General features: G+C 39.7%; 1 protein-coding gene, 1 long non-coding RNA gene and 1 gene segment (V, D, J or C); 1 reads left to right on the top strand and 2 right to left on the bottom strand.

Annotated features, from left to right (window-relative positions):
* LOC114641139 (uncharacterized) overlaps positions 1 to 1,657 on the bottom strand; it is a 10,187-nt gene extending 8,530 nt beyond the window's left edge. Inside the window, exon 1 of the long non-coding RNA XR_003714268.2 lies at positions 1,549 to 1,657. This is a non-coding gene — a long non-coding RNA (uncharacterized LOC114641139). The remainder of the gene's footprint in view (positions 1 to 1,548) is intronic.
* A 25,075-nt stretch (positions 1,658 to 26,732) lies between these two features.
* LOC114641174 (Ig kappa chain V region 120-like) lies at positions 26,733 to 27,655 on the bottom strand. The segment is given in 2 exon segments: positions 26,733 to 27,219; positions 27,569 to 27,655. Coding segments are annotated over 2 exon segments (390 nt in total).
* A 58,039-nt stretch (positions 27,656 to 85,694) lies between these two features.
* On the top strand, positions 85,695 to 138,362 carry LOC114641155 (CD276 antigen homolog). The gene is made up of 4 exons (XM_028790265.1): positions 85,695 to 85,847; positions 112,551 to 112,594; positions 124,590 to 124,901; positions 137,716 to 138,362. Exons 1-4 carry the CDS (start codon positions 85,717 to 85,719, stop codon positions 137,859 to 137,861), a joined length of 633 nt encoding a protein of 210 aa, XP_028646098.1. The 5' UTR covers positions 85,695 to 85,716; the 3' UTR covers positions 137,862 to 138,362.
* Positions 138,363 to 144,179: the final 5,817 nt, after the last annotated feature.

Raw genomic sequence — 144,179 nt, 5'->3', positions numbered from 1 at the left:
AAGCCTTCCAGGGACAGCTGCAAAGAAGCATCACAGCCTGATGCTGCCTCAGCTATGTTTCACGGTGGAGTTGATGTGCTTTTGATAACTGTGCAATGACCACAAAGCTCCAATTTTGGTTTCACCAGACCACATAATCTTCTTCCAGCTGACTTAAGAGTATCCCACGTGCCTCCTGACAGGATGTCTTGTGTACCTTTTCTTTTTGTCACTCTTCCATAAAGCTGTGACTGGTGATGCTCCTGGGCACAATTGTTGTCTGCTCTTTCTCCCCAATGTCATCCACTGACTTGTGACTCTTTCAGAGTTCTCAGAGGTCTCCTGGCAGCCTCCCTCAATTGTCTACTTCAGTTTTTATGGATGGCCTGCTCTAGCAGATTTCCAGCTCTGTCATACTCTTTCCATTTCTTCATGACTGATTTAACTGGATATTTAATCACTTGGAGATTTTCTTATCTCCATTCTGTGACTTCTGGTTTTCATGGAGTTGCTTGTTGTTTTTTTTAATTTTTATTTTGTAGGTCAGGCCACCATATTGACTCACTTCAAGTTTACCCTTCAGGCACAATCACGTGAAACCACAGACAGGTGATCTCCATTGAACTAATGATGGGACTTATAAAGTCATTGGGCTGCCCCAGTGATGTGTCATTTTGAAGGGGATGAACACTTGCTGTTGGAAATGTCCTACCAGTCCATAGTAGCCAGTGTGGTGTTCTATGCTGTGGTATCCTGGTAATGCAAATTGAGCTCAAAAGAAGCACAATGTCTGAACAAACGTTATCACAGGGCGAACCCTGGACACACAGAAATTTGTTGTGGAAAAGAGGATAGGGGAAAAAAATGAATGCTATTTTAAAAAATCACCTCTCTTTGAGCACTTTGTCACTACAGTGTGCTAAGAAGCATCTCTGGGGATCTTTTTTGCCCATTGTTATCAGGCAAGTCAATGCTTCCTCCCAATGCACTAAGTTCATTTTGAAACATCTGCACAATATATATTTATTATTGAATGATTGATTATTTGTCCTTTGAGTCTTTATCCTTGTTTTTATGTTCCTGTTGCTGTATGCATCTGAATATCCCCTTGGGAATCTAATCTTATGAGGTCAATGAATGTGTGTTTTATATTTGCAATTCATTTACACCACTCGTCTGTTTTCACTTTGGCATTAAAGAGTCTTTTTTTGTTGATCAGTTTCAAAAAAGACAAATTAAATCCACTGGGATTTAATATTGTGCAATGATAAAACTGAAAACTACAATGGGGTGAATACTTTTTATGGGCACTGTAGCTATTACAAATTTAAAAACTGTCCATAGTTAACAGAAATTTAGGATATAGCTAGTTCTGTTAGTGACTTTCCTCTTTTATTTATTTACATATTCTCCTTATAATTGTAATTCTGTTCTGTTGCTTCTTCTAAATCACCTTGAGCAACATCTATTTGTATGAAAATGTACTATAGAAATAAGTTTTGTTGCTGTTATTTTTGTCTTAAATGAACATAAATCATGTAGCTGTACACTCATTTTTGGTATACTTACCTAACCATAAAAGTAATAAAAGGTTGACAAGTAGTGACAAACCAAGGAAAATGTACAGAAGGAAATCAGTCCCTTTTGCACCACCTGTGAATGAAGGAAATTTGCCTTCAGTATGAAAAAAATAATAATTTTCATAATTTATTCCTTCTGCTTTTCCTTTTTTTCATTTTAATAACAGTACATAATAGAAAAGAGGCTGTTTAAGTATATGACATTGTCAGATTTGACTTTCAGGATCTTTCATTCTTGTCCATCGTGCCCCATGAAGCTGGAAGACCACAGTCTCTTCAAATCAGCTCAGTCTGCTCAACTGAAACTAAATGTCACAGAGGTGGTGAGATGAGAAAGATAAACATGAAACTTAACACAACATAAGGGTTTTGCTAGAACTACTGCAGAAGCATCTGTAAATATCTAAGCTCTGATTGTCAATAGCATTTTTGCTCAACTGAGAAAGAGTGTGGCCTTTATTTTAGATATATTACAGCTGAGACTACTGCTAGTGTATTATTGCTTTCATATTTATCAAAATCAACTTACAAAAGTGGTGAAGGAGTCTTTAACATGTTGCAGGAATCGATTGGTTTGGTCCGTTTATAGGAGATGGACGTCTGAAGCAGAGCTCCGCTAGCAGCGGCTTTATTTTCCCACGTATTTCATATTATTTAGAGGTATCCTGTATTTAACCCGACCAAGGAACTTCCACTACAATATACAAGCATACAAGCATGAGTAACAAGAAGAAAAGTCAGAAAGAACCAGAAAAGAAACTTAAAGCTGCATCGAAGTCCGGACAGACTTCCGGCCTGAGTGCAGGTGTAAGGTATGGCATCACGGAGACTGACCTGGAACAGGCAGAAGAGTGCGCAGAATTCCTGGGGCCCCGCTCCATTGTATCGTCTCCAGTCGAGAGTGAAAATGGGAGCGAAGGCGCAAGTGATACAGGTCGCGAGGGATCGCCGATTACTGAGGATCATTCGAGACTAGAAAGGGCTCTGCAGGACGTGCTCTCATCTACTCATCGCGAGCCTGTAACAGGAGCTGCATTTTCACTTGCGGAGCACGAAAGCAGAAGCGAACTGTCCGAACTGAAAGAGATGATCGCTACACAGATAGCTACACAGATAGCTACACAGAAAGAGATGAACACTACACTGGCCACTGCCATGGTTACGGCCATGAATGAGCTTAAGAAAGATAACACAAATGATCTTAAGAAGGTGGCCACTGAGCTCAAGAAGGATAACAAAGATAAGGAAACGCGTCTATTTGAACGTTTCGACGTGAACTTTAAAGGCATGTTGGAGAAATTAGTGGAACACATTGAAGAAACTAACTCCAAACTGAAAAGGCTTGATGATCATATTAATGACGTTTCAGACCAGCTGGAAGACGTTAAGCAGGGACTCACGGCTCGAGTGGAAACAGCGGAACAAATGGCATCTAACGCCGATGAAAAAGCCACAGCTGCGAACTCGGAATACAAAAAACTTGGAGACAGACTTGCAGCCCTGGAGGATGGGTGCAGAAGAAATAATATAAGAATTGAGGGTATACCTGAGAAACGAGAAAGCTCAAGCCCAGTGAAATTTGCAGTAGAATTACTGTCTAAAATAATTGGAGATGACTTTAAACTCGACAATGAGATAGCCACGGCTTATCGCACAAAGATACCAAGCGCCTTTAAATCTAGGTCTTTTATTGTCCGCTTCGAACGACTAAGATGTAAGCTTGATGTGATGGCACTTCTCAGACACAAGCAAGAGATTATATTCGAAAATAATCTTATTCGTATTTTTCCCGACTTCTCACCATCAACAGCTGCAAAACGCAGATCCTACAACGACATTAAAAGGATGCTACGGGAAGCCGATATCAAATACAGCCTCTTGTATCCTGCCAAACTGAAAGTGGAAGTTCAAGACGGACATTATATTTTCTTCAGCAAAGAAGAAGCTGAAAAAGAATTAAAGAAGCTGTTTCCGACACTTTTTTTTGAAAGTTAATTAAAATTAAAGAGCCGTATTCTATCAAGGCACGGGAAAGACCGATGATCTGATCGCTGGATCCATGTTTAAAGAGACTGGTATTATAATTATACATCTCTTATTCTCTTTTTTTAAAATTTTTTTTATATCTGGACTTTATATGTTATATGTTTATGTTTTAATCAGAGTTATAGAGCTATAGACGTGAGTGTGAAAATGTGGAAGTGATTAAAGTAGGATTCGTTTTATTTATTTATTTTTTTATTTCTTTTCCTTTTTTTTTTTATTTTTTTTATTTTATTTTTTTTTAATTTATTTATTTATTTATTTTTTTTATTTTACTATACCTTAAAGTAGACTGTTTAACTTCATACCCTTGGTTTAATGCTTGTTCTACTATTTATACAATTACCATTATACTATTACAGTATGAATTACCAGGTTTATCCTGGACTAGTTTTTAAAATCACTCCCAGGGTTGTTTTTTTTTTTTTTTTTTTTTTTAACCTTAATATCTTAACTTAAAAGCGCTGAAGATTATTTCAAGATTAAATATTGTTAATGAGAACATTTTCGGCAGATAGTATTAAGGATTTAACTGTAAAAGATATCTCTGTTTTAATTCTGTAACGCCGCTGCAGGGTGGGGTTTGTTTTGTTTTGGACGTGCTCTGTCTCTTCGTATGTCAGAGGACTGGAACATCGCGAAGTGGGGTCTAGCCTCATGTGGGGAGGCAAAATGGGGGGGTGGGGGGATAAAGGGGGGAGAGAAGGAGAGCAGGTTATATCTAATCTATTCTTATAATCCTTATAATTATAAATATCAATGCAGCAACAGGCTAACATGCAACAACTCCTGGGGAATCTTGAAACTAAGATTAAAACTGCCATATTACCAATTAAAACTATAAAATGACATTAAAAACTCAGAATCAATGTCTCCATGATGGGACAGTTAACTTTGTGAGCTGGAATGTTAAAGGCCTGAATCACGAATTAAAGAGAAAGAAAGTATGCTCTAACCTAACAGGCTTAAACGCTAAAATAGTATTTTTACAGGAGACCCACTTACTAACAAAGGATCAGTTCAGATTACAAAAAGACTGGACTGGCCAAATGTTCCATTCTAGCTTTATAAAGAAAACTAGAGGGGTGGGAATTCTCATACATAGAACAGTTCCTTTTGTAGCATCAGAGGTAGTGTCGGACCCTGAAGGGAGATATGTGATGGTCATGGGCAACTTATATAACAGTAAAATGATTTTGATAAATGTTTATGCACCCAATGTTGATGATAAGGAATTCATGCAAAATCTATTTGCATCCATTCCCAGTGTGAACACTCATAAAATTATAATGGCTGGGGACTTTAATTGTGTTTTAAATCCACTCTTAGATAGGACTCCTGTGACAGGGGGGACGACATCTAATACTGCAAAGATAATTACACAGTTTTTAAAGGATCACAACTTATCAGACCCCTGGAGGTTTCTTAACCCAAACTCAAGAACATATTCGTTCTACTCACCAGTGCATTATAGCTACTCAAGAATTGATTATTTTTTTATAGATAATAATTTCCTGCCTACAATTAAATTATGCAAATATGACACAATTGTTATCTCTGACCATGCCCCTCTAGTCTTGGAGCTAAAATCAATAAGCCCCTCGTACTCACCTCGCAGATGGCGTCTTAACCCTCTTTTATTGGCAGACGAGAACTGCACAGAATTTATATCCAAACAAATCAGCTTCTTCCTAGAGACAAACATGTCTACAGAGGTTTCTGCAGGAACACTCTGGGAAACTCTAAAGGCCTTCCTAAGAGGCCAGATTATTTCATATCTTTCCCATAGAAATAAATTAGAAACCAAGAAAGTGTCAGAGCTAAGAAATGAAATTACTAGAATAGATGAAGAACAAGCCAGGCGTCCAAGTGAAGCTCTTCACAGGAAAAGGCAGGCCTTGCATACAGAACTTAACATCTTAACAACTAAAGAAACTGAACAACTTATTTATAAGTCTAGACAGCATTACTATGAACACGGAGAAAAAGCTAATAAGCTTTTAGCTCAACAAATTCATAAACAAGAAGTTCACAATGCAATACCAGTAATCACCAACAAGAATGGAGAAGAAATCATCGACCATAATAAAATAATGCACACATTTAGAGATTACTATAAGTCTTTATATTCCACTGAGCCCAAAGAAGACAACACGCAATCTAATGCATTTCTGGATAATTCACAAATACCACAAATAGATGCTTTAAGTGCTGAGGAACTGGATAAACCTCTAACGCTAACAGAATTACTAGATGCTATAAAGTCACTACAAAGCGGGAAATCATCAGGCCCTGATGGTTACCCCGTAGAGTTTTATAAGAAATTCTCCACTCAGCTAGCTCCACTCTTATTGGTAACATTTACAGAAGCTAAAGACCACCAAATACTACCTCAAACATTTCGACAAGCATTAATCACCGTCTTTCCTAAACAAAATAAGGACTTGTTACAATGTGCATCATATAGACCAATTTCACTCCTGAATAATGATGTTAAGATACTCTCAAAAATCCTAGCTAGAAGGATGGAGAAAGTGCTGCCCTCGGTAATATCACAAGATCAAACTGGATTTATTAAAGGCCGACATCTATCTTCAAATCTCCGACGCTTGTTTAATGTTATATATTCACCAGCAAAATCAAACACCCCAGAGATATTACTATCATTAGACGCAGAAAAGGCATTTGACATGATCGAATGGAATTACCTTTTCACTGCATTGGAGAAATTTGGGTTTGGCCCGAATATTTGTGCTTGGATTAAACTACTGTATACCAGTCCAGAAGCTTCAGTTTGTATTAATAAAATTTGCTCAGACTACTTTAAACTAGAACGTGGTACCAGACAAGGATGTCCCTTGTCGCCACTGTTGTTTGCAATCGCTATTGAACCACTGGCGGTTCACTGCCGAAATTCTCATCAGATAAAGGGGATTGTCAGAGAAGGACTAGAACAGAAAATTTCTCTATATGCAGATGATATGGTCTTATATATATCGGACCCAGAAAACACTGTCCCTGCTGTTTTAACAGCACTAACAGAATTTCAAAAGATATCTGGTCTTAGAATTAATCTGAATAAAAGTATACTCTTTCCAGTGAACTCACAAGCATATAATATTAAATTAGACACCCTACCTTTTACCATAGCAGATCAGTTTAAATACCTAGGGGTAAATATCACAAGTAAACATAAAGCTCTTTATCAACAAAATTTTGGCTTCTGTATGGAAAAAATTAAGCAAGACTTGCATAGATGGTCAACCCTTCATCTCACTCTAGCCGGAAGAATTAACATTGTTAAGATGAATATCCTTCCTAAACTTCTCTTTTTATTTCAAAACATTTCAATATATATCAATAAATCGTTTTTTAAACAGTTAGATTCAATAATAACCTCATTCATTTGGAACTCAAAACACCCACGTATCCGAAGAGCGACCCTACAAAGACCTCAGGCAGAAGGTGGCATGGCTTTACCTAATTTTCAGTTTTATTACTGGGCAGCAAACATACAAGCCATAAAAACCTGGACACAAATAAATGCACATACACAGGCTTGGTCTGCAATAGAAGTAAAATCCTGTAGTACTTCTTTATATTCCCTGCTTTGCTCTCCAATAAATGAAAGTTATCGCAAATATACTAATAACCCAATTGTGCTTTACTCACTCAGAATATGGAACCAAATTAGGAAGCATTTTAAGATGGAAAATCTTTTATCAGTGGCACCTTTGCAAGGGAACCACCTCTTTCAACCTTCGCAAGTATATCCAGTTTTTAATACCTGGAAAAGTTTTGGGATTAAAATGCTCAGAGATCTTTATATAGACAACATATTTACATCTTTTGAACAATTACGTTCAAAATTTAACCTCCCAGCTACACATTTCTTTTACTATCTTCAAATTAGAAATTTTGTTAAACAGAAATTGCCCGATTTCCCCCACCTTGCACCCTCCACAATGCTGGAAAAAATACTGCTCAATTCCGAGGAAACAAACACTATTTCCGCAATATATAAAATCTTATTAGAGTCCCTACCTTTCAAAGATCCAAGAGGACATTGGGAAGAAGATCTCTTAATCAATATATCAGAAAAGGAGTGGAAGGTAGCAAAGCAGAGAATTCACTCGAGTTCTATATGCGCAAAGCATAGAATTATTCAACTAAAAATTATATATCGAGCTCATCTGTCTCGCTTAAAACTGTCCAAAATGTTTCCAGGCCAGGATCCGACCTGCGAGCGCTGCAACCAAGCTCCTGCCTCACTGGGTCACATGTTCTGGGCCTGCACCAAACTAACATCATTTTGGACAAAGATTTTTAAGTGCCTCTCAGACAGCCTTAGTATCACAATCCCTCCTAACCCACTAACAGCTGTGTTTGGTGTCCTTCCAGATGGACTTGAATTGGAGAAGGACAAACAAACGGTGATTGCATTCATTACACTCTTGGCACGCAGACTTATTTTGTTAAATTGGAAGAATCCTAATTCTCCTCTTATAAGTCAGTGGGAAACTGATGTTTTATATTATTTGAAATTGGAAAAAATCAAATTTTCAGTTAGAGGATCTGTACAAAATTTTTTCAAAACTTGGCAGGATTTAATCAATATTATTTTAGAATAAGAGAATTAACTATTATTGTATTTAACTCCCTTCTCCATCTCTTATTTATATAGATATTTACTTCTCCCCTTCTTTTGTCTAATGTTGCCTTATTAAAAAGCTTAAAGAAATTTTCCTTTAGCTAAGCTCTCCTTCTCAGGGATGGGGTTTGATTTGTTTTCAAATTTGTTGGGTTATAAATGGATCTGTTTGTATGGAATGATTACAATGAAAATTAATAAAATAAAAATATAAAAAAAAAAAAAAAACATGTTGCAGGAATCATCATGACTAAACACAGCATGAATACAGTGCATAGATAATGAAAGTCATTATGACAGACAAAAGACAACGTATGGAGTCACTTGCCATTTGTATCGTTGGTCCCGTCCAATTTTCCATTGTGTCCTTTGAAGAGGGAAAAAAAAACAGACTGTAAACATTCATTCAGAAAAATTCAGCATTGTTTTGATTATCTTGGCTTATAACAGGGATTTATATTTCATCCATCCATTTTCCAACCCGCTGAATCCGAACACAGGGTCACGGGGGTCTGCTGGAGCCAATCCCAGCCAACACAGGGCACAAGGCAGGAACCAATCCTGGGCAGGGTGCCAACCCACCGCAGTTTATATTTCATTATTTAATTTATTAATTTATTGTCTTTGGCAATCCTTTTCAAATTCTGAAGCAAACCAACAATAAAAAAAAAGATTTCTAATGAGCAAAAAATATATAAAACCAATGCTATTATTCATCGCTAAACACAGACAGAGTAGGTTTAATTATGCAGAAAAAATAACAATCAAAAAATGCAGAAAATAAACCTTAACTGCATCACTGGGCCAGACAGCATAGAGAGGAAGTCATTTTTGCGATGGCTGGTATCACTGATAACTTTCTTTGCCTCAGTTCGAAATCACTTTGAGAGTGCATACTCAATGCTTCAGCTGACCACACCACTCTCTGCAGATCCTAGCTGCTTTCAAACCAGCGGTAATACTTCCTGTCAGGATACTTTTGATGGTCGATGTGTAGAATTCTTTAGTATCTAGTAGGACAGCCTATAAAGTTCTCAAGGCATCTGAGGTGGTACAGACATTTTTATGCTTTCTTCACCAAGTTGTTGATGTACTTAGACCAGGTCAGGCCCTTTGTGATGAGGACAACGAGATATCTGTCCACCCTCTCCACCTGAGTGCTGTTAATTACCGAGCACGTGGTGGCACCTCTGCAATTTCCTTCCCAAGTTCACAATCAATTCCTTTGTCTTTATAACATTTAGGAGAAAACTGTTCTTCTGACACCAGTGTGACAGACTCTCAACTTCATCCATGTAAGCTTGCTCATTGTTGTTAAAGATCAGGCGTACCACAGCCATGTCTTCAGAAAACTTGACAATGATGTTAGAGTCATGAACTGCCATGCAGTCATAGATGTAGAGGGAGAAGAGCAGAGGACTCAGCACCCAGCCCTTTGGAGCACCTGTGTTGGTAGTGAGATGAAGAAATGTGGCTACTGTAGGCATAAGTTTAATATGTCACTGAACTCTGTGTAAATCTGTCTTATAAAATCTGCTTTTTTCTGCTCACGTGCAAACTGCCACATAGCCAGATTAAGCACAGGGGCTCACACAGAACTGCCAGGCAAGCAATATGAAAAAAGATTGGATTGGAACAAAAGGAAAGTGTACAGACTACGAGATGCTGTGACTGTGTGCTATTTCTATTTGTTATGTCAGCATAGAACTGTATCCTTGTTTAGCATCGTTGCCTTGTTTGGATTTGCATGTTCGCCTGAAGGGGCCATGAATGTGGAGAAACAGTATAAAGCCTTGGAACATTGTCCAGCACACCTTTGAAGCCAATGAATTGAACGAAGACATCACCATCTGTTCCTGAAAATGCCTTCCACATCTGCACACTGACAGATTCCATGCCTTGGGCCCTCACTCCCGACCGGGTCTTGTCACTGGCTTCATTCATCTTTGTATCATCTACAGTGTAAGCCGGCATTAAACAAAGCTTTGTGATTTCTTTACTGCCATATCACTAGGCGAGGGGTATCGCCTCTTATGTTATATCTATATAAATTCAGGTTAAGTAACACACCACAATCACGAAAGAACTCATTCCCAGAGAGCGAGCGCCCCCTGCAGGATACAGCTACCCACTTGAACGACATGGGGTCTGCCTATTAAGAAGTGAACAACCCAGCTGCACAATGAAATGCTCAGATGCAGGTCCCTGAGCTTGGTGATGAGCATAGCAGGGATTGTTGAATTAAATGCTGAAGTATAGTCTATAAATAGCACAGTGGTTAATGCTGTTATCTCATGGGACCAGTGACTGGGCTGATTTTTTGCCATTATGTTTCTCATATGGCATCTGCATGTTTTCCCTATGTCTGTGTGGTTTTTCTCTGGCAATCTACTGTTCTTTCTGCATTCCCAAAGATACACAGGTTTGATTATTTGAAAATTCAAATTTTGTGATTGTAAGTATGGAAGTATGTTTAACTGTAGCCTGAGATACTGTATATTGGCATCCTGTACAGGGCTTTTTCCTACCTTGCCTAGATAGGTACCAGCCTACCATGACCCTAATGTTAGAGTGTTATGTTACATTAGTCAACTAATGCTTTTACTCAAAGCAGTCTACAAATAACAGCGGTGCAAAAGGTCATCTGCTGGCAAAGTTTACACACTGGAAGATTAGTTGTGGAACTCAGGGTCAAACAGGGATTCCAGTAACAAGGAATAACTGTGTCCTTGGGTTTTTTCACTTCAACAGCTTAGCCACAATGTGGCCACTCTGCTGTTCTGTTTTGAGACTGAAGAAGGAGAAAAGATGGCACTTAGTGACCAGGAAATAAAACAAGGTCAAGTTCAAAAGAGTAGAGAAGGCAAAGAGATAAAAATCATCAAAGCCCGAACTGCAAAAATTAACTTGTAGTTAGGAGATAAAAGCAATATTTTTGAGAACCCGAAAAGCAAATAAAATAAATATATGAAGCATGAAGAAATGGTTTGAAATGAAACAAGAAGAAATTAATTTTTTTAGGAGACAATTCACAATATCTACGTCTAGAATCAAATACTGCGTGCCAAACTTCTGCATACTCATTCACTTCTGGGGTGAACTAACAACCTTCAAGATCCAAATGCCATCTCAAAATAGTGCACTCTGCTGATCTTTGGGTCTACTTAACTCCATAGAATTCCATCCATATCTACTCACCTGTGTAAATAGTCAAAATCCAGCGTTTATCCACTAGGGACACTAGGACAATGGGAACCTTCAGAAACCAAAGCTGGCTTATTCCTAGTCACTATGGTGAGCTGCCCTGGCTCTGATTGAGCAAAGTAGCCCCAAACCTAAACATTTCCACCGCCATGCTTTACAGTTGGAATAAGACTCTAGTGGTCAAATTCTGTTTTGCCAAACATATCTTCTATTGCTGCGGCCAAGTAACTCTATCTTTTCCTCCTCTCTCCAGAGAATAGTGTTCCAGAAATCCTGGTCTTTGCCTAGTTGTTCATATGCATACTTTAGTCTTGCCCTGATGTTCTTCCAGGTTTTCTTCTAGAACACCTCTCATGTAGATCTTATTCATGCAACCTATTTCTAATGGTAAACTTCTACACATTGGCATCAGCAGTGACAAGAGCTACTTCTAGATCCTCAAATGAAACTCTGGGGTCCCTAGTAACTTCTTTTAGCATTTTGCATTCTGCTCTTGGCTGAACTTGCTGGGGTGGGCCTGGGCCGAAGAAGCTGGCAGATCTTTGTTATATTGTAGATGATCTTCAGGTCAGTGGTTTGGAAATTTTTAACAATCCCTTCCCAATCTTCTTTCTGGAGTATTCAGAGATCTCTTTCAATCTTGGCATGGTGATAACACACACAGGTTCGGAAAAGGTCATCTCTAATGATGTTCTGATCGTTTGAGGTATTAAAGGTAGTGATAAATATGTGCTCATATTTTCCACATGCAAATTTTGCATTTATGTTTATTTAAACAATAAGTTGGGCAACAAAATGTAAATGTGGAATGGTGTTTGTTATATGATATCACCTTGACCAATGGAAACTTTTAAAATGAAGATCAAATCTTGATATGTCCACAAATGTTAAAAAAGAAAAAGCATTACTTTTTTACATGACTGTATATTTCTACTCTGCCTTCAGCAAGACTTACACACTTATGAAGCGTCCACTACGTTATGCAGATTAGCCTTAGGTGATTTGCTCTATAAAGTAGATATACACGAATACTCCATCAAATAAAAATTCAGTGTTCTAATATTTATTTAAATTCTAAGAACCACAAACCTTTGTGTAAAAAAAAAAGCTACGTGCTTTGAAATTATAGCCTGTTTATATTAGATTTTAAGTTTTGCTCAAACGAACCAGAATAAATTTACAGAACTCTGACAGAGGCAAGTAACATTAAAAGCATCCTCTCTTATACAGTTATCCTATTGTGCTAGTAATTCATAACTTTAGCAGATTTGTTTCAGTCAGTTTATAATTTAACAGTACCAGGAATTTAGAACAGTGTGAATGCCACTGGACTGCAGCTGTTTTCTGTCCGCTGATACCTTAGGAATGGAAAACAGTGCAAAGATGCAAAAAGTATCAAAGACTTTGAGCAGAGTCTTTCATCACAATGTCAGCTAGCTCAAATGTATCTCTCTGTTATTTAAAAAAAATCCTGGGACAAGATGAGACTTTTTATCTTGCGACGAGACGTGACTTTTTCAGAGAGATGATTTCAAATCCCGCGAGACAAGTCTTTGTGCCAAGAGATTTAACAAGTCCCGGGACCGGAAATATAAAAGATTTGTTTGGTGAAAGTGAAATTCACATACGCGAGCAGCAGAAACATGCGTAGTGCAGGCCGGGGGGTTGGTGAGCAATGTCATATGTCCTGAAGTCCCCAAGTAGAATTAGAGCATAAATAATAGCCTCTCTAAAGGACCAAGGACTGACCACATAGGAACCAACATCAGAGACCAAGACACTCCAGAAAAAAGAGGGAGAGAATGAGAACATTTTATTTAGATGTTAGGGAATGCAAACTTATGCATTAGGCCAATAGTTGAATTGAAAAGCCGCCCAGAACAACATCCACCCTTGACATTGTGATTTTCAATAAATGTTTTGAATAATATGTCCAGACATCTGCTATCTATTGTATTTTCTATTATTCTTTTCTTCTATTGGTATTATTGTGCATTACTTTAATAAACTCCATGTTGCTTTTACATTTTTTAAATTTGTCTTTATACAGTATCTTGAGTGATTCAGATAAACATTAGGGCACCTTGTGTTAGAGATTACTACTTTCTTGTCCACAGGGTTATCAAGGCTAAGAAGTTGCACCTCAATAGAAGAACAAGTGTGGTAGAAGTAAGACTCTGTTGGTTGGCGGTTAGTGTATAGATAAAAAGGTTGTTGAGCGAGGGTGTGTCTTGGAAACACCGGTATGCTTGTTAGTGTAGAGAAGGCTTTAAGCATCACTCTTATCTACTTATGTGGGAGGAATCCTGTATGGGATATTAACATTGTGACTGTAGGGCATCACTTCTGTGTAACAGTGTGACTAAGATCTGTGTGTGTGTGTGTGTGTGTGTGTGTGTGTGTGTGTGTGTGTGTGTGTGTGTGTGTGTCTGTGTTTATTGTTAATCTTAAGGTGCAGGAGTTAACCAAATTAGTAATGAACTTGGTACGTCTTACCCAACTTACAAAAATAATAATGATAAAAATAATACATGTTATTTATATAGCTCCTTTCCCATGCTCAAGTCACTTCACAGAATTTAAGAAAGAACAGCAGGGTATACAGTATATACCATTGTACTAAATCAGATCAATAAAGAAGCGTAAGGTAGTAAATTCAGAGAAAAAGCCTAACAGACACCATAATTGATGGTCTCACACACACACACACAGGTTACATGAGCATCTTGACATGGAGGTAAACTGAGAGAAGGGTAATAAAGTCAAGTAGAGCTAAAAGCCTTCCTGAACAGATGAGTTTTGAGTTGTTTTTTAAAAGAATTCATGGAGTCAGCTGACCTGATTAATGTCGGTAGGTCATTCCAGAGTCTGGGCGCTATACAGCTGAAGGCCCTGCTGTCACCCATGGAGTGTAGATTAGTGAGGGGCACAACAAGATTACCAGAATCAGAGGACCTTAGTGGGCGGGCAGGCACATAGTGATGGAGAAGGTCACTGATGTAGTTTGCCGTTATTTAAGACTTTGTAGGTTATTAGTAGGATTTTATATTCAATTTTGTAGGACACAGGGAGCCAGTGTAGACGGAGCAGGATGGGTGTGATGTGCTCGCTGCTGCTGGTTCGAGTAAGGACTCTTGCAGCCGAGTTTTGAATAAGCTGGAGCTGTGATAGAAGATTAGAAGGGGCACCTGCCAGTAGGAAATTACAATAATCGATGCGGGATGTGATAAAAGCATGGACAAGTTTCTCAGCATTAGAGAAGGAGAGGAAGGAGTGAACACGGGATATGTTATGGAGGTGAAAGTAAGAAAGTTTCTTAATGTGATTTATGTGGGCGGAATAAGAAAAGGAGGAATCAAAATTGATACCAAGATTTTTTGCAGTAGAGGCAGGTCTGATGAGATCACCGCCAAGATGGACTGGGAAGGAGCTCATTTTATGAAGTTGCACTTTAGTCCCAATTTGCAGGAGTTCAGTTTTATTGCAATTTAATTTTAAAGAGTTCTGCTCCATCCAGGTTTTAATTTCACTAAGGCAGGTTGTGAGCTCTAGAAAGCTCTGATGAAGTTTCACTTTTAACATTGAAATAGAGTTGAGTATTGTCTGCATAAAAATGATAATCCAGTCCAAAGCTACGGATATTATGGCCAAGGGGAAGCATATAAAAAATACAAATAATATGCTTTCAAATAACCCAGACATGTCAGTGAAAACGTCTCCATTTATCTACGCAGATTAGTACAACACAGTGATAAACAGAACTAAAGATGATAGCAGCAGCACTGAGTAGAAAGCAGGACGAAACTATTGATGTAATGTCACTGCAGCACAAGACATATACAAGGTACAGAGGTACACAAAGATGCAAATCCATGATAGGCCAGCTTAGAGTGACCAATCTACCCAACACACAAAATAAGAAAGGAAAATTGAATGGTTTACTATAGTTTCTTAAAATAAAATAAAACCACAGGCTCTCTTGCAACACAATTGTAGGTAAACCATTGGCAGAAGGGTTTAATTGTGTTAAAATGCTCATAACCAGCCAAAGACTGTATGGCGTCCCTGGTATATGAGCACCTCTTGCCTCCCCCTGTGCAGACCCACACTCAATTGAAATTTGCTGCACTTTATCTAGCCATTTTAGGAATATTGTGTGATGTGTGTGAATTTCTAAAGTCTTTATCTTTTTTTTTTTTTGTTTTTCTTTTAATGCATGCAATTATTGCCTGACTTGCAATTTCGGCAAAGAACAACAGTGGATCCTGGACAGAATGTTCCTATTGTTGACATTTTTCTATTTACAAGTTTCTGTTACACATAATAACATTTCTTCTTGTTTAATAAAATGCAACAATTTTGACTTGTTTTCCTAGCGGTAAACGTGATGCTAAGGAGGCTATGGGAGGCCACAATCTACTCCATGCAACAGCTTCTAATAAGCAGTAATCCATTAATTTAATGCACCAAAATATGATGCCAGTGTAGACTATACTTAAAGGATGAAATCTGACTGCCAATTGTTTATTATAAGGCAATTAAATTTTCAGCTGCTCCATAAGCGTGAAATATTTCAGTTGAGCAATGCAGTTGGTTATGAGACCTTCAGAGACTTGCATTTGTATCATGCATTTGCATCATGAAAACAAGTTTGCCTCACATACAATATTTCATCAAAAAGTTATTCTACTGCATGCATGTTAAAAACTTTGCAAAAATAAAAAAAAAAACTTGCCCAATGTTCCTAATATTTCACCACCATTTACAGTTAGATTGAATGCTTTCTTATCACAATATATGCATAGGAAGTATCAAAACCACAGCGCACCAATACTTGCAAAATATAGCAGTTTTAGTAAGTCTGAGGCAACACTGGAAAAACAACCTTCAATTACACCAGACACCAAGGAATAAAAATATAAAACAAACACATTCTTCAACAATTCTGCAAAGTATTATCCATCTCGTACATCACATGCATTTCTTTCAATCAACTCAAAGTATTGGAAATGCTCCCAGGACATGAGTACCTGCACTTGAGTGTAACCTGGAAAACTTAGCATTTAAAGTTCACCTCTTAGTGTTTTAGTCTAGAGATGAGAAACATTGAATAATAATTTTACAAAGTGAAGTGGAATCGAAGGAGACAATGTGGTAATAGAAAGCATGTGCAGTGAAAGGCAGAAGATGGTTGGGTGACGTGAATGAGGCACAAATAAAGACAACATGGTTGACGGTGGTGTTAAATGATATGACAAGAATGGGTCTCACCCCAGGGATATGGAGTGTGAAAAAAGACTTGGTGGCAACCTGGTTAAATGCAGAAAATTTCTATTAAACAAGTGATGATGGAGGTGATGATGATTGCTACTTCTTGTTATGCGCTGCTTACAATTCCAAGAGCTAAACTTAAAAGAAGTTGTGAGGCGGCCTTCTGCTGTGATGCACAAAAATCTGGAATAGCTGACTGACAGAAATTTGCAGTGGTAGCGCTGCTGCCTCGCAGTTAGGAGACCTGGGTTTGCTTCCCGGGTCCTCCCTGCGTGGAGTTTGCATGTTCTCCCCGTGTCTGTGTGGGTTTCCTCCTGGTACTCCGGTTTCCTCCCACAGTCCAAAGACATGCAGGTTAGGTGGATTGGCGATCCTAAATTGTCCCTGGTGTGTGCTTGGTGTGTGGGTGTGTGTGTGTGTGTCCTGCGGTGGGTTGGCACCCTGCCCGGGATTGGTTCCTGCCTTGTGCCCTGTGTTGGCTGGGATTGGCTCCAGCAGACCCCCGTGACCCTGTGTTCGGATTCAGCAGGTTGGAAAATGGATGGATGAATATGGTGGAGCACTTTAAAAAACTGATAAAATCTCATTATTTTAACATGGATTTCTCAGAGCTTCATCTTAGTTTAATCCTGATACGCTGTTTATGCATTTAATTATCATTATCATTCATCGTGGCTCTGTAATCCGTACTAACCCCTACTTTCTCTGCTGTTCTTTTTCCAGTTTTCTTTGGTGGCGATCTGCGCTCCAACCACCTGATCAGAGCACCGTGATGTCCCTACATTGATGGAGGCCAGAGGTCCACAAGACCATCATCATTAAATTTTTCCACATGGAGACTGAAAACCATAAGGACTGATTGAGATCATTTTTGTTTAGGGGGCTGGCTGGTCTTGTGGTCTTGTGGCCTGGATCCCTTGCAGATGGAGTTTTTTTTTTGTTTGTTTTTTCTGTCCTCCTTGGCCATCAGACCTTACTTTATTCTATGCTAATTAGTTTTGTCTAATTTTATTGTTATATTTAGTCTTTTCTCTTTCTTCATCCTGTAAAGCAGTTTGAGCTCCATCACTTGTATGAAAATGTGACAGAGAAATTGTTGTTGCTACTCAATGTGTGAAAATCAACTTGATAACAATTTAAAATGGTGTGGCAAAAGGTGCTATATAGGCGTCGACCCGACACAGACTGGCATGGAGGCACGTGTACAAACAAAAAAAAATGTATTTTCTTCATCTGTGGGCTATGCCTTCTTCGTACCCACAGACACAACACATTTCCAAAAGCACACAAAAGCAAAAACACAACACACTCTTCTTCTTCCTCCTCCACTCCTCCCAGGGCAGCTTTGTCGTCCTCCTCCTCCCGACTCTGGCGCCCTTTTATATCCCTCCTAGAAGTGCTCCTGGTGGTAATTGGCCTAATTAGGCTGCACTTCCAGGTGTGGCTGCCTTCCAGACCACATGGGCTTGTTAAGCCGTGCAGCTCATCCCGGTGGTGGCCACGGAGCCCAACAGGTCTGAGCCCTGAAGTCCCATGCCTGTGGCCCCGATGTAACCCAGGAGGGCTGCCACCACATGTTCCAGGGGACCTAGTGTGCATCCCATGGCTGCTCCCCTGGTCCCAGTATCAGAGGGGCGCCCTGGCTGGGCAGGGGTCCCGGCCGTCCGCCACAATGAAAAATGTTCAAAATGAACACTGCTACATCAGTGCAAAACATGCAGAATAATGCACACACAAAATGGTAATCCTGTATAAGCTAGTTGAATATAAGGCGGCCCCTTCAAATATGTGGAGTCGCTTAAGAAAATTTCAGATGACATCATCATGGACTTCTTGATAGATAAATAAACACAGCAGTCAGAAATACCAAAATGATCTTTAACTAAAAAAGTGAAATGCAATTTGATTAAATGCACTGTAACTTGCACCAGAGTGAACCCTCTTTTGTCCTGAGTAGGTATTTTTACATCATTATCAGTAAGAGTGCACACATGCATGACTTTTAACTGACATTTTTGAGTAACTCTAGTCAAGATAAACACTGAACTGAAATCAGACCAAAGTTCAGTCCTTGTTGCTAGGACAGTCGACATTCTCAGAGCAACCACTGAAATGGTGCATGCATATACAAATGACACAGCTTGTACTGATTGTATAGTATAAAGATAGAAAGACTGGCACACACACTAATAAAAGTCAAAGTAGCACATGACAAACTGACAAAACTATCACGTTAACTAAAGCTCCTGAGCTGAACCTGCAGGATTTTACGCATTGCTTTGCTGCCACATGGTTGGGTGATTAGATGATTGCATGGATGAGCAGGTGTACAGGTGGTCCAAACAATTTGGTTAACAACATTTGTCCTTTCACTGCCACTCTGCATTAATCTCCCCTCCGACTTTACTGCACCATTTTCTAGATTGCAAATGACAACATTTCAAGCTTAATTTTCCTTGTGTTTAATCACCACACCTTAACTCCACAATCTAAAAATATGATTGTTAATTTTCTTTGTGTATTACTGTATCAAATGCTTTTTTAATGCCCTGTCCCATTTGACATTATGCCTTATCCGTCATTGGAACATTAGATCAGCTAAGATGAGAACAGTCCATTCAGCCCAAGATACTTGTCTGTCCTATTCACCTCAGTTGTCCAAAATGCCATCAAGTTGAGATACAAAGGTTAATAAAGTCCTGCTCTCTGCCACACTATGCAGTAGTTTATTTCATATTTCTGTGATTCTTAGCCTGTGGTGGGCTGGCGCCCTGCCCAGGGTTTGTTCCCTGCCTCGCGCCCTGTGTTGGCTGGGATTGGCTCCAGCAGACTCCCGTGACCCTGTAGTTAGGATATAGCGGGTTGGATAATGGATGGATGGATGGATGTGATTCTTTGCATGAATTTATGCAAAATCTGTGTTTCAAAAGTTTCCAACTGTGCCCCCATGATATTATTGACCTCATTTTAAAGTAACAGCTTTGATCCACTCTACACGTTAATTTCAGAGTTTTAAGTACTTCAATCATGTCACCTCATAATTTCCATTGGCTTAAACTGAGAAGGTTCAATTCCAAATTTTATATTATAAGACATGAGAACTAAGAGGACACCTTCAGATTCAAAGAATACCTAGAAGATGACAAATGTCACTTTGTCACAAGGAATCCCCTCTGTTAAAGCCAATCCAGCAACTAGAAGTGGAGGCTCCTACTCAGAGAGTTACTGTATCTTGTTTAGTGAATGACACAGCAGTATGGCTGAGGCCACTTGATTTTGTGTTCAATCTTTTCTTGCCATGTTTTTGTCATTCCGTTATTTTCAACTATGGTAGGGGGCACAGATACAAAACTGAGAGCACTTTGGATGAGTTTTCCAGCCGGCTAAAGCTCATTGGCTGACATGCAATGTGGCTGCCAGACCTTAGTTGATGGTGTTTCTGGCACGCAGCAAAATTGAATAATTCAATCTGAGTCATAGGATTCTGCATAGGGTCCACATTGATGCGATGCATAGTCACATTTTTAGGGGGCTACATGGGCTACAGGGTAGGCTTGACACAGAAGTATAAATCAGCCCTGAGTGAGAGAGTGAAGTGGAGCCAGTGCAGCATGCATGAGCAAAGAGACAAAGCAGCTGGGAGTGTTAAGTGCTGTCAAACACCTGGATGGCACCAGTGGAGGCATGCTGAAGAAACCACCAGTGATCCACTGAATGGTGTAAAAAGGCTAGTTCCTATAATTCCAATCTCAGAAACTTCTTTCTGAGCATAAGCACTCATTTCAGGTCTTGCCACAGTATGTCCATCAGGTTTATGTCTAGGCCAGTCCAAAACTTTCATTTTGTTTCTTTACAGCAATTCTGTTCAGGCCCTGCTTTTGTGTTTTAAATCCTTGTCTTGGTTCAGGACTGAAAAACACTTAAGATTCAAATCATAGATTTATAACCATCCATCCATTATCCAACCCACTATATCCTAACTACAGGGTCACGGGGGTGTGCTGGAGCCAATCCCAGCCAACACAGGGCACACACACCAAGGACAATTGAGGATCGCAAATGCACTTAACCTGCATGTCTTTGGACTGTGGGAGGAAACCCACGCAGACACGGGGAGAACATGCAAACTCCACGCAGGGAGGACCCTGGCAGTGAACCCAGACGGGTCTCCTTACTGCGAGGCAGCAGCACCACCCACTGTGCCACCGTGGCATCAGATTATCACCAGATATTCCCATTTCTGAAGAAAAGCAGAATGCATGTTTCCTTCATTTAAAACAAGATGTGCTTCTAAGTCAGCAAAGCATCCCCACACTATCATGTTCCAATATCTATACTAATAAAAGGCAAAGCCCTCACTGACTGACTCACTCATCACTAATTCTCCAACTTCCCGTGTAGGTAGAAGGCTGAAATTTGGCACGCTCATTCCTTACAGCTTACTTACAAAAGTTAGGCAGGTTTCATTTCGAAATTCTACACGTAATGGTCATAACTGGAACCTGTTTTTTGTCCATATACTCTAATGGAGGAAGCAGAGTCACGAATCGCGTCATTATGCCTCCTACGTAATCACGTGAACTAAAAACAAGGAAGAGATTTACAGCACGAGTCATACGCAGGAACCAAGGTAAATGACATTAATTTTTGAGTGTCTTTTAATACTGTGTAAGCATACATATTAACACATGTGCAATTAAACGTGTGCATTTACGGGGTGATTTCTAAGGCTTAAAAGCTCGCCTTTTATCAAACGCGGGAACAAAGGTAAATGACGTTAATTTTTGAGTGGCTTTTAATACTGTGTAAGCATACAAATTAACACATGTGCAATTAAACGTGTGCATTTATGGGGTGATTTCTCAGGCTTAAAAGCTCACCTTTTATTAAAAAGGTAAATGCTAACTGTTTTCATTCTGAAGGGCACAAACCACGTTAGATTTCAGCCGTTAAACGCGCAAAAATGTCGGTGCACCAGATAAATAAGCGCAACATATTATCAGTTGTATTGTATGCTTACAATACATATAGAAATGTGTTAATCGTTAACTAATAGTATGGAATGGTGTTTTTCGACTTGCGCCTTGATTTAAACGATTCCATGTCTTGGTGGGTTTGCGTAGCTTATTGTCAATATCTTTACACCTCTTTTTAAAACTTATTGACTGAAACGGGCTTTCACGAAAAAAGTTAGGGCTTTGCTACAGGATACACCATCCACAAGTTAAGGAAGCAAAAATAAAGGTATATATTTCTGTTTTATTTAAACCTTTTAAGTTCGTGTAAGCATACATATTAACACATGTGCAATTAAACGTGTGCATTTACGGGGTGATTTCTCAGGCTTAAAAGCTCGCCTTTTATTAAAAAGATAAATGCAAACTGTTTTCATTCTGAAGGGCACAAACCACGTTGGATTTCAGCCGTTAAACAAGCAAAAATGTCGGTACACCAGATAAATAAGCGCAACATATTATCAGTTGTATTGTATGCTTACAATACATATAGAAATGTGTTAATCATTAACTAATATTATGGGATGGTGTTTTTCGATTCGTGCCTTGATTTAAACGATTGCATGTCTTGGTGGGTTTGCGTAGCTTATTGTCAATATCTTTACACCTCTTTTTAAGACTTAATTTAAAAAGGTTTTCTTTTCCTCTTAATTAAAATTTAAAAGCAATACTTCACCGCTGCGAAGCCCACTCTAGCGCTGACGTCCGAGGTTCGATTACCATAAGCGAGTGCAGTGAGTGTGTACGCCTGATGAGCCAAGAATAAGGGGGAAACACGTGTCGCGTACTCTTTGCATTATTTGACAGTAAACTATTTTCAACCACTCTATGATCTGCTTCTCACAACTGAAGGCACTGTGGCGGGTCTCCTAACTGGCACCTTTCACTGCGCCACCATGCCGCCCGCATACAAACTTAAAAGGTATAAATAAAACAGAAATATATACCTTTATTTTTACTTCCTTAACTTGTGGAGGGTGTATCCTGTAGCAAAGCCCTACGTTTTTTCATGAAAGCCCCTTTCAGTCAATAAGCCTTAAAAACAGGTGTAAAGATAAACTTGCAGCACCGCTATTCAATTACACTTGCCTAACGCCTCTCCTAAGGGGAGATACTGTGGGATCTGGGCATCAGTCAAAGCACCAATCACAGGCCCGATTAGAAAGTGGGAAGCTGTGATTTGTCGTCTCCCTCCCATGTAACAATCACAGCCCGTGTTACAACGCACTATATATGTATGTATGTATATGTGTGTGTTTATGTATGTGTGTATATGTATGTGATACTGTATATATGTTGATATGTGTATATATATATATATATATATATATATATATATGTATATATATGTGGATGTGTATATGTATATATATATATATATATATATATATATATATATATATATATATATATATATATATATATATATATATATATATACAGTATATATGTATATATATGTATCTGTAGATATGTGTATATATATATATATGTATATATATATATATATATGTTTTCATAACCTCTTTAACACACTACGTCTCCGCTGCGAAGCGCGGGTATTTTGATATATATATATATGTGAATGTATGTATTAACGTATATATGTATGTCTATATTTATATATATATATATATATATATGTGCATATGTATATATATGTGTATATATTTATATGTATATATATATGTACATATGTATATATATGTAGATGTGTAAATTTGTATATGTACAGTATATATATGTATATGTGGATGTGTATATGTATATATATATATATATATGTATATGTAGATATGTGTATATGTAGATATGTATATATATGTATATATGTATGTGTATATATATGTTTACATAACCTCTTTAACACACTACTTCTCCACTGCGAAGCGCGGGTATTTTGCTAGTATGGAATATTTTGCACTGCGCCCTTGGAGTAATTTTGCTAGGTCAGCCACTCCATGAAGATTCCCTAGCTGTGTTTTCCATTTGGAGATGATAGCTTTATCTGTGGTTCAATGGAGTCCCTGAGTCTTAAATATGGCTTTGGAGGACTTTCCAAACTTATACATAACAACACTTTTGCTGCCCTATTGGGATTTCTTAGTTTGATTGTGTCATTATGTGCTCACTGAATCTTTTGACTGACAACTTGATTCTCTTGCTTAGGGACACAATAAATGAGAGTTATTTGGAGCAGAGCTGGCTGCAATCCTGAATGATTCTGTTTAATCAACTAATTCATATTGTACTTCTAATTAGGTTGTTTTAAGTAGTGGACTAATGTGTCTACAGTATTTCCATTACATTAAAAACAACTTCACAGCTACATTATCTAAAGATTATAATGATTCGGTATTTCTCTGATACTGCGATTTATCATCAGAAGCCATGATGACCCACTATCTATTGTTTGTAGATGCAGCCCACAATTTTAGTTTGAGGCTTCCGCATAGATTGTAAATGTCCATCAGGTACTTCTTTGAAAAATGATTATGTTTTACAAATTTGATCTCCAGTTGTCTATGATTTCTAATGAGCCACTGCAAGCCTATTTGGCCTATGTGTTTAATTACATGATAAAGAAAGAGTCTCACTGTACTATGAACGAGGTAACATGAATTGTAACCTTGGAATCATGTTACTGATTCTTTAAATGTAACACTGGTCTAAATAAATAAATAAACGTTTGCCCCCTCCAAAAATGTACATGTTCTTTCTAGATCTGAGGGTACTGACTCAAGAATTGCTCTGTTGGGTCCAGATTTTGAGATATTAAAGTTTAAAATTAAAAATAAATAAATAAATAAATACATTTTTTTAAAATTAACTAGACTTGAAAAAATTATATATTACACATATCATTGTGGTCAAATGTAATTATTACTTATACGCGGTAGTCACTTACTTAATAGGTTTATCGTCTTGCTTCTTGGTGGATGTGAGCTAACATAGACACCCTCCACTATCCACTACAATGTCTCTCCATTTGACTGATGTTATGGTGGACCCTCTCCCCATGTTTATCAAGAGACCAGTTCCATGAAAACTGGGAGTGAAGGAAATGGATTTTTAAAGACATGTGGCACCCAAGTGCTAGGAACAGAGAAACTCCTCAACTAGTTTTCCGCCTTTGTATTCCCAAGAAAATTGTGGCACACACTTTGCATACTGCTCAGAAAAATTAAAGGAACACTTTTTAATCCAAGTGTAGCATCAAGTCAATGACACTTGTGGGCGATTGATCTGGTCAGTGAAGTAGCAGAGGGGCTTGTTCATCAGTTTCAGCTGCTTTGGTGCACTAGAGGGGCAATAAATAGAGAGACGACCCTCAAAACAGGAATGAATGGTTTAACAGGTGGAGGGAGGCCACTGACATTTTTCCCTCCTCATCAGCTTTGTCAGTCATTTTGCATTTGGCTAGGGTCAGCTTCACTACTGGTAGCATGAAGCCATACCTGGACCCTACAGAGGTGGCGCAGGTAGTCCAGCTTCTCCAGGATGGTGGGCACATCAATATGTGGCATTGCCAGAAGGTTTGCTGTGTCTCCCAGCAGAGTCTCAAGGGCATGGAGGAGATTCCAGGAGACAGACAGGCAGTTACTCTAGGAGAGCTGGACATGGCCCCTCATAGAAGGTCCTTAACCCATCAGTAGGACCCACCGGTATCTGCTCCTTTGGCCAAGGAGGAACAGGATGAGAACTGCCAGAGCCTACAAAATGACCTCCAGCAGGCAGGCCACTGGTGTGAATGTCTCTGACCAGACAATCAGAAACAGACTTCATGAGGTTGGCCTGAGGGCCTGACATCCTCCAGTGGGCACTAATTGGAGCATGATTGGCATTTGCCATCAAATACCAGAATTGGCAGGTCCACCACTGGCGCCCTGTGCTTTTCACAGATGAGAGCAGGTTCATTCTGAGCACATGTGACAGACGTGAAAGGGTCTGGAGAAGCAGTGGAGAATGTTATGCTGCCTGTAACATCATTCAGTATGACCGGTTTAGTGGTGGGTCAGTGATGGTTATATCTAGGGAGGCATATCCATGGAGGGGCGCACAGACCTCTACAGGCTAGACAACGGCACCGCAGGACTGCCATTAGGTATCGGGATGAAATCCTTGGACCCATTGTCAGAACCTTTGCTGGTAACGTGGCTCCTGGGTTCCTCCTGGTGCACCACAATGCCTCATGTGGCGAGATGATGAAGGAATCGATACCATTGTCTGGCCCCCACACTCACCTGACCTTAATCCAATAGAATACCTCTGGGTGGGACATTATGTTTTGGCCCATCCGACGCCTCAGCCTGTCCAGGTGCACAGTGATGCCCTGGTCCAGATCTGGGAGGAGATCATCTCATTAGGAGCATACAAAGTACTGAATACAATTTGAAGTCGGCAAAATGGACTCGCCTGTCTGCCTGCGCTGTATCATTTTGTTCCCTTTGATTTTTAGGGGTGTCTTTGAATTCAGCCCTCTCTCTGTTGGTTGATCATTTTCATTTCCATCCTTTTGTTCCTAACACATAACCATATCAGTCCATAGCAGTAGAGATAACCAGCAGGATTTTTTTCCCTTTGATATCTAATGTGTTTTCAAAGTGCTCCTTTAATTTTTTGAACGTTTTAATTTTTCCAGTAATAGAAGGCTGTGCATTTTTTATTGTTTACTTGCTTCTTACCTGGTCAAGACAACTGATGGATCAACCCAGTTTTGCTAAATATCATTTAAAGAACTTTCTCTCTGCTGAAAAATAAAAAGGTATACTTTATCCTATCAAAATGTAATTTTGAAAAATGAGAGAAAAAAGTGATTGAGGGCAAAACAAAGTAGCAAATCCTTGAAGCTGGGTTGTTACTATCTCAATAAACGTTAAGAAAAAAAATAAAATAAAACGACAGACATGGAATCAGCGCAGCTAAATCTATAAAGCACACCGATGTTTTTCCACAAGAGAATTTTGTTGCAGACCAGCGTAATTACTGCAAATATTATATTAACAGCCACCGAAAAGTCATTTTTACAAACCCAATGTTTCGAGCGGCCTTTTGAACACAAAGCTGGCATGTTTCTATAGCTGACCAACCCACGTTTCGTTCCTATACCCTGATCACCTCGTTCCATTCTCACCGTTAACTTGCAGCTCGATCCCGTCACTGAAGCGGCACACCTCCCTCTCTAGCTGTGAGCAGTAATAAGTCGCAGCGTCTTCTTGGGTGACGTTCTGGATGACTAGAGTGTGATTCTTCATTGAGAGAAAATGTCCTCCGAAATTAAAGTATGGGAAGTGGAGTGCACGGTCAGGGCTGAAGGTCTGCAGTATGGGTTGAGGTGGCCGCCTGGGGAGCTGCCTGTACCAGAGCATCGCTGGGCCGACACTGCTGTTGGCACCTGAGCAGTTCAGGTAAACGGTGTGACCAGGGAGAGACGTCAACGAGAAGCTCCAGGCGTGAAGGCAGAGGACCAGGAGACCTGAAATCAGGAAAAAGAGACAGGTACTTATCATTTGAGTGGAGAGCTACAATAGAAAACTACTACAAACGGATTGCGAATCATATTATTAGATTTTTACAGTTCTCTGTTACACTGTCATGTTTTAAAATGCGCTAAGTATGTACAGTTTAATATGTTTAATATGGAATTACTCATCCATAAGTTGTACGTTTTACTAGCAACAAGCGCAAACAAAGCAAGCAGCCCATATTTCTTCTTCTTCATTATTATTATTATTATTATTATTATTATTATTATTATTATTATTATTATTATTATTATTATTATTATTATTTCAATAAAGTCCCAAATATTTTGGAATGCTTACCTATTGCTTTGTATTTAGAGTATTCCATTGAAAATGTCACTTGTAGGATTTTATGCCATCTAGCATATTTCAGCAATAGAAATGCGCCTGCCTCTGCGTTGCTCCCGAGCTAAGCTTTAGTCCGCATGTTAACAGACTCGGCACCGCACTGTCAACGTCGAAGACGGAAGGAGGGATCTCTGTTACTTCCTAGAACCTTTTGCACAAAAAGAGGAAGCATCACCAATACAAACTTAAGCCTTAAAACAGTAAAATACAGTTTATCTTGATCTCTTCGTTCCATCCATTTTTATGAACTAGGTCAATTAAAATCAGCGTCACTGAAAGTCTTGTTTATTCCGGAAACATTGTTTTAACATTAAACATTAATCAGATCTTATTGTATGTTTTTTTTTCTCTTAATATTACAGCTACCTCTACAGCTTTACAGCTTATGAAAAGTGTAATACAGAGATTAATGAAGCGCTTGAATACATTGAAATAATTTTGAAATAAAAGTAATATCACTTTGAAGCAAAGCGCTTGCTTTTTATAATTACTGACATTTTCTTTTTGTTTCTTTCTTTTTTTGGTTCAATGCCGGCACACTATAGAAGGCCCTTCTTATTTAGATTATGTGCAACATTTAACCCAGTTTGATTTCAGTTCAATTTATTTAAGTATATCCACACAGCACTTGCATATATTTATAACTCTAATGCACTAGCAGCTAATCAACTACATAACACACATTAATTATGTTACAGATTTTCTCAATCGATTTGACACATTTCTCAATCCAAAAACATCATTCTCACAACCATTCACCAAATCCTCACTGTGACCACTCACATTTCACATTTCTCTGTTGAGGCAGATATTGGCCAAGTCTAAACCAGTTCTTCATCGTGTAGGGCGTTTCGAATGACACTCACCAAAACGTTTAGGACACTCAACTCAAATACTAAATCTGTCACATTGAAATACTGTAGCATCTCATTACAGCATATAAAACATTGAATACATGCATCTTTTGAATAATCCATTCATACAGGACAGAGATGGTGGCATGGATCCTTGGACTAATTTACTCTCAAGCATATAAACTGCCCCGTTGTTAATTACTGCAGTGTGTAGTGCTACATAAATTGGTAAGCTGTCACACTGGGCCAAGGCCTGTTGAGTGGATGGGGTCCAAGAACACGTGAAGGGCATTGAGGACAGACGAGAGAAGAGAAGAGAAGAGAAGAGAAGAGAAGAGAAGAGAAGAGAAGAGAAGAGAAGAGAAGAGAAGAGAAGAGAAGAGAAGAGAAGAGAAGAGAAGGGATGGAGGGGAGGGAAGAGCAGTTGAAGGAATCCCAGAGTAGGTCCAGAAATAAGAGCTGCAAGTGTCGATCATGTTGTAGCAACTGCCACATATACTTTTGGCCTTTTGTTAGTTTGCCTTCTCCTTACCTGGGGATATAACTCTTAGAGCCTGCTCAGAATATGTAAACACACACACATCATGGTTTCCACGCCTTACCAGCATTCTTTTGATGTGTTCCCTGAGAAGATGCCACACAGAGCACATTATACAAAGTATTGATCTGACAATCCTTATATGCCAAGATTCATTGATTATAACCATAACTAGCTAGACCTCAGCATATTCAGCAATTACAGTGCATCTGGAAAGTATTCACAGCGCATCACTTTTTCCACATTTTGTTATGTTACAGCCTTATTCCAAAATGGATTTAATTCATTTTTTTCCTCAGAATTCTACACACAACACCCCATAATGACAACATGAAAAAAGTTTACTTGAGATTTTTGCAAATTTATTAAAAATAAAAAACCTGATAAATCCCATGTCCATAAGTATTCACAGCCTTTGCTCAATACTTTGTCGATGGCACCTTTGGCAGCAATTCCAGCCTCAAGTCTTGTTGAATATGATGCCACAAGCTTGGCACACCTATCCTTGGCCAGTTTCGCCCATTCCTCTTTGCAGCACCTCTCATGCTCCATCAGGTTGGATGGGAAGCGTCGGTGCACAGCCATTTTAAGATCTCTCCAGAGATGTTCAATCGGATTCAAGTCTGGGCTCTGGCTGGGCCACTCAAGGACATTCACAGAGTTGTCCTGAAGCCACTCCTTTGATATCTCGGCTGTGTGCTTAGGGTCATTGTCCTGCTGAAAGATGAACCGTCGCCCCAGTCTGAGGTCAAGAGCGCTGTGGAGCAGGTTTTCATCCAGGATGTCTCTGTACATTGCTGCAGTCATCTTTCCCTTTATCCTGACTAGTCTCCCAGTTCCTGCCGCTGAAAAACATCCCCACAGCATGATGCTGCCACCACCATGCTTCACTGTAGGGATGGTATTGGCCTGGTGATGAGCGGTGCCTGGCATTCACACCAAAGAGTTCAATCTTTGTCTCATCAGACCAGAGAATTTTCTTTCTCATGGTCTGAGAGTCCTTCAGGTGCCTTTTGGCAAACTCCAGGCAGGCTGCCATGTGCCTTTTACTAAGGAGTGGCTTCCGTCTGGCCACTCTACCATACAGTCCTGATTGGTGGATTGCTGCAGAGATGGTTGTCCTTTTGGAAGTTTCTCCTCTCTCCACAGAGGACCTCTGGAGCTCTGACAGAGTGACCATCAGGTTCTTGGTCACCTCCCTGACTAAGGCCCTTCTCCCCCGATCGCTCAGTTTAGATGGCCGGCCAGCTCTAGGAAGAGTCCTGGTGGTTTCGAACTTCTTCCACTTACGTATGATGGAGGCCACTGTGCTCATTGGGACCTTCAAAGCAGCAGAAATTTTTCTGTAACCTTCCCCAGATTTGTGCCTCGAGACAATCCTGTCTCGGTGGTCTACAGACAATTCCTTTAACTTCATGCTTGGTTTGTGCTCTGACATGAACTGTCAACTGTGGGACCTTCTATAGACAGGTGTGTGCCATTCCAAATCATGTCCAGTCAACTGAATTTACCACAAGGTGGACTCCAATGAAGCTGCAGAAACATCTCAAGGATGATCAGGGGAAACAGGATGCACCTGAGCTCAATTTGGAGCTTCATGGCAAAGGCTGTGAATACTTATGTACATGTGCTTTCTCAATTGTTTTATTTTTAATAAATTTGCAAAAACCTCAAGTAAACTTTTGTCACGTTGTCATTATGGGGTGTTGTGTGTAGAATTCTGAGGAAAAAAATGAATTTAATCCATTTTGGAATAAGGCTGTAACGTAACAAAATGTGGAAAAAGTGATGCGCTGTGAATAATTTTTGGATGCACTGTATGTTTGCAGTACACCATCTATTAGAATGTATTTAGCAAAACATAATCAAATGCATGGCTTTTCTTAATTCCAACAGATGGCACATCACAAACATTAGCACTATTTTTACAAATCCCATAGATGTCACATAACAGAGGCAGAGCAAGTGAACAGACATAGAGATACACAGACACACACAAACACACACACACAGACATTTGTCCTTTTATTAAAGTGGGTGGTCATGGCTTAGAAAATTTACCTGGTTTAAGATACTGTTACTAAAGCCCTAACAAGCTCTAAAACCTCAGCTTGTTGCATTACAATTGTTTGCAGTCGGTTTTGTGTTCAGCACTGCACTATAAAAAAGCAAAGCTCTTACCCTCTGAGTTCCTTGTTACACCATTTAACCAATATAAGTTTGTTGCCATACAGTATATTAATGTTTTCTGACATTGGTCCTGTTAACAGACACTATGTATCAATCTCTCCTCCAACTTTATTGCAACTTTATTGCACAAGAACTTCCTTTTCCTGTAAAAATGTTTTTTTTTTTTTCAGTTTTTACTGTTATTGATATAAAACTCAAACAAGAGACTTCTTAAAATGATTTAATAAATTTGGAAATGCATTTTAATAACTTGTGAAAAAGATTCTTTAAAATTAGTGCAAAACACAAGTTACTCCTCGGGAGTCTTTAGATATAACTTGTCACTTAAAATGTTTTAGATAGTCAACAATATTACATATGTGTAAAAAACAAAATTGCATTTAAAGCACTAAATAATATGACACAATAGGCTGTGCTATAGGACAGCATTTTTTGATGGCTCTACATTAGAAACTATTTTTACTTTTAGAGGTGCAGGTTTTTATAACCCTCTGGTGCCTCCCAGAAGACAACCAGGTGAAGAGATGATGGCCAGGATGAATGAATATCCTGCTGTTATTGTGTTTGCAACCTATTTTATAGCCTTTGACTGTAAAATTTTTCAATATACATGTTATAATTTTAATTCTTAAGAATATGTTTTGACAAGTAGCATGCTGGTACAGCAGGTAGCACTAATGCCTCCTACATGCACTGTCCTGAGTGTGTTTCCTACTCCTGGTTGTTCTCTTTATGGATGGTGCATGTTTTCCCACATCATCATGGATTTTCTGAGGACAATCCTAAAGACAAGCTTGTTAGAATAATTGGTGATTCAAACTTTTCTCAATGTGTGTGTCTGTGAGAGAGGGTCCTCTGATGGACAAGCATCTTCTCAAGAGTTGTTTTCCTGTTTGTGCCCATTGCTGCTGTGATTGACTCTGGCCCCCATTGGCCCCGAATTACATTTAGCAGGTCTGAGAATGGGATGGAAGGAGAGTATGTTTTGGATGACATGATGATTCCGTGTTTAACACTGCTATCTCTTGGACCAAGTGGCATGGCCTTCAACCCATTGCCCAGTTTTGCACATTCTCTTCATGTCTGTATAGCTTTTTTCACACAGTGCTTTGGTTTATTCCCTAAATCCAGAGGATGTGTATGTCAAAAAAAGTGGTGATTCTATACTGGGTGTGGGTGAAAGTGAGTATATGAGTGGCCATGCCACTCGTGTGTTATAATATAATACAGTGCAACTTACTTATTTTGTAGAGCGGCCATGACGGAGTGCAGGCACAGATCACTGTGAACAATTCTCATTTAAAATACAAGTACAGATTATTCTAATTCTAAACACAGAACTGGCACACATACTGGTACACATATAAATGCAGATTTGTTAAAGCACAAGGTAGAAACTGAGTAAACATAAATGGAAAACAACTATATCAGTCCATGAACTAATTGATGAAATATGGTCAGTTGATAACAGTAGAGATTAGAATCACACAAGAGAAAGTCACAAATAAAGTCAGAGACCTCAGCCAACGAGTTACCTCCCACCTACTGGCCACTCTACAGCTGAGTCAGTGCTGGGCCAGCCAATCAGATGACAGGATCCTTCTACCCGATGATTCCAGTGCTCCTTTATCTGAGGTGACTTTTCCATAGGTAGCCAAACAACCTGCCAGTAGAGCAGTGGCACCAAGTGCCATACGAGGATACCAAGAATAGAAACAAATCAGAAGTGGGTTAGTAACAGTTTATAAATATCATTTTATAAAATCTGCCCTAAACTTAGCTGAGAGCCAATATAAGGACTTGAGAAATGGAGTTTTGTGTTCATACTTTCTGGTTCTTGTAAAACTTCTTGGAACAGCATTTTGACTTAACTGGAAGCTGCATAAAGAATAATTTGGGCAACCAGTGAACACCACATTGCAGTAATCAATCCTACTAGAATATGTTCAGTATCCTGCATATTTAGAAAATCTCTTAATGTTGCAACATTTTTTAAGATGGAATACACATGTCATATAGCTTAATGATAACTGTACTTGGCTTCTACACCACACATCAGGGAGCTATATAACCTGACATCTTATTAGCTTTCTTGATTGCTTCTGAACACTGTCTGGCATTTAATCGACTACGACTCCTAAATCCTTATCATGTGCTTTCAATTTTCAGACCTCCCATTGTGTATTCAAATATAACATTTTTACTTCCTATGTGTAATCTTCTTATATAATAAGATACCGTGGCTGTTTGTTTGCCCGTCCAGGATTTTAAATCACCTGTAGCTCGCAAACCGTTTGAACTATTGACCTGAAATGTGGTACACATATACAACATGACCTCTACTATCTGCTTTTGTGGTGATGATTGACCTCCAAGGTTATTCCTCCTTTTATTTTATTTTATTGTAGAATCAACTCTCGGCAGCGGCCAGCAGGGTGGCTGTGCGGTACGTGTGTACAGGCACTGTTCTCATCCTTACCACCTTAACCGTCACTTCCTCTACCTCTTCTACCTCTATCTTAAATCATTCTTGAGCCAGATTGAAGACTTAAGTGCCAGCTTAACTGAAAAATTAAGGAAAACGTGCTAAGTAATTGCAACACAAACACTGACAACTTCATCTGTCACAAATCTGTCCAATTCCCTCTGTGATGATTCAATGGATTCAAGATTATCTTCCAATCCTCCTGTCTTGGTATCATCTATAAACTGAACCAGCTTGTTATTTATATTCTTATCCAAATCATTTCTATATGTTAAAAATAGTAGCGGCCCTAACACTGAACCCTACTGGTCACCACTCTTAACATCAGCCAGTTCTGATAAAGTTCCTCCCACTATCACTCTTTGCTTCCTGTGTTTGAGCCAACTTTGTGCCCACCTACCGTACACCCTGAATTCCCACATCTTCTGTGATTAGTAACTTGTCATTTTGAAAATCAAGATCTCATATGCACCCCATCATATCCTTTTCTTGGTTCGTCGTAGAATTCCTGCATGTTAGAAAGACATGACCGCCCTTGTCTGAACCCATCCTGACTACTCAGAAAAACTCCTGTTCTTGCCCTGTGCTGATTGATCTTCTCCTTAATAATTCCTTCAATTAATTTTTCTATGATGCATGTTAGGCTTATGGGCCTATGGAATACAATTAGGCATTGTGGTATATGGATGGCAGTTCATCCAATACCCCCATGCCGCCAGGTGGAGCCCTTCTTGCAACATGGAGGTGTCCCGAGTTCCAGCAGGGCATCATGGACAGTGGAGTTTTACATCACAGCCTTGCTGGAGACCATGGGGGCCTCCAGGGGATGCTTCAGGGAGGCTCAGGGATTTATATTTTCCTTATAACTCGGAAGTACTTCCCAGTCACGGGGACAGAGGAAATGATGTACTTCCGGGTTGAAGAAAAGAAGAAGTTTTCACCTGACCCAGAAGTGTTATAAAGTCACATGGACTGAGGCACAGAAACACTTCTGGGATAAAGACTTTAAATGGACTGTGGGAGATCCCAGCAGTGAGCCGAGTTGGGAGGAAGGGTGACTGAGCTGCTGGGAGTGGAGGATTGTGCATTGTGATTATTATTGATTGGTTATTGAGTACTGTGGAGTGGAGGGTGCTTTGTGCACATTATTAGAATTATTAAATTAAATTCTTGGACTTTTATCTGGTGTCTGGTGTATTGTCTGAGGGTTCAAGGGGACGACAGTGCCCCAAACTGTCACAGCATGTATGAGAATGTTATGTACAAATGTGTTTTTCTTTCTAATGCCTGGGGATGAGGAACGATCCAAACAGCATACTGTTAGTATTTTTTGATGCCACACAACAAAATAATTTACAATTCAAGGAGAATTGATTTCAATTTCAGTTAATTCACATGGGTTTATTATCATCAGCATACAGACTGCAATATTACAGATGTTTCTGTGTTTTTATGATGTGAACCCCTACCGGACTAAAAATACTGCACTTGCTCCTTCTTCTTAATGGTACAGCAACCTGAAACTTATTTGGATTATGCTGCCTCCAAGTGGTGTAATGCAGAAGTGTTAATATAATGCAGATGATTGATTGATTTCAATTCAGAATTTTTTTATGAATTAAATGTAATTATAATCAGGTGATAACTTTCATAATGTAGTTGTGTTTCTTTTTCATCTTTCTCATTTTATAATTACTTTTCATCTGTTTCTGCCTTTTCCCAATCAATGTGCACAGTGAAATTACACATCTGACGTTGTGAATTACTAGTTTAAAGGAAAATGTTACTTTTATTTTATGTTACTTACCCTGCATAGTCTGTAGTGCTGAACAAGAAAATCTCATGATTTTGTGGAGAATGAACATAACAAAGTTACTGTTTGAATGGGACACAATAGGAAGCCCTTTCACACGGGGTCATGGTATTGAATTGAAGACAAGAATCTTAGCCAAAGAAGAGGGAGTGAGGGAGGGAGAGGCATGTAACAGCTCAGAAACTGTCAGGCAGCAGAACTTGTTTTCTTGAGTTAAAATTACAATAACTGGACTGGTTGCTGAATATAAGCAAGCATTGTAGACTGATGAATTCAAATTTGAGACGTTCAGACAATCAAAAACAGTTTATGTATGTTGTGCAGTGTGTGAGAGAATATATTTACAATGAATAAAAGAAACAGTTGATCATGCATGGAGTCACATTACAGTTTCTGGGAAATGTTCTGCCTGTGTCATATCACATCACATGTCATACCCTGTGATGTAAGACTTACTCAGCAACCCTTTGTAATCCTGTGCATATCTTCTGAGAAGCAGTTGAAGGAAGGAGGACAAAGAATATTTTGAAGCTGACCAAAAAGCAGGCAACAGAGCTGGAGGTGGCAGAGTTAAAGATGTTAAGATTTGCATTGGGTGTGACGAGGATGGACAGGATTAGAAATGAGGACATTAGAGGGTCAGCTCAGATTGGACGTTTTGGAGACAAAGTCAGAGAGGCGAGATTGCGTTGGTTTGGACATGTGCAGAGGAGAAATGCTGAGTTTATTGGGAGAAGGATGCTAAGGACAGAGCTGCCAGGGAAGAGGAAAAGAGGAAGGCCTAAGAGAAGGTTTATGGATGTGGTGAGAGAGGACATGCAGGTGATGGGTGTAACAGAGCAAGATGCAGAGGACAAGATATGGAAAAAGATGATCTGCTGTGGCAACCCCTAACTGTACCAGACGAAAAAAGAAGAAGAATGACATGGCCTGCATAATTACCTTGTGCCACATGTATAAAACCATGGTTAGATTCAACTTGAACTTGAGGGGGACTGCAAAAACATTCTTTATGGTGGTCTCTTTGCAGGGGTCACAAATTAATATAAAAACACACATACAAACAATACTGGAAACAGCTGAGTGGAGAAAACAATAGCAATGTGCCATCATGCAGTTCACAGACTGTGGCCAGTGGCCAGCATGAATCGATACAGGTCATATGCACATAGCTGTGAGGTATTAAGAACATTGTTTTTGACCTTTAAAAAGTAAATCCTTTAGCCAAGTAAATGTCACCATTTTAACACTAGTCTCTTTACATTGAATATACAACATCCAAACGTCTGAATTGCCTTTGCATTGATGTCCTGAGGCCATCCATGTTTTTGTATTTTGCTGTGCAGTAATAATAATAATAATAATTCATTACATTTATATAGTGCTTTTCTCAGTACTCAAAGCGCTATCCACACAGGGAGGAACTGGGAAGCGAAGCCACAATCTTCCACAGTCTCCTTACTGCAAAGCAGCAGCACTACCACTGCACCACCTGTGAGGACAGTACTGCATAAGCCATTAAAAAATGAGCAAACTTTTGTGGGGTTGTACAGTAGTGTACCACCCAACGAGTCCAATCACTGCCATCTATCTTTTACTGAACCAGTGGTCCAATCTGTCGTTCACTGTGTGCAGACATACCTTAAATTATATCTCTTCAATTCCCACTACCCACTACCTCCTGAAAGTAGAATTGTACAAATCATCTGTAATGTACTAAAACTTAACTACAATTTTATCCTGAAGTCTGCTTACCACACTACTGTTTGATAAAATAAAGCAACGTTAGACACAGTTGAGCATCACATATTAGTTGTATATTAATTGAATGAAACTGTTTTCTGTTTACAAAGGCAAATTCTGTGACCGTGCCTTTATCACAACATGTATGCGGTCAATGGCGTCAATTATATTTAGAAAATCAGCAATCGTTACAAATCACATTTTGATCTCATTGTGCTCACCCTGATGATAAGGATATTTCATGTGTCTGGGAAGCATCTTAATTATACTATTGAAACATATGGCATGATACAGCTCAAGGTGATTGTAAGATTCCTGACTGGCCAGCCAGTTCACAATGAAAGTGTCCATCGACAAATACCATTAAACTGTTCAAGGCTACAGTGGAACAGGGATCTTGTGATTTCTGAGTGATGGTCCCTGTAATGTAGGCTCCTGTTCAGCATGCAACTCCGAGAGGATGGATAGCTCTAGGAAGTCCAAATTGGCTTATAAGCCAGTCATTGTCATGGATAAAAAAATCAATGTGATCCTTAAAAAGTTGTTTTAGTGTGCCATTGGTGATATCCACCAACAGAGCTAACATTACCATTGTCACTTGTATCCTACAACAGAAAGCACTCCTTTTCACAAACGAAAAAGACAGTTGACACACTAAGGCAATTACCATTAAGTGTATGCATTAGGCATTATAACCAACACTGACAACAGCTGTATTGAGAGAACATGTCCATAAACTGTGATTATCATTTATTCAAGAACATTACAGTGTGACTGAAATTAGATTTTCTGCTCATTTCATTGTCCTGTTGCCTGGAGTTGCTAAAATGTCGAATCTACATAAGACTTGATGATATCATGATTTTCACCTCATACCTTGACTCTTATTAAGAATGCCCAAAGTTTTTTCAGCTTTACTCATTTTAAAGGTCAGCTATTTTGCCGAGTCCAGGATTATAGTTTTGAATTACATAGGTGATTTTTGACATTTAATATTTCCTTCAATTGATTTTGCAATTTTTTTTTTGTTTTGTATGTGGTGCTTGAACCTCCTAAACTGAAAACATACTTTTGACAAGCAGTACGCATCCAAAAATTGCGTGTGTATATATTGTCAGAAATGTATGTTTAGGGAATGTCTTGGGGCTTTACACAGGTAAAGACAGCAGGGAAAGAGAGTGGTGTGACACTAGAGTTAACAGCCCTTCCCTGCATACACTTAGAACAGAATAAGAAAATATAAGAAATATAAGAGATATAAGAAAATATGCTGCCTTATTGGAATACCCAGCTTTTCCAGTTCTGCCACCACAGACTTCAAGTCGTTCGTGAACCAGCATTCAAGCACAACTTGTGCAAAGGTGAAGAAGCCAATATTACATCCTTATGTTTTTCTGATTTGTTTTCTCATTTTATTTGAAATTAAATGGAGCCTTGCAAAGGACCCCAAATCTTCATCTTTCTTTCCTTGTTGTATTTTGACAGTGGTATAGTTTGCAGGATTTATTCTGGAGAATGGTCAAACCAGGTTGACCTAAGAACACTAAGTCTACACACTGGAGATCAGGAGCAACCGTTGCATGTCTAGGTAGTAATACATCAAACCAATTTCACCAAAGCAGAAGCAGGACTTGGGCAGAAAAAAATATAGTCTCTGACCAAGCCCACGGACCCTCCAGGTTATTATTACCACTGGGCACAATAGATGATATTATTAATTTATGAGCATGTGACCATATACTATCATTGGAGTTGGCACACATACTGGTGTCTTTTCTGCCTGTCCAAACACAACATGCCTACTATGACCTGGATAAAAGGTTTTTCACTAAATATAACATAGTAAAAAGAAGATATCTACTATATATTGCATACATACTAACATAATGGCCTGGAAATGCCAGGATTAGAAATTAAATAGTGACAGGCCAGTGTAAGTGCAGAGTTTTGAATTATGGGAGTAGAAGAACCAGTGGCAACAGCCAGCAGAAAATTCAGCTGAGTGTATTGTCAAGTTCACGTTGTGTGACTTGTGGGTTTATGAACTTCTGGATAGATAGATAGATAGATAGATAGATAGATAGATAGATAGATAGATAGATAGATAGATAGATAGATAGATAGATAGATAGATAGATAGATAGATAGATAGATAGATAGATAGATAGATAGATAGATAGATAGATAGATAGATAGATAGATAGATAGATAGATAGATAGATAGATAGATAGATAGATAGATACTTTATTAATCCTAAGGGGAAATTCACACAATCCAGCAGCAGCATACTGATAATAACAGTATTAAATTAAAGAGTGATAACAATGCAGGTATAACAGACAATAACTTTGTATAATGTTAACGTTTACCCCCCCAGGTGGAACTGAAGAGTCGCATAGTGTGATGGAGGAACGATCTCCTCAGTCTGTCAGTGGAGCAGGACGGTGACAGCAGTCTGTCACTTAAGCTGCTCCTCTGTCTGGAGATGATCCTGTTCAGTGGATGCAGTGGATTCTCCATAATTGACAGGAGTCTGCTCAGCGCCCGTCGCTCTGCCACAGATGTCAAACTGTCCAGCTCCATGCCTACAATAGAGCCTGCCTTCCTCACCAGTTTGTCCAGGCATTAGGCGTCCTTCTTCTTCATGCTGCCTCCCCAGCACACCACTGTGTAGAAGAGGGCGCTCGCCACAACCGTCTGATAGAACATCTGCAGTATCTTATTGCAGATGTTGAAGGACGCCAGTCTTCTAAGGAAGTATAGTCGGCTCTGTCCTTTCTTACACAGAGCATCAGTATTGGCAGTCCAGTTCAATTTATCATCCAGCTGCACTCCCAGGTATTTATAGGTCTGCACCATCTACACACAGTCACCTCTTGATCACGGGATCCATGAGGGGCCTGGTCCTCTTAAAATCCACCACCAGCTCCTTGGTTTTGCTGGTGTTCAGGTGTAGGTGGTTTGAGTCGCACCATTTAACAAAGTCCTTGATTAGGTCCCTATACTCCTCCTCCTGCCCACTCCTGATGCAACCCATGATAGAAGTGTCGTCAGCGAACCTTTGCACGTGGCAGTGTGGAGCACAGTGAATAACCAAAGAACTTCAAATTACATGCTTCCAGGTCATCATTTTGTTCTAGACAATGGTTTTTGTACTGAGTGATACAACATCTTAAAAACGCTATTTACCAACCTCAGTGTGATGGGTTAATAAAGTAGTTCAACCACACCTTAAGGCAAAATGAACTGGTTCAAGAGAATGGGTAAGACTAGAATAAACTAAATCACATGTTCATGTGAGGTGCCCCAAGCCTTCTTAGCTTCTTTCTGTTTGAATTATACAGAAAACAACCCAGTGGACTATTTTTTATTTTTTTTTTTCTTATACAATTTCTTGTATTAGGAATTTGGTAGTTTTCGCATACCCCTTGGGGTCAGAGCACAGAGTCAGACATTGTACAGCATCCCTGGAGCAATTACAGGTTAAGGGCCTTGCTCAAGGGCTCAGCAGAGTAGGATCTCTTTTGGCAGTGATGGGGATTCGAACCGGCAACCTTCGGGATACCAGCACAAATCCTTAGCCTCAGAGCCACCACTCCGCCCAACATAGGAATCTGTAAACACCTAGCCTACCAGCATTATTCAAAATATAACAAAATTGTGCAACAAATTTAGAAAAATATGTCCAGTGCTGTGGGAGGATAGGGAGTGTTCACAATTTTCTCATTTCCTTATATTGCTGCCTTATGTTTAAAATAATTTACATTTTTTTTTTCCTTCATCAAGCAACACTCAATTACTTAGAATTGCAAAGTGAAAACAGGAACTTAGGATTATTTGCAAATATATTAAAAATAAAAACTGAAATATTGACACAAGCATTCAGATCATGTACTTTCTACTTTATTGACACCCCTTTGGCAGCAATTCCAGCCTGGAGTCTTTTTAGGTCTGATGTTACGTGCTTCACCCACATGGATTTTGGGATTTTCTGCCATTCCTCTCTGCAGATCCGGATAGAGTGTGCTTGTACAACTTTTTGCCAGGTCTCTCCACAGATACTTGATTGGATTCAAGACCGGGCTTTGGCTGGGCCACATAAGAACTTCCCTAGAGTTGTCCCTAAGCCCCACCTGTGTTGAATTTGCTTTGTCCTTAGGATCATTTTCCTGTTGGATGGTGAACCTTTAGCATAGTCTGAGGTCCACAGCACTCTGAAAGAAGATTTTAGAAAAAGATTAATGATAAACAGTATCTGCACGTCACATTTGGAGGAAACCAGTCATGACTCGCCACCTGTGCAATACCATTCCAATAGTGAAGCAACCTGTTGTTTCTCAGTGGCAGGATTGAGAGAAAGCTGAATGTTGCATGATAGAATGTAATGGTCTAGAATTCAGTGTTTTAAAGAACAGGCAAAATTCTTGGAATATTCTGCTACAGGTTATTGCTGATGGCTATCTACAGGACATCAATGTTTACCTGTCTTGCAAACGAGTCACCTGCTTTGAATAGTCAGACTGCTTTGATTAGTATCTCACCCACACACAATACGGTGATACAGAACTGCCTGCTTCCTTTAAAAATGAATGAGTACTTTTTGATAGCTGGACACAATACTATTGTTGAACCAAAGTAAATGTGTTTATACTATTGTTCTGCAGAGGAAATTGGCTTGCACTATTGTTTGACTGATTATCATGTTGGTCTATGCAGAGACTGAAGCATTTATATATCTCTGAGTAAATGAGAATAAAGGAGAACAGAGAAGTCTGGTCTGAGACCTGTGACTGCTGCCTGCTTCTTTGATGCTTTTTCGCAATATAGTTATGGCTACACCCTACAGCAACAGTGGCTTGTACCTCGCCCAGGTTCCCCTAGACCTGAGGCCGGTAACAAGTACAGTACAGTGTAAAATAATGAGAGCACATTTAGCACTTATAGTTCATATGCTGCATACTATATTTTATGAAGTACACCTATGACCATTAACTAATAGACAATGACAATATATTTTAGTAATACACATAAGTGTATATGTGTGTTTGTGTTCAATTTTTTTAAGATACAGGCACTAATCACTCATCCAAGCTTTTGGATAACTTAAAATAATCTTCAACAGTACATACTATATTCATAGTTAGGGAAACAATTTTATTGTTAGTTCAAGAGCCTTCCTTCTCAATTTTATGACCTTTGAATTTTTGATTCAAGCTTATGTTTTGTTGATAGACTCACTATAAATTTTTGGCTCTTATCCTTGATGTCATTTCAACTACCCTCCTTTTTAAGCTCATTTCCTCTTTGTCTCCAGGTCCTTGATACGTTTTATAGTTTTTGGAGTGGTCATTCTTCACTCTTTTATCCATTTTAAATAAATAAACTTGACTTTAATCTGCTTATGAATCTGTTCAAAAGGCTAAGTTTGAAGTTTGATTAATGATATCACTCAGCCACCCTCAACGTTAAACGTCTTGTTGATTTATGCATAGACAACAAATGTGTAAGTGGTACCATCTTTCCACACAAAAACATCCATAAGCTGACATGGAAGTCACCTGACAGTTCCACTACCAACCACATCAACCACATCTTGATCAGTGGAAAGTGGTGTGGGTCCGTTCTCGATGTTTGTATTTGCAGCAGGGCCGATGTTTACACTAACCACTCCAAGTCACTACAAGCATCAAGTTGAAGAATTAAGAAAATTGGTCAAACAGAAGGAACAGAGGAAACATTTTAATGTTGTCAAGCTCAAGTGCCCAACTGCCACCAAAGAGTTTGCTGTGGAACTGAGAAATCGCTTTGCTGTTTTTCTGAAGAATCCAACATGGAATCCGATATCAACACTGAATGGGAGTCTGCTGCTCTTTTCGATTTACATGCTTCCATAAGGTCAGATTATCTCCGGGCATAACGTGAGCTACCATAGCTATGCTGATGACACACAACTGTTTTTATCAATAGCGCCTGATGACCCCGACTCTCTTCATTCACTGACCCCAATGTCTTACTTGTGTTTCTGAATGTATGAGTAGGAATTTTCTCAAACTAAATAAGGAGAAAAAAGAAATCCTATTGACTGGCAAAAATGGATATAATGAGGTTACTAGAAATAAACATAATCCATTAGGCTTAAAAGTCAAGAAGGAGGTAAAGAATTTAAGGGTAACTATTGATTCTGACCAAAATTTTAAATCACATATTAATCAGATACTAGGACGGCATTTTTTAACTTAAGAAATATAACAAAAGTTGGAGCTCTTATAACTTTGCAAGATGCTGAGAAATGAGTTCACGCTTTTGTTTTAAGTCAACTAGATTACTGTAATGCACTCCTCTCAGGACCACCCAAAAAAGACATCAATTGATTACAATGAGTGCAGAATGGAACTGCTAAAATCTTAACTAGGAAAAGAAAATCCGAGCACATTACACCAGTCTGAGTGTCACTACACTGGTTACCTGTGTCATTTAGAATTGACTTTAAAGTACTGCTTATGGTTTACAAAGCCTTCAATAATCTGCTCCCATCTTATATCTCAGAATGTCTGTCACCTTACACTCCAAATCGTAACCTTAGATCTTCAAATGAGGGTTTGCTTATTATTCCAAGAGCTAAACTTAAAAGAAGTGGTGAGGCGGCCTTCTGCTCTTATGCTCCTAAAATCTGGAATAGCTGACCGATAGAAATTCGCCAGGCTAATACGGTGGAGCACATTAAAACACTGCTGAAAACACATTATTGTAGCATGGCTTTCTCATAGCTTCATCTTAGTTTAATTGTGGTATTCTGTATATGCATTTAATTTTTTTTTTTTCATACTATCCCCTACTTTCTCTGCTGTTCTTTTACTGGTTTACTGTGGTGGCGGTCTTCGCCCTTACCACCTGATTAAAGCACCGTGCTGTCCCTAAATTGATGGATTAAAGGCCAGAGGTCCACATGACCGTTATCATCAAGTTCTTCCATGTGAACCCTGAATACAATGAGGACTGATTGAGACCATGTATGTTAGGTAGAATGCCTAGAGGAGACTGGGTGGTCTTGTGGCCTCGGAACCCCTGCAGGGTTTTTTTTTCTTCCTGTCGTCTGGAGTCTTTTTGTTTTTTCTGTCCTCCATGGCCATCGGACCTTAATTTTATTCGATGTTAATTAGTATTGACTAATTTTATTTCTTATATATTTTGTCTTTTTTCTCTTTCTTCATCCTGTAAAACACTTTGCGCTACATCATTTGTATGAAAATATGCTATAGAAATACAGTGCATCCGGAAAGTATTCACAGCACATCACTTTTTCCACATTTTGTTATGTTACAGCCTTATTCCAAAATAGATTAAATTCATTTTTTTCCTCAGAATTCTACACACAACACCCCATAATGACAATGTGAAAAAAGTTTACTTGAGGTTTTTGCAAATTTATGAAAAATAAAAAAATTGAGAAAGCAGATGCACATAAGTAATTCACAGCCTTTACCGTGAAGCTCGAAATTGAGCTCAGGTGCATCCTGTTTCCCCTGATCATCCTTGAGATGTTTCTGCAGCTTCATTGGAGTCCACCTGTGGTAAATTCAGTTGACTGGAGATGATTTGGAAAGGTACACACCTGTCTATATAAGGTCCCACTGTTAACAGTTCATGTCAGAGCACAAACCAAGCATGAAGTCAAAGGAATTGTCTGTAGACCTCCGAGACAGGATTGTCTCGAGGCACAAATCTGGGGAAAGTTACAGAAAAATTTCTGCTGCTTTGAAAGTCCCAATGAGCACAGTGGCCTCCATCATCCGTAAGTGGAAGAAGTTCAAAACCACCAGGACTCTTCCTAGAGCTGGCCGGCCATCTAAACTGAGCGATCGGGGGAGAAGGGCCTTAGTCAGGGAGGTGACCAAGAACCCGATGGTCACTCTGTCAGAGCTCCAGAGGTCCTCTGTGGAGAGGGGAGAACCTTTCAGAAGGACAACCATCTCTGCAGCAATTCACCAATCAGGCCTGTATGGTAGAGTGGCCAGACGGAAGCCACTCCTTAGTAAAAGGCACATGGCAGCCCACCTGGAGTTTGCCAAAAGGCACCTGAAGGACTCTCAGACCATGAGAAAGAAAATTCTCTGGTCTGATGAGACAAAGATTGAACTCTTTGGTGTGAATGCCAGGCGTTACATTTGGAGGAAACCTGGCACCATCCCTACAGTGAAGCATGGTGGTGGCAGCATCACGCTGTGGGGATGTTTTTCAGTGGCACAAACTGGGAGACTAGTCAGGATAAAGGGAAAGATGACTGCAGCAATGTACAGAGACATCCTGGATGAAAACCTGCTCCAGAGCGCTCTTGATCTCAGACTGGGGCGACGGTTCATCTTTCAGCAGGACAACGACCCTAAGCACACAGCCAAGATATCAAAGGAGTGGCTTCAGGACAACTCTGTGAATGTCCTTGAGTGGCCCAGTCAGAGCCCAGACTTGAATCTGATTGAACATCTCTGGAGAGATCTTAAAATGGCTGTGCACCGATGCTTCCCATTCAACCTGATGGAGCTTGAGAGGTGCTGCAAAGAGGAATGGGCGAAACTGGCCAACGATAGGTGTGCCAAGCTTGTGGCATCATATTCAAAAAGACTTGAGGCTGGAATTGCTGCCAAAGGTGCATCAACAAAGTATTGAGCAAAGGCTGTGAATACTTATGGACATGGGATTTCTCAGTTGTTTTATTTTTAATAAATTTGCAAAAACCTCAAGTAAACTTTTTTCACGTTGTCATTATGGGGTGTTGTGTGTAGAATTCTGAGGAGAAAAATGAATTTAATCCATTTTGGAATAAGGCTGTAACATAACAAAATGTGGAAAAAGTGATGCGCTGTGAATACTTTCTGGATGCACTGTAAATGTTGTTAAGAGAACATATGTCAATACAGCTACCAAAGTTTTAGGCTTTAGAAAGAAAAAAGACCAGGACTGAATTATACCTGGCACCTGGCAGAAATTTGAAGAAAGGGAACTACTGAAGGGCAAGATGTTGAACACAAAGACACCAAGGTTCCAAGAGCAGGTCAACAAAGCCTACAAGAACAAAGATAAGGAGGTTAAGAAGAGTGCCAGGAAAGACAAGAGATCCTTTGTTGAGAAGTTGGAGGGTGAGGCTGAACATGCTGCTTCAGGAGGTGAGATGAGTGCTGTCTACAAGATCACTAAGCAACTCAGTGGCAAGAACACCAGTCAGTCTGTCTATCAAAGAAAAGGATGGCAAAAACCTCTTAACAGTGCAGGATCAAGTCGGCAAATGAGTACAACACTTTCATGAGGTGCTTAATAACTTACCAGCAGATGACCCTGCTGACCCTCCACCAGCTGATACTGTTCTGGACACTAGTTCCCCAACTGAAGCAGAAGTCAGGCTCTCCATCAAAGCCATGAAGAGTGGGAAGGCTGCTGGTGTTGATGTCATCCGTGCTGAAAGGCTGAAAGCAGACCTCAGCACCTCAATAAGGATTCTTAATGATCTCTTCATGAATATCTGGGAAAAGGACGCAATACCTGTGGACTGGAACAAGAGCTTAATAGTCAAACTCCTTAAGAAAGGCAATCTCCAGAACTGTAACAAATGGTGAGGCATCACTCGGCTCTCAATTCTCTCCAAAGTTTTATGTTGGATTCCTCTTGGCATAATTGATGTAGCAGTTAACCAGGAGCTGAGACAGGAAAAGGCAGAGTTTAGAAGAGGACGGGGATACATCAATCAGATATTTGCTGAGTAACATCATTGAGCTGTGCATAAAGTGGAACACCCCCTTATACATCAACTTCATTGACTTCCACAAAGCCTTCAAAAGTCTGCACTGTGACACCCTATGGAAGATCTTACGGTGTGAATGCTAGGTGGCACTGTTGCTCCTTTAATCCCACAGACAGACACTAGGTAAACGCACCAAGAAGATCTTTTTAATTATTTTCTTCTTTAAACAGTGCTCCCCAAGAACCACAGCCACCAATCACCCAGGGAAGTTAATCACAAAGCACAATAATGCACCATTTTTCTCTTTTTCTCCTCCTCTATTCCTCCCAGCAAGCGTTGTCCACCTCATCCTGACTCTGGCTTGCTTGCTGTGTCTTCCAATTTTATCCGGCTCCAGGTCGCAGACTCGGCCTTCCATGCCTCCGCCTTTCACGCCCTCAGGATTCGCATCCGTCGCTTTCATTGAAAAACTAGTAACATTGATTAACACTGTAACCCTATAAGATGATATTAATATGCCTTCCTCCAATCACGAGGCAAGAATCCGAGTTTGTCTTTATGGTATTACCATCGTATTTCTTTTTAGGAACAAAATAGTTTTATAATTTATGATCCAGGATTCAATAGTTAAAAGAAAGAGGACATAACATATGTTTAGAATAAGAAAACACCATACTAAACATGAATGTGGTTGCTTTAACTGCTATTATAATGAATTCTATCATTCAAAATTATTTTTATATTATTTCTGGAACCTCGTTCAATAAAAAGGAAAATTCCATTAATTCCATTAATTTATTATGTTACAAAATAAATGATGTTTAACAGTCATGGAAATGAAGGTCTAAACTTTCGATGTCTGAGTAAAAGAAACTTTTAAAATTGTTTATATTGATCAGTTTTTTAAATGGTCCAGCTTGCTACAGTTCATGGGGACTTTCATTTCCATTGTCTGTCTTGAATTGTTTCTCTTAATTTTGTTCTGTTATAATGTTGATAAATTTCAAGTGGAGTTATTAAACTTTCAAATGTTTTCCTGGTTTTTAATTTTAATGCATAATTGTTCTCCCTGGGACCCTAACTTATAAGTACGTAATTATCAAAAAAGTTAAGCAAATCTCTTAAGTTGCTTAATAGATATTATCATTTGTCTTTCTAAAGAAATGTAAAAAATTGCATTATTGAAAGTTGCACTTCCATAAACCGTCTTTCATTTATTTTGGAAATGAACTAACACATTAATTCAGATTTTAAACTTAACTTTAAAAATGTTTTGTTTGTGTAAATGCAATAATTACAATTCAATATTTTAGTGATTTAAAATCCTTTAATCGCCATATACAATTTCTTGTATTAGGAATTTGTCATTTCTCACATACTCAAACTTACTCTTCAAATGGAGATATATTTTTTTGTAAATAAGATTACCATTATTAGATCATCGGTCTCACTGCTTGCTCAGATTCATCTCTTTCCATAGTGTGTTAAGCTGTCTTTGAGCCTGCATGTGTCATCGTCTGTGTTGTCTGATTTGGTGCATCGCCTGAATCCTACAAATTGCCCCCTGGACAGTGTCCCCTCTCGATTAGGTAAGGGGGTATGTCAGATCAAGTATTGTTACCTTAACAAATGCTAGCTTGATTTCTGTTTGTGTTCCTGCTGCCTTGAAACATGCTGTGGTGCAGAAGCTTATTAAAAAAACAAAATAAGGACCCTCTAATGTGTCAAATTTCAGGCCAATTTCTAAACTGCTTTTTTTTTTATCTAAAGTCTTAGAAAAAGTTGTCCTGTCCTGTAAGATCTTCTTACAGCAGTGAAACATCCTTTTTAAAGGTTTACGATGACCTCTTCCCAACTACTAATGCTGGAGATTCTGCCATTCTTGTACTGCTAGATCTTACCTCAGCTTTTGATGTCATGGACCTTACGATTCTTATATCCCACCTTGAACAGTATGTAGGCATCCAAAGGTAATGCCCTGAAATGGTTTAGATCTTATCTAAGCAATAGGGGCTTTTCTATTCATTTGGGTGAGTTCTCATCATCTGTAGCTCCTCTTACTTGTGGGGTTCCACAGGGTTCCATCCTTGGACCAGTTCTATTTTTAATATGCATGTTACCTTTAAGGCTCCATTGTTAACAAGTATGGCTTCTCCTTTCACTGCTATGCTGATGACACTCAAATCTATTTGCCACTAAAATCAAAGCGAGAAAATACAGACCCTCCATGCGTGCTTGAATGATATTAAAACCTGGACGGCAATGCATCTTCTTAAACTAAATGATAATAAAACTGTGATCATGGTGTCCAAAAGCTAACAAAGTTTAAGTGTCTCTGATGTTGCTCTTGGACCTCTTGCCATATACGTATCATAACACGTTAGGAGCCCAGGTGTGATCTGTGACAGCTCATTCAAACTCGACAAGCAGATATATTGTGAGGTTAAATGAAGCTTTTTCCAGCTGAGACTTTTTATGCTGAAGGTTGAAATTTTCGAGTTTGTGCATGAAATTCACATATGTTGTGTAGAAAAATATAAGGAACAAGAATTTGAAGAGAAAAATTTTTACTACATTCCATTATTGAGTTATGTGGCGTTCCAAAATAGGACCACTAGGCAAATCCACTTCTTGCATTATACATAACGTATAAAGTTATGTTTCCTATCTCAGGAATTCAATGTGATATCCAGCAGAGCATTTGACATGTAAGGCAACATCACATTTTTCACATCGAAATGTGGTGTTCTTATGACATTGAGCACACGGTGTTTGCTTTCCCTGTTTGACTATCACATGATTCAGGCCATCATAATGTGAATCAATGTTGCACTTCTGAGAAGGTCTTCCTGTTTGGCCAGGATCTGCAAGATGACCGTGGGTCTCCAAATAATGGCATGCGATACATCAGCGAAACTCCAGAAGATCCATTGGCTTCTTATCATATGTTTTATGCAGTTGCCATGCATTTTGTAAGGCCAATTCGAAACAGAACAACAGAGGACTTGAATACCATTTCTTTCCACGGATTGATGGCGATACTTATCAATGTTTTCATCAGCTCTGTCTACGCCTCCCATGAAATGGTTATAGACTTTGATCATGTTTGGCTGCTGGACTTGGAGCTTCTTTTTCAGTTTCTGGGAATAACGATTGACAAGACACAGGGGATCAATACCAGCACCAGATGAGGCAACAGTGACAACACTGTTATCATGCCATCTCCATACAATATTGCCTTTGCCATCAATTCGATAATCGAATATGCCTCTTTCTTTTTTCTTTAGCACTACATCTGATTCCAATGGTGCTTTGTCAATGCGATCCTTTCTCACTGTACCTGTTGCCTGATGTCCCATTGAACTGAGCTTATTCAGAAGTGCAATGCTGGTGAAAAAGTTATCAAATACAAAATGGTATTGTCCAGGGTGTGCCTGTACAAGTGCCTCACTAAACTGCAGGACAGGTGATGCACCGACACCATATTCCTCATGTTTATTATCTGGGATTTTACCCTGATATGGCTGAAACCAGCAAATGTAGCCCAGACGAGTGGCACCACACCAAAACTTGAAGCCATACCAAATGGGCTTTCTGCGAATAAATTGTTTGCACCCATGACGACCGAAATAAAGAACCATGGATTCATCGAAGTTGAAATATGTTTAATTTGGAACAAATTTCATGCATCTGTCATTGAGTTTGTTTATTAGAGGTCGCAACTTGGAAAACTTGTCCATTGGATCCAAATCGGCATTGTCAGCAACATGCAAATTAGAAAATATGGTTTCAAAGCGATCACGCCTCATGGCAGCACTAACGAGTACATTATGTTCTTCATTCCCAGAACATGCGCCTTCTAGGAACTGACACGTAACCACTCAGAAAAATAATTCCGAGAAAACATTTGAATTCGGAACTAGTCAATCCCAGATTTACACCCTTACTTGCAGCATATAAGTTGGAGTATCTGACAATGAGTTCAACGGTTTCGTCATCAAGAAAAAGTTCAAAAATTTCTGTGAGAATTCTGGTTTCAGTGAAGAAATTGTTTGGTGGTTCTGTAACTCTACCTGCTACAGGTTGTGCAGTTAGGTTTTTCCATTTCGAACAATTTTTGTCACTTTCTTCTTTGACAGAAAAGGTTGCTGAGCAGGAGAGGTTGACGGAACTTCATCATCAGGGGAGTTATCTTCAGGTACGTATGTGGGATCACTTGTGTCAGACTCCTCATCACTACCATCTTGAATAAGATATGCAGGTGTGTGCAACAAAGAATCTGGCAGATTATTTATTGTTCCACCTTCTTCATCTCCTGAGTCCTCATCAGAAACAGGCGATGTAGCATTTTTGGGTGGTTGTATCACTATAGCACTTGCTTCAATGGTGTCATCTGTCTCTAGCAGGTCAGTTATTTCATGTAAAGATAGAGCTCGGAGCATTTTCAGAGAGATCTTCAACCATAAAGGGAAAAATATATTATTAGTTCTACTGGTAGGGGGTTTGCCTGGTGCTCCAAAAATGGAACACGCAAAATGTGAAGTCCATAACCAATACAACAATGATAACTTTGGTAGTTTCTTTTTATAGCACGATAACATAACTAGTAGAGAAGCAATAGAAAAAAAAATGTTAGTATATGACGTAGTACAGCAAAGTTATATCTACCTGTCTTCGGATGGTTCTTCAAAAATGTGAGAAAATTCACATCACTTCTTGAGGAGATCTCAGCACACCAATATCTGCAGCACACTGACTAACTCTGTGCACGACGTGATAAGGTGTACCCCCAGGAAGCGGATGTGCATGTAAAGTCGGAGCCTGCCGATGGCCTTGAGCAGTAGGATATAAATAACTCCAACGTGACTGTCGTTCCAATAATGGAACACGTGGCGTATTAAGGTAAAGGCTTTTCTTTCTTTCAGTGATCTTGAAAAGGCCATCCAAGCTTTTCTAACATCTCATTTCGACTATTGCAGTTCTTTGTATGTAGATGTTGGTCAGGCCCTGTTATGATGCCTACAACTATTCCACAACTTTGCTGTTCACTTATTGAGTGGCTCTTGTAAGTGTGGCCATATTTCACCAATACTGACCTTGCTTCATTGGCTTCTGGTCCATTTCAGAATTGATTTGAAAATTCTATTTCTTGTTTTCAAATGTTTGAATGGATTTGCCTCTCGGAACCTCTTCACTTGTCTGTGCCAACAAGAGCCCTGCGCTCTACTAGCCCGATAATGTTAGTTGTGCTGAGGTCAAGGCTGAAGCAAAGGAGGAATCGGGCATTTGTGCTGGCTGCTCCTTTTCTCTGGAATGACTCACCTGCTCCATCACAGGCCATTTTTAAGTCATCATTAAAGTCTTATTTCTTCTTGTTACCATTTGACCCTGCAAGAGGTTGACATTGTTTGCATATGTTGGCTCAGGTATATTCATGATTAGAAATATGTATGTATGGGTATTTTGAGTTTATCTTTTATATAATGCTTGGTTATTCTTGCAGTTTTGTGCTGTGTACATACAGTATATTTGAACTGCTTCTTTTACCCTTTCTTGTACAGCACTTTGGTTCAGTTCTGGCTGCTGTTGTAAATGTGCTTTATAAATAAAGTTTACCTTGCCCTGCTTTTTAAAACATTATTTTAATACATAACACTAAGAATTGCAGATCTGAGACAATGGAGTGCAAAGAGGAAGTTGGTTTGCAACATTTATTACAAAAAAGTTAAAGAATATATAGAATTGTAGGTTGTAACTGAACAATGAAGGACATGTATGTTTATGTTACATTTTCTCACAAAACACAGTCATTTTCCTTTTTCCTCTCACGTTATCTAAAAACAGATGCATGTCTTCCATATATAAAAAAAAGATGATGAAGGGTCTAAAGATATATTCCCTTTCGTCTTTTTCTGGAAATTCAGATAGCAAATCAAATTTGTGAAGGGCCTCCTCAATGTCATCTTTGTCCATTGACAGTAATGAAGGGAGTGAGATGTGCCCCCTGAACACAGAAATGTTCTCAGCACACCACTTCTCTGCCTCGTTTAGATGCTGAAGGATTCCATGTTGCTGTAATATGTTTTATTAAAAAAAACTCTCTCTCGGGTTCACGCAAATAAATCGGTACTGCAAGTGAACTATAATACATAGCGTGATGAGAGAGGTCACAAAATCAATTGGAATGTTCAAGCAAATTAGAGAAAAAAACCCAATCTAAATGTGTTAAGTAGTTCTCTCGTGAAAGGTGGACAGACATACAGACAGACAGACATTGGATTTTATATATATAGAGAAGATGTGTGCATTGCTGTCAGCTATCTAAATAAGTCAAAATATTAAATCCATTTAAGAGGTTTAGCAATAGACCAGTTTTGCTGTAGCTTGAAATCTGCTTGGATTTGCTGTTATGAATACCTTTCTTTATGCTGCTGCATGACATGTTTAAATGTTTATGATTATGCAACTTACTGTGGTCATGTGCATGCTTTTAAAGAGTAAATGACATGATCAAACTACAAAGTCCTTAACTGTAACCTGGTTAAGGGTTTACATTGCCAAATACCCAGATTACTTGTTGAGATATCTACATTTGTTAACCCTGTTTCTCAGAGAATCTAGTTTCTCAGTTTATCTAGCCAGAAAAAAGGTTTATATGGCATTTTAGACACCAGGGGACTCATGTATAACACAGTGTGTAGGATTCACATTAAAACATGGCCTATAGATAAACTATAAATGTGAGTACGTATAAAAAAATCCAGAAGCATAAAACTGTGCATATGCCAAGTTTCCCTTCATAAATCCTAATGTACATGAAATTTAATGCATGTGTACACACCTACAGCCTCACTCTGACTCATCCCAAAATTTCACATTTTTTGAAAATGTAAATTAATATAAATAACCCCTTCCATTTAGTATTTGTTAAAAGACAATGGCAGAAGTTAAAAAAGAACAGATAAAAGAATTTCAGTGAATGCAAAGTGGAGGCAAGGAAAAACATTATTTGTTGGCTTAAGCAGCGGTATAAGCAACAAAAGGAAGTTATGGAGTGATACAGCATGAGACACTTAAAAGTTCAAATTCATACAGTCACACAGAAGTGGTCAAATATCAAAGTCGACGGGAAAAGGCGAGTCCCAGCCCACCGTCTGTTTATTCTGTTTCAGATAATATTACAAAAGCTGACCCCCATGCCGAGGATGCTAATCCACACGGTGATGTTGCTGTTGTACCCAGAACATCTTCAGACTCTGGCTGCACACACACCTCTGTCTCAGAAACCACTGGGCGACCATCTGGCTATGTACTGACTGAAGCTGGTCTGGTGTCACAAAATTCAGTAGTGGATGCTATAAGTGATATGGCCAATGAACTAAGTGCTGTACTATGTGATATTGACAACAAATTAAATGAATTGGTTAAAAAGTAAATGCTGCATATGAGTACCTGTTTTTACATTCTGCTAATTACATAGAAACAAAGCTGTAATGCTGTCCGATTTGGTTGATCATTTGGTGGGTCAGGGTCAAGTTCATCATACTGCATCTCTTCAGGTACGGGCAAGCTATGATTGTGCATTGCACTATGCAGGGATGCTACATGAATGCACAATGTGACACACTTTCTGCAAACTTTAGAGCAGCACATTAATAGAGTGGAAATGTTTTCTATTTACATAAGCAAGTTAGTTCTCTGAAGGTGCCTTTGTAGTGTAGTGTGGGCACTGAGCACCACAATGGATCAATTTTCTGCTCTTAACTGTGAGATGACTCACTATCCTTAAAAGGACTGCCTGCCTTTTGCCGCACTAGTTGGAAAAAGCACCTGCAACTGTGTTTTTATAGGCTCTCCTTCTATAGATGATGTAATGCCAGCTCATTCTTTTTGGTGATTCACCCCTGGCTGATATAACTTGTCCAGCAACGTTGAAATAGCAATGTGTGTGCAGGTGACCGCTCTGATTACATTTAGAAAACTGGAAATTGCTGCTAATTGCACTTTCGTGTTTGCCAGTTCAACCACAGTGTAAGGAAATCTCCGGATGACAAGTAGATAATACCATCTTATATAGCTGGCATGGCATGACTCAATGGTGTTAGTGAAATACCCGATCGGTCAGCAAGTTCACATTGAAATGCTCGTGTAGCTAAAAACCCAAGGGTGGACAGAACTTCCAAAGGAGGTATGCAGGTAAAGCACAATTCCTCAAATTCTGCCTTTGTAAATCTGGTCCCAGTTCAACACACAGCGCCAAGAGGAGAGTCATCATCGTCTATAAATATGCCCTCTCTTCTAATTCTTCCATATCCAATGTCTTCGAACACGGTAAAGCAGCTATGGTAGTTGGAACAATTTGGCCATTCCATACACCATCATATTGTTACAGAATGATTACAATCAAGTGAATTAAATTTGTAAACGATATGCAATTAATTTTGGTGTATTTGATAAATCCTGTGTTATGGATGCAAATCTGAAAAAAGGAAGACCACACAGAAACATTAGCAATGCTTTGATGCTGGGCACTACCAGTTTGCAAAACTGAGCAGAATTGTGTGTACGCAAGGTGAGAAGCTGATGTGAAAATGTGCATGACTTTACACCAAGTTTAGTTTTTATACAATTTGGAGTGTGTGTGGAAATAGGCATATGCAACATTTTTGTGTGTACTCACTGTTTATACATGAGGTCCTAGGTTTCTGTGAATTAAAGCACCTTTAAACACAATGATCTGAAAACATTATGTATTTAAGTTTTTGCAACAAACAATGCTGGTTAGCATAGCTAATGATTTAGTGTAAGTTCTGTGACTAACAATAACAATAGTGTTCTGTAAAAAAAAAAAAGTAAAATGTCCACATGGTGTTACATTTGGGAGCATTTGTAGATTTAAAATTTAAAATCATCTTTAAAATTTTAAAAGCATCTTTAAATTTTCTAATTACAATAATGAGTTATCACAAATATTTGTAGCATTGAGTCATATTCAAAAATATCAGTGATAATAGAATTACATGTACCAGTAATGTACATAAAATATGCTAAAACTAATTTGTCACGATACAAGCAATTTGACATTTTTTCATGGATGTTTTGATATTGTCTATTGTCTATTATTTTTCAGCAATGGTCCCAGATGATACCTATAGTATCAAGAGTTTTCTTATATCCATTCTTCATGAAAACATGAGGTTTCACCACGAACAACATAGAGAAAGTAGATAATAGATACAATAATTATCCATTTTTGGATGGAGCATCCAAAGTCCACAGTTCTTTCCTATGCAAGTAAATAAGCAAGACATGGTACCAGAAGTGGGCTGGAAGAAGTTTCCAGAGGTTTAAATTGAAGAACAGCCCTGAAGTGTCTGAAGAACACCAGAGAATGGAATGAAAGCTGAGTTCAAGACTACATTGTACAAAGATAAGTCAATAATCAGCCACACTCTATTTCTAAATTTTCTTAAAAATACAGTACAGAAAATATAGACGCATCATAGTTTTTCAAAATAGTCCCTAGCTTTCAAATACTGTTGGTCCAATGTTCCACAAGTTTCTTTATACCCTCAGAGAAAAAATGTTTTTAGTAGGTCTTTCAATCACTTATTCACACCGTCTTTCACGTGTTGGTCCATGGGAAACCAACAATCTTTTGCGGCATCTATAAGTAGAACAGGACAGATACATCCCTAAATTTGGAATTAATAGGAAACTAAAAAAAACTCCACGGTGGATTAATAAAGATTGAAAAAAGAAGTTGCAAAGGAAAAAACTGCTTTATAAGGCAGATAAGACTAATGACTGCAAAGTGAATTGTAGAGCGTATGAGAACATGAGGGCAACCATTAAGAAGAATATCAGGGAGGCTTAAAGACAGTCGGAGAGAAATATAGCAGATAAGGTGAAAGAAGACCGTAAGAGATTCTTACAGTGTTTTAGTAGTAAAAGAACAGTCAAGGAGGAGGTCAAGTGCACCAGAAATAGTAAAGAGGAATTAAAAGATAAAGACAGTGAAACAGTGGTTGCCCTAAACTTACATTTTTTCTGAGGTGTTCACAAGTGAGCAAGTGGATAACCTCCCAGAGGTAACAGGGACTACTAAGGAGGTACTGAGGGATTTGAAAATTGTAGACGGAGAAGTGCTGCTCAGGTTAAATAAGATGAAATCGAACAAATCACCAGGACCAGATAATATTTATCCTTGTGTTCTTAAGGAGGCTAGTGAGTACAGATATAAACCTTTGACGCATATTTTTAGGAAGTCACTGCACACTGGAGAGAATCTGAAGGGCTGGAAAATGGCAAATATCATCCCATTATATAAAAAGGGTGACAGGGCAAATCTAAGTAACTATAGGCCAGTAAGCTTAACATGCATCACAGGAAAATTAATGGAAGGAATTATTAAGGATAAGATTGAACAACATCTGGCAAGGACAGGAGTTATTAGGAACAGTCAGCATGGGTTCTTAAGAGGGAGTTTGTGTTTTACTAACATGCTGGAATTCTATGAGGAGGCAACAAAAGGATACGATCAAAGTGGAGCTTATGATATTATTTATCTGGACTTTCAGAAAGCATTTGATAAGGTGCCACATGAGAGGTTGGGCATCAAATTAAAAGAGGTGGGAGTTCAGGGTGATGTTTGTAGATGGGTGCAGAATTGGCTCAGACACAGGAAGCAGAGGGTGATGGTGCGAGGAACCTCATCAGAAGTGACCGATGTTAAGAGTGGTGTTCCACAGGGGGCAGTGCTAGGGCCACTGCTATTTTTAATATATATAAATGATCGTAATATAAGGAACAAGCTGGTTAAGATTGCAGATGATACCAAGATAGGTGAATTAGCAAATAATTTGGAATCTGTTATATCATTACAGAAGGACTTGGATAGCATACAGGCTTGGGCAGATTTGAGACAGCAGATGAAATTTAATGTCAGTAAATGTAAAGTATTGCACATTGGAAGTAAAAATGTTAGGGTTGAATACACAATGGGTGGTCGGAAAATCGAAAGTACACCTTATGAGAACGATTTAGGAGTCATAGTGGACTCTAAGCTATCAACTGCCAGACAGTGTTCAGAAGCCATTAAGAAGGCTAACAGAATGTCAGGTTATATAGCTCCTTGATGTGTGGAGTACAAGTCACAGGAGGTTCTGCTCAACCTTTATAACACACTAGTGAGGCCTCATCTGGAGTCCTGTGTGCAGTTTTGGTCTCCGGGCTACAAAAAGGACATAGCAGCGCTAGAAAAGGTCCAGAAAAGAGCGACTAGGCTGATTCCAGGGCTACAGGGGTTGAAGTATGAGGAAAGATTAAAAGAGCTGAGCCTTTACAGTTTAAGCAAAAGAAGATTAAGAGGTGACATGATTGAAGTGTTTAAAATTATGAAGGGAATTAGTCCAGTGGATCAAGACTGTTATTTTAAAATGAGTTCATCAAGAACATGGGGACACAGTTGGAAACTTGTTAACAGTAAATTTCGCACAAACATTAGGAAGTTTTTCTTTACACAAAGAACGATAGACAGTTGGAATAAGCTATCAAGTAGTGTGGTAGACAGTAAGACGTTGGGAACTTTCAAAACTCGCCTTGATGTTTTTTTGGAAGAAATAAGTGGATAGGACTGGTGAGCTTTGTTTAGCTGAATGGCCTGTTGTCGTCTAGAATGTTCTAATGTTCTAACAAACAGATGGTAATCCGAGGGAGCAAGGTCAGGGCTATATGGAGGTCGATGTGGATGGGTGTACCACTCTTTTTTTTGTACTTGACACTTGTCCAATCACTTTTGAACTTCTAAATACATTTGTAAACACTCCACCATTTTACAACACAGTCTGTGTGTTGTGTAGAAAGCCACCTAAAGATTTTATTCATTCACATTCACCTTCAGTCCATAAAAAGCATATCTTTGATGCAAACATGGATTTGGGATGACCATATTTACTCCTAGAAACCAATAAGAGAAACTAACTCATTAAGTCTTAAAAAGGAAATATTGTGACCAATACACCACGTTTCCACATGTGCATGGAGAAAGCTGTACAGACAACTCAAATAAAATGATCACAAAAGTGCAGGTAATTTTTGACTTACCCTGGTACAAGTACAAATAATAGTTTAGTTTGTATTTGTAGGTTGACATGGAGAGTATGAAGTCATCTGAACCTGTGAATTGCAGGACAGAGAATGTGGATAGGGAATGGTGTGTCATCTAACAGTGCTTGCTGTACAAGCAAGTGGTGGGCTTAGATGACAAACAAGAGCAGTAAATGAGGTATCCATCCATCCATCCATTTTCCAACCCGCTGAATCCGAACACAGGGTCACGGGGGTCTGCTGGAGCCAATCCCAGCCAACACAGGGCACAAGGCAGGAACCAATCCTGGGCAGGGTGCCAACCCACCGCAGTAAATGAGGTATTCAGTGCATTAATGCTTAAGCAAGCATTGACACTTACAGTATAAACAGTGTGAAGATAATTTCTCAACTGATCTGAAATTTAAGACATGTTCATATAATTTTGGAGAATTAAAATATTCCATGATAAGAAATTAAATACTATATGACATTCTAAATGAGAAATTGAAAGAAAGAAAGAATGCTGAGAGAGACTGCCTTAATAATCTACATCATGTAAATGAGATAGCACAGCACTACTGTATATACAGTACTACAACATTTTGAGGTAACGTTAAAATAGGCACAGTGATATAAGCAGTGCTTGAACGAGCAAACACAAAGAAAAATAAATGAGAAATGAGACGAAAATAAATGTAAATATAGATGACATGGAAGGCAGAGGGAGTGTGCTGTCTTTTGCAAGCAATATGCAAAGTATGAAAGATTGAATCATTTTGTAAAGCCATGGGTTATTAAGCATAAGCATGGAAAAGAGAATATAGAAATATGTTAATCTGAATTAGCATTTCACAGTGTCGTGTTTCACAGAGGGTTCCTCCCATGGCTTCATGCCTGTTTTGTTCTTTTTTATGCCATTTATTTATGTGAATGTTACTTTTGTTGATTATGTGCATCATTGCTTTGTTTTTGTCTATGTATATAAGCTGCCTGTTATGTTCCATGTATTATGTGGTTGGTCTCTTACCAGTCTCCACCAGGACCCATCCTCTGCCCTATAAATCTGGAAAATCTCCCATAGTTCCTGACAGTTCATGTTTAAATGTGTCAGTGACTTTATTTGTGTTTTGCTGTGGTTGTGCATTTTGATATTTCTGGATATTTTTGAACCTGTGCTCTGGTTTGACTTCACCTTGGGATTTTGTATTGGGACTTTGTACACCTTGGATTGCCTTTGCTGGTAAGTCCTTTATGTCTTTGTGATCTCTTCACTGTTTGACAGGGCATTATGTGGAAATAAATCTTTTTATCTTTATAAAGATTCTGTGTTTGCCCCTTATATCTAGCCAGGTTTGGGTGGGCATTATTGGAAGTGCATTGGAACTCTTTAGTGTTTGGGACTCCTAGCTCACGACATATTGTGCTCATGTTGACTTGAGAAGATTCTGGGGAGAGATACCAAAAATAATGCAATGTATGCATACTGGAAATGATAAAGAGACATTGTTGATGGAAATACTACGAAATGTAATTCATCTAATGTTAAATTAATTTTGGACCATTTTTTCCAATAGAAATGTATTAAAACAATGAAGCCTGTATTAGTTGTAAATCTTACAATGTACTGTAGCACTTACCAACGCTGACCTACTTGATTTTTTGCTCTTTACATTACTATTTCAGGTAGCTCACTATTTTTACAATGATGGATAGCTTTAGCCCCACAAAAATGGAAATCATGCCACTGTGGCAGGTTTGACATTTTTTATAGGCAGGTGACACTGAAGTTGCTCATGTAATTATAGAATGCTCATCACATTTAAGATACCCCCCCCCCCCCCCCCCCCCCCCCCCCAACTGATACAGCTTTTCAGCAGAATAACATTCTCTTCTTTTCGAGAAATCAGCTGTATCAGTTATCACTTCTGTCTCCTGCCAATGGCACAAACACTTTGAAATGGCAGGGCGGTCTTCTCTTCCACTGAAGTTGAGGAGTGTGCTGTCAGGTGGCTCAACAGGGGTGTTTGACACCGCACTGATTTATTCATTATATGTGGGCAGGAGAATCTCCTTGTGTGGACCTGTAAAGGTAGTGGTTTCTTGCTTGTCTTCCTCGCTAAACTGATGCTGCAAACAGTCTTATTTTAGCTTTGAGACTCCATTAACAACTTGAAAGTGCATTTTTGGATATCAACCTTTAAAGGTTCAAGGTTTTTATTTAGTCATGTTTACACAAAAAACATGAAAATCATGTTATCAGTTGCATCCAATAACAGAAATGAAAAAAACAAACAAACAAACAGAGACAAGACAGGTTAAACCTTACACAGAAATTCTAAAACATTTATTATATACTAGCAAAATACCCGCGCTTCACAGCGGAGAAGTAGTGTGTTAAAGAGGTTATGTAAACATATTTATACATATACATATATATACATATCTACATATACATATATACACATATACATATATATACATATATACATACATACATAGTATGTATGTATATACGTGAATTTTATAACACGGGCTGTGATTGTTACATGGGAGGGAGACGACAAATCACAGCTTCCCGCTTTCTAATCGGGCCTGTGATTGGTGCTTTGACGGATGCCCAGATCCCACAGTATCTCCCCTTAGGAGAGGTGTTAGGCAAGTGTAATTGAATAGCGGTGCTGCAAGTTTAGCTTTACACCTGTTTTTAAGGCTTATTGACTGAAAGGGGCTTTCTTGAAAAGAGTTAGGGCTTTGCTACAGGATACACCCTCCACAAGTTAAGGAAGTAAAAATAAAGGTATATATTTCTGTTTTATTTAAACCTTTTAAGTTTGTATGCGGGTGGTATGGTGGCGCAGTGAAAGGTGCCTGTTAGGAGACCCGGGTTCGCTTCCCTTCGTGGAGTTTGAATGTTCTCCCCGTGTCTGTCTGGGTTTCCTCCGGGTACTCCGGTTTCCTCCCACAGTCCAAAGACATGCAGGTTAGGTGCATTGGCGATTCTAAATTGTCGCTGGTGTGTGGGTGTGTGCGCCCTGCGGTGGGCTGGAACCTTGCCCGGGGTTTGTTTCCTGCCTTGTGCCCTGTGTTGGCAGGGATTGGCTCCTGTATTTAGGATATAGCAGGTTGGATAATGGATGGATGGACATTTGTATGCATAGCCCCATTTGCCCGTTTTCGTTTTTTTTCTTTCTTCAGTAATATTTCAGCAAACCCGGAGCTTGTCAGTTCAAATCCTGGTACTGACACCACTGTGTGACCCTGAGGAAGTCACTTCACCTGCCTGTGCTGCAAAAAACAAAAGTAATGTAACAAATTGTACCTCAAATGTTGCAAGTTGCTGGAATAAAGGCATAAGTAAAATAGATAAATATGTATTATACACATAGGAACTATTCATTTATTTTCAGTTAAGTCATCTGCAGCAAACCTTTATAAATGAGGGTTTCTCATTTTTAGATAGTGCAAACTGTTTCTTCTTCATTGAGGTTTTCTCTTGGGAGAGCTTTTTTCATTTCATTGAAAATTAAAGCAGCAGCTGCCAAAATATGTAGCTTTCTTATTAATTTTTCAACATTGTGTAAAATAACTTTATAAAGTAACATATAAGGTTTAAATACTGGTTATCCTTTTACACTAAAATATTACTAAACAGATACAAAAAAAGTAAAATGCATATGTTGTTTTTCTTTAAGGAGATTAAATATTACTGAAGAAAGAAAAAAAAAACTAAAACAGCCAAATGGGGCTATGCATACGAACTTAAAAGATTTAAATAAAACAGAAATATATACCTTTATTTTTACTTCCTTAACTTGTGGAGGGTGTATCCTGTAGCAAAGCCCTAACTTTTTTCGTGAAAGCCCGTTTCAGTCAATAAGTCTTAAAAAGAGGTGTAAAGATATTGACAATAAGCTACGCAAACCCAGGAAGACATGGAATCGTTTAAATCAAGGCGCAAGTCGAAAAACACCATCCCATAATATTAGTTAACGATTAACACATTTCTATATGTATTGTAAGCATACAATACAACTGATAATATGTTGCGCTTATTTATCTGGTGTACCGACATTTTTGCGCATTTAACGGCTGAAATCCAACGTGGTTTGTGCCTTTCAGAATGAAAACAGTTTGCATTTACCTTTTTAATAAAAGGCGAGCTTTTAAGCCTGAGAAATCACCCCGTAAATGCACACGTTTAATTGCACATGTGTTAATATGTATGCTTACACACTGTTTCTTCTTCATTGAGGTTTTCTCTAGTATGTAGATCGGGTAATTACATTCACGGCCTTCATAGTCTGAATCACAATCTGATTGTATGGGTGGTTACCTACCAGGTAACGCTTATGGTTGGCCAGCAAGTCAGCTAATATCAGCCACGGTGCGTTAAGTTGTGAGAAGCAGATCATAGAATGGTTGAAAATAGTTTACTGTCAAATAATGCAAAGAGTACGCGACACGTGTTTCGCCCTAATTCTTGGCTCATCAGGCGTAAGGCAAGTGTAATTGAATAGCGGCACTGCAAGTTTAGTTTCTTTTCAATAAAGTCAGGCGTTAGGCAAGTGTCATTGAATAGCGGCGGCGCTGCAAGTTTAGTTTCTTTTCAATAAAGTCAGGCGCGCATTGCAGCGGCGAAGTTCTGCTTTTAAATTTTTATTAAGAAGAAAAGAAAACCTTTTAAAACTGACGGAAAATATACCAATAACAATATGTTAAGGATCTGTTTTTTGTGAAGCTGCCTTTGCACAGCCTGTCCGCTGTTTTATAAACGAACGCCATATAAGGCCATCCTTTCTCCTTCACAGTCAGTTCACATGATTACGTGTGAGGCGTGATGACGCAACACGCAACCCCCACAACCCCGCCTCCCACGGCCAGCGAGCTGCCGTCCATTACTATATATGGACAAAAAAGAGGTTCCCGTTATGACCGTTACGCTTTGAATTTTGAAATGAAACCTGCCTAACTTTTGTAAGTAAGCTGTAAGGAATGAGCCTGCCAAATTTCAGCCTTCCACCTACACGGGAAGTTGGAGAATTAGTGATGAGTGAGTGAGTGAGTGAGTGAGTGAGTGAGTGAGTGAGTGAGGGCTTTGCCTTTTATTAGTGTAGACTAGCAAAATACCCGCGCTTCGCAGCGGAGATGTAGTGTGTTAAAGAGGTTATGTAAACATATATATACATAAACATATATACATATCTACATATACACATATCTACATATACATATATATATACACATATCAACATATATATACACACACACACACACACACACACATACATATATATATATATATATATATATACACACATACATACATACATATATACATACATACATACATATATATATATATATATATATATACACACATACAGACAAATATATATATATATATATATATATACATATACATATTTACATATATATACACACATATATATATATACATATCTACATACATACACATATATCTATCTATCTATCTATCTATCTATCTATCTATCTATCTATCTATATATAGCAAAATACCTGCGCTTCGCAGCGGAGAAGTAGTGTGTTAAAGAGGTTATGAAAAAGAAAAGGAAACGCTTTAAAAATAACGTAACATGATTGTCAATGTAATTGTGTTGTCATTGTTATGAGTGTTGCTGTCACATATATATATATATATATATATATATATATATATATACATATACACACACACACACAAACATATATATACATATATACATATATATACATATCTACATATACAGTACACATATACACATATCTACATATATACATATATATATATATATACATATACACATCCACATATATATACATATATATATACACATATCAACATATATATACACACACACATACACACACACACATACATATATACATATACACATACATATATATATATATATACACACACATACATACATACACACATATATATATATACATATCTACATATATATATATATACACATATATATATCCATATCTACATATATATATACACATATATATATCCATATTTACATATATATACACATATATATACATATCTACATATATATATATATATATATATATATAGCTGATCACCCAGTGGATTCGCTCACTGAGTGCAAGAGAAAAAAATAAAATGTAGTATGTATAAAATAAGTTTGTTAATTGCCAAATTTATTTTTCCACAAATAAAGAGCACTTACAATAACATAGAAATCAATATAAACAACATTAACATCATTATCATATGAAAATATCCATCCATCCATTGTCTCCCGCTTATCCGAGGTCGGGTCGCGGGGGCAGCAGCTTGAGTAGAGATGCCCAGACTTCCCTCTCCCCGGCCACTTCTTCTAGCTCTTCCGGGAGAATCCCAAGGCGTTCCCAGGCCAATCGAGAGACATAGTCCCTCCAGCGTGTCCTGGGTCTTCCCCGGGGCCTCCTCCCGGTTGGACGTGCCCGGAACACCTCACCAGGGAGGCGTCCAGGAGGCATCCTGATTAGATTCCCGAGCCACCTCATCTGACTCCTCTCGATGCGGAGGAGCAGCGGCTCTACTCTGAGCCCCTCCCGGATGACTGAGCTTCTCACCCTATCTTTAAGGGAAAGCCCAGACACCCTGCGGAGGAAACTCATTTCAGCCACTTGTATTCGCGATCTCGTTCTTTCGGTCACTACCCATAGTTCATGACCATAGGTGAGGGTAGGAACATAGATCGACTGGTAAATTGAGAGTTTCGCCTTGCGGCTCAGCTCCTTTTTCACCACGACAGACCGATGCAGCGCCCGCATTACTGTGGATGCCGCACTGATCCGCCTGTCGATCTCACGCTCCATTCTTCCCTCACTCGTGAACAAGACCCCGAGATACTTGAACTCCTCCACTTGGGGCAGGATCTCGCTACCAACCCTGAGAGGGCACTCCACCCTTTTCCTGCTGAGGACCATGGTCTCGGATTTGGAGGTGCTGATTCTCATCCCAGCCGCTTCACACTCGGCTGCGAACCGATCCAGAGAGAGCTGAAGATCACGGCCTGATGAAGCAAACAGGACAACATCATCTGCAAAAAGCAGTGACCCAATCCTGAGCCCACCAAACCGGACCCCCTCAATGCCCTGGCTGCGCCTAGAAATTCTGTCCATAAAAGTTATGAAAAGAATCGGTGACAAAGGGAGAGAGTCCAACTCTCACTGGAAACGGGTTCGACTTACTGCCGGCAATGCGGACCAAGCTCTGGCACCGATCGTACAGGGACCGAACAGCCCTTATCAGGGGGGCCGGTATCCCATACTCTCGGAGTACCCCCCACAGGATTCCCCGAGGGACACGGTCGAATGCCTTTTCCAAGTCCACAAAACACATGTAGACTGGTTGGGCAAACTCCCATGCACCCTACAGGACCCTGCTAAGGGTATAGAGCTGGTCCACTGTTCCGCGACCAGGACGAAAACCACACTGTTCCTCCTGAATCTGAGAATCGACTATCCGACGGACCCTCCTCTCCAGGACCCCTGAATAGACTTTTCCAGGGAGGCTGAGGAGTGTGATCCCTCTGTAGTTGGAACACACCCTCCGATCCCCCTTCTTGAAGAGGGAGACCACCACCCCGGTTTGCCAATCCAGAGGCACTGTCCCTGATGTCCATGCGATGTTGCAGAGGCGTGTCAACCAAGACAGTCCTACAACATCCAGAGCCTTGAGGAACTCCGGGCGTATCTCATCCACCCCCGGGGCCCTGCCACCAAGGAGTTTTTTGACCACCTCGGTGACCTCAGTCCCAGAGATGGGGGAGCCCACCTCTGAGTCCCCAGGCTCTGCTTCCTCATTGGAAGGCATGCTAATGGGATTGAGGAGGTCTTCGAAGTACTCCCCCCAACGACCCAAAACGTCCCGAGTCGAGGTCAGCAGTGCACCATCCCCACCATATACAGTTTTGACACTGCACTGCTTCCCCTTCCTGAGACGCCGGATGGTGGACCAGAATCTCCTCGAAGCCGTCCAAAAGTCGTTCTCCATGGCCTCCCCAAACTCCTCCCACGCCCGAGTTTTTGCCTCAGCAACCACCAAAGCCGCATTCCGCTTGGCCTGCCGGTACCTATCAGCTGCCTCCAGGATCCCACAGGACAAAAGGGTCCTGTAGGACTCCTTCTTCAGCTTGACGGCATCCTTCACCGCCGGTGTCCACCAACGGGTTCAGGGATTGCCGCCACAACAGGCACCGACCACCTTACGGCCACAGCTCCGGTCAGCTGCCTCAACAATAGAGGCACGGAACATGGCCCATTCGGACTCAATGTCTTCCACCTCCCTCGGGATGTGGTCGAAGTTCTGCCGGAGGTGGGAGTTGAAGCTACTTCTGACAGGGGGCTCTGCCAGACGTTCCCAGCAGACCCTCACAACACATTTGGGCCTACCACGCCTGACCGGCATCCTCCCCCACCATCGAAGCCAACTCACCACCAGGTGGTGATCAGTTGACAGCTCCGCCCCTCTCTTCACCCGAGTGTCCAAGACATGTGGCCGCAAGTCCGACGACACATATGAAAATATGAAGTAATATATAAGAAGCACATTGCATATAAATATAAATTATTAAACAGTAAAATCTTCTTCTATAATACGCTACCGTGGCTATTCGTTTGTCTGTCCAGGATTTTAAATCACCTGTAGCTCGCAAACCGTTTCACCTATTGACTTGAAATTTGGTACACGTATACTACGTCACGTCTACTATTTGCTTTCGGGGTGATGATTTTATTACTCTTTTTATCTTTATTTTATTTTATTGTAGAATCAACTCACAGCTGCGCGCACCACTGCGGCCGTGGCGGATGCGTACGGGTGCCATTTTCATTCTCTACCACCTTCGCTAATCATTCTTGAGGCAGATTGAAGACTTAAGTGCCAGCTTAACTGAAAAATTAAAGAAAACATACTAAGTTATCGCAACACAAAGACTAACTTAATCAGTTTTAACAGGAAAAGATGCCGATGAAAGAAGAGAAGTAGCGGGACGCTAGGGTGAAAAGCTGCTCATTAAGCAGCAAGTGCATCAACCTCTGAGCAAACGAATGGAAAACATACAGAGAAAGAGGATAAATAACATGAATGCTCATGTCAAGTGTATTCACTGCACGTTATCCTGCAGTGCACTGTTACTGGTATTTTGATAAAAGAATTTGAACAACATATAAGAAGCGTATAAATTATTAAACAGTAAAACATTAACATTTAAGAAGTAAAGATACATTGAGTACTACTGCAGTGCCTTCGGGTATAGTACATTTTTTGTTTGCCCATTACATGCATAAATGTATACATTTTTTGGTGTACCTACCCGAGAAGATGCGACATGACCCGGCAGTTAAAAGTTTCTTGCTCCAGCAATTTTAACTCTGTTACAAAGTCATACAAAGTCTCGTTTATACCTCATGTCTTCTCATTAAACTTGTATCTCGCGAATATGGTATTGCAAACGGCAGCGGGAGCGTTTCTATAAACTCAATTTAAACTTACGGTTTACGCCGTGCTTTGAAGATGCATAGTACGCGACACGTGTTTCGCCGTAATTGTGGGCTCATCAGGCGTACACACTCACTGCACTCCCTTATGGGAATCGAACCTCGGACGTCAGCGCTAGAGGCGAAGCCCCTAACGTTGTGCCACGGCGTGTGGTTCGTTCATTTGACAGCATGTAGATCGGGGTAATTACATTGCAGGCATTCGTAGTCTGATTCACAATCTGATTTACCTACCAGGTAACGCTTGTGGTTGGTCAGCAAGTCAGCTAACTTCTGCCACGTTGCCCTCTTTCAGTTGCGAGAAGCAGATCATAGAATGGTTGAAATAGTTTAATATATATAGCAAAATCCCCGCGGTTCGCAGGGGCGAATATGGTATTGCAAACGGCAACGGGAGCGTTTCTATAAAGTTAAAGTTACGGTTTATACCGTGCTTTGTTTCATATTCTTTTCCTACCTTATCAATTGTGTAATGTGTTTTTTGAACAGGTTTGATTCATTGAAGTGATCACTCCTGCTTTGTTCAGTCACTTCACGTGAGCCTCTCTCTTGTGTGATGTTGCGATGTCCACGGGTTTATTTAATGTTAGCTATGACCCGGCAGTTAAAAGTTTCTCGGTACAGCAATTTTAACTCTGTTACAAAGTGATCCAAACTCTCGTTTATACCTCGTGTCTTCTCATTAAACTTGTATCTCGCGAATATGGCATTGCAAACGGCAGCGGGAGCGTTTCTATAAAGTTAATTTAAACTTACGGTTTACACCGTGCTTTTTTATACCTCGTGTCTTATGAAGATGCTTGTATGCGTCACTCGCTCGCTTCTTTGGGGCTCCTCCTTCTTTTCTACGTACTGAGTTCACAGTCAGTTCACGTGCTTATGTGGGAGGCGTGATGACGCGACACGCAACTCTGCCTCTCACGGCCATCGAGCTGCACTCCATTCCAGTATATGGACAAAAAAGAGGTTCCAGTTATGACCATTACGCGTAGAATTTCGAAATGAAACCTGCCTAACTTTTGTAAGTAAGCTGTAAGGAATGAGCCTGCCAAATTTCAGCCTTCTACCTACACGGGAAGTTGGAGAATTAGTGATGAGTGAGTGAGTGAGTGAGTGAGTGAGTGAGTGAGTGAGTGAGTGAGTGAGTGAGTGAGTGAGTGAGTGAGTGAGTGAGTGAGTGAGTGAGTCAGTCAGTCAGTCAGTCAGTCAGTCAGTGAGGGCTTTGCCTTTTATTAGTATAGATCATTTGAAAATTTCTAGTAGTTTGACAGTGTCTTTTAACCTAAAATGATTAAGTGACTGGATTTTTTTATTATCTGGCACTGGGAAACAAGGAATTTGTGTAGGCCTTTATAGCAACTCTCCTCCCAGATGTACTGAAGGTAAGTTCTGTGTGTTTTGTCTTGGAAGAGTATTATATTACTCTACTTTCCTCTTTTGTATTATTAATGTGTAGCCTTTGTCAGAATGCCTCAAATCTCATAGACTTACCATTGTTTATAAGGTGTTGTACCATATAACTTCTCCCCACCTTCCCTTCTACATTTATAACCTCAGGCAATTAGGTGTAGTAAAAGAGAAGCAGGAGTTAAGTTACAACTTTAAATAATATATTATTGATAATATTCATAAATAATAATATGCAAAGTACATTTGAATATTGGCAACCATACAACCTGATAAATGCTGAGGTGTAGTTTCAGGCGGCACACAGACTTATTAGTTACTTAAAATGTCTCTAATTAAGTCTTCATTTGTTCTTCAGAAAAGGTCACATTGCCCGTCTCAATATGGCTGCCGAGCTGTGCTCTTCATTGTGTTGTCCTTTTCAGTTCATGGTGAGAGAGCTGGGTAAAGAAAGAAAATTTATAGGTTTTCTGTCCAACCCCATACAGCCAATAGTACTTAAAACCTTTTGATACAAGCCAATTCCAAACAGCCATACTTCAGACCAATGGTTGGATAGAACACCTTCACACCTGCCCCTCGTGAAGTTTGCCAGTTAGGCAGTCTGCCTTTCCTGTGAGGGTTGATTAAGAGAGCCCTGCAGAGAAACATTTACCAAACTTTTTGAGGCACTTCCCTCAACCCTGTCGTGAAATTACAAAGGACTGGTTCTTAAAAGGGGGGAAGGGGTTCTTAACCATCAAACCATTGCTGTTCTTATCAGTGACAGACATTAGTGTTACAAGTTACCAATAAAGACATACAAAATATTTATCAACTTATATGCAAAATTTCACACCACAACAGGCACTTACCCAGTCATCTATGTCAGACCCAATAACTTGAGCTGCATGAGAGGTGTAGACAGGGTAAGGGCTCTGCCTCTGAGGAAACAGAAAACTCGCTTAGCCACTAATAACACAAGCGAGGGGAGCACGTCAGCAAAACAAAACCTTAAAGTCTCTTAGCCGCTAATATCAGCAAAACAGTATCCCTTTTACTGTTCTTCCCACCACTAATGCACGTCAGCTAAACAAAACCTCTGAAGATAGACAAATTCACTTAGCCGGTAACATCAGAAAAACAGTATTCCTTTAACTTTTCCTCCCGCAGCTAATACACAAGTGAGACGAGAACGTCAGCAAAATAAATCCTCCTAGTAGAGAGATGCCTAGAGGAGTTCCTTTCAATTGCCTGACATCTCTACATTTCAGTTTTTTCTTTCTGATGATTTCAATAATTTCTAGGACCCCGGGCTTTTTACAGAATGCTAGATGGCAGCCTCCCTGGGTGGCAGCGGTGCTTCGGACTCCCGCAAGGCTTCATGGGAAATGGAGTTGAATAAAACCCTGTTGGGATCCAGGGGGCGCTGCAGCTGCTCCAGAGCCCATGTGGATGGTTCTTCCGCCCACACCCGGAAGTGTAGTCAGAAGTGGGGCAACACCTGGAACACTTCTGGGTGACTTATATAAGTGGCCAGTGGACAGTATTTGGTAAGCCAGAGTCAGTAGAAGGTGGACGAGGAGGAGTGGTGGAGAAAAGAGAGAAAGAAGAAGGAAAAGGAATTGATTTATTGTGTTTGTGCTTGGGACTGTGTCTTATACTTGTGGGAATGGGGAAGGCATTGCCCACAAAGAAAGAAAAGAAATAAAATCACTTGTGCTTTTAGCAGTGTGCCTCCTGCGTCTGTCTGTGTTGGGTTGGGTGGCTGGCACGCCCCTGTAGATTTGTCACAGTATCTAAATATATATATATCTATATATATACCTATACATACACATATACATACATACACATATACATACATATACACATATATATATATATATACAGTATATATATATATATATATATATATATATATATATATATATATATATATATATATACATACATATATATATATACACATATTGTGGCAGACGGCTGGGGATCCTACCCAGACGGGATGCCTGGGAGAGGGACAATACCTCCCCTGATCCACAAGAGGACAGCCGCCCTGGTCTGCATGGGAGCCACGGGATCTGAGCTTAGAAGCTCATCGCTGTTGGTGCCCGTGGCCACCGCCAGGAGGTGCAATGAGGATCATGGCGCCTTGAAATGCAGCACTTCCACCACGCCAGGAAGTGCCATCAGAGGATCATCAGAAAGCACCTGGAGCACATCCGGGTGAAGTATAAAAGAGGGTGCCTCACTCCATTCGAGGAGCTGGATTTGGGAAGCAGAGGACGGAGCTTGCAACGGGTGGAGTGGAGGCAGCAGAAGAGAAGAAAAAGAGATAGAAAAAGAGACATTGTTTGCAGTACTGTAAAAATAAAACGTGTGTGTTTCGGGACATATGGTGTCCGTGTCTGTGTCCAGGGTTCAAGTTCCACAATATATACTGTACATTTACAGAAACATTTTTCTTTGATTTAGCCCTCTGCTTCACAGTTTAAAATTACAAATCAAACAATTCAGACATTGTGATTAAAGTGAACATTGCAAGCTTTCATTTAAGGGCATTTGCATAAATTTCATTCATAGCATGTACAAATGACAACCATTAGACTGTATCACTAGTGGCAGGAGCACCTATGTAAGTGGCAAGCCTGCAAAATCGCTTGTTTTTCCAAGTAGTGCAGTGAAAGCTGAGCAGTCTGTTTAACGATAACAAGCCATGTAAAGAGCAAAGAATCCATCCATTGTGGCGCTAGGCCCAGAGGCTACATTGGTGTCAGATGTGAGATGAGAACACCTACAGTTCATCTTAGTCCTTACTTTAAAGTATTACTAAAGTTTGTAGCCTTTGAATTTTATGACCTTTATATCATCATGTCAAAGTAAATGTGGTCAGGGGACAGTGGACAGGGTCTAAAGAGAATGCTGACAACTGTCTTACCTTAACCTTTCTTGTTTCTGTTTGTCTGTTTTATTTCATTCTGTCTGTTATTAGATGCAACTGAAGGCAAACTTCATGTTTTCTTGTGTAAACATGACTAAATAAAGAAACCTTAAACCATGCCTTTCCATATCAAAGTGTCTCATCTGCAGATGGAGTCTATTGGCTTTTGCTGTCAGATAATTTTGTCAGTGACCACTGCATAGAAGTGGGCACTCGCCACAACCGTCTGATAGAACATCTGCAGCATCTTATTGAAGATGTTGAAGGACGCCAGTCTTCTAAGGAAGTATAGCCGGCTCTGTCCTCTCTTGCACAGAGAATCAGTATTGGCAGTCCAGTCTAATTTATCATCCAGCTGCACTCCCAGGTATTTATAGGTCTGCGCCATCTGCACACAGTCACCTCTGATGATCACAGGGTCCAGGAGGGGTCTGGGCCTCCTAAAATCCACCACCAGCTCCTTGGTTTTGCTGGTGTTCAGTTGTAGGTGGTTTGAGTCGCACCATTTAACAAAGTCCTTGATTATATTATACTCCTCCTCCTGCCCACTCCTGATGCAGCCCATGATAGCAGTGTCATCAGCGAACTTTTGCACGTGGCAGGACTCCGAGTTGTATTGGAAGTGCGATGTATATAGGCTGAACAGGACCACAGAAAGTACAGTCCCCTGCGGCGCTCCTGTGCTGCTGACCACAATGTCAGACGTGCAGTTTCCGAGACGCACATACTGAGGTCTGTCTGTAAGATAGTCCATGATCCATGCCACCAGGTATGAATCCACTCCCATCTCTGTCAGCTTGTCCCTAAGGAGCAGAGGTTGGATGGTGTTGAAGGCGCATACTGTGTAGCACATACTCATAATGTAACTCATGCTTATATAATGAGTGGTGTTTGCACACAGACTTTTGGCAATAATGCTGTATGAGGACACTGCCAAAAATCACATGACCACAAAATATTTGCCAACTGCATTGCTCAAGCTCAATATGTGACTTGCTCTCATAAAATGCACTCAAAATTTGACTCGCTCTTGTCAAATGCACTAAGAGATGAGCAACTCACAATTGCAAAATATGTGGTACGCAGGCAAATACTTTTGGCAGTAGTCAAACTCCATAATTGGTGTTAGTGATGGAAGAAGCCACAGCAGAGAACGAGGCTGGACTGGAGTGGCTAAGGAAGGGGATTTGAGTGTGGTCATTGTATACCACAAACATCAGAGTGTTATTCCATAACCTCCACCTATAAACCCCCCAGCAAGCACTGGAGTATTAAAGTAAAATAATACAATTTAGCCACTGTGGAGCCAACCCGGACACACACAGGCAGGACATAACACAACACCCGGTTTACTTACAATAAAGTGTGCACAAATCACCAATACCACAACACACAGTTCAGTCTCTCCCTTGCCTCCACTCCTCCTCAGGCTTTGTCGTCTTCTTGTCGACTCTGGCCCCGAATGGAGCGAGGCAGCTCTGTTTATTCAGATCCCGGGAGTGTTCCAGGTGGTTCATCACTATTACCTGGAATCATTCCCAGGTGTGTTGAAAGTCCACAATAGGTCTCTGCTGCATCCAGTAACAGACAGAGATGAAATACAACAAACAGAGACAGGACAGGTTGAAACCTAAATGGAAAATTAAAAAAAATATTTGCATCATTTGACCAAGTTTGAACATTTGACCAAAAATAGGGCATGATACATAAGAAAAATTCTAATACCTCTGATATTCCTTATTAAAAAGATGTATGCAACTAGAGAAAAAGGTATTTCTGAAGCAATTTGTGTGAGTTTTCAAAGTGACTTTCCTACCTGATTTACTGAAGTTAAGGTCTGCGTGTAATGGGTGTCTCATGGTTGAAATGATTTCAGGTTTTTTCATCAATGCCCTCTGACACACACTTATCAAATCATCTACATACTGTAGGTGAACCTCAAAAACTTTACTTACATGTTTGATAATCTGGAGCTTTGTCAGATTTTGGTTTGTCAGAGCACTTAAACCAGACAATGAAGCTGGAAGGGATGTCAGACTGGATCAGACTGTAATGAAAGGACAGCATGAGGTCTTTGTCTTTGAGTTTACAAAGGAGAAATAAAAGCTGATTGCATTTGGTGAATATTTTTTAGTATTTATATTCCAATTAAGATTGTTATCTAAGTCAGGGGTTGCCAACTCCGATCCTGGAGGACCACCGTGGCTGCAGGTTTTCATTCTATCCCACCCCCCTTTTTTCTTTTTTTTAATGAGTGCCCTGGTTGTGCTCCTAATCAACTTCTTGTGAATTCATTTTAATTGAATTTCTTTAAGATTTGTTCCCTGGAATTTCTTTATTGTTCCTCTGAATTGCTTCATTTCTTTAATTAAATAGAAATGAAATGTGAAGTGATTGAGCCAACAGAAGACCACCTAACTCAGGGCCTCAAACTCCAACCAATTTCACTCCAACCAGCTGCTTAATTAGGCACCAAGTCTTGTTGTTAACTAAACCCGTTCTTTAATTCTGTGGCTTGTTGCTGCTCTAGTGGTGCATTAGCAAATATTTCCGAAATCTTTGATTTTCTCTTTTCTAAGAGCACTTTATTTTCAGATATTTTATGATGGACACCAGTTTTGGCTCATTTTGTATCTCTTTATTGTTTGGCTGCTAATTAAGGAAAAAGAAACAATTAAGGGGTGTGATTCTTCAAGAACAAGTCAACTAAAATGAGTTCAAAAGACGTTAATTAGCAGCAAAAACAAATCACTCATTAAGAAAAGGGTTAGAATGAAAACCTGCAGCCACTACGGCCCTCCAGGACTGGAGTTGGACACCCCTGATCTAGAGGAGTTCCTAAATATTTATATTCAGTCACTATTTCCCATTGGGATTAATAAAGTATCTATCTATTTCTACCATGGATGAACATACGGAGTTCTTTCTCTTAAATTCAAATATAATTTTTTTGGTCTTTTTGACATTCAGATTAAGGTCATTTTTATTACACCAATTTACCAAACAGTTAATTTGATTTAAATAATGTCTTTCATTCCTTCCCAGATATTTGTCCTATCACCACAGTGTCATCTGCATACGATAATGGAGCAGTGGTTATTGTTCTGTCTCAGGTCCCCTGTGTATAGCGTAAATAGTATTGGAGATAAATGCAGCCTTGTGGACATCCTGTGTATGAGTGAATGACTTTTGAAAAAGTATCCTGTACTTCGACTGTCTGCGAACGATTTAAAAGAGTAATCCTAAATTCATAAAGTAATGAATGGGTTAACGTTCATACTGTTCAGTTTCTCAATCAGTAGGTGAGGTTGTATGGAAATGAATGATGAAGAAAAATCCAGAACTAGAGCTCTGACTTACGAAAATTTGATGTAGAATAACCAGCAGAACATCCTCCACTCTTCTGTCTGAACAGTAAGCAACATGGTGGTTATTCTGAAATGATTTTGTCTTTGTCATTAAATCATCCAAGCATTCAAAACATTTCAATGGAATGGAAGTGAGCGCTGTCAGTCTGTAGTCACTCAGACTGCTTGGCTTGGAGACCTTAGGAACTATGCTGGTGATGGACTATGTTCACAGCTCAGGTACGATAGCACAGCTCAGGGAGCAGTTAAAAAGCAAGTCATGAACTACAGAGATCTGCTAAGACATTAGAAGCCAACATGATATGCCAAATGGCCCCCAAATTCCTGTTAGTTTTTACCTGTTGCAAATCTTTCTCCACTATGGTTAAACTGACCACTATCACAGAAATATTTCTAGTATTTTACAAAGCATCTCCCTTACGTGTACATTTTGGATTACTGAAATCTTGTTTCAAATCATGTAAAAGAGTCATCAAGTTCAAGTCTACTAAAGCTTGTGCTCCTTCTCTGTTGGAAAGTTCACACTCTTTAGAATCTAGTCCTGTGATTTCCAAACCTGCTTTGGATTTGTAATGGCCGACCCCTTACCCAGCTGGCAGCTACACCTCCAAGACCTGTGGCCTGGATAATTTACTGAGGTTAAATCTAACTATCAAGCCGTACCTCTAAACAAATTAAACTTTTCCCCCATAATCGACGGTGTAAATATAAGCACACAAAAGCAGATATGTAAAATTAAAAACTGAATAATTATATTAAATGAAATAAGACAAATACCAAATAGAAATATATACATATATAAATATCCCTCTACCACAGCAACAACGAGACACCACCATATATAAATACAACAAACCCTCCCTTGCCCCTGTAACATATAACAGACAACGAACAACAACAATGAATGATATACGAATGAAAGTTCATGAATTTGAGTCCGGTTATAAAAACTGTCCTAAATACGGATGACTGAATTATAGATAAATGAGTTGTTTGATTTTCTCGGCAATTGGAACAACCGTGATTCCTCGGCGTGTGGTGGATGACGTTCCGACCCAGGGGTCTCTGCAGATGAGGGATGGAAGACAGTCCGGCAAAATGAAAAACAAACTGGTGTGAAGGCGCGATGTGAAAAAACAGCAGGTAAGTTGAATCCGTGGTTGGAAAAAATGCTCTCCCGTCCTTCTCTTTCCTCCTCTCTCGGCAAGTCCCTCCTGATTGCTTAAATAGTCCTGTGACAGCTGTAATTGATTAACAGTGAACAGGTGCTTTCCAGGTTTGGGGTTGCGGTCTCCTTCCATCATCGGGGACGGCATTCACTGACACACACATAAACAGCAAACGGGACAATGGAAACAAGACGCACTCAGTACTAACATTTGACAACACTATAAACTATGTAGCCCCGCTACAGATTGTAATCATTAAAACACTTGTGCCTTTTCCCCCATATACCTTTTTATTTTGTTTAACTGACTTGTTAACCCTCTGCCGTGAAACTTGATTTTTCTTCTAGCTTATTTCCCTGATAAGCATGTTGTTTATCTTATAGTAATGCTTTAATCTACTATCTGGGAACACCTCGACAGTCCTTCTCTTAATAATCACAGAATTTCATATACTCACTGACAGCAATTGTGGCCTCATTCAGTGTTTGTGAGGATGGCAGCACATCCCAGTCAGCACACAAGAAGCATTCCTGCTGTTCTACACTGTCACTGCACCAGCTTTTCATTTTCCATATGGAAGTTTTTTTTCAAGCATCACTTTCTGTTTGTACTTCGGCAGTAAATGAATAGCGACAAGGGCATGCATTAAAACCGATAGCATGGAAACCAAGGAAATACATAATGTTTACCTCTGTAGCCAGTCACAGTAGTTCAGCTGTGTATTATGAATGATGATAACAGAATATTGCAATATTTTCATTTAAAAATGAAATTCGTTTATGGAGCAAAAATGTCACTCAGAAATTATCAGCAACACCCTTTTTTCGAATCAGCGTACATGAACAAATGAAATTCTCTCAAGAAGCGATGTCAGTCCACAGTTGATTGGACAGCGTAAAGTGCATTAAAAAAACCGTTACTTCGTAGTTTGTGACGTACAATATTACGTGATATATGGGGTTTTACTAGTTATACTATTTATTATTGCAATAACAAAACTAATATAATAATAATAATAACAGTTTAAAAAGCTACTGACAATAACATTCTCTCTACCTCTCACTCCCCGCCTCTTTCTCTCTCTTTCTCTCTCTCTTTTCCTGTGTATCCCCAAGTAGATATCGCTGCAGTCCAGAGTAAAATGGGCGTTAATATCATTTTCGACTTCAGCCAATCATATATTAAATTTGCGCATGTCAGTCACTGATCAGCCAATCGCAAATTTAAACGTCGCGGTCAATCACCGTTTTATTAAACAAATCGCTAATCGGTGTTATTTGTCATTCATGCTCCACTTTAGCCAATTGCCTTTTGGATACGTAAAAAGAAAGGTGGGTGTAATTTCTAAAGGTGGACGTGTAAGATAATTTCTAAAGGCGGACGGTCAAGATAAAATGACTGTAAGAGACGGAGTGTATATTCATAAAATACCTCTCCGACGATAGTCAACTAGTGTCAATATCTTACACTATAGCACTTTGTCGAGTGCATTATTAAGACTGCAGTGTATTTTTACCACGGTCATTTATGAAGTAGTATTTCTGAAAAAATAATAATAAAAGTTTGCATATGAGATATTTATCGTTACAGAACAACTTCTGAAGAAAATTTAAATGAACATAACAATACAAATTTGTGAATTTCCCATTGGGATTAATAAAGTATCTATCTATCTATCTATCTATCTATCTATCTATCTATCTATCTATCTATCTATCTATCTATCTATCTATCTATCTATCTATCTATCTATCTATCTATCTATCTATCTATCTATCTAAATTTGTGTCCGCCTAATTTTAATGGATTGACGTGGATTTAAGTGTGGGCTCTACTTGATTAAGTCAGTCAGATTAAAACAAATGTTTGACTGTTGGTGTTTACTCGAATGTCCAAATGAAATAGCCACCTACATTTAACGGGTCACCTTAATGACCTTAAAGGCTATGAACGTATTACAATTTTAAACGATGAATAAACTGTCAGAGTTCCTAATATTCCATTGTAGCCCCTTCTTGCCTGCAGATCACCATCTGTTCTTTGTTTGCTGATGTCAGTCAAATATTCTGCGGTCTTCATGTCTGTTCTCAATATACCAGCAGCTCCAGTGAGTTTGTTGCCTGTGAATCACGTATTTAAATTTGTTTTTTTAGCTGTATTATGATTACAAATTATTACAAGTCACATACTTGACACTCTCACGTTCAGGTATCAGGGAATATAAAACGTTAAGAAAGCCGGCAATAAAATTGTGACTTTAAAGAATCCATTGGCTGTCTCTACATGTTATAAATGTTAAATGTAAGAAACACAGTTATCATAGTGCTAATAGTCACCTTTCGATTATTATTTTTATAATGAAGTTTACTATGTTAAACGATCTGTGAAGAGCAAATATTATGCCTTTAAAAGAGTAATAATTTTGCAGTTTTTGTGACTGTGCGCCTGTTAATCAGAGTTTTCAGTTATTTGACTTAATTGGACCTTTATTACTTTTGGATTTTAAATACCTCTTTAAGATCATCAAATATGTGTTTATTATAATACATATTACTTATGCAAAAGTTACATTTAGAGATTAAAACATGACAGATGTTTGTTCATATCTCATTTATCCTCTATTTGACTCCATCAGGTCCTACTGGTGTGCTGAACACGTCAGCCTGTCTTTAGGGTCTCTGAGACTGGAGGAGGTCAGGAGTCCAACTGTACAGCAGGCACTGATGGCCATCAGCATCACGACTGGTAACAAGATAGAGATGACAGATATTTGAGCTGGACATCATCCTATATGAGTATCCAAGCAAACAGCATATTAAGAGCACAGCGAGTCTGTATACTCCAGTATGGCCCTGACATAACCACCTGTACAGCTGTACACAACTCCACTTAACTGGTCATTTAGCACACACTGCACTGAGTCTGTCAAGTCATAGCCATTAAATCATTCAATCTGAACAGCTGGAAATTTATTTTGGTAATGATATTTCTGGTAAGGCATTTTTATATTGTCGTTTCTCATTGGTTTATACTGAAAATCTGGTTTACATCAATGTAGTTTTCAATAGTATGTATTATATATAGTATATAAAAAATTAAAGGAACACTTTGAAAGCACATGAGATCTTAATGGGAAAAAAAATCTTGCTGGCTGTCTCTACTGCTATGGACTGATGTGTTAGGAACAAAAGGATGGCACCTCGTTTGTTGGAAATGAAAATGATGAGCCTACAGAGGGCTGAATTCAACGACACCCCGAAAATCAAAGAGAAAAAACGATGCGGCAGGCAGGCAGGCGAGTCCATTTTGCCGAAATGTCATTGCAGCAACTCCAAATAGCAGTAAGTAATTTGTATGGCCCCCATGTGCTTGTGTGCATGCCTGACAATATTGTGGGGATGGGGTTATGCTGCTAATGAGATGAAGGATGGTGTCCTGGGGGATCTCCTCCCAGATCTGGACCAGGGCATCACTGAGCTCCTGGACAGTCTGACGTGCAACCTGGTGGCGTTGGATGGACTGAAACATAATGTCCCACCCAGAGGTGTTCTTGGGGCAGTCAATGGGATCAATTCCTTCTTCCTCTGACCACATGAGGCTGGCCGTTGTGGTGCACCAGGAGGAACTGCACCAGCATAGGGTCTGCCAATGGGTCCAAGGATTTCATCTAGATACCTAATGGCAGTCAAGGTGCCCACTGTTGTCTAATCTGTAGAGGTCTGTTTGTCCCTCCATGGATATGCCTCCATAGACCATCACTGACCCACCACCAAACCGGTTATGCTGAACTACGCCACAGGCAGAATAACATTCTCCATGGCTTCTCCAGACCCTTTCACATCTGACACATGTGCTCAGGGTGAACCTGCTCTCATCTGTGAAAAGCACAGGGTGCCCACTAGTGGTAGACCTGCCAATTCTGGTATTCTATGGCAAATGCCAATCGAGCTCCCTGGTGCTCACTAGAGGACGTCGGGCCACCTTCAGGCCACCCTCCTCAAGTCTGTTTGTGATAGTTTGGTCAGAGACATTCACACCAGTGGCCTGACTGCTGGTGGTCATTCTATGGGCTCTGGCAGTGCTCATCCTGTTCCTCCTTGGCCAAAGGAGCAGAAACTGGTGTGTCCTGCTGATGGGTTAAGGACCTTCTACAAGGGGCCCTGTCCAGCTCTCCTGAAGTAACTGCCTGCCTGTCTCCTGGAATCTCCTCCATGCCCTTGAGACTGTGCTGGGAGTCATGGCAAACCTTCTGGCAATGTCACGTGTTGATGTGCCATCCTGGAGAAATTGGACTACCTGTGCCAGCTCTGTAGGGTCCAGGTATGGCCTCATGCCACCAGTAGTGACACTGACTGTAGCCAAATGCAAAATGAGTGACAAAACAGATGAGGAAGGAAAAATGTCAGTGGCCTCCACCTGTTAACCCATTCATTCCTGTTTTGGGGGTCGTCTCATTGTTGCCCCCACCCCCCGTGCCCCAAAGCAGCTGAAACTGATGAACAAGCCCCACTGCTACTTAACTGACCAGATCAATAGCCCACAAGTGTCACTGACTTGATGCTGTAGTCTCATTAAAAAGGGTTCCTTTCATTTTTTGAGAAGAAATATCTATATATCTATATCTATATATATATAATGTCAAGACCTTAGAACAACAAGGTCCTAGCTGTGAGTCATGGTTTTAGAATACTGAGCTTCAAAAGTTTTGACTATTTATCAGGCGTATACAATCCTTTTCTTTTAATTTTGTTCCCATATGTAAAACCTGTATTTTAAGTTAAAAATGTAAATGTTATTGAAAATGTGACTCCTAATAAAAGATTAGTAAGAAGCATATTATTCTAGAGTAAGTTTGTAAGTGAACAGCAAAGCCTCGATCAGGACGCTCAGTTTCCAAGCTCTTTTATCTTGTGGGATTATCAGGAGAGTGCACACCATTTGTAACCCTGTGGATACGAGTGGAGGCTCTGGTCATATCTGTCAGTGTTAATACACAAGGTGATTGGACCAGCGCCACTTAAACAGAACACTCAGTATTATCACTACCAAAAACAAGATTGTATTAATAATTATTCAATATAAATTGTGCAACAATTTCAAAAAATATTTACAATTATCAATAATGATTGGTCAGTTGAATTGAAAGAAAGAATTCACAAAGATTAAATGTAACAAACAGACTGATCAAGGAATATATTGAAGTATTAAAACAACAGCATGCCCGCTTCTATATATTATATATAAATAAAACAACAATGTAAAATGCATAACAACTGTACAAAGCAGTTATAACAATTAAAGAAAAAATCCTGATGACATCAATTGTCTAAAAACAGACAAGCAATTTCAAATATACAGAACTTAATCAACAATCTTGAACAATAACAGAAAGTGTCCTTTATGATTTATATCAATAGTTACATTAAATATATACAACTCTATTATGCACAGTCATTTTAACATACAGAAATAAAAAAGGCAAAAGAGAAGTAAAGAAAGAGACACATTTATTTGAGTAGAGTTGAGATGTAATCCCGAGTTTAAATGCCTCAGTGGTGCTTTCCTTGTGCGTCCAAGTGTTGTAACACAAGTACAGTTTGTCAAACTCTTCCCTCTCACTAAAAAAACACAACAAAAACAAGCACACAAATGAACAAATTCTAATCATACCACCCAGAAACACTGCTGCATTTGTCATTTGAAACCACAATTCTTGACCTTGTAAAGTTTAGAATAAATGCTACATATAGCATACTTCTAAATGTAATTTTACCAATACTACAAATGTACTAATGTATAGTTTAAATGTCACTTTAAACATATATATCCATCCATCCATTTTCCAACCCGCTGAATCCGAACACAGGGTCATGGGGGTCTGCTGGAGCCAATCCCAGCCAACACAGGGCACAAGGCAGGAAACAATCCCGGGCAGGGTGCCAACCCACCGCAGGACAAACATATATATTCACATTTATATATATTTATTTTATATTCTTGTCTAAATTCACAACAACTATAGGGTATTCCGTTTAACAGAATAATGGCACAGAAAAGAAACCGAAAGGACTGTTTATTTTCCACATGACGTACCACTCACTGTATTCTGGTCCATCCATGAACAGATTGTCTGCCTCTGGCAGAGAAGTCCTCTCATCTGAGCCCATCAAAAACACAGAAAAAGAGAGGATGTTACTCATAGACACACTTTCTGTACTCATTAGAGATTTACTGAAGGCTAATTAACCTCTGGCATCAGCACATCCAGAATGATGCCAACTCTGTCAATCCTCTCAAAAGTGCCTACAGCTCTTGACAGCACTTCATCCAAGAAGTTGGAGAGGCCATCTATCAGCTCCTCATCTTCTATATAAGTCATTACTCGGTGACCTTTAGGATTTTCATAATTTTTTTAACCATTTGGACGATACCTTACGAGATACAACAGCCTGTTGGACAAGAAAATACAAGTGTTTGGCACTATAAAGTCATCAGAGCTCTTTGCTGCCAGATAGATTACAATACCAAAGTTTTACTTTTTAGTTAGCCAATAAAAGGTGTCATTTTGCTTGACTACTCATGTCTTCATCAGAATGATCTATGTTAAAACACTAATAAAACCACTAGTTCTGTGCATAACTGAGTAAATATTGTACATATATACACGTCTGTGATAAATTAGCTGTCTGTCTTAGACTTTACCCATCTAATATCCATGGTCTCTGGTGCTCATCTGTGACCCTAACCAGACTAGCAGGCAGGGCAAACAGCAATTACTGAAACAGCAAACCTATTTTTAAAAACACTTTAACTGTTTTAACAGTTTACTGAAAATAGACATGGTTCTATGTACAGACATGAAGTATAACCTATATACTCTTTAGCCAACTTACATCTTAAAATAAAACTGAAAATACTAATTTATATTGAGCTAATGTAGGTTGCAGGTTTGTTCTCCTAATGTTGTCTGTTGTCATTAACAGCACAGCAAACTACATCAACCACTGCAGTGTTTTACATACAACAGACACATACAGTATAGGCAATTGACCTGTATATGAAAAATATGACACTACAGCTGGTTAAAGAGCTGCAAGTGCCAAACAATTTCTTCTTCATCATCATCAATTCCCACTTCTATGTGTGGTCAATGTGCTTGATCAGCACTCTCCATACAGCTTAGCCCTGATCTTACTCCCCTGTCAGACCCTTGCCCTTCAGATATTCTTTTACTTTATCCATCTATCTCTGCTTATGGCCTCACTAAATGTAAAATAACATTACAGTGTTTTAATCAAACATCTCACAAATGTAAATATGCACAGAGTTAATAGGGAACCAAACTACTGGCGGTGATCTACTAGCATTCCACTGAGCACCGGAGAGGGGTATCCGTCAATAAGGGCGCGCACATAAAGGCGACCTTCAAAAGGGCGACCTCTATTGAGCGCCGAATAACTGTGCGCATAAATAAAGGAGTGCTTCAAAAGGGTGACGTCAATTGGGCGCAGCGAATAAAGGCAAACGCAACAAAATTATTACAGAAAATTTATTAGATAAAGGCAATGATTGAACGTATAAAAAGGTGAAAGCAAGAATATTAAAACATCCAATTAATTAATGCATGAACTTCTAACGAACTACTTCTAACGAACTATTTCTAAAGCTCTCTATATTTCGTTGTTTTCAAAATTACAGAAAATTAGATTAAGGCAATGACTGAACATATTTCGTTGTTTTCAAATTAGATTAAGGCAATGACTGAATGTATAAAAAGGTGAAAGCAAGTTACACTTGAAGCTGTAGATTATGTGCAATCCTATATTCAGTGCATTTCCAGATGTGTTTCCCGTTGATAGTTTTCTCCTTTCTGAATGTATAGCCTTCGACTACGAGTCGTTTCGTCGCTTCTTCTTTGGTCTAATAGAGTTTCTTCGCTGCTGCTTTGTCTTCTTTTCTTTAACAGAGTTTCGTTGCTTAGTACAGAGCAAGGCTATTTCAAAAGAAACTTTATGAGGCGGAACCTCAAAGCGGTAGGGATCACTAACTGAAAAGATTGGTGGAAGTTACACTTGATAGACAACTTCAAACGTTGAGTGAGTTTTTGATTGTCATACTTTAACAACAATCTCATTCGTTGAAATTCTGAATTAGCCAATACTATCCACTTCCATTTACGGTTATCCCGCCTTCAGATCCGCCCATAAAGTGTCCGGTCTATTTCTCTCTTGTCATTAAGTCATATGTCCAGTTCAAGCCTGCTGAGTCGAGGAGTGTATGAGAAGTGTATTGCTGCAGACCGGAGACTTTATGGGCGGATCTACTTGGCTGAGTCGACTGAACGACGTCTTCATCTAATTAGAATGCCTGGAAGGTACGTTTTTCTATTTTTTGAACCAGTTCCAGTAATCGTTTGGCAGACAGATGTTTAGAAGTTTGCCCGACATTTTGCCTCATTTGTGTTACTAAATAATTTCGCCAAATCGTATATTTTGCATTTATTTGTTAATTCCGTGTATTAAATTTCTGTTTCGAAAAAAAGAAGAAAAAAAAAAACTACCTAAATGTTTTAATAATAATTTGAAACACCCGTTGATTTTTCATAGTTTGATTATGGATATGTATCCGGCTTTGCATATTGTGCGTATTGTTGGGCTGGGTCACTTGATCCACACGTATAAGTAAAGAAAAGAGTAGTTTTGATAAATAGATTTATAAATACGTTTTTATAAAAGAGCGCTGATAGCGTACTCACCACACGCAGAACCAGCCGGTGGGAGTCATTTTTTTTAGGCGGTGACAACATTAAAAATAACATTTCCATGAAATAAAGGTACTTTCCAGCCGTTAGGGGAACGTCAGTAGAATGTAACTAGCACACGACAACTTATTTCTTAAGAGATGACAGTGTATTGCATATGCATCTATTTTAAAAGATTATGTTAAAGAATCCTGCGGTGGGCTGGGGCCCTGCCCGGGGTTTGTTTCCTGCCTTGCGCCCTTTGTTGGCTGGGATTGGCTCCAGGAGACCCCCGTGACTATGTAATTAGGATGTAGCCTGTTGGATAATGGATGGATGGATGGATGTTAACGAATCTAATTCATTCTGAACATAAAATAGCAGTACGGCATGAAGGGTAGTAAGTAAAGCAATGAAGAAAGAAAAATATACAGAAAATGAATATGGGGGATTCTTTCAGTTAATGTATCATGAAATAATAATAATAATAAAACAGTAGTTAGAGGATACATTAAATAACTACTTTAAATTTAGTGATTACAGAGAAATGCTATCATGATGAAAAAGAATTAAACTAACAAACAAAAAAGAGACATGTTATTTCCAGGTAACATTTCACTAAGGCTGTTCAGTGATTTACAATAGTCCCCAATGAAATGTGACCTCTGTACAACATTTTAGTTGATCAAACTGTGAAGACTTGTGCCTTTTACATAAATTCTTGATATATGACACAATTGTTCTATGTGAAGGTGTTGTGTAAGAATGGTCAGACCTCACTGAATGACATCTTTCAGGCCTCAGCTATGTATGAAGGTCTGCAGTCTGATGAGCCCCATTTTCCAGTAATTAGCAGTACATCATGCTTTAGGGTTTGTTTCATGTATAGCTATAAGTCGAGTTGTACATTCATGGATTGTAGTCTGCCACAGATTTTCTTGTCTAACATTGCAGTTTTTAACAGTGGCATCTTGTCTGTTTTGCTTTTATGTGTTATGTTGTTCTTTTTTTGTTCTTTATTTCACCTTATACAATTTCTTGTATTAGGAATTTGTTAGTTTTCGCATACCTCTTGGGGTGAGAGTGCAGGGTCAGCCATTGTACAGATCTTCTGTTATATTTAAACTTAAATGGAACAGTGGCAGGCGAGAGTGCACTCTGTAACAGTGTGCATGCTTTTGTGTGCAGTGCTGTTCCTCTCCTCAGCCACAGTTTGGTGGATGCGACACTCAAGTTATCAGATATTTGTGAAGAAGACACCCCTATCTTTCCCGGTAGCCAGCCACCAGAAAATGCACTATCCCTTGCCATCGGACACACCTGAGACATGGGCCAGATATAATCAGCATGTATAGACCCAAACCACTTGGCCACAACATCTGCAAGAAGATACGGATGTTCTGTTGAAGAGCAGCTGGATATTTAGCACCAAGAATCCTTTTTGACAGGTGTAGATGGGATGCAAGAGTCTGGGAGTGTGAATAGGGATAAGCATTGCATCCAGTGCACCTACAATGCCAGGTATGGCCACACTGGCATGAAAACTACTTTTAGTGTCATACAAAGTACTGTGTTGTTGTTGTTATTATTATTATTATGATTATTATTATTATTACTTTCTGTTGGGGAGCAGCCGAAAGAAGAAGTTATTATTTGGCTGATGCTTTTATTCAAGGTGACTTACAATATTTTAGATACAATTGGTTATATTTGTTTTGGTTTTCCAGTTGGAGCATAGGCAGGTGAAGTGGCTTGCTCAGGGTCACACAGTATCAGTAGCTGGATCTGAACCCACAACTTCAGGGTTTGTTGTGTGCAAGGCACAAGAGTAATGTGGTCACTGCATGCACAGTCTTTCTCATGTGTATCGCAGACCGTCTGTAGGAGTACACCCATGGTGTTGAAACAGACAGCTGTCAGAAGCTGCGCAGTGGGACTGAGGGCATATTCTGGTGTGTTCCTCTTTACAATTTGTCTTGGATCTGATGAAGATGGGTTAGTCTGTAAATCTCTATTAATTGAATAATGTTCACCTGCAAAAGAGCATTTAGAGTTATGATTTAGCTGCCGGGTTGAGCTACACAATTCTCTGCATAGCTGCAGTTGTCATTGCTGGTGATTTACTTTCCAAATTTAAAATGTGACTGATTCTGTTCAAAACTTTGTTTTAAACCTGACAGGATCTAATCAAGAACATTTTAGAATAAGCACTTATATTGAGGAGAACGACTCCTTTCCCAGTTTACTGCTCTTAAAATTTTACTCTGGCTGTTGGCCTTTCTCTCTTTCTCATGGGTGGTGGATGAATTGAATTTACTTTTGCCAAGTGTGACTTGTTTGTATGGAATGTACTCCCTTGTAATAAATTAAATAAACAATAAACAAATAGAAATAAAATAAAATGTGACTGATTGGAAGATGGATTCTTTAACTCATCACAGGGCTCCAGACTGTGACTAAAATGGTCACAAGTGTGACCAAAAATAGACCTGGTTTCAACTTAGATAGCCAGTGGTGAATGAAAGCATTGAAATTTTGAATCTAATTTATTTTTGTTGAGCGGATGTGCCATTGACATATGTGTCTGTACGGATTTCCTGGTTCCCCTTTGGATATCCAAGACCCGCATTCTACTAAAGTGTACAGTTCATGCATCTGCGCTGGGAGCAAAGCATACATGGAGAAAATAGTTCTAACAACACGGCGGCCATGTATTCCAAATGGTGAATTTGAATGAGTAGATGGTTACGCTTGTTCCAGAATGATGAACGAAAGGGCTGAATGTGACACAACATGTCACCAAAACGCAAAGAAGACATGCAAAACATTTGAAACTCATCTGCCCATCATGTAGGTCCTCTGTTATAAAGATCTCTGTGCCTGTAGATTTCAGTGTCCCTTCTGCTTTGATGCTGGCGCACTATGGTGTGATCGTCACAAACCTCCTCATGTTCGCACATCTTTGCATGTCGTTTCACTTTTGATTTAACGCGCAGCAGCTTGCCCGATGTTTTCTCAAGCACAGCAATGTTGAGATGACTGCATTGTAAGGTTTCAGATGTATTATACGTTATTGTCATTTTACTGTTTTGACAGCGGACAGTAAACTTAACTAGTGTGGTGCAGAGGTGTCACCCGTTGCATGGCTGCGCTTGGGTCTTAAAATTTGTTAAAATGATATCGGAAAATGACATTTGCTAGTTGTTACTTAAGTCGTTTTGGCGTGAACACTGTATAATCTGTTACCAAGAAATTCTTCAATGGGAGCTCATCAACGAAAATAAGATTTAGTAAAATAAAAATAATAATAATTCATTACTTGATGCTCAATAACTCTTTATAAAGACATTTTAAAGACAAATTGTTAAAATAAATATACTAATTCACTTTCATGTCATACATGGTGCCTTAAACATTTACTCATCGTAGTTTTTCTCTGGGGGGAAAAGAGAAAAAAAACAAAAACATTTCCACAGGACAGGGCGGCACAGTGGCACAGTGGGTAGCGCTGCTGCCTCGCAGTTAGGAGACCTGTCTGGGTTCGCTTCCCCAGTCCTCCCTGTGTGGAGTTTGCATGTTCTCCCCTTATCTGCATGGGTTTCCTCCCACAGTCCAAAGACATGCTGGTTAGGTGCATCGGTGATCCTAAATTGTCCCTAGTGTGTGCTTGGCGCGCGCGTGTGTGTGTGTGTGTGCCCTGCGGTGGGCTGGCACCGTGTCCGGGGTTTGTTTCCTGCCTTGCACCCTGTGTTGGCTGGGATTGGCTCCAGCAAGCCACTGTGACCCTGTAGTTAGGAGATAGTGGGTTGGATAATGGATGGATGGATGGATTTCCACTGGAAAGGCTTTGTTGTGGAACTCAAATTTCACCTCTGTCATGTGAGTGATTAAGTCTGCATGAATGAAATTGTTTTTGTTTTTTTTTGATAGACCTAAAACTATCTCTTGCCCTGTCATGGCCACCCCTTTAAATTGGGGGAGTATCTCATTTTTACAGCAGGGTTTTTTGTCCTATAAAACTCTTTTTCCTGTATATTACATGCACAGTTGACCGTGGTAGTTTGAAACTGTGAACATGGTGTAGTTGAAACACTGCACAGTGTCTTTAATAAGCCTATCAAACCATTTTCATTTGCACGTTCGTATCTACTGTGCCTCTGCATCCCTTTCCCCCAGAGGGGACACTCATTTCCATAGCTGAGCTGTTGTTGTAGAAATGTGTGCCTCTGTAAGCTGCTTGCAAAATGAACACTGCATAGATAAAAGTGTTAAAAATGTATTTTTAAACACTAGACAGTCTTCTAGGGATGCACCGATACCGAAACGGGTATCTGGTATCGGCCTCGATACCACATTTTCTAAAGTACTCGTACTTGTTAAAAGTCCCCCGATACCGGGGACCGATACCACAGTCTGAGAAATGTCTATGTTTGAGCGGCGTGTAAGGGGTTAATCACAGGCGCCGAGTGCCCTCCCCCAGGCCCCGGCTGCAGCTCAGAGCGGGGAGAAGGCGAGGCGAGACGAGACATGTCAGCCGTGTGGAACTATTTCAAAGTGAATGAAGACGACAAAACAAAGGCGAACTGCAAATTGTGCTCAGCGAAATTGTCCAGAGGAGGCTCAAAAGGTAGCGCATTTAACACAAGTAATTTAATCAAGCACCTAAAATCCCAACACGACAACGAGTACAAAGAGTTTACCCACGCTTCTAAACCAACACAACCCACGCTGCAGCAAACTCTTGCAAGACGAGAGAAAATGTCCAGAGACAATCCACGTGCTGTGAAAATAACACAGGCAATTATCGAGTACATTGCATTGAGTGACCAGCCACTCTCGGAGGTAGAAAATGTGGGATTCCTGCGTCTCCTCCATGTTCTGGAGCCCAGATATGATGACCCAAGCCGCCGCTACATGACTGACACGGAGCTGCCTAAACCAGGGGTAGGCAACGTCGGTCCTGGAGTGCCACAGTATGTGCAGGTTTTTGTTCCAACCCAGTTCCTTAACGAGAACTCAATTATTGCTGATGAAGCACATATTGCTTAAGTGACATTTTAATGCTTCATTTTAGTGGTCTCGCTTGTTAAGGTTCTCCAACCTTAATTGCTTATTTCAATCTTAAACTGCTGCATTCAGTGTTTTAATTGCTTCTTATTAGCAATAAGATGTAAAACAGGGGTAGGCAATGTCGATCCTGGTGAGCCGCAGTGGCTACAGGTTTTCATTCCAACCCAATTGCTTAATTAGAAACCAATCATTGCCAATCTCAGACCTTATTTAATTTTATGGCCTGTTAGTCTGTGCAATGTAAGGCTTTTATATCGTAGGTTTTTTTCCTTTCCAAGGATATCATCCAAATGATTTGAAGCCTAAAACAGATCATTTTCAGTCTGTCACATTTTTCTATTAAGTGTTTTATTAAATCAAACCGTGCATGATGAACACACACAGATGTAATTGGAAAAAAGCTAGCTGGAGAACTGCTGGCTGCTTTGTCTTTTACATCTTATTGCTAATAAGGAGCAATTAAAACACTGAATGCAGCAGTTTAAGATTGAAATAAGCAATTAAGGTTGGAGAACCTTAACAAGCGAGACCACTAAAATGAAGCATTAAAATGTCACTTAAGGAATATGTGCTTCATCAGCAATAATTGAGTTCTCGTTAAGGAACTGGGTTGGAACAAAAACCTGCACATACTGTGGCACTCCAGGACCGACGTTGCCTACCCCTGGCTTAAACTACATGACTCCGTGTAAAAACATATCCACAGCCTACTGCAAGCCTCCTCTGCGTTTAGTTTCACCACGGATATTTGGACAAGCAGTGTTAGCCCCGTGTCGCTAATTAGCCTAACCTCCCAGTGGATAGATGAGAGTTTCACGCCGCAACGAGCCATATTACATGCGAAACAATTCCGCGGCTCGCACACCAGCCAGGCTATAACGCATGTGTTTGAGGAAATGCTCCAGACATGGGGTATACCTAAAACATCAGTACATGTTGTGCTTCGTGACAATGCCAAAAACATGATTAAAGCCATGAATGACGCAGGGCTCCCAAGTCTGCCGTGTGTCGCGCACACGCTCCAACTGGCTGCCTGTTACCTGTAAATTTAAATCATGTTTTTATTAAGTACTCGGTATCGGCGAGTACTGAAATGCAAGTACTCGTACTCGTACTCGTTTTCCAAAAAAGTGGTATCGGTGCATCCCTACAGTCTTCTATATCAATTTCATATTTAATGTGCCTCTTTATCTCATTTATTTCCACAGCTGAGCCTTTGTCAGTGAAATGCCCTTCTGTTTACAAAATGAACACTTAATAGCTAAAATTGAGTTAAATCTATTTAAAAGAATCTAGGAAGTCTTTTGTCACTTTTTTCTCCACTGTGCCCTTTCTGCAGCACACTGGACTAGAATCACTTGCTTAGCTTAAAAATGTGGTGCCTCAGGATAACACACACATCTCGACAGACTGAAAAATAAAAAGCAGGGAGAGTACTAACAATACAAACATTACCTTTCAGAAAGGTGCAAGTCTCATCAACTTTAAAGATAACCTTCAATTGCACATTAAGAGAATGGTGAAGGTTACAGACAAGGAACTGGAAAGCCAGTATGAAAATATGAGGGGTAATGCACTGCAAGGGATCTCACATGGGTCTGAGATCATTCATTGCATTTCAATCTTCTGTTGTGATTGAGATGTTTGAATGACTTTTGGAGAAAATGAGACTGACACTTTAATTAACTAGTATCAAGAAGTCTTGTCGAAGAATGCATGTATGTGATAATGCAGGTTCTGCTCCACGCTCCCATCTAGCTTCTGGGAACTCTTGAACCCGACACCATTGGTAATGTAACTGGACAGTGAAGACATCAACAACGAAGCAAGGGGATGGTGCAAAAAGTGCAGAGTGCTTTTATTTAAAACAGTCAAAAACAAAATATTCAAATAAGTAGTGCAGTGTTATCAAAACATTAATAAATAAATGATCCATTTATGTGAAATTGTGGAGGTTAAAATCCCTTAAATAAATCCATAAAAATGAGGTTTAAAACAATGGCTGGAAGTAGTCCCTTAAAAACAAAGCCCGGTGCCTTCTTTCTACTGGCGACTCCCTTGCTTCTCCCATCTAGGTTATGCAACAGAGGAGTCGCCCTACCTGCAGCTGACCTTCTCTTACTTCTGCTGGTCTTGAAACCTTCCAGTTCCTGGCTCTGTAGTGCTCCACTCGACCGAAGCCTGGGTTCCCTCCCCAGCGGCCAGGGCACTCACGCTGGGGCTCAACACTCCCAAGCCTCCTTGACTATCGCTTTCTTCAACGGCAAGTCGACTTCTCTACAGGTCACTCCAGCTCCTCCAAACTGATCAGCTGGAGCGACCGCTTCAATCTTCCCCTCCGAGAGTTGGCCTAACACTCCTCCAGGGCTGTCCTACCAGCTGCATTCAACCTTCAATGAGCTGCTCTCGCTAGTGCTCTCACTCGCTCCAGCACCAGCTTCATCGCCTCCTGCCTTCATCTCCCTTAACCTCCGTTCTCTTTTTCCGTCCTCTGTTTCTTCTCTTCTTTCCTCTTTCCGCACTCACACTCCTACTATATATAATGGAGATGTTGTTCAGGTGTGGCGATTAGCAGTTCCCGGGATCAATTATGGATGTGGACGACTCCTCACCTATGCACTTAAGCGAGGATCGCCCGCATCACAAAGTCCCCGGGAATCGCTCTAGCCACACTACCATGCCCTCTCTTTAAGCCACGAGTGTGGCAATTATCTGTTTAAAAACTGGCTTTTTATCTGAGGCATGGACCCGCTATACCACAATGTGATGTCAAGGCTGAACAAACAGAATGGAGATTGCTAAACATTCTGATTAAAGGCCAATTCCCAGACAAGTCTTACTAACAAAAAAAAAAAAGAAAAAATCTGAGTTTTTATTGCTCAGATTTCCACAATATTCTGCATCTTGTTGAGGTCATGCTTATTCTGCCTATTCCAGCAGCTCATTGTGAATATGGAATCCATTCCTGGACGGGTTTTCCATTCCTGGGAATTTGGGAATCCCGCATTTCTTTCCCGGAAATCCTGGGCTCCCAGAGATGACACAGTGCACGGGCATCTCACATGTGAACGGTTTTAGAACGACCGACACTTATTTTTAATAAAACTACTGCAATATGTTGACACATATAAAAGACTAACCTTAACTACAAGAAGTTCATGCTGTCATATGAGTACATGTATCTTTAGTTGTGGTAATAAGAGTGTAGAAAGCACAACGTCCTCACAGGTGGCGCAGTGGTAGTGCTGCTGCTTTCTAGTAAGGAGACTGTTGGACATTGTGGGTTTGGTTCCTCCCTGTGTGGATAGCGCTTTGAGTACTGAGAAAAGCGCTATATAAATGTAATGAGTTATTATTAACGTGTCCAGTGTGTGGTCGTCCAGGCAAGAGCGCACCTTCATGCAGAGTACGCTAGCCACTGAGAAAGCACGCTCTGCCTCCACTGAAGTAGGTGGCACAGTCATCAGATACTGATACACTTGTTCTAAACAACGCCCGCACTTGTCGTTGCTCTGAAACACCGCCATTTCAGCTTTTACTGATGCATCCGGTTTCTTGTCATCATTCTGTGATGGCAAGTTTCTTGGCACAGATAATGCGGATGCAACAGACTGACGTATTGCAATTTCAAGTTGCTGTTCAAAGCTGTTGTCTGATGAAGTGCAAGCTGCAGCAATGGCGCCAACTTAATTATTTTCAACTATAAGTCTGTAATTTCTTGATCGATTTTTACACTTTAACACGCTATATATGCAAGCTTGGTCATTTCCGTTTTCCTGGGAATTACAGCAGTTTAATTCCCGGGAATGAAAAATGTCTGGGAATGGATTCCCTAATTGTGAATGTGGTTTTTGGTTACTGTCTCAGGTGGGTGGGTGTTAACATATCATAATCTCTTAGACCAATAACGTGAGTTTTCCGCAGTCAACATGTATGACCGACATTATAAAATACCAGAAAGTTATACAGTAAAATCAAGTCCTGACTTATCTGTGGGAGAACTTATCCACAAGTATATACGGTATATAAAAACTTTTTTCATGTACCACAACAGATCAAATAGGGTAATAGAAAAAGTGTAATTTTAGGGTGGAGTATTCCATTAAGCAGTTCATGAATGTAAAATAAATAATTTTTTTATAGATAAAATCCCAATTCAGACCTTAAGCCTGTTAGTTGTACAACACACTGCTACTTCTTGTTATCATAGTTTGGTAAGTCATTATGTTTCAGCCCCCTTGCTTATTACTGTCTTTGTGGACATTCCATGGCCTCCCTATGTTTTTATGTCCCAGTATGTTTTTCTCTGAATTCTCTAGTAATCCTACCACATCCCTATGGCATGCTTGTTAGGATCATTGACCATTCTAAATTCAATGTGTGAATGACAGCATGTGTGTTTGTGTGTGTGAACACTTCCTATGGCAGACTTCTGTCCAGTCCACAGTTGCTTCAAATCGTGTGTCTTGTGGTCATAGGTGGGCTTCAGTTAAATAGGTGAAGTGGATTAAACAATCAGTGGATGGATAGATAATGGCCGTTTGACTTCTTCATTTTTAAATTCATTCTAGATAAGAATATCAGTGAAAAAGATCATTTAGTTTGAAGATGACACAAAACTAGTTGGATTTTCAGTTAGTGTCAGCCATACCATTACAACAGAATTCACCCTTGGCTATGTATGAGGTAGATTTAATTTAATGTAATTAAATGTAAACCTTCACATACAGAAGCAAAAAATAATACACACATTTATTGAAACACACTTGGAAGCTGTCAAAGGTATTAGGCAACACTAATCTTGTGATTTGTTATGAAATATCAGAAGATAGTGCTGATGGTGCTTCAGTATTCATTTCACTCTTGCAGTTCTGAAATACAGAAATGAAATACAGCTGGTCAAATAAAATGGTCATACAGGCCTTTTCTTCTGAGCCTCTGCATCCCCTCTCTTTGAAAAACAAAAATATACACCATGACAAAGAAACATCATTTGTGGAAAACAAACTTGTTAGGGCAGTGGAGAAAATAAAATATAAATGAAACGTTTCTAATTCTGTACAAACAACAGTAGAACACTTAGAATTCAGAGCATAACTTTAGAGAAACATAACACTAAAAAGACTTACAACAAATTAAAAAGAGTTCAATAATTTAGGCATAGTGGATATAATGTGGCTAAGAAAGAAACAAAAAGAAATGTTGTAGCAGAAACTGAAAAAGAAGTACTATTGAAGCTATAACAAACAGAAAGCTAATCTTCCAGCACTACTGTAGTAAATGAGAAATGAAAGCAACTTAAATAAGCCCCTGAGATCCACAAGATAAATAATCAAAATAAGTAGCAAATCACCAAGTAGTCAAATGAATTTGTCACTAGAAGTATAGAAAAGTGTGCAGAAAAGAGGAACTGAAGAGGATATTCAAAGCAGAAGTTAAATAAGATTTGAATTTATATATTCAAAGTAGCCATTAGTGTGTTAAAATAATAAAATTCATGAGCTGGATGAGAGTTGTCCAACTAGCAAATTACAAAGAGAATATCAATCCACAGAAATAGAGGGAACATGGGGTCTACTAATTACAGACTAGTAAGAATTAGTTCTGTTCCTATAGATACTACAGTATATTTTTTTACAGTAATAAAATAGTGGAGTGGCGGCTCAGTATACAGAGTCTGCACTGGTATCTGGAAGACTGCTGATTTAAATGCCATTACTGCAAGAAGGAATCCTATTCTGTTGGGTGCTTGAGCAAGGCCCTTAGCCTGAAACTTGTTCTGAGGCAATTTACAATGGTTAACCCTGTGCTCTGATCCCCAAAAGGTCATGCGAAAAAGACAGTATATCATATGAAAAATAAATAAATCTCTCTATTATATAAAAAAATCCTGTGATGAGATGAGACTTTTTGGAAGAAGTCCTGCGAATTGAGATCTTGGTCACGAGATTTTTTCAAGGCACGCCCTCCTCTCCACCATTTTCAACCACGCACACGGTCCTCTCACTTCTCATTCGTGTGAATTTTTTTGACAGACACAGTTCCTGCTCTTTCAGCTCTTGTAAATTTTGACATTTTCCTCACTTTAAGTTCCCAATTAAAGAAGACGTATTATGTCCAAATCTTATTGAAGAATTTCATCCCAAGAGGTTATCAACAGAAGAAATGAGTACACGGGCAATCCTAGCACAGAGAAATGGTGAAGTCAAACGAATTAACGGCAAAAAAGACGATCGGGTTACACGGCAAATTGGTTAAATGCATATCAATAGACTATGTTGAAACAGTTGGTGGTGATGGTGTGGAAGATGAAAACATCAGCTTACAATATCACAAAGAATATTTATAACCGTTAACACCGTCTGGTCTTCTGCCATCTAAATTACTGTTGAAAGAAGAACATATCCAAGAAAGGTAATGTAGTACATCTTCCATGTATAACATTAGACAACAAATCCATCCATCCATTTTCCAACCTGCTGAATCTGAACACAGGGTCACGGGGGTCTGCTGGAGCCAATCCCAGCCAACACAGGGCACAAGGCAGGAACCAATCCTGGGCAGGGTGCCAACCGACCGCAGGACTAGACAACAAAGGAGATCTTAAAATGCCATTCATATTAAAACATTAACAGTTTCCCGTTAGAATAGCTATTGCAAAGACAATTAACAAATCTCATAGCCAAACATTCGAAAAAGTCATTTTATTTAATAGAGAGAAAGAAACAAAATTCACTCGCAGGCAGTTATATGTTGTGTTGTCACAATGAAAGTCCAAACACAGAATCAAAATTCATTGCGATATTGATGAAAATTTCATTAAAAAAATTGTTTTAACTCAAGTCTTACAGTAAAAGTGTAAGTTTAAAAAGTAATATGAATGTTAATTTCAAAGCCAAACAGAACAAAATCATATTACACAGCAAATAACATGAAACATAATTTGCTTTCAAATTATTACGTTTAATATTTTTTAATGTGGTTAATTACTCTGGTAATGTAAAATAATTCTATTATGCATATGTAACAATTCCCATGAAAATAAAAATCTGTTTAAATTGTACATCCACTTCCCCATACGTGAGCAGCAGAACCGCAAAAAGGCTAGTGCGTAATGCAGGCTGTGGGTTAGTGAACGAAGCGAGCAGGGGGCTAAGACCCCTAGTAAACAAATAAATAAATAAATAAATAACATCCATCATTAGGGGAGGATAATACCAAATTGGTCTCTTTTGAAAAGTTGACCATTGACTGTCCTCTGGTTAAACAAAGCAGACAAGAGAATAAAAAAAAAATTGCTACAACACTAAAGATTGTTTCTACAACTAGCTGTCATTTTCATCAGTAGTAACATAAAAACGGGTTTCTGTAATTGGTCAAAGACAAACAGCGCAAAAAATAAGAGGAGACTGGGCTGCTGTCATCAGTGCAGTTACTTAGGGGTCTGTCCTTGGACTGATGTTTTGTCTTTCCCATTAATGACATTAATTATGGTGTAGTTAGTAAGCCTGTGAAATTCACAGATGATACTGAAACTAGAAGGTTAACAGATACTGTGAAAAAATAAGATTCAAGAACAACTGGGCCTCATGTATATGAAATCTAAGCAAGATTTTATAAGGATTTTGCTTAGGTATAAATGAAATACATACAAAAAAAAGAAATAAAATTGGATTTATAAAACTGTACATATGCCACATGCAAAGTTCATGTCATGCAAAGTTCCTTTAATAATCTCAAATCGAATGATGTGCTCATGCATGAGCTTTTAGCTGCTCTCCACCACTACCCACCAGTTAGGTCTGGTAAACTTTACTATCCCAGAGGTAAAATTTCTTTGCAGCAGGAAGTACAAAAACAGAAGACTTTGTTCCAAAGATCCAATAGATAAACAAATACACAACATCTGACAACCAGTGTTATTGCATAAACACTCCCTCAAGATCAATACAAAGAAGAAGAATTACTTTCAACAGTACACAAAACGATACTACATAATGTAATATTTAACAGCATCCCTATTAATTATAGAATTTAAAATGCTTATAGCTCTAGGAATAAACGGGTTCTTAAATCTGTCGCTGTTTATCTTTAGAAGCCTAAATTTGCAGCCTGATGGCAACAACCGGAATTTCACACAAAGAGGATGGCATCTGTCAGACAGAATTGAGTTGGCTTTCTTTCTATCCTGTTTGCAGTACATTTCAGTAATAGAGGTCTGCTGTGTACCAATAATTTTACTGTTAATTTTTATAATGTTGGTAAGATATTTTATATTCTTGTTGCTAAAGTTTCCAAACCAACAGCAAATGTAATAATGGATTATTTTTCTTCTTTGTTTTTTTCCACTTTAAAACAGTTCAGTTTCCTAAGAAAGAGAAGTCATGACTGTCCTATTTTACAGATTTGCGAACAAGATCGTGAATACAAGCGGCTGAAATGAGTTTCCTCCGCAGGGTGTCTGGGCTCTCCCTTAAAGATAGGGTGAGAAGCTCAGTCTTCCGGGAGGGGCTCAGAGTAGAGCCGCTGCTCCTCCGCATCGAGAGGAGTCAGATGAGGTGGCTCGGGCATCTGATCAGGATGCCTCCTGGACGCCTCCCTGGTGAGGTGTTCCGGGCACGTCTAACCGGGAGGAGGCCCTGGGGAAGACCCAGGACACGCTGGAGGGACTATGTCTCTCGACTGACCTGGGAACGCCTCGGGATTCTCCCGGAAGAGCTAGAAGAAGTGGCCGGGGAGAGGGAAGTCTGGGCATCTCTGCTCAAGCTGCTGCCCCCGCGACCCGACCTCGGATAAGCGGAAGAGAATGGATGGATGGGTGGATAATATCAGAGTTTCATTTGTTATCAGTGATTGTTCCCAGATATTTGTATTGCTCTACCATCTCCACTGTCTCTCCTTTAATTAAAGTTGACACAGTGGATGTTTGGGAGCACCTGAAATCTACAACCATATCTTTTGTCTTGGAAATATTAAGTCGTAAATTAGAGTGATCACACCATTGTACAAACTCATCAACAAGAGGTCCATGGCTATCTTCCTTATCTTGTAGAAGACTCACAATGACAGAGCTGTCTGCACATTTCAGTTTATGCCTCTCCTTGTGTGAACTCCTGCACTCATTTGTATATAAGATAAGCAAAAGAGGAGATGGGCAGCACCCTTGTGGAGTGCCAACTGATATGCTTAGGTTATCAGAGAAACAGTCATTGACACTCACTCTTTGTGTTCTGTTTGTTAAAAAGTCCAGAATCCACCCCACCAAGTTAGGGGCCAAACAGAATTGATCAATCAGTTTGTCAACTAAAATGTGGGGCTGGATCATGTTAAAAATTAGTCAATAAACAGCAATCTTGTTAATGCCACTGGTCTGAAGTCACTTAATGCTTTGGGGTATGCAGTTTTTGCCAATGGAATAGCAGTTGCTTGTTTCCATATGCTGGGCACTTGCTCTAAATCCAAGGACATTTCAAATATGAATAATGGAGAGAGAGTCTGGACCCATTACCATATATGTTTTCTATAAAAAAAAACACCTTTTTTTGACTATTCTTGATCTGATCACCATATACTTTTAGCCATGTTCCTGGGTGATATGTTTATTCATCCTGCCTGAAGAAGGGGCCTGAGTTGCCTTGAAAGCTTGCATATTGTAATCTTTTTTGTTAGCCAATAAAAGATGTCATTTTGCTTGACTTCTCACTACAAAGGGTAGGAGAATGCTGATTATGAAACTTCAGTGAATATGAACTTGAGGTAATATTGACTGAAATGAAAAACTGCAAAAACATTTTTTACTAGCCAACCCGCGGCGTAACATACGCCGCATAATTATGTATTGATGGGTGAACACTTGCTGAATGACACAGTTGTCCAAATGGGGTGGGTTTGTGGATACCACTGTGAGTGAATGAAAAGATGGACCCCTGGAGAGAGCAACATACAATTGTCCGTGACTGAAAGCGGGATCGTCTGTGACGATGGAGGCTACGCTGCTGAAAGTTACTTCGTCGGTAGGGATAAGTGTCAGTACTTGTTCATTAAGGTGTAGCGAGTCTTCGTTGTTGACGCTTAATATAGCTTGCGTACTGAGTTGTTCCGGAGTCACAGTTGAAAAACACTTTTTTAATGTCTTTTAAGCACAGGGGAAAAAAATTAACATGTGAAACATCCGTAATGTAATAAGCCACCAAGAAAGTAACATTGCAACAATGCACGCTACGATCCGATCGCTGTAAACAGAAGTGAAAATAAAATCGAGGCCGGTGCATTCTTTAACTGCCTTGTAGTGCAATGGTAGTGCTGCTGTTTTGCAGTAAGGAGACTGTGGAAGATTTTGGGTTCGCTTCCCGGTTTTTCCCTGTGTGGATAGCGCTTTGAATACTGAAAACACCGGTATATCAATGTAATGAAGTATTATTATTCTTATGCGTCCAGCGCTCGCTCTCTCTCACGCGCCTGTATGCGTGTGTGTGTCGCTCGCTCTCTCTCGCTCGCTGCACGTGTTCCTGCAGGCATACCAGTAAGTGAATGAAAAGATGGAACTCTGGAGAGAGCAACATACAACTGTCCGTGACTGAAAACTGGTTTTGGCAGATACATGCACATCTTTTTGAAAGTTTGGCCCTGTGCCTTATCAATTGTCATCGCAAAGGCAAATCTAACAGGAAATTGTCTTCGTGTTAAAGTAAAAGGCAAATTATCCGCAACAAACTGTTTTACACGCTGCATACCAACCCTCGGCGTAGTATACGCCGCATAATCACGCCGCTTTTGTAATGTTTTTTAAGCAGAGGGAAAAAATGAACATTTGCAAAATCCGTAACGCCGCTTTCAGTAAGTACAATGCACACGCGTTTAATTTGTCAGCCACTTTTTGCTAGCAGTCTTTTCTGGTTTGGGCTGCTTTTGCAGTGTTACCGCTTGTGCATATTAAATCTTGAAATCCTTCGAGTAACTAATTAACTAACTAACACCCACCCAGCTTGTGAGAAAAAAATGTGCCCGTTCTTTTATCATTTTGTTGCAGCCTATCAAAGACTTGCTGATTATGTTTTCTAGACTCAATATACAGTGGAACCTCGGTTCACAACCATAATTCGTTCCAAACCTCTGGCCGTAAACCGATTTGGTCGTGAACCGAAGCAATTTCCCCCATAGGATTGCATGTAAATACAATTAATCCATTCCAGACCATACGAACTGTATGTAAATATATTTTTTTTAAGATTTTTAAGCACAAATATAGTTAATTATTACACCATAGAATGCACAGTGTAATAGTAAAAACATTGAATAACACTGACATAAACACCCAGGCTCCCTGCTCAGCTGCATGGCATGTGCAGTGCATGCGCAGGCTGCCTCTCTCAGCAGCATGTGAGCCTCCCCAACCCCTCCTCTCTCTCTCTCAGCAGCACAGGAGCCTCCCCAGCCCCCCCTCTCTCTCTCAGCAGCACGTGAGCCCCTCCCCCTCTCTCAGCACCACTCGAGCCTCCCCAGCCCCCCCCCCCCTCAGCAGCACGCAAGCCTTCCCAGCCCCTACCCCCTACCTCTCTCTCTCTCCCCCTCTCTCAGCAGCACGCGAGCCCCCACCCCATCTGTCTCTCTGCTTCGGGCATTTCTCCCCTGTGTAGTGTGTGAGCGAGTGAGGAGAGAGAGAGAGCAAGCCAGTACGTTACAGTGAGCGAGAGCAGGCTCGAAGGCAATGTGTTCCTGTGGTATAGCGGGTCCATAGCTCCCCTTCAAAAGGCCATTTTTAATCAGGCGACTGACAGTAGTGGAGTCAGGCACAGAGAAGGTCAGCTGCAGAGAGAGCGTCTCGACTATTGCAGGGCCTGAAGCAGGTGAGACGCTAATGAAAAAGAGTCACAGGGCTTATTGGTTTTTAAAGACTGCTTCCTTCGTTGTGTTTTAACTTCAGTTTTAAAGGATTGCGTGGCTCTCTCTTGCACTGCTGTGTGTGCCTTTGTCTCTCTCTGGCGTTGCCTCTCTGTGTGTGTGTGTGTGTGTGTGTGTGTGTGTGTGTGTGTGTGCGCCCCTCTGTCTCTCTCTAGTGCTGCCTCTGTGTGAACCAAAGTTCCACTGAGGTTGACTAATGAAAAGTCAACGTGGCTCAGAGCTGCAAGTGTACTGTGGCACAGACAAACAGAAATGACGGCATGTTTCCCTTGGCGTCGCGTCCGAGTTGGTGGCCGTGGCTCTGTGATTCTTTCGTTGTATCCAATGGTCTAAGAGTTGGTGGGTGTGGCTCCTTCCTGCGTGCGCCATTGGCGTCTTACTTGTCGGCGTATTAGTGAATCCACGCCCCTTCCGGCGTGCTTTCCATGGTTGGCTACTTGTCTTCTGGCTTAGTGAATTATATATATAGATGGTCTCTCTGAAGGAGTCACAAATAAATCTCTCTATCATAAAAAAAATATCTTGGGATGAGACTTTTTTTTCCGGTGATGAGACGTGATCTTTTGAAGAGAGACAGAGAGACACTTTCACATCCCGTGAGACGGTCGGGTCACGTCATACTTACAACTTTTGGAAGCAAGTCCCATGAGACAGTAACTTTTGCAAGACATGCCCAACTTACAACCATTTTCAAACAAGATCACGGTCATCTAACCTCTCAGTTGCTGGAATGCTTTTGGCAGACATGCATCCTGTGCTCTCAGCTCTTAAAAATTTTATACGTTCTAGATGACACATCAACGAATAAGTGAAGAATAAAGAGCAGCTCGTCGAAAAGAGACCCAAAAGTGTGGGAGAGATAAGAATGCAAAAAAGAAAGCCTGGGACTTTCAAGTGGGGGCAAGTTACAGCAGCTAAGTGGAAAGAGCAATAGCAATGTGCTGTCATGTAGTCCCCAGACCATTGCTATATTTTTGCACTGTGTTGTTCGGTACTGCACAAGCCATCACAATGCAGCCGTCCTTCGTAGGACTGTACAGCACTGTGCCACCCGACAAATCCAAACGCTGCGTGATGGTCCATTTTTCCACCAATCATGTGTGGGAGTGCCTTACTTTATATTCCCTCTTTTGTGGTACACCCATTATCAGCTCAAATAAAGAGTAGACAAGTAGACAATTGCAGTCTTATCAATTCGGCCTATTTACCATGTAGTCAACCATCACATATGGCATGGAGTTGGGGACTGTGTATAAAAAGTGTTGTCATTTCTTCATGGTGTGACCAAAATGTTTGCAAATCCCCTTAAATGAAAGTGTGCACTTTAATTACATCTGAACTGATTAATTTGTACTTTTAAACTGTGGAGCATTGAGAGAAATCAAGGAATAATGCCTCTTTGTGCTGGACAATGTCTTTTAACTTGTGACATCTTATTTAAGAGCACTTGGTTGCTGATACTTTCCATTCAGAAATCTGTATAAAAAACAAAGAAAAGATTCATACTCACTCAAAAAATTATTTCTTAATTATTACAAATTATGCATTGTCTTTTTAAGAGCTGTTGTAAATGGATCAATTGCTGCCTGTTTATTCATTATTGATTTAGTCTGGAGTTTTCAGTCTCTGTTACTCATATTTTAGACAACCTTTTAGATGATAGATAGATAGACTGACTCACACACTTTGGTCTTCAAATGCACCAGAATGACTAGCAATCTCTTGAAAGGAAGCCTCTGACATGGCAGTCCCAGTCCCAGTGAGGCACTATGGTATAAAGTGATATAATGGAGCCCCCAGTTGTGTTTCTTGACACACTTCTACTAAATGGTTTGTTGGCTGAAAGTCCTCATGTTGATGTGTCACAAAGAGGTTCTTCCGAATTGTTCATAGTGGCACTTTTGTTTCCATTCTGTCTTTTGCTACGAGCTTCAGGGGGTCCAGAGTGTGTACCACAACTGAGTCTATTATTTTATTTAGCCTATTGATTTGAAGGGCCTCTCTTGTAGTGATGTTACCAGCCCAGCACCACACACATTGGCCATCACAGAGTGATAGAGGATGTGAAAGACGTCATTTCCCACATTAAAGGAAAGCAGTCTCCTGAGGAAGAAGAGCCTGCTCTCGCCCATTCTCCTATAGTTCCTCTTTGTTTCTGACACCAGTCCCACCTGTTAGTAACGTGGATTCTCAAGTGCTTGTAGAAGAGGACAATCTTTGCTTCCACTCCTTGAGTACTGACTGGACACAGAGGCTCTTTGGTGCGGTGAAAGTTAATAAGCAGTTCTTTGGTTTTGTTAATGTTTAGTTGCAGACAATTCTCAAAGTTCTCCCCCGACTCTTCTCCTTTGTCTCATCCCCCTTGTCTATACAGTAATCCCTCCTCCATCGCGGGGGTTGCGTTCCAGAGTCACCTGCAAAATAAGAAAATCCGCGAAGTAGAAACCATATGTTTATATGGTTATTTTTATATTGTCATGCTTGGGTCACAGATTTGCACAGAAACACAGGAGGTTGTAGAGAGACAGGAACGTTATTCAAACACTGCAAACAAACATTTGTCTCTTTTTCAAAAGTTTAAACTGTGCTCCATGACAAGACAGAGATGACAGTTCCGTCTCACAATTAAAAGAATGCAAACATATCTTCCTCTTCAAAGGAGTGAAGCAAACAAATCAATAGGGCTGTTTGGCTTTTAAGTATGCGAAGCACCGCAGCACAAAGCTGTTGAAGGCGGCAGCTCACACCCCCTCCGTCAGGAGCAGGGAGAGAGAGACAGAGTTTGTTTTTCAATCAAAAATCAATACGTGCCCTTTGAGCTTTTAAGTATGTGAAGCACTTTGCAGCATATCGCTTCACGAAGCAGCTGCACACAGAAGGTAGCAACGTGAAGATAATCTTTCAGCATTTTTAGACGAGCGTCCGTATAGTCTAGGTGTGCGAACAGCCCCCCTGCTCAATCCCCATACGTCAGGATCAGAGAGAGTCAGTGCAAGAGAAAGAGAAAAGTAAGTTGGGTAGCTTCTCAGCCATCCACCAATAGCGTCCCTTGTATGAAATCAACTGGGCAAACCAACTGAGGAAGCATGTACCAGAAATTAAAAGACCCATTGTCCGCAGAAATCCGCGAACCAGCAAAAAATCCGCGATATATATTTAAATATGCTTACATATAAAATCCGCGATGGAGTGAAGCCACGAAAGGCGAAGCGCAATATAGCGAGGGATCACTGTAAACCCATAACTACAGAATCATCTAAGAATTAAATATAAACTAGCCATCATGTACCCCTGAATGTCACACAAAACAGAAAATATGAATTCAACATTTAAAGTAGTGCACATAATAGATTAAACTACTGTATTGTTATAATGTAACTTGACACATGGGTCTCTAATACTGAATCAAATTTAGTGTCCATTTGTCTTGTTAATAGATAAACTGGGCTTGTCTGATTGTTTTGAAGGTTGTTGAAATTAGGAGTAGTAAATAGAGCAGAGAGTTGTATGCTTTAGTGTACAGGGTGTTGGTTCATGAGCTTTTCTGCTGTTGGGTCTGCTTTCTTACAGTGCATCCAGAAAGTATTCACAGCACATCACTTCTCCACATTTTGTTATGTTACAGCCTTATTCCAAAATGGATTAAATTCATTTTTTTCCTCAGAATTCTACACACAACACCCCATAATGACAACGTGAAAAATGTTTACTTGAGGTTTTTGCAAATTTATTAAAAATAAAAAAATTGAGAAAGCACATGTACATAAGTATTCACAGCCTTTGCCATGAAGCTCAAAATTGAGCTCAGGTGCATCCTGTTTCCCCTGATCATCCCTGAGATGTTTCTGCAGCTTCATTGGAGTCCACCTGTGGTAAATTCAGTTGACTGGACATGATTTGGAAAGGTACACACCTGTCTATAGAAGGTCCCACAGTTGACAGTTCATGTCAGAGCACAAACCAAGCATGAAGTCAAAGGAATCGTCTGTAGACCTCCAAAACAGGATTGTCTCGAGGCACAAATCTGGAGAAGGTTACAGAAAAATTTCTGCTGCTTTGAAGGTCCCAATGAGCACAGTGGCCTCCATCATCCGTAAGTGGAAGAAGTTCGAAACCACCAGGACTCTTCCTAGAGCTGGCCGGCCATCTAAACTGAGAGATCGGGGGAGAAGGGCTTTAGTCAGGGAGGTGACCAAGAACCCGATGGTCACTCTGTCAGAGCTCCAGAGGTCCTCTGTGGAGAGAGGAGAACCTTCCAGAAGGACAACCATCTCTGCAGCAATCCACCAATCAAGACTGTATGGTAGAGTGGCCAGACAGAACCAATCCTTAGTAAAAGGCACATGGCAGCCTGCCTGGAGTTTGCCAAAAGGCACCTGAAGGACTCTCATACCATGAGAAAGAAAATTCTCTGGTCTGATGAGACAAAGATTGAACTCTTTGGTGTGAATGCCAGGTGTCACGTTTGGAGGAAACCAGGCACCACTCATCACCAGGCCAATACCATCCCTACAGTGAAGCATGGTGGTGGCAGCATCATGCTGTGGGGATGTTTTTCAGCGGCAGGGACTGGGAGACTAGTCAGGATAAAGGGAAAGATGACTGCAGCAATGTACAGAGACATCCTGGATGAAAACCTGCTCCAGAGCGCTCTTGACCTCAGACTGGGGCGACGGTTCATCATTCAGCAGGACAACGACCCTAAGCACACAGCTGAGATATCAAAGGAGTGGCTTCAGGACAACTCTGTGAATGTCCTTGAGTGGCCCAGCCAGAGCCCAGACTTGAATCCGATTGAACATCTCTGGAGAGATCTTAAAATGGCTGTGCACTGACGCTTCCCATCCAACCTGATGGAGCTTGAGAGGTGCTGCAAAGAGGAATGGGCAAATCTGGCCAAAGATAGGTGTGCCAAGCTTGTGGCATCATATTCAAAAAGACTTGAGGTAGTGCTGGGCGATATACCGGTTCATACCGAAAACCGTTTTTTATTTTTTTTATGTTATGGATTTTTCTTATACCACAACACTGGTTTAAATTGCCTAAACGACGTTCGGAACGTGGCGCAGCGGGAAACTGTTCCAAGTGGGGACCTTTTTCACTGCTACACCGCTAAACACAGATTTGTTGCACTAGGGCTCTTTTTCACTGCTACACCACCAAATAGTGGGTGGTAGCATAGGTATTCCGCGGTGAAAATGGACAGAGAGCAGAAAAAAAGCAGTCACGTCTGTCGCCTGGAGATGCTTTAGTTTTAAAAGGTCAGATGTGTAAATACTGTTTTTATACTACTGGATAATACTGCAAGCCAAGTTGTACTTGTTTTATTTGTTTTCAATACAGTGTAATGTACCTGGGTACTGTGTAATAGTGTGACGACATTTTGACTTTATTCTCGACATTTCCACTTTAATCTTGACGCTTATGATGAGAATAAAGTCGATATGTTGACTTTATTCTCGTAATTTGTCATACTAGATTTTCTCAAACCCCATCATAAGTTATATAGCACATTAAATGCTTTGTGTTAAGTGATTCGTTCAGAGATGGGCGCAACTCTGAATGGATGGCATAATTAAACATGTATAACAAAGATATTTTTAAAGTTCTGAACACTCCGTAGGCTAAGTTTATAACTAGTTTTAATTTCACAAAGACGTTTATCGTTTGGTGATTGGTTATGTGGTGAAAGAAAAAGGAAGGATAGGAACTGGGGTTTTGGTAGCCTACGTCAGATAGAGACAGCATGCGTGCAATAAAGAAAACCCGCTCAGAAGAACATGCATTGAATTCTGTGTTCGTGTCTCCGACCAGCAGATCACAAACCCAACATTTACACAATATTTAAGTTAAACCTGTGCGATAGCTATTCATACATCCAGTTTTTTGGAGCCTCGTCACACCTGCCATAAAGTTCTCTACACTGAACATACACCTGGGGACCCCTTACTGCGAGGGAGCAGCACTACCGCCTCACTACCGTGCATGTGTAATACCTGCTTTAATGTATTTCATCATGAAAATGATATCAAGTATTTATCTTAGCATTCTAAATTTTCAGAAAGCAGGAATATCATGAAATGAATGGATTCTGTATGGTGATCGCTGTCTTCTCTTAGTGCGGAGGAAGTCAGTTTAAGAAGCATAGTGATTAACCACTGGGTCAGGGAACGTAACACAAAGCATTTAATGTGCTGCATTAATTTATGACGGGGTAAATTAAGTAACTTATTAAACATTGATTTTAGGAAGAAGTTTAGTTTACGACATTCTACTTTAATTATGAAGTAAACTATGAGAATAAAGTGGAAATGTCGACTTTAATCTCGACATAAACGGCGAGAATAAAGTTGAAATGTTGACTCTGTTCTCGACATGTAGTTTGTTTTTTTCTTCCCAGTATAGCTTAGCTTGAAGCAAGGTCCATATTAATGCAGTTTGCCTAAATGATGGTTCAGCTGGTAAAGATGTCAGCACCAAGTTGCACTTGTTGTATTTTATTTTAATTTGGTGAATACTGTGTAATGCACCTGGGCTTGAAGTAATAGTGCAACTATCAGTAATAATACTATTATTTATTTTATTGTTATTATTTATTAGTTTAAATTTTATGCAGTTTTATGATGATAAAGTTGTTTAAAAAGTCACTTTAACGTGTCAGTGGACAGAGATTGTTAACATTAACAAAGTGTAGTTGGTTCACAAAAAATATTTACTATTTATTCCTTTTCTAAGACATATTCGGTGCAATACAATTTTTGACAAGCACTTCTGGATATTTTACTAAGTCTAAATGCCTCTTTGTATGGTTGAAAATATGTTGTCAAAATTAGTTTGTTTTTGCAAAATTTGTTCAATAAAAAGGTTCAATATTTTGACTGCATCTGTCATGCAATGTGATACCTTCTCCATTAGTGCCACCCCCTTGAAAACTATCACTTCATGGGGCAATGCAAAACTGTATTAATACATGTGTGCACATTAAAATGTTTTTTTTTGTACAATGTACAATACTCTTGACAGTGGAATAGGTTATTCTTAGCCAGTAATTGCAGTGGAAAATGTGGTTAACATCCACTCATGCATGGGGAAAAAAATACTGTCGAATACCGTGAAACCGGGATAATTTAGAAAAATACCGTGATATAGAATCTTGGTCATACCGCCCACCCCTAACTTGAGGCTGTAATTGCTGCCAAAGGTGCATCGACAAAGTATTGAGTAAAGGCTGTGAATACTTATGTATATGTGATTTCTCCGTTTTTTTATTTTTAATAAATTTGCAAAAACCTCAAGTAAACTTTTTTCACGTTGTCATTATGGGGTGTTGTGTGTAGAATTCTGAGGGAAAAAAATGAATTTAATCCATTTTGGAATAAGGCTGTAACATAACAAAATGTGGAAAAAGTAATGCGCTGGGAATACTTTCTGGATGCACTGTATATTTGGAAATTTGGTGTGCAACAAGACAATGCCACGAGCACCTGCTGGCTTGTAATATGAATACGGCCGAGTGCTTTTATTGTGAAGCCTCAAGATTCTCATTTTAAAAAGTCCAATGGTTTCTTTCTGTAATCAGCATGCTTCATTTCTATAAATGTTGTTTATAGTCTTCATTGAAGTATTGGCTGATCCACCAAACTACTGTACATTTGGGTTGTGATCTATGGGTTAAGACACATTGGTTTAAAGCATTTTCTGCATCAAATCAGTATAAACATTTATTGTTCTTCAGGCCCTCTCATAACTGTTAAAGGTGCTAAAAACAGCCTTTGCAACCATAAACATTTTCAAAGAACATAAATTATTAAGTGAGTCAAAAGAAGAAGAGGATGTGCGAGATAGAAAAAGAGAAGGGAAGTGGGAGTATTTGTTTCATTGAATAAGAGACGTTGCTGTTTTATTTATGAGCTAGAATTGTCTTCTTAATTAATTTTTCATGAGTTCATCTCAGTTGCCTAGTGCCAACATTGCTCTTTGTGTTTTATCAGACAACAGTTGTATGATAATTACATTCATTTAGTTTAATTATATTGTTTTGTAGCACTGCTACGTAAATATACATGTTTATTTATGACCAGTAATTAAATGTTGTTTACAGCTGCCCTTTTGCATGTATATGAATCTTGATGTATGTGTAAAGGTCATTGCTCATTAACTGGAGATCGAATGAGGCAGAACTACGCATAGCATTTTTCCTTCCCTGGTGATGAAATTTCCATTTGCTATATATGTCTGTTCCAGTTATTAGGATTTAAAGCCAAGCAAATCATGTTGTGTCCTGTTCTATCTGTTTTATGCCATGTACATGGGAAAGAAACACCATTCCTTTGTTCATTCATTTGTTCATTCAATTCAATTCAGTTTCTTTTTGTATTTTGTTTATTTTTTTTCATCCTTGATGGAGTGTAGGCACAAAGCACAGTGACAATTTCCCAGGTAAATGCAATTACAAACTTCACCAATCACTAATTACATAATGAGTATACATAAAGACATGGATTTGTTTAAACACACAAGAAAGCAAAGCAGTTAGAAACTGACTGACATAAATGGAACCCAACAGCCCATTAACATTTTTGGTGAACTTGTTAAAAATACAGCAGACAGTTATGAAAGTCACTGTAATAAAACTAGATAGAGAGATAAATAAAATCAGTTTGTCTGTAGAAATAAATCACTGGAAAGTCTCATCATTGTGGTATGACATTGGTACAGGGCATCTTGTCTCTCTAGTCTTACTAATCGCTGCACCCTCTGGAGAATGTGTGCTCATCAATGACAGTCATTTTCTAACCCATGTAGTCCTGAAGAAGATCATGTGGGGTGCTAAAGCCTATCCCAGCTAGCATAGGGCACAAGGCAGGACAGGGCACACACACACACACACCCACACCAAACACACACCAGGGACAATTTAGAATAGCCAATGCACTTAACCTGCATGTCTTTGGACTGTGGGAGGAAACTCATGCAGACACGGGGAAGACAAGTGAACTCCATGCAGGGAGGACCCGGGAAGCGAACCCAGGTCTCCTTACTTTGAGGCAGAAACACCACCACTGCACCACTGTGCTGCCTTCATCTATGGCACATTTATGGTATTTTCACATTATGTCTACTTTTTGGCCTTCCAGACAATTAAGTTTACTTGTAATTTTAAACTGTGCTTCTGTGAGTGCAGTTTTATAATGTGATTAATGAACTGTTTAAAAGCTTTGTTAAAATCGTTTTTGATTATAGGTTCATCTAAAGAACAATAAGTCATTAGGTGTAAAATGTGAAAGGTATTTTCGAAAAGTTACTTGTGTGGTACCTACTACTGCTTTAATAACATTTTACATTTTTTCTGTCTTTTTTCAACAGATGTTTGAAGATTCTCCTTTTGTTGATGCTGACGTTACTATACGGTAAGAGTTAAATTCATATATCTACTTTCAGAGCTCAGTGCATTCAAAGAAAGCTCACAAATTGAGTAACCTGTGCACTGCACCTCTCCAAATGCCAAGACTACACTCAGTTTGAAGATAGGTACTGTAGATATTTAGATCAAATCAAATCAAATTTTATTTGACACATGCAGTTAAACACACAGAGCAAATTTTGTGAAATACAAAGTTATTTGTTAAAATCCCTAAATGTAGTATTGGAGGTAAGGGTGGGAGTTAAAGAAATCTCACCTTTCCTTGTGTGCCTAATAAGAGTTTAGTACTTTACAATTTAAAATAGAAAATATTTCTGCCAAAATAAAAGGTTTATAACACCTGGTCTTCTATAGTTAAGCATTTGCCTTGAAGAAGTGGTCTGCTATTATCTAAAACCATGAAGTTGGACAACTGGTAGCAGTTACCATAATCCAAATTCATGCACTACTTAGCAGCACTGCCTTTATATTAGAGGGGTGATCTGACCAGATGAGACAACATTCTCAGGTTTAGGTTTATATTTATTTCCCTAGCAGGTGCTTACATCTAAAAACAAATTCCAAAAGTGGTCAACATAGTTGAGTAAACATCAGTCTGGGGGACTATTTGGGAACAACTGCTACAGGGAAAGTGTACAAAATTAATCATTATAGGTGAAGAGCTGAGAACAAAATGCCAGCCAGTTACAATTCCAAAGTTACAAAACCTAACAGCTGATATCAGTCAGACAGAAATTCACCAAACAAGAGAGTCTTCAAATGGCTCTGAAACACATTGAGGGGATTCAGGTGTCTCAATGGAGGTGGGCAGCTCATTTCACCAGCCAGGAGCTACACATGAAGATTCTGGTTTGAGATTTGATGCCACACAGATGGGGCATCACCACAGGGTGTTCATTAGCAAACCAGTGTTGGCAAGAAGAAGCATAGGATCTCACAAGCTGCTCCATATGTATAGACGCTGACCCACTGACTGTAGCAAGCATCAAGGATCTGAACGTAATTCATGCCGCCACAGGATGCCAGTGTAGAGATTTGAAGAGAGGAGTGACATGTGCCCACCTCGGCTGGTTGAACACCAGATGTGCTGTTGCATTTGTTGTTCCTGTCAGCAGAGAGTTACAGTAGTCCAGATGTGAAAAGACCAAAGCCTGGACCAAGAATTGTGCTGCATATTCTTGCAGTGTCAGTGGTTAGTTAGGCTGCAGCTTCTAGGAACCACAAGAGTACTACGACTTAGGGCAGCTTTTGATTTGTACAGAGTTGATACATAGATTCAAGGTGAAGTGCTGCTTTTTAAAACTGTAAGATGCTGGGAAGGGACTGCGAACATCTTGTGTCTTTTTGTGTCATCTGTTTAACCCTACAATCAATTACAAATCAGATCAACACATCTGTTTATTCAAATGTGCAGAATATATAATCCAGACTTTCTGTCAGTACTATTTCAGTAGAGATCATAGACAATCCTTTCACTCTTTTTTTAAGGCATACTTTCTGTCTTTCAAGTTATTGATCAGATCTAGTGATACCTCTCAGTGTATACCTTTTAAAATATTGGACCTTCATCTTCATGTTACCACAGACCTGTATGAATAAGCAGTCACTAATTTCAGGCTTGTCAATAATAAGAATCTTTTGGCTGGTTTACAGTGAAGGCGCGAGCAGCCAAAACAACAGTTACTGTAATAATGTCCCTCCTGTGAACTTCATTTGGACTTTTAGAAAACTGCCCCTTCTTTTTCCATATGCTTAATAATTACACAGTGCCCTTTCCAGTGTGGCAGACAGCCAGGGATCTTGCCCTACCGGGACGCCTGGGTCAAGGAAGCCCCAGGAGAGGGGCAATATTTCCCCTGGACGCAAGAGGGCAGCCCCCCTGATTTCCATCAAGGGCCCAACCAAGGGGCTGCCTGGATGGTTCCTGAGCCCTGGAGGACAACACTTCTGCCACACCAGGAAGTGCTGCCGGAACACCATCATCAAGCACCTGGAGCACATCTGGGGCATGTTAAAAGGTGCCGCCTCACTCCCTTCGAGGAGCCAGAGTCGGGAGGAAGAAGACGGAGCTTGCGAGGGAGGAGTGGAGTGTGTGAGTCGCTGGAACCAAACTGAAAATAGCGTCTTTAAATAAACCGTGTGTTGTGGACATTGGTGTCATGTCTGTCTGTGGCCGGGCTAGCTATTACACCAGGCAGCATGAGATTTAAGACAGATGAGGTTTCTTTAATCAAATTCAACTTGATCAGTGCTCTAGCTACATAAACACAAGTAGAAGATGCATAAGAAAATGGCCCCATTAACAAGCTGACTTACCTGTTGAAGTGATTGGGGTTCATACATTCAAATTTTATTTATCCATTGATGAAAGAAAAAAACATGATGGTTAATTGAATAGGATATTTGTAAAGATGGACATTTCAAAATTTAATTTTAATGGTGTACAGAAAATAGGAGTAAGGTATAGAGACAAGTAACCACTACAGTTACCCTCCTTAAGTGACGGGCCTAAGGATAGGACTTCAGATTCAGCAGATGGTGTTCTTTGGAGCCCCAAATCCACTATTTCTATTTGAGATGCATACCCACGGGGAGGGACACTCATGCAGGGCCTCTCTTATTGTATACAGTAATGTAAGATAAGGGGAGACAGAGCATGTCTAAATATAAGATCTGCTTTCTTAGGCAAAACTCTTCTTATTAGAGAGCTTAGCATCATTCCACACCAGTACCAAGGCTGAGACCACTAGGATGTTTGCCTTTGTCCACCTCTGTTTGGTTTGTGGATGATGAGCCCACATACTTCTCCACAAAAGCTTCTTTGGAAAGACATCAAATAGACTTTGTGGGTTATCCTTCTAGGGCAGGTTCCAGTGTTCCTGTTCTTTGCAAGGTTGTCATAGTCTTAATTTGATTGATTGGAAAAGTCAAATATTGCATCTGATTATCTGGAAGATGTTTGTCCCAGTACATATGTTGTAAGTGAACTGTGCAGTGAACAATGCAGATTCTGGTTGGTAATGGATACTTGATTATTTGCCTTAATGGTATCCATATGCAAGAATGCCGACTTGCTTGTGTAGTTCAAGCTGAACATGGTGCTCACATTAAAATAAATGGGGCATTGCTCCTTGAATAAGGTAATAACTCCTGAATAGCCTCTGAAATTTCTGATAATGAGCCTGGTATCAACCTGGTGTCAAAGTTACAGTAGGTTGTCTTGAAATATCTCCAGAAGTTAAAATCCCTTTGTTGCCGATAAACTTACATTCCAAAATAATCACACAGCTTTACTCTAACTGGAACAAACATGAGTCAGTCAGTCAGTCAGTCAGTCAGTCAGTCAGTCAGTCTGTCTGTCTGTCTGTCTGTCTGTCTGTCTGTCTGTCTGTCTGTCTGTCTGTCTGTCTGTCTGTCTATCTATCTATCTATCTAAAAGTACTAAGAAGTATTTAAATTCTTTTCTTCTTTTATAAATAGTGTCTATCTATCTATCTATCTATCTATCTATCTATCTATCTATCTATCTATCTATCTATCTATCTATCTATCTATCTATCTATCTATCTATCTATCTATCTATCTATCTATCTATCTATCTATCTATCTATCTATCAGCAGGCCTAGGGACTGCTAATTGAAGAGCCATGCTGATCAATGGAGATTCATACATGTGACTTTGGTCTACTTTATCTATTCTATGAACATTTGTAAAGAAAAAAAAAAAAACCAAATTAGATGACTATTTATATGAAAATTATATACAAAATAGCAACCAACATAGAGTTATAAGAGGAAAATTCTTCCCAAACCGGTTTGTTAGTCAGCTGGAAGAGTTCTTAAAAAGAAATGATCGAACCTGACACCAGAAAAGACATTTTTTATAGATTTCAAAGAAATAAAAGGTACATTAATTATAAACACAAAGGACCTCATGTATAAACGGTGTGTGTGTGTGTGTGTGTGTACATTTCCAGTTTTGTCCGTACGCCCTGTTTTAGTGTGAATTCTATGCAAACCGTTATACACAGGGCCAAAGATGAGTTGGGCTAACCTGAAGGAACAGAAGGATTTAAAGGTTTACTTTTATGGAATTTTCTAATTCTTCAAGGAAGCATGCAGGGATCCAATGTCGGGTTATATTGTGAAAACTTCTGCATATATAATAAATCAAGGGCACTTAGCTGATATTCTAGGTGGCCACATTTGGAGTCCTGTGTGCAGTTCTGGTCACCACGCTACAAAAAAGACAGAGCAGCATTTGAAGCTGTACAGAGGAAAGTGCCGAGTATGTCATAGGGACTAAAGTCTCTCTCCTACCCTGAGAGATTAAACAAATTAAACCACTTTGATGTGGAACATTTTATCAACATTGGTCAAAAGAGGATTCCATCCATTATCCAACCCGCTATATCCTGTCTACAGGGTCATGGGGGTCTGCTAGAGCCAATCCCAGCATGCAAGGCAGGAAACAAACCCCAGGCAGGGCTCCATCCCACCACAGGGTGCACACACACACCAGGGACAATTTAGGATCACCAATGCACCAAACCTGCATGTCTTTGGAGTGTGGCAGGAAACCCATGCAGACACAGAGAGAACATGCAAACTCCACACAGGGAGGACCCGGGAAGTGAACCTGGGTCTCCTTACTGCGAGGCAGCAGCGCTACCACTGCACTACTGTGTTGCCCCAAAAGAGGATTCTTTCAGTTAAATCCTGAATCATATGCTCTAAGGAAGTGTTGCATGGTGGTAATGCTGCTCTTTCGCAGTAAGGAGTCCAAGATTTGTATCCCGGGTCCTCCCTGCATGGAATTTGCATGTTCTCCACATGCCTGCATGTGTTTTCTTCAAGTGCTCTGGCTTTTTCCCCAAAGTCCAAAGACATGTGGGTTAGGTGGATGGGCTTTGCTAATTTGGGCCTAGTGTGTGTGTGAGTGTGTGCATTCATCCTGTGATGAACTGCTGCCCTGTCCAGATATTGTTCCTGCCTTGCACCCTATTGTTGCTGAGATAGGTTCTAGACCCCTCCCCACCCCACCAACAACCAAGACCATGCTCAGTATTAAGTGCACTTTGAAATTGTTATCGTATGATATGGTATGCTGCACGGACACCTAGAGGTGACTATGTGAAGCTCATTCAAGGTGAAATCTGTGAAGCATTTATTCCAAATGTTTATCTCTGCAGCCCAGAGCCTCCACCCTAGAGCTCCAAGGGTGGTCCAATGGGCACCAATAGAGTCTAGCTGCAGATCACCAGAGCTTTGTCTAGTTACACTATTGTTAAGGTTAGGGTTTTCAAATTATTATATTACTCAAATAACAATGACTGTCAAGTAAACCAAGTGACATACATGTGCAATCCAATTGGCTGTAAAGTACTAATGTGGGCAAGATATTTTTTTTTTTGTAAGTTTTAGAAGAATGGACTTTGGTGTTCAGCACATGGCTAGTCATTAAAATTAAACATTTCAAACTGGACTGTTTGCCAAATTATTCACCAGGATTTTTAAAATTCAAATAGTACATGCATTTTTGTAGAAATTATTTAGCTTATTTTTACATGGTTAACTGAAATATTACATGGAGTATGATGAACTATTTGTGAACTAATTTAGAGAATTATATTGCTAATAGTGGGGCTCATTTGAAATATATATATATTTGCAGCTGGAGATCCACAAAGGGAGAAAATGAATCGCGTATCATAAAGTAGTTTTTATTCCTGAGCTTCCAGCCCTTACCAGGGGTCTTCATCAGAGGATAATGCTTAGACTTACAAGAAACAAAGGCAATAAATAGGAAAAAATTATGTGTTCTGGGGGTGGCTAAGTCAGTGTGTTCAGGGGGGGGGGGGGGTAGGTATTGGTTGTAAAGATTTTATTTATTATGTACATGTTCTTCTTAAGTTAGCATATGCTGGGTTCACGTCCAAGTGTCTGTTAATGGCGTTCTCATTTGATAGCCAAGATTCGGCCAGCTCTCAGGCACTTTTAGTACTGGCCTTAAATCTTACTTGTACATTGTCCCAGTTAAATGTGTGTCCTGTTGATTTTGTATGCGTATAGATCTGTGATCGTGAGTCCTTCTTTCTGACGGCGTTGTGATGTCCCTGTATACATGTTGCAATTCTTTTTGAAGTTTGTCCTATGTATACCGCTGCTCAAGAACTGCATGGAATTCTATAAACTGCGTTTTCGTGTTTCTGCTGTCGATCTCTTGTTTTTAGCATTAAAGAGAACCGTGCGCAGATTGTTCGTGGGTTTGTGTGCTATTCTGATGCCTGACTTGGCCAGGATGCGCGCTGTACCTTCAGACACCTTGTGGTGATAAGGGAGTGAGTGCCAGGTGGGGTGGGGGTCTGATTCAAGTCGATTGTTTGCTGAGTTTTTTGGCGTCTTCTGTGTCAGCTCCGATTAATGAATGTTTTTGAGTATCCATTTGAAGTGAAAAGACGGAAGAGATAGCGTCTCTCATTCATTTTTGTCTCCTTCATATTACAATGAGTGTGGACTCTTCTGAACAGAGTTTTAATACAGCTCCATTTATGAGATACTGGGTGGTTGCTGGTAAAGTGTAATATCTTGTCTGCATAGCATTCCTTATGGTAAAAAAACTCAACAAACAATCGACTTGAACCAGAATCCCCACCCCACCTGGCACTCACTCCTTTATCACCACAAGGTGTCTGAAGGTGCAACACGCACACAAACCCACGAACAATCTGCTCACGGTTCTCTTTAATGCTAAAAACAAGAGATCGACGGCAGAAACATGAAAAGCAGTTTATAGCATTCCATGCAGTTCTTGCTCAACGGTATACATAGGACAAACTTCAAAAAGAATCGCAACACGTATACAGGAGCATCGTAACGCTGTCAGAAGGAAGGACTCACGATCACTGATCTATACGCATACAAAATCAACAGGACATACATTTAACTGGGACAATGTACAAGTAAGATTTAAGGCCAGTACTAAAAGTGCCAGAGAGCTGGCCGAATCTTGGCTATCAAATGAGAACGCCAACAACAGACATTTGGACACAAACCCAGCATATGTAAACTTAAGAAGAACATGTTCATAATAAAAAAAAAACTTTACAACCAATACCCCCCCCCGAACACACTGACTTAGCCCCCCCACATAATTTTTCCTATATATTGCCTTTGATTCTTGTAAGTCTAAGCATTATCCTCTGATGAAGGCCCCTGGCAGGAGCTAAAAGATCAGGAATAAAAACTACTTTATGATACGTGATTCATTTTCTCCCTTTGTGGATCTCCACCTGCAAATATGCAAACCGTATCACAGACCTTCTCTTCCATATATATATATATGTATATATTGTGACAAACTGCCAGGAACCCTGTCCCGCAAGGATGCCTGGAGGAAGGATGGACTAGGAGAGCACCACTATTCTTCCCTGGGTGAATGGACGGTCCTTGAACCCTGGAGGACAGCATGTCCAGTACACCAAGAAGTACTGATGGACCAGGAATGGTGCAAGGGCAGCACTTCTGCCACACTGGGGAGTGCTGCTGGAAGGTCATCATTGTGCACCTGGAGCACATCTGGGGCAGGATAAAAGGGGCTGCCTCACTCCAATCGGAGAGCCGGAGTCGGGTGGAAGAGGACGGAGCTTGCGAGAGATGAGTGGAGGTGGCCGAAAGGAGCAAGGACTGAGCAACCACTTTAAATATTGTAAATAGAGAAAATAAAACGTGTGTGTTTTGGGCATTCTGGTGTCGTGTCTGTCTGTGGCCGGGCTGTCTTTTACAATATATACAGTGCATCTGGAAAGTATTCACAGCGCATCGCTTTTTCCACATTTTGTTATGTTACAGCCTTATTCCAAAATGGATTAAATTCATTTTTTTCCTCAGAATTCTACACACAACACCCCATAATGACAACGTGAAAAAAGTTTACTAGAGATTTTTGCAAATTTATTAAAAATGAAAAAACTGAGAAATCCCATGTACATAAGTATTCACAGCCTTTTCCATGAAGCTAAAGTTAATGTAGACAAGATAAAGTCTGTGGCTGAAAGTCATTATTGGCTGTCAGCAAATGTGTACAATCACAACGCTTTGGAAATGTAAAAATGTGCTGGAATGTATAGTTATCTAATTTGACGTACCCTGTGAATTCTAATCATGTAATCTGATATCCTCAAACAACGAGATTAGCAACTGCGGTCAACAAGCTTGACATCCCCTCCGTCTAGAACTCATTTAATATAACTTTGGGTTAAGCTAATGGTGTCTTTCTCTCGAAGAGTGCATTATTGTACAAAGAGGTAAGAAATAACCACTGGTATTTAATATACAGCCAAAGAAAAGGGGCCTCATGCATAGAATTCACACTTAAACATGGCGCACAAACAAAACTAGAAATGTGTGCATCCACAAACAAATCCAGATGTGAAAAACTGTGAGTATCCCAAATTCCACGCAGTTCCCCTTTATAAACCCCATTGAATGTGAAATTTAACACACATGACTACAACCCAAACCCGACTCTTCCCAGAATTTTGCATATTTTAATATGTAAATCAATATAAATAGCCCCTTCCATTTAATGTTTTTTTAAAATACAGTTACAAAAGCATGTGGAGAAAAAGAAGAATTTCAGTGAGTGCAAAGTGGAGACAAGGAAAAACGTACTATTTGTTGGCTTAAACAGTGGTATAAGCAAGAAAAGAAAGTTATGAAGTGATCAAGTTCAGAAAGTCACACAGTTCCTGAAATAAAAAAGATGTGGTCAGATATCAAAGTTGCCGTGAAAAGGTGAGTTGCAGCCCACTGTCTTGTTTATTCTGTTTCAGACAATATTACAAAAGCTAACTCCCGTGTGGAGGACATGATGGTGCTGCTGTGCCCAGCACATCTTCAGGCATTGGCTGCACACACACCTCTGCCTCAGAAACCACTGGATGACCATTTTGTCATGTGCTGACTGATGCTCTCCTGGAGTGGAAAACTGCAATAGAAATGTGGCCAATGAACTAAGGAATATACTGTAAGGGCTCTACCATGAGATATTGACCACAATTTAAATGAATTGGTTAAAAAATAAATGCTGCATCTGATTACCTGTTTTTACATTCTGCTAATTACATTCAAAGAAAGTTGTAACGTTGTCTGATTTGGCCTATCATTTGGTGGGTTTGGGTTAGGTTCATCATATTGCATCTCTTCAGGTATGGGCAAGCCAACATTCTGTGCCACATTATGCAGCCAGCTACATGAATGCAAAATGCGACACAATATCTGTGGACTATAGAGCAGCACATTAATAGAGTTGAAATGCTTTCTATTTACAAAAGCAAATTCATTCTCTGAAGGCGCCTTTATAGTGTAGGATTGGCACTGAAGCCCACAATGGACCGATTCTCAGTTCTTTACATGGCTCTTTGAGATGACTTATTTTTAAAAGGACTGCTTGCCTTTTGCCGCACTAGTTGGAAAAAGCACCTGTGACTGTGTGGAGTTACCGTTTTTAAAGGCTCTTCAGGTATAGATGATGTAATGCCATTTCATTCTTTTGGTAATTCATCCCTGGCTGATGTAACTTGTCCAATGCTGTTGCAATAGCAATGTGCATGCAGTCGGTCACTCAGATTACATTTGGAAAACCAGACATTACTGCGAATTTCGCTTTTGTTTGCCATTTCAATCACAGTGTAAGGAAATCTTATATGTCTGGATGACAAGCAGATAATACCATCCCATACAGCTGACATAATGTGACTCGGTGATGAATGTGAAATACCCGATCGGTTAGCAATTTCACATTGAAACGCTCCTGTGGCTGCAAACCAGAGGGTGGACAGAACTTGCAAAAGAGCAGGTAGAGCACAATTCCTCAAAGTCTGCCTTTGTAAAGCTGGCGCCAGTTCAGCACACAGCTCTAAGAGGACAGCTCATGGAAATCGACTTAGGAGCCAGTCATCATCATCTATAAATACGCACCCTCTTCAATTTACGATGTCTTCTAACAAGGCTAAAGCAGCTATGGTATTTTGAATAGTTTGGCCATTCCGAGCACCATTATATTGTTAAAGAATGATTACAGTCAAGTGATTTTTTTTTTTTTTTTGCAGACGTGTCTGTCCATGATTATCTATCTATCTATCTATCTATCTATCTATCTATCTATCTATCTATCTATCTATCTATCTATCTATCTATCTGTCTGTCTGTCTGTCTGTCTGTCTGTCTGTCTGTCTGTCTGTCTGTCTACTGTATTCCTTGTTCTAAAAACTCTCTTTTCAGTTTCGAGTAGTGTTTTATCTTGGTAGAGTAATATATATATATTGCTCTACTTTCCCCTATTGTATTATTAATATGTAGCCTTTGTCAGAATGCCTAATCTCCCCAACTTACCACAGTTTATAAGGTATTATAGTATATAACTTATCCCCACCTTCCCTTCTATATCTATAGACAATTAGGTGTAGTAAGAGACAAGCAGGAGTTAAGTTACAATTTAAACAATGTATTATTGGTAATATTCATAAATAATAACAATATGCAAAGTACATTTGAATATTGGCAACCATACAACCTGATTAAATGGTGATGTGTAATTTCAGGCGGCACACAGACTTACAGTTGTTTAAAATGTCTCTAGTTAAGACATCATTGGTGCTCAGCTTTCTAAAGAACAGGCCAAAAACCTGTTCAATATGGGTGCCGAGTTGTGCTCTCCATTGTGTTGTCCTTTCAATTCATGGTGTGATGGTCTTCATCAGTTTGGTAAGAGAGAGAGGCTTCTTCATGATCAGAGGTTACTAAGAGAGAGAGAATGTGGTTGAACAAGCAGATTTATAGATTCTCTATCCAACCCTTAGAGCCAATAGGACGTCATGGTACTTAAAAGCTTCTGATCCAAGTCAATTCCAAACAGCCATACTTCAGACCAATGGGGGAATGCAACATCTTAAAACCTGCTGCCCCCAAGACCATATGTCTTTATAGTGTGCTTGCGGGGGTTGAAAGACTTTAGCAGAGAAACACTCGCCAAACTGGTTTAAGGCACATCCGCCCATCTCTGTCGTAAAATTCAAAGAGACCCATTCCTAAAGTGGGGGGGGAATAAACACTCATTAATGTAACACTAAATTACATTGCTTTGCCTAAATTACAAATAAAGACATACAAAATATTTATCAAGTTATATGCAAAATCTTACAACAAGTAGTGCCTTTAAACTCGTGGTGGTACATGGTTTATTATTAGTGAAATCCTTCACTCTGCCTATAGGCTGGTGTTATGTAGTCTGCTAATTCTAAGTCGCTTGCCTTACAAAAAACCTTTTTGAACTTCATCCAGCTCTGATCTCCAGCTACTAATTGAGTATTTGCTGGATCATGCTGTTGTATGGGTTTAAAAATAATAAATGTACAAAGATTATTATAGATACTTTTGGTATTTCTTTCCTGATTTTTGGAATCATTCCTTCTATGCTGTTTATTTTCATCAACTAGTTTTTAGCCTAAACACTTGTAATTCTCTATATGGCTGTAGCCTCTGAAGATCTTATCCTTGATGGTATGCTCTAGTGCATAAATATTTTCTGAACTTAACATGGTTGCTGGATTCATTACCTCTGTAAATTATGCATCAGTAAAAGTCTTGAAGCCATTACTGATGATACCACTGGTTCAGTTAATCCAAAGTGACATAGTTAAAATAAATGCAGATTTAGTAATTCCAGCCTGTGTCTTGAACTGTTGCTCTAGATTCTGGGTTCAATATTTAGGCAGAACACCCAATGACATTCTTGTGGTTGATTCTTGTGTGTTCATGTTCTCTTAAAAAATTAAGCAAAAAAGGTGATATAAAATATTGCTTACATTATGCAAGTTTTTCAGTAAACACTGAAAATTAAGTTTACCTTTCTAAAACATATTAACAAATAACTAAAAAATGTTTCTGTATTAATTTTTTTTTTTTAATTTTTTTTTAAGTGGTGCCAGAAGATATTGTTGAAAATTCTGGAAGAAAAGTGCTCCTTCCTTGCATTTTCCAAGCATCAACTTTAAGGACCTCATTTTCTTTGGTATGGAAAAAATTGCCAAGTACCAATATACTTTTTTACGAGAATGGAAAAAAAGATGTGATGGATGAATATGCAGGACGTGTTGACTTGAATGAAAATGAAATACTTCAGGGAAATCTTTCCCTTGTCTTGTCAAATATTCAAAAATCAGATGAAGGGGAATATATTTGTTACATACCCGAAAGTGCACGTTCACTGGATGTCAAGCTTTTTGTTAAAGGTAAGTGATAAAATCCAAAATAAACTATATTGTCCATTAGGTTAGTTGGGCTAATGTCTGGATAAACATCAAAATTAAATCGAAAGTGGAAGAATTTGTGTGGTAGTCAAAGCCTTTGGACAGTATTGTTTTATGTGATGGGTATTGAAAAGAATACCCCCCCAAACTTAAGAATATTCACATTTTGTTGCTGTGCAGACTCAAATGAAGACACACACAAAAAATGTCTCCAGCTGTATGTACTTAATGCAGTTTATAACAGCCATGTGAAAGATATAACAGCAACAGTTCAGAAAAAATAAAAAAACAGAATTGCTAAGATAATTAAAGGGTCACCTCCATGTCAGTACTTTGTGGAACTCCCTTTTGCTTTGATTCCAGCCATGAGTCTATTAGGATTCTTCTAAACCAACTTTGCCCACCTAGACTGTATGATATTTGCCCCCTCGTCTTTACAGAACTGCTCAAGCTCAGTCAGATTGGACGGTGACCGCTGCTGGACTGCAGTCTTCAAGTCACGCCACAGATTTTCATTCGGGTTTAAGTCTGGGCTCTGACGAGGCCACACGAGGGCATTCACCTTTTTCTCCTTCAGCCACTGTGTGGTCAACTTTGCTGTGTGCTTTGGGTCATCATCATGTTTAAAGGTGAACCTTCTTCCCATCAACAAACTTCTGGCCGCGTTAGCAGTTTTCCTCAAGAATTTGACACTGTTTTGCCCCATCCACTTGTCCTTTTGTCTTGGCAAGTGTCACAGTCCATTCTGCAAAGAAACCCCCCCATAACAGGATGCTACCCCTCCCAGCTTTACTGTAGGTCTGGCGTGTTCTTTGGATGGCAAGCTGTATTGGCAGCGAGGACAAATAGTTTGGTTTTGGTCTCATCTGGCCATAACACCTTTTCCTATGTGGGCCTCAGAATCTTCAAGTTCAAGCTCAATCGACACTTGATGTGAGGAGTGGCTTTTTTCTTGCAAGCCTCCCCTACAAGTCACATTTGTGGAGCATCGATGATATCATTGTCACCTGCACATAATGGCCACTCTTTGCCAGAAATTCCTGTAACTGCTTCAAAGTTGCTATCTGCCCCTTGGTAGTTTGCTCCTCGTTTAGAAGGACAACCTGATCCATTTAGGGTCCTAGTAGTGCTCAATGCTTTCCACTTCTTGATTGTGGATTTTACAGAACTCCTAGGGATTGATAAAGCCTTTGAAATGTTTTGGTTCCATCTCCTGATTTGTGCCTGTCCACAACTTTATCCTTGAGATCTTTTCACAATGCCTGGCCACCCATAGTTGATTGTTTGCTTTCAGATGTCCTTCCAATCACTGGAATACTCCAAGAGTAGCTGAATGAATCCAAATGATTAGAGTGGATTACAGGTGGAAGACAATTAGCTTGGTATCCAATGGAGGAGGTGACACTTGATTTACTTACACCTGATTGAGTTTATAAGGATTTTAGGGGGGGGGGGCATCTCAGTGATTCTGTTATGTTCTTATTTTTTACTTATTTTTTTTCTGAACTGTTGCTGTTATATTTTTCATTTGGCTGTTATAATAATAATAATTCATTACATTTATATAGCGCTTTTCTCAGTACTCAAAGCGCTATCCACACAGGGAGGAACCAGGAAGTAAGTTGCATTGAGGGCAGCATGGTGGCGCAGTGGTAGCGCTGCTGCCTCGCAGTTAGGAGACCTGGGTTTGCTTCCCGGGTCCTCCCTGCGTGGAGTTTGCATGTTCTCCCCGTGTCTGTGTGGGTTTCCTCCCACAGTCCAAAGACATGCAGGTTAGGTGGATTGGCGAGTCTAAATTGTCCTTGCTGTGTGTGTGTCCTGCGGTGGGTTGGCACCCTGCCCGGGATTGGTTCCTGCCTTGTGCCCTGTGTTGGCTGGGATTGGCTCCAGCAGACCCCTGTGTTCGGATACAGCGGGTTGGAAAATGGATGGATGGAAGTTGCATTGAGTAAATACAGCTGGAGAATTATTTCTTGTGTGTGTCTTCATTTCAGAGGCACAGCAATAAAATGTGAATATTTTGAAGGCAGGCGATTCTTTTCTATAGCCACTATAAATACGACTGTATGAACATAACAGATTTAATTTTGTGTTAAGTAGTAATGTTCAAATTAACATCATTCTGGACCAAAAGCTTTAAATGCCTCAGGACGAACAAACTGAGATTACCTTTACTACACTATTGGCACGTAGACTTATCTCGCTCAATTGGAATAATACCACCTACACCTCTTTTAAGTCAGTGGGTAACTGATGTTATATATTGTCTGAAATTGGAAAAAATTAAATTCTCACTCAGAGGGTTTGTGCAGAACTTTTTCATAACCTGGCAGGATCTCATCAATAACATTTTAGAATAAGCTTTTAAATGGAGGAAGCAGATTCTCTTCCCTTTTTCTTCTATTTTTATTTATTTATTTATTTATTTATTCTAGTAGTACTAGGGTGTTGTACCATGTTAGCCATTATGAATGTAGAGAAAAGTCAAGCAAAATGACACCTTTTATTGGCTAACTAGAAAGATTACAATATGCAAGCTTTCGAGGCAACTCAGGCCCCTTCTTCAGGCAAGATGTAAACATTATACACATATATATATGTAATATATATATACACACATATATATATATATAATATATATATACACACATATATATATATAATATATATACACACACATATATATATATATAATATATATATATATACACACATATATATGATTACATCTTACCTGAAGAAGGGGCCTGAGTTGCCTCGAAAGCTTGCATATTGTAATCTTTCTAGTTAGCCAATAAAAGGTGTCATTTTGCTTGGCTTTTCTCTTTATTTATTCTACAATTAAAGTTTTGCTCTATTGGCCTAGCTCTCTTTCTCGTGGTGTGGGGGTTGATTTGATTTGAAAGTAGTTTTGTAAAATTTGACTTGCTTGTATGAAATGTTATTTGATTTTGATAAATTCAATAAAATGTTAAAAAAAAAAAGTAATGTTCCATACACTATCAGCTGTTATGTCAGCATTTGGCACCTGTTAGTAAAGAGTGACATAGTTCAACTGTTCTCTTCTTTTATACTGAAGTAGCTGCTTTGATTTAGTATTTCAAGTCATTTACACCCATGTCTGCCCTGTTCATCACTAATCGTCGGTTTTAGGGTACAATTTAAGGAGTAAGTGCCACAAGAAAAGGCATAAGGAAAAGAATAAAGTAAAAGAAAGCTAATATTTAAAGTCAAAAAATGCAAAGTTCTAAATTTTGTTTTACATTTAAATATGCGGGCACATATTTCTGAATGCAAAATGATAAGAGAAGAAAAAGACTAAATAAACAGTGAGATCATTTTGAAGTAAGACCAAACCATTTATGTGTTAAACTTGTTGAAATGAAAACCTGCAGCCACAGTGGAACCTCAGGACTGAACTTGGAAATCCCATTGTACTGTATGTGTATTCTTAATGTATTCATAGAGAAGTTTAGTAATTTAAATGATTGACATGGAGGAATGGCAAATAAGAATTGCATCCAATGCAGAAAAATAAGGTCATATTATGGATGGGTTAAAGTGCCAATATAAGGCTTGGGCAGGCCTTTGACCACCCTCTTTACTTATTACCCTGCCCTGTTTTGTAGCTAAGCTTTTTGATTGATTAGGTGACTGATTGAAATCAGCCTATACTGCATAATGCATTTTAATAGATAGATAGATAGATAGATAGATACTTTATTAATCCCAATGGGAAATTCACATTCTTCAGCAGCAGCATACTGATACAATAAATAATATTAAATTAAAGAATGATAATAATGCAGGTGAAAAACAGACAATAACAATGTATAATGTTGAATGTTAACGTTTACCCCCCCGGATGGAATTAAAGAGTTGCATAGTTTGGGGGAGGAATGATCTCCTCAATCTGTCTGTGGAGCAGGACGGTGACAGCAGTCTGTCGCTGAAGCTGCTCCTCTGTCTGGAGATGATACTATTAAGTGGATGCAGTGGATTCTCCATAATTGATAGGAGCCTGCTGAGCGCCCTTCGTTCTGCCACAGATGTTAAACTGTCCAGCTCCATGCCAACAATAGAGCTTGCCTTCCTCACCAGTTTGTCCAGACGTGAGGCGTCTTTCCTCTTAATGCTGCCTCCCCAGCACACCACTGCGTAGAAGAGGGCGCTCGCCACAACTGTCTGATAGAACATCTGCAGCATCTTATTGCAGATGTTGAAGGACGCCAGCCTTCTAAGGTAGTATAACCGGCTCTGTCCTCTCTTGCACAGCGCATCAGTATTGGCAGTCCAGTCTAATTTATCATCCAGCTGCACTCCCAGATATTTATAGGTCTGCACCCTCTGCACACAGTCACCTCTGATGATCACTGGGTCTATGAGGGGTCTGGGCCTCCTAAAATCCACCACCAGCTCCTTGGTTTTGCTGGTGTTCAGTTGTAGGTGGTTTGAGTCGCACCATTTAACAAAGTCATTGATTAGGTCCCTATACTCCTCCTCCAGCCCATTCCTGATGCAGCCCACGATAGCAGTATCATCAGCGAACTTTTGCACGTGGCAGGACTCCGAGTTGTATTGGAAGTCCGATGTATATAGGCTGAACAGGACCGGATAAAGCACAGTCCCCTGTGGCGCTCCTGTGTTGCTGACCACAATGTCAGACGTGCAGTTCCCAAGATGCACATACTGAGGTCTGTCTTTAAGATAGTCCACGATCCATGCCACTAGGTATGAATCTAATCCCATCTCTGTCAGCTTGTCCCTAAGGAGCAGAGGTTGGATTGTGTTGAAGGCGCTAGAGAAGTCTAGAAACATAATTCTTACAGCACCACTGCCTCTGTCCAAGTGAGAGAGGAATCGGAGTAGTATTAAGATGATGGCATCCTCTGCTCCCACCTTCTCCTGATATGCAAACTACAGAGGGTCAAGGGCGTGTTGAACCTGTGGCCTAAGTTGGTGAAGCAGCATCCTCTCCATGGTCTTCATCACATGTGATGTCAGAGCAACAGGCCAAAAGTCATTCAGCTCACTAGGACGTGATACCTTTGGGACTGGGGTGATACAAGATGTTTTCCAAAGCCTCGGGACTCTCCCCTGTTCCAGGCTCAGGTTGAAGATGCGCTGTAGAGGGCCCCCCAGCTCCGATGCACAGACCTTCAGCAGTCGTGGCGATACTCCATCTGGACCCGCTGCTTTGCTGGCATGAAGTCTCCTCAGCTCTCTGCTCACTTGCGCTGTTGTAATTATGGGTGGGGATGTCTCTCCTATGCTGGTATCAGCAGAAGGATGTGTGGAGGGTGCAATACTCCGAGGTGAGAGTGAGAGTGGGTTAGGGTGGTCAAACCTGTTAAAGAAGTTGTTCATTTGGTTTGCTCTCTTCATGTCTCTCTCGATGGTGGTACCCCGCTTCGAGCTGCAGCCAGTGATGATCTTCATCCCATCCCACACTTCCTTCATGCTGTTATTCTGCAACTTCTGCTCCAGCTTTCTCCTGTACTGCTCCTTCGCCGCCCTGAGCTGGACTCGGAGTTCCTTCTGCACGCGCTTGAGCTCATGCTGATCACCGTCTTTAAAAGCCCTTTTCTTCTGGTTCAAAAGGCCCTTGATGTCACTTGTAATCCATGGCTTGTTGTTAGCATAGCAGCGTACTGTTCTTACTGGAACTACAATGTCCATACAGAAGTTGATGTAGTCAGTAGTGCAGTCAACAACTTCCTCAATGTACATCTCTTTTGACTAAGGATCAATTTATTATAAACCTCCACACCAAAATTGTCACTATTTCTTTTTTTACTATAAAAGTTAATTTACTACAAGTCTCTCCTCCACTATGACCTCCAGGGTGTCCAGAATGCATCTCAAACATGAACCTGCCCTTTTAATTAGCTTGTTGATTCGATGGTCCTCTCTCTTGAAGTGACGCTATTGGCCCAGCACACCACACTGGCCATCATAGAGTTATTGAAGATGTGAAGGATTTCGCTACACACATTAAAGGAACACAGTCTCTGAAGAATGAAGAGCCTGATTTGTCCTTTCTTCTATAGTTTCTCTTTGTTTTGAGACCAGTCCAGCCTATCATTGACCCTCAAGTACTTGTAGGAGTGGACCACTTATGCATCTACTTCCTGAATAGTGACTGGACATGGAGGCTCTTTGGTGTGGCAAAAGTCAGTAAGCAGTTCCTTGTTTTTGCTGATGTTGAGTTGCAGAGTTCTCCTCTCTCATCTCCCTTATCAATATCCCCTAATAGTTCACATTTACCCCTTTCTATATTAATAAAGGCTGTGTTCGGTTTCTGCCATCTTTCTAAAGACTTGAGCAACCTTTCTTCACCTAAGGAAATAGTATTGCAGGTCCTTTCATGTTAAAATAGGACAGAGTGTGGTTGCTTTGCTAGTGCCCTGAACATATGATAGCCAAGAAGAATGAAAATGCACAAGAAGAAGAGAATAAGGTGAGAGACAAAGACCTAAAGAACGTTAACCCCTCTGTCTACGTCTTCAAAGCAATCAGATGGAAAATAATACACAATGGAAAGACAAAATGTATTATATCCATTAGAAAACAGTGTAAACAAGTAGGATGTAGCATAATGCAAATGCAATAAGGAGACTGGGGTTCATGTCCTGGGAGCTCCCTGTGTCCACGTTTATTTCACTTTGGCAATGTGAAATGGACTTTTGTGTATGTGTGTGTCCACGCTGTGGTGTACTGGCACCCTTTTTAGGTGTTACTCTTGCCTTGTGCCCAGTGATTGCTGGGATAGGCTCCAGCTGCTCCATGACCTTGCTAGATAAGCAGGTTAAGAAAATGGATGGACAGATGGATGAATAATGGTTACATATTTTTTTAAAAACATAGCTAACATAGAATGTCAAATGCAGAAAAACCTGCTGTGGAGAGAGAATGAGAACGACTCAACAAATAATAAACACAGCTTCTCACGAGCCAAGCTCCAGGGTATACAAGGGAAGGCATTGCCTGTCTTCTCCTTAGCTGTAGTGTGTATTTAATTGGGAAAGTATCTTTTAACTGAAGGTGAAGTTTTGTTCTCTAGTGTATTGCATGATATTTATATTGCGTAATTAAACCATAGTCAGGTGATACTTGAGCTCTTGTCAGTCATTGACCATTCTGGGTACTGAGATTCGTGCCTTTGCAAAAGTGAGGTAAAAGCATACCATATATTCAGGCTACCGAGTCCAAGAGCGATAGATGGATGTCTGTGTGAATGCTTACAAGGATTTAGAGGGGCTGTGGTAGAGTAAAGACAGCCAAGATGGCATTATCTAGATGGCAAGAGGAGGCCCATAATGTGACTTGTTTATTCCTGATTAAAATCAAAAGAAGTTTTTCCTCAATAATAATACAGGGCCTTAACAGAAGAAGACAGTCCACAACTACAGTACTTCAACATGTTAAAAGTTGCGACCTCTTTGATTTCATAGACATTTGCAAAGAGTCAGGGGCATGGCAGAGTTAAGAAAAGTCCTGTAGTTAAATACATAAAGGAAGACCGTAGGCAACACTTGGTGATGGAACACAGCATCACTGCATGTCATTGTGGCAAAACAAGGACAATTAAAGGACATAAAACCTTTGTGACTATGATTTAGCTTGGAAAGCAGACTACTTAATTGCAAAAAGTGCTCATTTAAATTTTAAGACAAAGCAGATTTCTTTTTCTTTAAAGCAATTGTAAGGTAACTTTGATTAGCAATTACATTTTTATTTTATAGTAAGGCTGTGTGATGACCACAGTTACATGTTGATTGTGTTCCTTTTCGAAATGTGATGCTCCAAATTATTGTAAATTTTTACCGTTGTGATAAAGGCGCTATATTTGCGCCCGACCCGACACAGACTGACAACGGAGGCACGTTAATATCAACCAAAATGATTTACTTTTCTTCGCCTGTGGGGCACGTCTTCCCCATGACCCACAGGCAGTACACAGTCCCAAAGCACACCAACAAAACACAATTAAAGCACACTCTTCAACACCACTCTTTTCGGCAAGCGTTGTACTCCTCCTCCCGACTCCTACTCCCTCAGTGGTGGCTGCTGGCTCCTTTTATAGTTCACCCTGAAGTGCTCCAGGTGCTTGATTATCGAGTTCAGGCTGCACTTCCGGGTGTGGGAAAAACTCTGCCCATACGGGCTCAGGAATTCCAGCTGCAGCACCCCCTGGTGGCACCTGCGGGACCCAACAGAGCTGCACCAAACTCCAACTCCCATGGAGCCCTGCGGGAGTCCGAGACACCGCTCCAACCCAGGGGGGTTGCCATCTAGCGTCCAGGGGGAGGTATTGAATAGCCCATGGTTGCTCCCCCTGAACATATACTGAAGGGGCGTCCGCCACACCATATAAATTATAAACACACAAAAAATGGATGCATGCATCCAGAATAGGAAACCTATGGACACCTAATGATTGCAGCATACAAATTTTTTTGAAAGTAATAATTTTACCCTAGCTAATGAAAAAAAAACATTCAATGGATTTAACAATAGCTCTAATACTGCCAAGTCTTTGTTTTTGTGTTTTTTTTTAAGTTATACAGTAAAGCTACTTCTTTATATATGTGGAAGTAAAAAACATAATAAAAAAATATTCAATATTTTTTCGGCAACATACACAATAATTTAAATCTAAATTTGCTATGTTTGAATTAGTGTTCTTTGAATGGCAGCCCATTCGGGGCTGGTCCCTGCATAGATTCTGGAGGTGCCTGGGTTCACACTGATCCTCCCAACCCTCAAGTTAGATTGAACAACTTTAATAAAAGTGCATGTCTGGATGCATACTTTAGAGAATTCCTGAAGCACTGAATGAAAACAGAAAAGAGAACCATTAATTAAGGGGATTGTTAAAGGTTAGTCATTCATGAGTGGTCATTTCTTCTCTTGCTAACATTTTTTTTCCTCTACCAACACTAACACCTCTACAGACTTACCACATGTCTGTTTCCGATTAGGGCAGAATCTAATAAATATATCACAAAGCTTGGCTTCCCTTTTGGTGAAAGAGTCACGTGAACGTGTGGTCAAAAGTGAAACACGCACATGCAGAGAAACATTTTGCTGTAATTCTTTTTTTGAAAAGCTTGTTTTTCTGAAGAGGAAGCCAATTGTGAGAGCCATTCACATTTTGCTTCTGCATTTCAGAATTCAAGAAGAAGAATAAAAATCACACAGCCATTATACTGCATTTAAAGGATACAAAAAGAGCCTGGAACCCTCCAGTTAACCCATAGCTATTTAATCACTCCAAATGACAAGGATTCCATTGATAGACGACACCCATCTCATGGACCCTCAATCGAGCCAAGAGCAGAACTCAGAATATCCCCTGTTAGAGGAATCTCAGTAATGAAATGTGCATGTCACTGGTCTTCCCTTTTGCCCTAATACTCTTGTCTCACCTACAGGTCATTAAACTAAATTGCTCCATTTCCATCAACCTCCTTCCACAAACTTGTTTTCACACCATCAGAAGGACAATTCAGTACAACCGATATAAACATAAAAAGATAATTGCATTTTTATAATATTTTTATTTTATTAATTTTCATTGTAATCATTCCATACAAACAGATCAATTTATAACCCAACAAATTTGAAGACAAATCAAACCCCACCCCTGAGAAGGAGAGCTTAGCTAAAGGAAAATTGCTTTAGGCTTTTTAATAAGGCAACATTAAACAAAAGAAAGGGAGAAGTAAATATCTATGTAAATAAGAGATGGAGAAGGGAGTTAAATGCAATAATAGTTAATTCTCTTATTCTAAAATAATATTGATTAAATCCTGCCATGTTTTGAAAAAATTTTGTACAGATCCTCTAACTGAAAATTTGATTTTTTTCCAATTTCAAATAATATAAAACATCAGTTTCCCACTGACTTATAAGAGGAGAATTAGGATTCTTCCAATTTAACAAAATAAGTCTGCGTGCCAAGAGTGTAGTGAATGCAATCACCGTTTGCTTGTCCTTCTCCAATTCCAGTCCATCTGGAAGAACACCAAACACAGCTGTTAATGGGTTAGGAGGGATTGTGATACCAAGGCTGTCTGAGAGGCACTTTTTGTCCAAAATGATGTTAGTTTGGTGCAGGCCCAGAACATGTGACCCAGTGAGGCAGGAGCTTGGTTGCAGCGTTCGCAGGTTGGATCCTGGCCTGGAAACATTTTGGACAGTTTTAAGCGAGACAGATGAGCTCGATATATAATTTTTAGTTGAATAATTCTATGCTTTGCGCATATAGAACTCGAGTGAATTCTCTGCTTTGCTACCTTCCACTCCTTTTCTGATATATTGATTAAGAGATCTTCTTCCCAATGTTCTCTTGGATCTTTGAAAGGTAGGGACTCTAATTAGATTTTATATATTGCGGAAATAGTGTTTGTTTCCTCGGAATTGAGCAGTATTTTTTCCAGCATTGTGGAGGGTGCAAGGTGGGGGAAATCGGGCAATTTCTGTTTAACAAAATTTCTAATTTGAAGATAGTAAGATAATTGCATTTTTATACGTACACCTGACTCACTGCTCCAAATAAGTCTCTCTCAAGATCACAGCCTGTGTTTGAGTTTAAAATTAACACAGTGCATGGTACTACGCAGGCAATGCTTTGCCATCACAACTTAAAGTCAGCAGCTCACAGTTGGCAATACAAAAAAGGGTAACAGTTTCGCAAGAGAGGGCATTTACTTATTAAAGTACAGGCAGTTCCCAGGTTACATACGAGATAGGGACTGTAGGTTTGTTCTTAAGTTGAATTTGTATGTAAGTCGGAACAGGTCCATTATTTTAATAAATGCTATTGCTGACCGACTATAACCAAGTGCTCTGCCAATGAATGATGGAGTGTCACATCCCTCTCTGACCTTTTTATTATTTCTACTTTATTTTCCATGGTGATGGTTTTTCTCCTCTTTACTGTATCACCAGCACTTGCATCAGATTTGTGTTTCAGAGACATTCTTTAAGGGTGAAGACAAAGGGTTAACATGAGCTCTTCTGCACAGCACTTTACACGCTATGACAGCAGGAAGGCACCCGTCGTCAACACATCTAATGTACTGATGAGAGACAACTTCCTGCTATGTATGTAACAGTACAGGCGGGCTTGCTATTGAGAATGAATGGGGGCGGCGAGGGGTGGTTAACCACCCGCCCACCACACAGTTACCTCCACTTGCACACAGTATCCTGCCTGCAGGGTCCGCCCACCGAGAACGAACACGGTCCGGCCAAAGGCGGGTAGTGAATTGCCAACCACCGCCCCCAATTCAACAGGCAGCCACCCGAGGCACACTACAATGCTATCCCCCGCCGCCCCGTTCACCCTCAATGGCCTCCGTTCAGCCACAACCGGGTCACCGCTTTGCAGCGTTACCAGCTGCCCACCAAGAACGAATGTGGCAGCTGTGTGTGGTGGGCGGGCAGTGAAACGTCCCCCTCCGCTCCATCCAGCATGCGTCCAGTCAGAAGCAGTAGCTGCGGCCCCGGTAACTATGGACCACGGGTCACTGCTTGCTGCCAGGAGTCGCCCGAGGGATACTACACTGCGTGAGCAGCAAAATAGCCCCCCTCCAGCCGCCATCCATCCTCTGCCTCCTGCGGTGTCCCCGGGCAGAAGAGTGGCAGTTACTGAGACACATGCGTTGCAGCTGCGACCCCGTTCGTAAGTCGTAGGTCGGATGTCCGTAACTTGGGGACTACCTGTATAGACCATTAAAGTCACAACAAAGCTGCAAAAACAAATACAGTGCCTTCAGTAAATATTCAGATGTCTTCAATTTTTTCTCATTTTTTCAGTAGCTTTGTGTTAAAATTGTTTAAATTCCTTTTTTTACACATCAAGCAACAGTCAATACCCCAATAGTGAAAACAGAATTTTAAGAATTTTTGCAAATTTAAAAAATAAAACCTGAAACCTAGCATTGACACAAGTACAGTATTGAGACCCTTTGCTGTGACTCTTAGAATAGCATTTGATTTTTATTGGTGATCATTGAGATGTTTCTACTCCTTGCTTGGAGTCCACCAGTAGTCACTTCAATTGATAGAACAGCTTAAGAGAGGCACACACCTGTCTATAGAAGGTCCGTCAGTTGAGCAAAAACCAAGCCATGAGGTCTAAGGAATTGTCTGCACAGCTCAGAGACAGGATTGTATTGAAGCACAGATCTGGGGAGAGCAACAAAAGATTTCTGCAGAGAGATTCCTCTCTGACAAGAGCAAATGGTTGAAACTGCAGTGGGTGCAGGGTGACGAAAAGAGGCCAATTGAAGAATGGAAAAATGTAGCCTGGTCTGATGAATCTTGATTTCTTCTGAGATGGTGGGGTTAGAATTTGACACCAACAGTATGAATCCATTTCCTCATGAATCCATACGTTGTGTCAACAGTCCAGACTGCTAGTGGTGGTGTAATGGCATGTGGAGTGTTTTCTTGGCACACACTTTGAGTCCATTAACACCAGTCAGTCATCATTTGAATGCCACAGCCTATCTGAGCATTGTTGCTAACAACGTGCACCCCTTCATTGCCACAAAGTTACTTTTATTCTAATGGCAGCACAAATGTCAACACAAACAGGTCTGGCTAAAAGCCGAAAAACAATGAAATAGGATGAAATGTGCGTCTACCCAGCTGACAAAGATGTGGACATAGCTAGGTTCCAACCCAGTACCCATTGCATATATAAGGATTATATGTGATGCCGTACTGTTTTATATTCCAGGCATTATTCTGCAAATAATATTTCCTTTTTATTTCACTACAGAACCTGGACCTGAAGTATCTACTGCAGTCACAGAAGATAACAAGGCTTCAGGACGAGGGTCTGGAAACACGGGTGTGAATTTGATCCCACAGAAACTTTTCACACCTTTTCTTCTTGCAGTACCTTTGTTCCTGTATGGGGACTGACTTTGTAAAAATAAGTGATAAATGAAAATTATTATCTTTGGATGCAATTTGAAGTACTTATAAATTGTGCAGTATATTGTATTCCAAGTGCTAGTATTAGCTGTTACATATTGCATAACAGCTAATGTATATATGATAATTAATTATAAAGCAGTGTTCCATGATTTATAAGTGTATGTCTTTGTAAACTCAGGCATTATAACATAGTTATAATGGTAACAGCTTCTACTAACTCATGAATTAGGCATTACTTGAGCCACATTTAATAGGAGTGGCACAGCCTGACATTTTTATGAAGTATTTAAGTATTAGTTGTGATTGTGATGAGAGCAGGCCATTCAGCCCAAACAGCTTGTCCAAGATAACATCACGATCTTTAAGTTGTGATTGCAAAGCATTGCTTGCATAGTACCATGCACTGTGTTAATTTTGATCTTGAGAGAGACTTATTTGGAACTGTGACTCATGTTTGTAAAAATAAAATTTCAAGGATTTGAAAGTTCCTGTCTCAATGTGATGTTATTTAGAACAATCTTTAATTGTATAGGATAAACAAGATTGTTTTCCAGTCTTCTCAAATATAAAACCCTTTTCCTAGTCCTTTTTAATGGATAATTTAAATTAGTTGCTATTATTTGTGTTATTTTTGTGATCAAATATACAACAGCCTCATCTTTCAGAACTGTTGTCAGGGACTATTTAAAAATGACCATGCTGCCACCACAGGCATTCACCTAGAGATGAAAAGAACGATATTCAAGAAATGAGATTTTGTGAATTCTTGTTTATCAGTATCACTTCTTACAGGCATTGCCATCTAAATAAAGGGGCTGAGCTTGTGAATTACATTCTCACAATGTAAATACACGATAAGGAGAAAATGTCTGTTGTGCCCTGCATGCTTACAATAAGCTAACATCTATTTACACCATTAGGTCCATTAATTGCAATAGGTTGAACTCAGGAAACAAATTGTAACATTAGATGTTAAAGGAATTATCCACCAAAAAATGATATTTTCTATATGTTACTTAACCCACAGTGTTTGTAGTGATAGATTAGAAAAAAAAAAACTAAACTCATATGTTTTTGTAGAGAGCAGAGATAAAAAAAAAACATTTCTGATAGAATGATGGAGTATGGTGACCTACACTAAACAACAGCAAACAGTATAAAAAACAGGAAAATGAAAGTAGCCCAGAAACAGCAGGCCATTTCATGTGAGGTCACACTTTTAACTTGAAGACAGGACTCTTGACCAGTGAATGACACAGATAAGTGAGTCAAAAACTGGGAACAATGCATGTAAAGGACACTTTCACTCTCAAACCTGTTGTGCTGAAGAGACATGTACACAGTGAACAGGTGTAAGGCGTCCTAAAAGCCCCACAAAACCATCTAGCCTCCTCTAGCCTGCCTATAAATGGGTTTACCTCAGGCAGCCAGACCCTTACTACCATAGCTGGACTGTACAGGCCCCAAATGGGAAACATGCTTAAAAGCTGAAAATACTTTATACAGGTATGTCTATTAAAAAATATAAAAATTCCTTTCAAGGGAGAGGAACGGTAAAACTCTGACTTGATCAGATGACACAAAACGAAGCAACTTTATGAAGAAATGAAGAAATATTTATTTGTAATTCAAAAAAGAAGCAAAAACGGCACAAGGAAAATAAGAGTCAACACAAAGTAGACCCGTCCCAATCGTAATCCAACAATTGAAAAACTAAAAACAAAAGCAATCATGGGGTTCCATCCACAAAACACAAGGAATGTACTAAGTAATAATTCAAATACAGTACTCCCTCCTCCATCGCGGGGGTTGCGTTCCAGAACCCCCCGTGAAAGGTGAAAATCCGCGAAGTAGAAACCATATGTTTATATGGTTCTTTTTATATATTTTAAGCCCTTATAAACTCTCCCACACTATTATAAACATTTCCCGCACAATTATACAGCATAAACCCTTTGTATTCTCTTAGATATTAGGTAAGATTCGTTGAAATTATGTATGTAAACACAGTTTATATACAGTAAAACCTAAATATTATTTTAAAGTTATCGAGCGTCTCCGATATCACATATGTTACAACCATTACGACAGACAGGCCACCAGCAATAAATACATACAATGCAAGAAAAATTGTATACAGTAAAATGTGTGTACAGTGACACTAAACTATGTATATGTAATAAGTACTGTACGTAGATAATTAATTATAGTTACTCACCAACAATGACACGACGACTTGTCTGATAACGATGAGTTTAATACAACTGCACTACAAAGGATAGCGTTACAGCTCTTCTAAAGGAGCCTCTTCAGGCGACTGTTTAGCACCGCCAGATTCCATCCAGACTACTGCCTTATCACGTCCACTTACAACTCGTTTTGCGCCCTGGTTAAAGGACACTGCGGCCGTAGATCTTATATTCTTTTCTTCCTTTTTAAATAAAAAGAATCGTGGACTCATTGATGCTGTAATGGTGTCCTGCAGCGGTGTAGCTGTTCCCTTCCTTCAACATATCCAAAACTTTTCTGCAGTCATTTGCATCTTCTGTTGGCGCTTGGACACGGCCCCAGAAGTAGTAGCAGGAGCACGTTAATGCTGAATGAGTGAGATGAGACTTCCAGGTTAATGCAGCACTCTGTCGCTGAGCCAATCAGCACACAGGAACTTAACTGCGTGCTCTGATTGGGTAGCTTCTCAGCCATCCCCCAATAGCGTCCCTTGTATGAAATCAACTGGGCAGACCAACTGAGGAAGCATGTACCAGAAGTAAAAGGACCCATTGTCCGCAGAAACCTGCAAAGCAACGAAAAATCCGCGTTATATATTTAGATATGCTTACATATAAAATCCGCGAAAGTCGAAGCGTGATATAGCGAGGGATTACTGTATTTTAAAAGATTACAATAAACACGTGAAAAATAATTTAGAAATAACAAAAACAATTGATATGTAATGGCCCATCCAGTACTTCCATGTAAATTGCACTTTAGTTTTACTGCAGGAAGTCACTTACTGGAAGATTTTACAATATAATACAACCAATAAAATAATTTACAATCAATTACATTATCTCATTATTATAATAAAAAAATCTTGTGAAGAGAAACGAGCCGTGATTTCCTCAGAGAGACACTTTCACATCCTGTGAGATGAGACATCGTGCCAAGAGATTTAACCACGACCGGGGCCGGAAATAAAAGACAAAGAGTAGATGACAAAGTAGAGCGTCGTAAAGAATTCAGAAACATTGACACGATACACATGCAGAGCAGGTTAGAGATAATGGAAATACGAAAATTCAAAAGTCTCAAAAAAATGATAGTAAAGATCACATTAGCGCAAACAAATGGAAATTATTACTCAGTGAAATAACAGAACAGCGAAAAGAGATTGAATATATTGTTTGGATTTAAACTTTAAGTCGGAGACTTGTAGATCGTCTAATTCATGTTGCCATCAGGAAAAGGTAGTGTTTTTTCCTAATGATAAGGCATATCTGCGAGAATTAAAAGATGTGTGGTTTGGTGAAAGTGAAATCCACATACACGAGTGGCAGAGACACAAAGTTGCTGGCACATAGTGCAGGCAGGGGGGTTGGTAAGCGAAGCAAGCAGGGGGCAAAGCCCCCTAGTTTTATATACTATTTATTATGTGCACATAAAAACATAGAGTAAAATTAAAAAGAAACCAAGTGAAGTGGACAACTTCATTTGAAACTAAACATATTGGGCCAAATAAAGCTGCCCAGATGGACAGTCTGGTCTAGTGGTGGCTTAATGCCTCTGTTGACGTCGACCTGCATAGACGTGTTGTGCTGTGTGTGTGATTGTGTTCATTTCTTTCTATTCATCTTCAAGCATATCTTCTAGTACAAGCAGCTGTCAGATATCCTCGCTTATAAATTTCTTGGAGTGCTGTAGGTTTACATGTAGGTTTAAATAAATGGTGCGTCTCCAAAACTACCCATGCAGAAGTTTTTCAAATCAATAGGTCTGGTCTCATGACTAAACAGAACAGACTGTAAAAATTCATTATCATTTTAGCAATTTCTATGGCAGCTATCATTGGAGATTGGTTAGACTAGTTATGAAGGATTTAAAAATAAAAACTGGACCAAACTGAACCCAAAACTATAAAGCAGGAGATGGTAACAAGACAAACATGATGCAAAAAATAATGATAATTTTAAAATGTAAAAATCAACTTAGATTTTCTGCACACATGCACAGATGCACATACAGAGACAATGCTAAAATAAACCTTTCCTGTCGTTTTGAGTATCAGAGAATCAAAATCTGAACTTGCTTTGACAGCAGCTTTTTGACCCCATCACCAAGCTTCTGTATACACAGAAATACATACAAACCCAGGCTGTATCGTAGCAATGTCCTTAAACGTTCATACTGGGTTGATTTTGAGTCACTATGTAAACCTCTAACAACTCTCTTGATGAAAAGAGAAATGTTCTCCATCCATAAAGGGACAGGTAGTACACGAGGCCTGTTGTATTAAATTCAATTTTATTATCACTGAACTCAATACAAGTATGATGTCAATGAAATCTTTGTATTTAACCAGAAACACCAAGAAAAGTTTGTCGCAAGTAATCAGATAAATATAATGCAACAATAAGTATTGGTACAGACAAGAGTAAGTCAAAAGTACATACAAAATGATTAATGAGAAGTAAAATATGAACATACTGTAAACATAGAGTGTCCTGGGGTGTACATGTATGGTTTTATGGTGAGGTGAGAAGGGTGGTTTTTGAGTTCAGCAGAGTGATGGCTGCAGGTTAGAAGCTGCTCCTCAGCCAGCTGTTGCTGTCATATGGCCTTCCAGTAGCTAAAAGGATAAACAGACCATTTCTGCAGCGAGAGGAGTCCCCAATGATGCGACATGCCCTACACAAGTGCTGTTTTCACTGGAGATCTTCAATGACAGCCAATGAGGCACCAGTGATGTGCTGGGCAGTTTTCACCACTCACTGTGGATACTTTTTGCATTTTTTCTCTGAGCTTTTCTTCTTAGTCAAATTGCAATAGCAAATTATTGATTTTTTTCCTGTCTGAAGATGGGAAACACAGCCTACACAATTGTTTCTTTGCTTTTTGCTGGTTGAGGTGATTTTATAAAAAATGTGTAAAATTTAGTATGAACCATATACTTCAAAACTTTTTTTTTTTCCTAATACAGTGGAACCTCGGTTCACGATCATAATTCGTTCCAAAACTCTGGTCGTAAACCGATTTGGTCATGAACCGAAGCAGTTTCCCCCATAGGATTGTATGTAAATACAATTAATCCGTTCCAGACGGTACGAACTGTATGTAAATATATTTTTTTAAAGATTTTTAAGCACAAATATAGTTAATTACACCATAGAATGCACAGCGTAATAGTAAACTAAATGTAAAAACATTGAATAACACTGAGAAAACCTTGAACAACAGAGAAAACTAACATTGAAAGAGTTCGCACTATAGCCTTACGAACTGATCACTGTATAACACTTTTTTTAATGAGTTTTAAGCACAGGGGGAAAAAAAAGGAACATTTGAACAAATCCGAACTTTATGTAAAAACCAACCACAAGCAACCAAGAAAGTAACATTGCAGCAGTTCACACTATAGCCTTACAACCCAATCGCAGGGAAAAAAAATGAACATTTGAAAAATCCGTAACTTAATAAACAACCAAGAAAAGTAACATTGCAACAATTCACGCTACGAACCGGAAAATGAACATTTGAAAAATCCGTAATACAAAAACTAACCATAAACCACCAAGAAAACTCACCTTGCATGTTTCGAGTTGTGGCATGAAGTGAGGAGGAACTGGGTGGAGGGGAGGTTACAGTGCTTAGAAGCCATGGTTAACTGCAAAAGCGCACGAAATACTGTAGAGCACAAAGAGTTCACAGATAAAGCACGCACGTCTGACTGAGAACAATGCACAGGGAGAGGCTTAACACGTGCTTAAATACAGTAATCAGCGCGTACGAACTGGAAGGGAAATGAAATAGAAACCAAAGAGTTCACAGCGAAAGCACGCATGTCTGACCGAGAACAATGCAACACGTGCGGAAATCATCGGCGCGCATAAACCGAAAGGAAAACTGGCTTGTTCGTATACCGAGTGTGTGATCGTGAACCGAGGCAAAAGTTTGGCAAACTTTTTGGTCACAAACCGATTTATACGTGTACCGAGACGTTTGTGAACCGAGGTTCCACTGTATAGAAAGAGATCCAGTTTGTGGAGAAAAAGTACTGGTGAATTAGTTATCTGAGAGCAAACTGTG

Source organism: Erpetoichthys calabaricus, chromosome 4, assembly GCF_900747795.2.
Source record: "Erpetoichthys calabaricus chromosome 4, fErpCal1.3, whole genome shotgun sequence".
Classification (NCBI taxonomy): Eukaryota; Metazoa; Chordata; class Cladistia; order Polypteriformes; family Polypteridae; genus Erpetoichthys; species Erpetoichthys calabaricus.
Note: the sequence above shows the minus strand (reverse complement) of the source record. Positions and strands in the feature narration are given on the sequence as shown.

Bases quoted from the DNA above. Each gene is read 5' to 3' on its own strand.
- LOC114641155 (XM_028790265.1), top strand. From the start codon at position 85,717: ATGTCCAGTTCAAGCCTGCTGAGTCGAGGAGTGTATGAGAAGTGTATT. The intron at 112,595-124,589 runs GTAAGAGTTAAA...TTTTTTTTTAAG, and splicing joins GATGCTGACGTTACTATACG to TGGTGCCAGAAGATATTGTT. The intron at 124,902-137,715 runs GTAAGTGATAAA...ATTTCACTACAG, and splicing joins TGTCAAGCTTTTTGTTAAAG to AACCTGGACCTGAAGTATCT.